The sequence below is a fragment of the Chaetodon auriga genome, chromosome 9 (genome assembly GCF_051107435.1).
Source record: "Chaetodon auriga isolate fChaAug3 chromosome 9, fChaAug3.hap1, whole genome shotgun sequence".
Classification (NCBI taxonomy): domain Eukaryota; kingdom Metazoa; phylum Chordata; class Actinopteri; order Chaetodontiformes; family Chaetodontidae; genus Chaetodon; species Chaetodon auriga.
Window position 1 is genome coordinate 7855632 of NC_135082.1, and position 126498 is coordinate 7982129.

The 126498-nt window shown below is 41.8% G+C and overlaps 11 protein-coding genes across 18 annotated transcripts; 4 read left to right on the forward strand and 7 right to left on the reverse strand.

The window, feature by feature from the left end:
- Positions 1 to 9881: 9881 nt before the first annotated feature.
- On the reverse strand, positions 9882 to 18141 carry LOC143325631 (LON peptidase N-terminal domain and RING finger protein 3-like). Its single transcript, XM_076738845.1, has 12 exons — positions 17329 to 18141; positions 14153 to 14271; positions 13903 to 14025; positions 13594 to 13710; positions 13300 to 13510; positions 13123 to 13207; positions 12653 to 12767; positions 12042 to 12163; positions 11461 to 11619; positions 11200 to 11362; positions 10895 to 11044; positions 9882 to 10703 (listed from the first exon to the last, which is right to left on the reverse strand). The coding sequence occupies exons 1-12, from the start codon at positions 17996 to 17998 to the stop codon at positions 10545 to 10547; spliced, it is 2193 nt and encodes a 730-aa protein (XP_076594960.1). The 5' UTR covers positions 17999 to 18141; the 3' UTR covers positions 9882 to 10544.
- Positions 18142 to 22115: 3974 nt separating this feature from the next.
- commd5 (COMM domain containing 5) lies at positions 22116 to 26871 on the reverse strand. The gene is made up of 7 exons (XM_076738402.1): positions 26618 to 26871; positions 26206 to 26366; positions 25263 to 25291; positions 25091 to 25141; positions 24791 to 24886; positions 24432 to 24507; positions 22116 to 22964 (listed from the first exon to the last, which is right to left on the reverse strand). Exons 1-7 carry the CDS (start codon positions 26736 to 26738, stop codon positions 22863 to 22865), a joined length of 636 nt encoding a protein of 211 aa, XP_076594517.1. The 5' UTR covers positions 26739 to 26871; the 3' UTR covers positions 22116 to 22862.
- Positions 26872 to 26897: 26 nt separating this feature from the next.
- Positions 26898 to 33826, forward strand: fam199x (family with sequence similarity 199, X-linked). Its single transcript, XM_076739266.1, has 8 exons — positions 26898 to 26976; positions 28305 to 28483; positions 29294 to 29513; positions 29708 to 29866; positions 30528 to 30689; positions 30934 to 31117; positions 31274 to 31377; positions 31491 to 33826. Exons 2-8 carry the CDS (start codon positions 28317 to 28319, stop codon positions 31662 to 31664), a joined length of 1170 nt encoding a protein of 389 aa, XP_076595381.1. The 5' UTR covers positions 26898 to 26976; positions 28305 to 28316; the 3' UTR covers positions 31665 to 33826.
- Positions 33827 to 35447: 1621 nt separating this feature from the next.
- LOC143325916 (uncharacterized) lies at positions 35448 to 43319 on the forward strand. Its single transcript, XM_076739294.1, has 10 exons — positions 35448 to 35477; positions 38018 to 38146; positions 38395 to 38485; positions 38755 to 38849; positions 39669 to 39752; positions 40762 to 40823; positions 40940 to 41002; positions 41331 to 41385; positions 41816 to 42004; positions 42137 to 43319. Exons 2-10 carry the CDS (start codon positions 38033 to 38035, stop codon positions 42938 to 42940), a joined length of 1557 nt encoding a protein of 518 aa, XP_076595409.1. The 5' UTR covers positions 35448 to 35477; positions 38018 to 38032; the 3' UTR covers positions 42941 to 43319.
- A 10658-nt stretch (positions 43320 to 53977) lies between these two features.
- smim19 (small integral membrane protein 19) lies at positions 53978 to 56329 on the forward strand. The gene is made up of 3 exons (XM_076738988.1): positions 53978 to 54252; positions 54652 to 54776; positions 55159 to 56329. Exons 1-3 carry the CDS (start codon positions 54119 to 54121, stop codon positions 55215 to 55217), a joined length of 318 nt encoding a protein of 105 aa, XP_076595103.1. The 5' UTR covers positions 53978 to 54118; the 3' UTR covers positions 55218 to 56329.
- A 65-nt stretch (positions 56330 to 56394) lies between these two features.
- On the reverse strand, positions 56395 to 64232 carry pld7 (phospholipase D family, member 7). 2 transcript variants are annotated; one of them, XM_076738983.1, is made up of 12 exons: positions 63923 to 64232; positions 63262 to 63369; positions 61165 to 62124; positions 60756 to 60943; positions 60391 to 60571; positions 60169 to 60283; positions 59907 to 60034; positions 59620 to 59823; positions 59322 to 59461; positions 58784 to 58949; positions 58583 to 58682; positions 56395 to 58065 (listed from the first exon to the last, which is right to left on the reverse strand). In XM_076738983.1, exons 1-12 carry the CDS (start codon positions 64046 to 64048, stop codon positions 57863 to 57865), a joined length of 2619 nt encoding a protein of 872 aa, XP_076595098.1. In that variant the 5' UTR covers positions 64049 to 64232; the 3' UTR covers positions 56395 to 57862. The 2 variants fall into 2 exon arrangements, with proteins under 2 accessions (XP_076595098.1, XP_076595100.1); XM_076738985.1 differs by lacking the exon at positions 63923 to 64232 and adding an exon at positions 63600 to 63853.
- A 164-nt stretch (positions 64233 to 64396) lies between these two features.
- Positions 64397 to 68753, forward strand: gpr137 (G protein-coupled receptor 137). Of its 2 annotated transcripts, none has more exons than XM_076738987.1 (8): positions 64397 to 64659; positions 65198 to 65640; positions 65859 to 65908; positions 66040 to 66280; positions 66809 to 66958; positions 67127 to 67252; positions 67373 to 67491; positions 67634 to 68753. In XM_076738987.1, exons 2-8 carry the CDS (start codon positions 65260 to 65262, stop codon positions 67728 to 67730), a joined length of 1164 nt encoding a protein of 387 aa, XP_076595102.1. In that variant the 5' UTR covers positions 64397 to 64659; positions 65198 to 65259; the 3' UTR covers positions 67731 to 68753. The 2 variants fall into 2 exon arrangements, with proteins under 2 accessions (XP_076595102.1, XP_076595101.1); XM_076738986.1 differs by having other exon boundaries at positions 64399 to 64460.
- Positions 68754 to 69408: 655 nt separating this feature from the next.
- On the reverse strand, positions 69409 to 79668 carry syvn1 (synovial apoptosis inhibitor 1, synoviolin). The gene is made up of 16 exons (XM_076739690.1): positions 79481 to 79668; positions 77767 to 77918; positions 77533 to 77625; positions 77255 to 77407; positions 76715 to 76763; positions 76070 to 76173; positions 75651 to 75777; positions 75460 to 75559; positions 73693 to 73758; positions 73085 to 73201; positions 72732 to 72889; positions 72382 to 72537; positions 72141 to 72287; positions 70940 to 71123; positions 70579 to 70694; positions 69409 to 70485 (listed from the first exon to the last, which is right to left on the reverse strand). Exons 2-16 carry the CDS (start codon positions 77896 to 77898, stop codon positions 70259 to 70261), a joined length of 1929 nt encoding a protein of 642 aa, XP_076595805.1. The 5' UTR covers positions 77899 to 77918; positions 79481 to 79668; the 3' UTR covers positions 69409 to 70258.
- A 1646-nt stretch (positions 79669 to 81314) lies between these two features.
- Positions 81315 to 92823, reverse strand: smad5 (SMAD family member 5). 3 transcript variants are annotated; one of them, XM_076739639.1, is made up of 7 exons: positions 92115 to 92262; positions 87996 to 88936; positions 86175 to 86477; positions 84720 to 84827; positions 82909 to 83130; positions 82554 to 82810; positions 81315 to 82451 (listed from the first exon to the last, which is right to left on the reverse strand). In XM_076739639.1, exons 2-7 carry the CDS (start codon positions 88396 to 88398, stop codon positions 82308 to 82310), a joined length of 1437 nt encoding a protein of 478 aa, XP_076595754.1. In that variant the 5' UTR covers positions 88399 to 88936; positions 92115 to 92262; the 3' UTR covers positions 81315 to 82307. The 3 variants fall into 3 exon arrangements, with proteins under 3 accessions (XP_076595754.1, XP_076595756.1, XP_076595755.1); XM_076739641.1 differs by lacking the exon at positions 92115 to 92262 and adding an exon at positions 92644 to 92823 and having other exon boundaries at positions 81321 to 82451; XM_076739640.1 differs by lacking the exon at positions 92115 to 92262 and adding an exon at positions 91895 to 91965 and having other exon boundaries at positions 81321 to 82451.
- A 3453-nt stretch (positions 92824 to 96276) lies between these two features.
- On the reverse strand, positions 96277 to 104435 carry ap1ar (adaptor related protein complex 1 associated regulatory protein). 4 transcript variants are annotated; one of them, XM_076739275.1, is made up of 10 exons: positions 104215 to 104422; positions 102952 to 103000; positions 102826 to 102852; positions 102400 to 102425; positions 102222 to 102318; positions 101950 to 102048; positions 101030 to 101091; positions 100493 to 100566; positions 99932 to 100054; positions 96277 to 98893 (listed from the first exon to the last, which is right to left on the reverse strand). In XM_076739275.1, the coding sequence occupies exons 1-10, from the start codon at positions 104283 to 104285 to the stop codon at positions 98622 to 98624; spliced, it is 900 nt and encodes a 299-aa protein (XP_076595390.1). In that variant the 5' UTR covers positions 104286 to 104422; the 3' UTR covers positions 96277 to 98621. The 4 variants fall into 4 exon arrangements, with proteins under 4 accessions (XP_076595390.1, XP_076595389.1, XP_076595392.1 ...); XM_076739274.1 differs by having other exon boundaries at positions 96283 to 98893; positions 101030 to 101094; positions 104215 to 104435; XM_076739277.1 differs by lacking the exon at positions 101950 to 102048 and having other exon boundaries at positions 96283 to 98893.
- A 235-nt stretch (positions 104436 to 104670) lies between these two features.
- On the reverse strand, positions 104671 to 109521 carry cfap100 (cilia and flagella associated protein 100). Its single transcript, XM_076739456.1, has 14 exons — positions 109433 to 109521; positions 108385 to 108482; positions 108025 to 108241; positions 107858 to 107922; positions 107521 to 107684; positions 107262 to 107342; positions 106959 to 107131; positions 106739 to 106826; positions 106553 to 106589; positions 106289 to 106443; positions 105749 to 105878; positions 105406 to 105608; positions 105220 to 105313; positions 104671 to 105007 (listed from the first exon to the last, which is right to left on the reverse strand). Exons 2-14 carry the CDS (start codon positions 108478 to 108480, stop codon positions 104882 to 104884), a joined length of 1629 nt encoding a protein of 542 aa, XP_076595571.1. The 5' UTR covers positions 108481 to 108482; positions 109433 to 109521; the 3' UTR covers positions 104671 to 104881.
- Between the last annotated feature and the right edge of the window lie 16977 nt (positions 109522 to 126498).

The window sequence follows — 126498 nt, forward strand, 5'->3', positions numbered from 1 at the left end:
CAAATTAATAAAAATTTAAGCCACAGAGCAACTAATTAAAATTAATTTTGTCATACAATAAATAATTCTGACATGTTAAAAACATGATGCAGTACTGGAGGGTCTTGAACTGTAAGTCTTTGCATGTACCCACATGTGCACATCTGTGTTGTGTGTATGTGACGTTGTCTCGCGTGTCAGAATTTGATCCAGATGTGGGTGTGTGTGCTTGCACACGTCAGTGTGTGTGCAACAGGAGCAATGTTTGCATGTGTGTGATTGACAGTCTGTGCGAGCTGTGGCCTCAACTCCCCGCATGGCTTTTCTGGGTGAGTTAGGTAACGCCGACAATGCCCTACTTCTGATTCACACACACACACACACACACACACACACACACACACACACACACACACACTTTGCTCCGAACTGGACCAGGCAAGATGTACGATGTGTGTGTGTCCGTGCCAAGTATCCATAGCGATGACTGCTGGGTGCTGACCTTCTCATTTACAGGTTATATAACCAACAAATTTGGCAGGAATAAGAAGCAGAGAGGTGAGGAGACAAGGAGGAGAGGTGAGAGTATTAATGTCCCCTCAGATCTGGAAGAGCAACTGTTGAAGGCAGACTTTACATGACACTAGGAGGAAGCCCCCAAATAGGCGTAGTTCCCCCACACAGTCAAACCTCTGTGAGACACTTTGGTGAAGCTCATTTATTAGTTTTTCTATCATTGAGAAACAACAGCAGAACAGTTTCAGTGCAAGCTGCTCAGTTTATGTGGTATGAAAACTCCACAGAACTTGTAAATTCTGTGGTAAAATGTGACAAAATATGTAAGCCTGCATTCTGGCCACTTGGGGCATTGGAATCCCGCTGAGGCCTGAGCACAACACTGGCATCACCATGTAAGGCTGACTAACATTATTACACATTCAGCAGATACAGGCCGGCATTGACGCACATGTGGAGTCATGTTGGCGGCCTCCTCTGCTCGCCTGGCTCTGCTTTGGCTCTACAGCCATTTGTCCCTATTGCTAGCATTGTCTACCTGCTGTTTGGTGCTGACAGTGGGATTTTCAGACCGCTTTCGCTTAAAGATGCAGATGACAACAGCAAGACTGAACCAAAACAATGAGCTGAAAGATGTTAAAATGCTCAGCAGCTCAATGTAAAGCTTCGGGCTGATACAGAGTCAGGTAATTATTCTGTGTGGAGTCATTACTACAAGCTCTTGTCATGTGATCCATTGTTCAAAAATATTGATTCATGCAGCTTTAAGAACCTGATACAAACAGCACTAGTATAACAAGTATAACTACTGTCTATTTGCAGTTTGAAGTGGACATTTAAAGCTACGAGGCAGCTTCATCTGCTGTCAGATGGGCTGTTAAAGAGTGCTGGTTGTTGTTTTTTTTTTCTTTTGGAAATGAGACAACACAACATCTCTCTGGCAGCAGAGGACGAGCTGGGATTCCACAGGAAGCACGGCGGCAGACTAGGCACACAATCTGCATGCTTGGGGTTTTGGTCAGAATGGCCCAAACTCAATGACCTCTGTGAACGAACTGGACTGACCCTGGACTGGGTGAGGTCGGATTCTCAAACTGTCATTGTTTCCAGTGACACTACAGCTGACCATTTGATCACCACTGTGACAATGAACTTCAATTAACACAATGACGACAACCCTGGCTGGTTTAAACTCGCAGGCCTGTGCAGTCGATGAGGGCATTATCTTATTTACAGATGGAGGGATTACATGTCCTCCTCACCAGATTCAATCTTCCTCTTTCCTGTTGCCTTTCCTTCTCAGTTCATCACAAAACTACAAAACTGTAGCGCTGTTTCCCCCTCACGAATGACTGCTGTTTGTATGTTTGTATGAAATTCACCCCTGTGCAGTTGTCATGAACAGGGGAATTAGCTAGAGCAACCAAAAAAAAAAAAAAAAAACATTTCTACCAAGCTGTAAACATGTTTATTTCTGCTGTAAAGTGAGCCATTTTAATATGGGGGTCTATGGGAATTGACTCACTTTTGGGGCCAGCCTTAAGTAGCCAGTTGAGGAACTGCAGATTTTGGCACTCCAGCATTGGCTTCATGTTTCAGCTGCAGAGGTCGGCGCTTGGCTAGAGGAAACCAATAGTTCCAAACAATTTCAGCACTGAACCCCATTCATCTGTCATTGTATTCACTCTCCTCTGCACTGAAAACAGTGTCTTAGGCCAAATGCTTGTGCATGACCACACAAGTGAAGTCATATTACCTTTTTTAATAACTTTTTTAATAACTTCGTCTCCTCTGGGGTCTGTGACATGGTCTATGTCTGGCAGTGGAATACCCTCACCAAAAATTCAAGTAACTGTAGTCGTGGCGTGGAGTGTTTTTACTCTCATTGTATGGGTAAGCTGCTGACTCTGATGTTTGTGTGTGTGTGTGTATGTGGAGATGTTTTGAGCAGTGATCATCCGGTCAAGTTTACTGAGCGCTTAAGGTCAGATGTCAAGATCATCTTTACTTGATACTGTCATGGTGGGAGAATGTAACAGCTAGTTTGAACACTTGTGTTTGTATTGCCTTTGCTGGCCTGCTTTCTTTCCCTGTTTGAGGTCAAATGAGATTCTTTGAAGACTGTCCATTCAAGGAAAGAATCATGCACCCTGGATATATTTTATAATAAAATATTTTGTTGAATGCAATCGTTGCCTTTATTTTTATTTTTGCACTATTGCTAACGTTTAGCGTTAAGACTGCCTTAACGCTAGAATGTGAGTAATTGTGACCACAGGAGCACGAGAAAAGTATTGATGCACAGGCATAAATCAGTGGTGGAAGAAGTGCTGGGAGCATTTCCTTCAATAAAAGTAACATCACTGTGTAGAAATACTCCATAACAAATAAAAGTTCCATAATCAAGATTTTTCTTAAAAGTACAGAAGATTAGCATTAGTAAAAGCACCCATTATGTAGAATGGCCCATTTAAGAATAATGTATATTATGATTATATTGATGTATTGATTCATGAATTAATTACTGCTGCTGCTGTCTGTCCCAATTGAAACCCTTCACACAGGTTGACAGTGTTTGAACTATTGAGAGCTACATGAACCCATGTGGTGGAGAGATCAACGAGTGACACAACTCTCTAATTCAACAGCTCTGGCTTGGTCAACGCTTTCTTTTTCAAAAAGGAATAAATTTGACTGCATGGCATGAAAACTAATGACTCGTGTCTGTTTCTTGGTCTATGCTGTCCTCTGCTGACACCTCTTCACTTTGATGTGTTGAGATTTTAATGCCATTGGAAATTCAGTTTAATCATTTCATCATGACACAGTAAATGCATACAAAAAAGAGAAAGGAATATGTATTACAGTTGATGTATTACACTTATTTCCATAGAAATTAACCTTAAGCACAGCTGAGGCTCATATGTTTTGCAGCTACTTTTTTATAAACCAAAGCATTGGATACATTGAAAATTTGAGCTGACGGTGGTAGAATTTAGAGTCAGTATGTGCAATCCTGGGGAGCTGGGCCGAGCTGGCAGAGCAGCAGGGCAGATGATGACAGACGAGGCAGAGAGCGTTGGCTGAGTTACAGCAGGTAATCCAGGTGGTGAGAGGCTCAGTGTTTCCTATGACAGACATAAAACACAGGTTCAAGTTCAGGTGAGCTCAACATGGAGTAAAACTTGAGCAAAAAGAACAAAAAAAGGAGCTGAGACAAAGCACCATAAAGGACAATCTGGTGAAAACTGGAGTGAAGAACCAGGGTTTATATGCTGTGTGGGTTGATAAGTGATGAGCCTCAGGTGTGCAGGTGGGCCACAGCCAGCTCAGCTCAGACACAAAGACACAGAGAGAGAGAGAGAGAGAGAGAGAGAGAGAGAGAGAGAGAGAGAGAGAGAGAGAGAGAAAGAACACAATGAAACACAAGGGAGGGGACAAAAGGAGACACAGGGAGCTGGCAGGAGGAGACTGCCAATCCTGACAGCTAAAAAGATAAGGATCACCAAAGTCGTTACCGCTCACTGTCAGGGGAACATGAATGCTCATAACTTCATTTCATGGCAATCCACCAAATAATTGTCAAATCACTTCACTCTAAACCACAAATCTAATCTGGCTGGTCATGCTGGATTAAGTGAGGGGAGCATTGAAGTCAGTGGGATTCATCCTCTGGGGACTAGGAATGGCTCTACCAAATTTCATGGCCATCCATGCAGAGGGTGTTCAGATATTTCAGTGTGGGCCCTCAAATCGGCCTCCCCTCGAGCCACGCTGCCAGTGAGGTTAATATGAATGTTCTTGTTGAATGTTATTAAGAGGTCACATTTTAAGTCACATTTTCAGTATTAAAAGAACGACCTGCTCTTCACTGTGATGCTGAACACTTCATGGACATTTAACTAAAAGTCTCAGTTTATATTGGTTTGTCATCGAGTGATTATTCAGCAAACTGTCAGTCCATGAAGTCCAGGATGCTTGAATGTCTCTAGTCCATGTTGAGTGCTGATTTGCATAAACAGGATAGATCCTAGACACCGAGCAGAGGTTTCTGTGACGGGTGTTTACAGAATTCAACATGTTGGTCTCATTAAAGCTTTTATAGCTCTATATTTAGAGGCACTGGGATTGGCATAAGTAGGCCTTCAAACCTCTAAGAGTCCTTATACAACGGCAGTGAGCTAGACTTGTTAATCTGCAGCATTGTCATAATGAGAGCAACAAACACAGAGTGAGGCAGGAAGGGAAGGAGACCCTGCGCTTTCCAAGACATATCATTACATCTGCCCTCCATCGCTCTTCCTCTCATACTTTCGGTCTCCTTTTCTGTGTCTTTGTAAGTTTCGCGCTCTGCCTGTGTGACCTACATTTGCATTGCTTGCATAAACTGTCTTCCTGCCTGTCCAGCTTCCCCTCTGTCTCTGTATATGTCGGTCATTCAGCTGCACATTAAAGGTCTGTGCATTTTTTTCAGTGAGAGTGCAGCTGAGACATATTGGAGACATATGTGCTGTGTGTGTAAAGACATGCTGTCACTGTGCCTGGTGTTGGTCCCAAAATTCAAAAGCTTTAACAGTCATCTCCACCGCCTCTTATCACCACACACACACACACACACACACACACACACACACACACACACACACACACACACACACGTAAGATTTCTTTCACACATTCTCTGGCTTGCTTGTTGTCCCTCTGTGTCAGTTTTATTCTCTTCAACAGTCTCTTCTTGGCTTCTCACACTTGTTTATTCTGCCTTGCTTATCCCACATGCACACACACACACACACACACACACACACACACACACTAACACGCACACACATACAGGAAGAGAGAGGTTCAATGAGAGCACTCAGTTAAAGCGGAATGAAATGAAGTTTCCAACCTTAAAGCTCCTTCAGAGGAAATTACAGTAAAGAATATTGAATGTTAACAAGATTAAAGTCATTAGCTGAGAAGATCTTTTGGCAGTAGCTCAAATATTCATTGTTCAAGGTTTTTTGAGACAAAACCTTGCTGAAAATGCTGCCTATACCTCCCACACCTGTCACTTAGACAGTTGTGCTTTGAAAGGATTGAGATTACATTGGAGGGTTTGATTCATCTTATGAATTATTGAACACAAACCCAGTGATGTAATCTGACCCCTTGCTTTTTAAGAAACCCAGTCAGCCCTGAAGAACACAAACAAAGGAGACGTCAGACTCTCGTCCAGTCCGGTGTGCTCAGAATCCCACGCAGGATTGAGAACACTAACCTTTTGGTTTATTCACAAGTTGCAGCTTCAGACTGTACTTTTGCAAACTAAATGCATACTAAAGTTTTACTATCAAAAACAGAAACATGTACAGAAAATATCAGAGATGTCGAGACAGACATACATTCATCTTGTGCGAATTCACCCAGACACATTTAGAGGCCATGGGGTTCTCCAGGAGAAAAACAACCTTTGACAGAAGCAGGCAATGTAGTCACTGAAGTCAGTGCAAATATTTGAAAATATGAGGAGCAAAGATTTCATAGTTAGCAAAGCAAGAGGTGGTGTTTCATGGTATTCTGTCAGCTGCAGTGACTCCAGACCAGTGCTGTATATCGTTTGTGTTTTAGTCACTGAAACACATAAGAGATCAGATGCTAAGTTTCCAAGAAGCTGTTCAATTTGCCAGATAAGATAAATCAAGTGCTCCTTCAGATAGTTCAAATATTTGATATCAGCATCAAATACATCACACAGAAACTTTGAATTGACACCTTGTGACATAGTGACATAATCTCTTTTAAGTGTGAGGATGGTGCGTTTTAACACGGGCACAAACTTAGAAAAAAAAAAAAATACATTTTGGACCACGGATGATACACACGATTTGTTTAGACTCTCAAATGACACTTTCAACACAGATTCAACGACGACAGGAAAACTACACAGTTAGGAAGCATATGTTTCCCTCTCTTTTTGTGGAAGTGCTCCAGGAGGATGGCAGAGGTAGTTACACTTCTTCAAAAGGTCAATGATTGAAAGGTCAAGATATCAATGGGCAGTAAGCCACCATCCTAGTGATTTTGCATAGCTTGATAACAACAGATCAAAAAGACCCAACTCCTCCCAACTGGAGGCGTTGAAATCACAAGCCATTTGAGGGCAACTCTGTTAACCCGATGCTAAAGAGCAGAGAGGAGAGTCGGTGCCAGTTTGTGACATGATCAAAGTTATCATGAGTTTGGAGTGCTACAAAATGTCAAAATGATACCATCCGGCTGCAGCTGCAGCTCAAACCCATCCTGAACTTTAACAGCTCATTGCTTGACAAATGCCACTCTGTTCATGTCCCAGCCGGGTCATAGCTTATAACCTGTGCTGATTCCTAATCAACACCTTATCTTCTGATAAAGTCCTCTCGAGTATACGGAATCTCATCAGTGACAAACATATCCATATATTTAAAATGATGGATAGTGGAGTTGCTGTTATTAATGGAAGTCAAGCAGCATTGCAGGGGATACGGCTCAGTCTGCTAGTGTGGGGAAAAGTCCATTCAATCCAATAATGTCTTTAAGAACCTGGGCTAAGGTGGAGGTGTTGGTGCAGATAAACCATTAGCAAATGAACTCTCCAAATTGTAATCTGGTTCCAAGAGATCCAACACATCCTGTGAGTCTAATTAAAGCATCGTTTGACATTATGGGAAACTGGCTGATTGGACAGCAGAGTGTTAATCTTCTCTTCTAACGCTCAGCAAGAAAACAAACAATTTCCCAGAATGTCAAACTATCCCTTTAAAACAAAACAGTCCCTAGCAGGAGGGAGTATTGATATTTTAGAACGGTTAGTCTAATTGTTGCATTGGAAGAACATCACATGCTGTCAGTTTGAATGGATGAGGTCAATTCAAACTGATGAGTATTTGTTCAGTGGTCTGGGTGGGATCTGGTTCGAAGAAATGGGATTCTCTTTCGATGTTACATCAGGACCCCCAGGTTGTCACACGAATCACTGCCATGTTTACCACTGCAGTTCATGCATCAAAGTGAAAATGGAAGAAGTCCAACTTAAGGCACTAGAGCTGCTGTCACAGTTGAACAATAATTCACAGGGGTCCGTTTTAAGCCAAAATCCATTTTGCTGTCACTCTGCTGTCAACGCTCACAAATGAGAAACGAAAAAATTCTGGCTCCTCATGTGACATCTACACACAAAACATCACGAGGCTTCATCGGGGGACTTTCTGGTTTGTTTGGAGCTCTTGATCATGTTCACTTGTAAGAAATAAAAGGAAAAGCATACAGTTTATCTTAGGTGGATTTTCCCTTTATGCCTCTGAATCTGAACTATCTATGTGATATGCTTTTACACTGGAGCTGTGACTGTATTTGACTGATGGCTTTTCCTTTTCCTGTCCAGTTTGAGCTGACTCATCATAGTTTCTGAGTGGTGCGATATCACCAAAGCAGTTATTTTAGTTTTGTCAGGACCTGTTCATTAGTCCAAATGCCTCTTTAGACAAACATCTTGCAATAGAACCTAACAATTGTGGTGAAAAACTCCAATAATTCATCAATAGAAAATTATTCTGGGGAATTCAAAGACTGTGGTATTAGGCTTCATCAGTTTCTTCATTATAAAGCATCACATGGCTTTGGCCCTTTCAATACAAAATACATGTGGATGATTTGAAATGACACTCCCTGTACTATTACACATGAAATAAGGAGAGACAAACACACCAGTAAGTGAAGAAAATTATAAAATACAAAGAACCCAATTGACATAGAAACATGTAAAATCAAACACATGTATATAAAATAAAAGATTTTGAAGGCAAAGCTCAACAATCTCTTGTATTTTCCAGAGGTGAGCTTTTGCCGTGTAAAAACAGTCATGTCTCAGACATCAGCAAGGCCTCTAGAGTTTTCAAGCGACATATTTTTCTCAAAAATACGCTTGTGGGTCTTCTCGGGAAGCATTTCTCTTGTTTTTCTCTCATTTATACTTGTTTCCTTTGACTGAAAATCGTGTTTGATGAATGGACATATGTCCATAAATGGGGGAAAATGAACCTGGTATGTACCATGTATGTAAAATGATTCCACACCATGTTATTCTGTGGATAGAAGGCACTGGCCTTTACTCATAGCACACATCAATCTAACTCATATGAATGGAGATCTTTTGCAGTGGTGTTGGCCTGCTAGGAGATGCACATAGGCTTACACTTACACAAGAGACTGTTTACCAATAAATCCACCAGAATATTTCACTTTATTCTGCGGTAATTCAAATACTTCAGTATCCTGACTGTAGCAACAGTGTACGTGCAAATCCAGAGGCCTGTTTCTTTCCCTTAATTAAAGTGGAAGTGCAAAGTAAGTCAGAATAAATACTGAATAAATACACAGAGGACCTAATGGTATCAGAAATCCAGATGTTGCTTTCCGAATCTCTTTATGACTGATGGAGTTACAAGCAGCTCAGCTATAGAGAGGCTGCTGACAGGGAGGAAATCCAAATATGCTACGTCAACATACCATAGCTTGGATTGTGACAGGCCAATAAAAATACTACGTGGATTTGGGTCACCGGTGATCTAAAAATAGGTGGTCTGGGGGAGATTTTCCAGAGTTCAGTGGCAGCCATGTTGGCTCCAAGTCCATTACCCCCCTCTTGATTGTGTAAAGGGTGTTTTTGTGTGTGTTACACTTTCGGCCTTTTTTCGACAATTAACAGAATAATACTGTCAATGTTTGGGGTCAAATGCTAAGTTATGAAACAGCCTTTGGAAAGTGAGCAGCTCTGCATCTCTTTCTGTGAAATGTAAACAACGTCACTGCATGCATAAATAAGGACAAAATAAATAATGGAAAAAAAAATTACAAAATGGATGAATAAAACCCAAGAACAAGAGCCTTAAAGCACGCCAATGTAAAGGTTCAGTCCATAGTTATTCAGCTGCAGGGTGGAGGGTCAGACGGGTACAGAAATGAAAGGAAGGACGACAGAACAGCTGTCCAAAATGATTACTGTTGAACTTACAGTGGTGCTGGCAAACTAGTAAACACATAGGCTTCTCTGTAAATGTCTAATTTAGTGATGAGTGATGAGTAAATTTCCAGATGAAAGTTTCAATCACTATGATTAACCATGTCTTATCAGTAGTGAGACTGTGAGCACATTTACACAAAAGGGCAACTTCATTATTTGGTCTCTTGCATAATTTATGAGCACACTTAAAGACATACAGTTTAGAGACATCGACTGGTTGAATTTATGGCCGTTGCCACTTGCAGTAGATGGATTTGTAGGATTCTGAACTGAGGGCTTTGCTTTGTCTTTGCTTTAAAGTTATGTTCAGACAGGCAGCTCAGTTCAATCACTTATATCAGACTGCAATGTTTGTTTCTCTTTTTTTTTTTTCTTTTTTTTTTGGTGTGTCCACGTGCAACATTTATGCTAGAGGAAGAAGAAAGAACTACAAAAATGGAGGAGAGCCAGAAAGGCAACAGTGCAGCCTGGATAAATGAAGACATGTCAGCGCAATGGCTTGTTGCTGACTGTACACATGGGAGATGTTAGATGAAAACATATACTTAGCATGTGCACACTAACATTTACACAGCGACATCCAACGTTAAACAGAAGGTGACGATTTGTTTAAACCCACTTGAATCAGCTGTGAATTGTAACATCGGTCATCTCAAGAGATGAAGAGTTCGCTCCTGTCTGAACGTAGCTTAAGTCTGCAGGTCTGCATCATTGGTTTTCTGTGTGGTCTGAAGAGAATATTATGCATGGAAGATATTTAGATCATCCCTGTTGTTGCTTGGATTTTTGAAGTTTAAGGTCACTGCTGATGTGTAGATGGGAGTCCACCGCTGCTCTCTGAATGGGAAATTGCTACAACAGGGAAGGCGCAACAACATCGACATCAGTTCTTTGTGCATCAAAAGGAAGAACAACAGGTCAACTGCTGCTTTGGAGGAGCGTGTGTGCACGGAAGGTGGTTTACTGCATTTTCCAGGTGTGTGCGACGCTTGTTGAGAGCATGTCACCGGTGCCTGCTGTGGGCCATGAAGAGCAGCACCTTGCGGATGCCGCTTAGACGATCTTTCAGAGAAGTGAGGGCCAGGAATGGCAGCTGGGCTCGGCCTTCTAACGGGAGAACGGCTAGCAACCACCAACACCAGGAGGGACCATTAGGACTGGTCTGAAGGGAGGAAGAGACAGGAGGAGACACAGCGAGAGGGTTTTAGAGAAAAATACAACAGACATAATTTTAAAGGAAAATGCCAAATCATCTATGAAAAAGCTATTTTAAAGAAGAAAACAGCATATTTGAAAGAAATATAAATAAAGTCGAAAGTGTGACTTAAATTATGTGTGTGCGTGTGTGTGTACCTGAAGTACAGGGTCTTTCCCAGGCATCGGTCCGAAGTGTCCTTCAATGCGTTCTTTCTGCTCGGCCTTCAGGGAGTTGACCCACACCAGGGCCTGGTCGTACACCATGTCATGCAGAGACTGCAGCTCCCGCTCTGCCACGCCCTCCACCTGCACACACACATACATACACACACACCTTTGAGCTCTGGTAATTCTCCATCAAGCCAACATCAACCACGGGTGTGTGGTTAACTCTCCTCATCTGTCCTGTCCTCCTCCTTTCTTATCCTCTCCCTCCACCCACACTGTCCACTCTCTCATACCGTAACATCCTCCAGGTACTCTATATCAGCCGTGTTGTATCCATCCCTCTCGCTGTGCTGAATGACTTTGAACCTCCGTCTGCCGATGGTGTCCACAACTGAACGGCCGTCGGAGAAGAACTTCACATCACGGATCTCCAACAGGCACCCGTAGTCTGCAAACCTAGAGACAGGAGGAGGAAGAGGGCGCAGTGTTACACTTCCTGGATACATACACTTATGTATTAAACAAGCACACACAGGTACTATCCCAGCACTGACCCTTTGAGGTCGTCTCCCAGACACATGCCAAAGCAGTTGGTTCCCGTCTCCATGCATCGGCGGATCATCAGTCTGTAGCAGGGCTCGAAGATGTGGAGAGGGCACGGCACAGTGGGGAAGGCCATGGTGCACACGAATATAGGCACATTCTTGTTAAGACTGAAGGGAGACAAAAATAGAGGAGATGTTTGATGCGATGAACAGTTATGGTATGGGAAATAAAACATTTCTGTTTTCAAGGTCAAGAACAACATGAAGTCCTTAAAATGATTAAAAAAGAAATAATTATTCCATCTGCATCATTAATCACATCTGACCTACAAAAAGCCACACGGATCAGTTTTGCTCCAGTTTAAGAGAGGGTATTTATTGGAAACACAAGTTTGTTGCAGCCTCCGGGAAGTGATACTTGATGCCTGACATGACGTACGCTAAGAGGTCAGTGTGTCAGATGTGTGTAATCTACAGTAGGCCACTAGGTCAAACAGGAGAGGAGGATGTGCACACATTGAGTGTTATGTCAGTATGTCACACCCTGATAAAGACAGAGGAGAGCAGAGAACACACACACACACACTTACTTGGAGAGCTCAGCCATCTCTTCCTGATGGATTTTCTGTCTTTCCATGAGCTCAGAGGGAAGATACTTAGATATCAGGTTCTCCATTAATACTGTCTTACAGTACTGCCTCTTTACCAGGTACTAGAGAGAAATTCAGACAGATACTATGTAAGAAACATGTTTGCAGTGGCAGAAAAACAGAGAGAGATTCAGTCGGGCTTAACATCATCTTATCTTCCCCACTGTAGGAATGCACCAATCGTATACCCCAATCCCTGTTGGCCCTGATAGTGGCCTTATTGAGGGATTGGGTATCAGCCATGATGTAACTGATCTAAATTAAACTCAATACCATTATAAAATGCGGCATTTCCACTATCAGTTACATTCATCACAGTCGTGGCAGGTCACCAACTCTGTTCTTAGTTCCTTTGCAATGCCTGGCATCATGTTACCTTACATAAAGATGACCCAAAGGAATTCCATAAAGACGCTAACATTTTAAATTTGGGAAAAAGCCAAACACTGAAAAGTGGAACTGGAAAAGAAAAAGTTGGCTCAATGCTTCACTGCCAGATTCAGTTGAGATGACACTGAACGGTGCCTGAAGGAGAGTGTGGGACCACGTACCTCAGACAGCTCCTCTTTACAGAGTGGACACTTTGGGTTGTGGTCCAGACATCTCTCCAGACACTGAAGACAGAACGTGTGACCGCAGGGCGTCGTCACCGGCTCATAGAAAAGTCTGGGAGGGAAAGGAAAGCAGAGAATGTTGAGCGTTTGTTTTCACTATTACTCCCTGATAAATGACTAAAATGATTCACTGATGGTCAAAATTGTTGGGCTGCAGACATAATTGCAAATATAAAGCTCAGGTGTGAATGCCTGGTCCCACACAGGCTACCAGCCAAACAAAGACTCTTTTTATATTCCCTGCTCGCTGTCAAGTCACTGTACGTCACATCATTTTATTATAAGCCATATAACTGTTAGTAGCAATCTAACACATGTTACTAACCCACTATCTGATTTACTGCACGGTGTATGATAATAAAGTAGTAAAGTTTCAGGTCTGAATCAAGCGGTGAAGCTGATCTCACCTCATACAAAGAGAACACTCCAGATCTGTCGGGTCCAAGATGTCACTGAGCCCATACCTCAACGAATGAGCCACCTCTGCTGGCTCTGAATGGAGAGATTGTCAAAAGAAAAATGAGACCCAGATGCTGCTAACAGAGAGAGTGCGCGTGTTTTTCTGAGCTACTCCTAAAGCTCACCAGACTTGGATCTCTTGTGATTGTCGCTCCTCTCCTGCCCTCCCTTCTCCTCCTCTGTGCTCCTCCACTTCCGTTTTAGGATGATACATTTCTCCAGCCTCCCAACCTCAGGCTCTCCCTTACCTTTGACCTCACCTCCCCCTGATCTCTCAGGCGCAGGAGGAGTGAAGGCAAGGCTGAACTCTGACGACAACAAGCTGGGACGTAAGGTCTGAGGGAGGGAAAAGAAAAGAAGGACAATGAAGCCATGCTTTTTTTAAAACTTCACACCAAGAGAGGTGGAGCAGCACTCACCTGGGAGGGAGTACTAATGATGTTTTTGATGTGTGCTCTGAAAGACAGTATGTTGGAGTAGTCTGAGATGTGTTCAGGGACCTGATCTGTAACTGGAGCCAGGAGATCACTGAGAAGCTGAGAGGAGACAACAGACAATGATGTGATTATTCTGTATTCATACAATTCTGCATGCATTTATGACAATAAATTAAACATGATCAACACAGCTGGACAAAACAAAGACATGACAAATTGCTTAACACAGTGATAGTGCTTCAGTCTCACAGTCTAAGTGGAATAAATATATAATATTGGAGTTGGATTTACCTTGTAAACCTCAGTCTTTGCTAGTCTACAGTCAGGCTCTATGGACAGACAGACCAGGTACTGTCTCAGAGCTTCCTCCGTCCTGCCTAGTGACACCAGGGCCTGGGCCTTACGAACATGACCCTGCAGGCAGCAGGAAGATATATCACTTATCTAACATCCACATGGGAGCTTTTTACATCTTACTAACATAAACTGATGATCACATATATGTTTTACAATGCTGATAAAGCCAGTTTGTCTGCCAAACCTTGGACCAGTGAGGCATGAGTCTGCAGGCCATCTCAGCATCTCGAAGAGCCTTTTCATAGTGTTTCAGACTGGAGTTGATCTGGGAGCGATTACTGAACAGTATGTGGTCCATGGGTGCTGAGGAAGAAGGAGTCAGTCAGTAAGTTTTTTAGCTGTTACTAAGAACATTGTTAGATTATTAGTGTTACAATAGAAAAGGGCTGCCAACAAAAAAATGTTCATTATTGATAATTCATCATGTTTCATAGACTGAACAATCAATTAATTGAAAAAATAAACAATAGACTAATCAATACGGAGAGTTCCCAGTTGCAGGCCTAAATAGAATAAGATAGAAAATGATAATGACTGATCTTTTAATATCTTTGATTAGTCAGCAGTCTTTTACATATCAGAACAAAGAGAAAGAAGTGAATCAGAATTTCCCAAAAGGCCAAAGAGACATCTTCAAATTGCTTGTTTTGTCAAACTGAGAGTCTAAAACCCAAAGATTAAATATGTTGGAATGTAAAACAGAGGCTCTCACATCTGAGCAGCTGGAATCAGCTCCTTTTTTTTGCCATTTCTGCTAAATCAGTGACTTTAAAATTTGATCTGTTGTCAAAATAGTTATAAACAAGTAGTCTGTCAATCAACTAATCAATTATTTGACTGATTAGAATTATTGACTAGTTTCAGTCCTCTTGGCTTCACCTTAAAACTTTTACATACTCAATAACAGTCATGACCTCTATATGGAGGCAACTGTTTCACAACATACTGCAGAATGAAGAAAACGCAGAGCCATTATCTTACATCTTAAAAAGCTCAGTTTACTGGAAATGTAAGGTTTCTAGTTATGTGAAAGGGGGGACATTTAAAATGGATCAGTTTCCACATTGCAAAACATGTTATGAAAAAACGTGCAGCCTTACAAAACCATGCAGCACTATCAAGGTCACCCACATTCCAGGTTTCATAACTACAAAAACTTATGCAAATGTCGCAGTTGGCCCTATGGGAATCAGAGAGGAGCCTCTCCCTGGCTCTGCGACAGGATCAGGCAGTAAATCAATAAAAACACAAATTAAGGCAGAGGAGACAACCCGAGCAACTGTTCACATTGTTTGGCACAGTATTTACTGCATAGCGCTTAATTACATATACAACTCTATATACATAGCTGCTTTGTTGCAAATGTATATGCACACACACACACACACAAACACACACACACACACACACACACACACACACACACCTGAGCTAATTATAACCCAGAGGACATTGTACTGACTTGCATGAATTCCCTGGAGGCTTACCCTTACCTTACGAATAACTGCTGCAAGCCTAAACACAGTCCTGAGCCTAATCTTAACCTAGATCTAACTCTAAATTTAACTCTAAAACTATTTCTTAATCCCACAATAGGCAGATAACCCTTGTTGAAGAGCATTAAATACATCTGCGTTCGATACACTAATGAACAGGGTAATGCACACAGCAGATTCTGTAAGCACAACATGCACGACCCCGTTCTTCTGCTTTGCTGAGATTCAGCTCACAAACTCATTTGCACAAATTCTTTAGCTAGTTTGTTCCATTAGGAACGATGCGTTCTTTACTTAACAACCAAAAGTGAGTCAGAATGGTACAGTTCATGAGGCAGCCTCTCACTCCTCCACAGGGATCAGAGATCAACATCCACCACAGGCCATTTCTGCAAGTCACTGCAGTTTGAAACCGGTCCATCAAAAGTAAGACACTTATGTCATTCTTTGTTAATCATCAGTTATTGATACATCTTTGCTGACCACGCAGACTCACTTTGAATGACATATTGGAGCACAGCCCACGACAGCCCCATCCTATTAGTGTGGGAGATGCCCAGCTCAACAGCAGTCATTTGTTGGAGTCTGAGCAGCTCCACTGCAGCAGCTGGCAGATAAGCGCTCTGCTGGTGGGTACCAAGTGTACAGAGACATCAGTGCGGCTGAAAATTCCTTGCACAACACAAACTGGTGCCTCTATCAGCTGTCACCTGATCAGCCAGGGAAACTGTGGCATACTTCTCACAGGATTCAACTGTCAGTGAAAGAAGTAACTCTAAACTTACACAAAGAGCCTGTAAAGTGACCGTGCTGAGAGCAGGTCAGGTATCCCAGTCATAAAAGGCGTCTACCTGCGCCACAGGAGACTCTCCATTTCAGTCGTCCATCGTACCGACTTCATTCTGTTTTCATTTCAATTGCCACAGCAATCATGGAAAACAGTAGGGCTGCATCTAAGGGTTATTTTCATTTTAGTTGTTTGGTCTATTAGATGCCAGAAAAAAAGACACTGATCTGTGATTACCATCCTACAATGTCTTGTTTGCCAAAGTATTCAGTTTACCATCACAGAGAAGTGAATAATCCAGAAAGCATTCACATTTAAGGAGCTGGAATCAGATAATTTTGCTTTTTATACCCTAAAAAATACTCTAATTCAATAGTTGACAACTACTCACTTCAGCTCTAGAAAACACTACGCAATGTATGCATATGTGGGACACATCGCTCTAGAAGTAAACTTCCAGACTGCTCCTACAACAGATTATTGGCCTTCTGATAATCTGTGTCTGCAGGTTACAGTTCACCTGCTCCATCACACACTACCTCTGCCTGTATAAAAAAAAAAAACGCAGTCGTGTCCCTAGCGGTGACCTGCAATAATACCCTTGACCCACATTTGCCTGAATGATTGGTTGACGTTACACAATGAGGGAGCTGAGGGAGGCGGGTTACGTGCTTACGCAATGTTCGGTCCACTGGCCCAGCCTACATAACGCTGTTATCCAACACGCGCTGCTGATGTGACCCGCGGATGCCAGCAGATGCGGCTAGCTGCTGCTGCTAAGTGTGCCGCTGTCCGGCAGAGTGTACGGCACAATTATGAAACTGTGTCATACGAGATAACAGACTTATTATCTCTTTACGGCTTCGTGACAAGCCAGCTGGCAAACTACTGTGTAGAAAAAAAAAACTGTTATGCCGAGGAGCAATGACAGAAAACACGAAGTTCAAGCAGCCAAATGTAGCTCAGTCACACACGTTTGTGTTGAATGTTTCCCAGCAGCTACATGCTGTATAAAGATGTAAAGCCGCTATAAATGAAGCTTCCCGTAAAATTTCAGAAAGTCGCTCAGGGTCCTACCTATCAATATGGCTTGGTTGTATTTCTCCAGCGCTGCTTCCATCTTCTTCTCAGCGTACAGTCCGTTGCCCTCACGCCTCAGCTGGCCGGCCTGGTGCTGGGTCGGGAACCACTTGGCCAGCAGGTTGCTGAGGACCACGTTGACCCTGTAGCTCTGGACGTCGGCGACCCTGGAGCTGTCCCTGCACTGCTTACACATCACTGGCTGCTCCTTCTCCTTCCTCTCCCTCTCCAAACACTTTTTACAAAAGCAGTGTCCGCACGGCAGAGTCACAGGCTCGAACAGAAAGCTCAGACATATCCGGCAGGAGATGTCTTCGTACCCGCATCCAGCCGCCGCCGCAGCCTCCTCTCCTCTCCTCGGGCTCCTGTTTTCACTGTCACCCCCGTCCTGCCTCTTGATACTAGCAGACAGGTACTCTACGAGGTTGACCAGGTGAACTGGCTTCAGTCTCTCTATCTCCGAGGCTTGTCGGTACACATCGAAAGCTTCGGTGAATTTGCCTCCGAAGGCGAGCGCGTCAGCCCGCCTCACCATCAGCTCCTGCCTGCTCCCTGCATCTTCGAGCCCCGCTAGCTGGCACTCGTATATGTCCGCAGCCAGGTCGAAGTTCCTAGACTGGAAAGCCTCCGCTGCAAGCTGCAGCATACTCTCACTCTCTGTCCCCATGTGTGAAGTCTGTCCCCTCACCTATGAGGTGCATATCTGGTCAACACCTCCGCTGCCATTCACGTTTGCGTCCGCTGCCGGGAAGCTCTGACCACACTGCACGTTCATGCTCCAGTTCAGGAAGCACCGATATTATTCTCAATGGACCAGCGGAGAAAAAAAAAACTGTTATGTAAAAAGTTGTGTCACGTGACGCCGGCCAGCTGTTCTCATTGGACGAGTGTAGGAAAAACTGTTACAAAACAATGTGCCATGTAACAGTTTCAGTGTCAGGGCAGGGGTCAGGAGCCTGGAGACTGTCTGAGCCTGGACTCCAGTAAGCAGTGACGGGTCAGTGTGGGAGTCCAGGTGAGGGCACCATCAGGGGTCACTGCTGGTAGAGCTGGAGGTGCCCTCCACAAAATAGTCAATTTTATTGGAGTCACACTTTATTCCAAGCAGTAAATTACATTTAATTATGTTTTTCCACGAGTTTTCAGTGTCTTTACAGTGTTCTGACAAGACAAGACCTGTACAGTCTGAACCAAATCGTTCCAAAAAATCTGACATTGATCAGTAAACTGATAACAACTCTGTACCATGGATACAGAACCCATGACACAATCAACATCAGTGAGATTAAAACTGCACACTGTTTTCAGGCAGTATGAAGGTATCCAACTCCAAAAGAAAAATATATGTTGTCCAAATAATGAAATCAGCAAGTTCCCTAAAATGATTTGAAGCAATGTTTTGACCCTATAAGGTTTTCATCAGGCACAATATTTTAAGGCAGGATCAGACTATATTCATTATATTAATTTTCTATCATCTTCTTTGAGAAATGAGGCAGCTGCAGAGCCAGCGTTCAGGAGTTATGTTTTCAGTGCCATGTCTTGTCAGTCAGAATTTAGGTGGTTGGTTCAGATGTAAAACTAATCTGGGGCAGCTGTTCAGAAATTTTATGGCACAATAATTAACCGATGGGTGCGTCCCCTCTGTTTCTGTTCAAATAGCCATTCAAGAATAATAGCAAGTATGTGACATGCCATGAAGTGCTGGAGTTACCTGTTCTGTGACAACTGAAACACTCATGTGATAGTCGCAAAACTCCTTTACATAAGGTTTGTTTGTTTGTTTGTTTGTTTTTGCATCAGGATGAAGTCATTACTTCATGTATGGATGAACCTTGCAGGGAACTAAAGCAATATCTCATCACTCACTCACTCACTCACTCACTCACTCAATCCACCGTGTTACCTGAGGCAGGTGCAGCACAGGCAAACTCCCATGTACGAACAGTGGGGAACATACCAAACTGTGACACTGACACAGAACACAATGTGTGTGATAACTGTGACAGACAACAGTCACTCATCAGAACTTTGAAGTTTAGCCAGTCATTGTGTCATAAAGACAGCAAACAGCGTGATGTAACATCTTACAAAACACAGTGAAAATTTGACCTACAATGTTAGTACTACTACTTATAATAACACAAAATTCCCAGTTATGATTTTTTTTAAGTAATTATTGCTAGTTTTAATGCTGTATATAGTTTATGAGGTGACTGCAGAGATACAGTATGTTCATGGTGCCTGTGGTATTATTTAAGCAGACCGTGCAACTATTAAAGGATGAATAATACATTCTCTGTCTTACAAATGAAAGTTAAATAAATATGCATTAAAATTCACCCTTTTTCAATAACATACACTCAGGTGTTTCGCTGCTATAGTCTTGCTTGGTCCGGTTTGACAAGTTGTTTATGGTAGCTAATGTTAGCAAACTTTAAACGGATATTGCTAAGTACCTGGGATTGCTGATTCATCTTTTAGGTGTCATATTTCTTCTCTACTTGTAGTCCTGTTATGCTGCATTTTAGCATTTGCCATTTTCCTGTAAATGTGGCTTTTAGGCACAGTAGCTGGTGTTCAGCAGAAGTTATATTGACTGGCTGTAAGGCTAGATGTAGAAGTAGGTTAAGGTCAGAGTTTAATGACTCTAGGTAAGGGATTGGATAACATAGTTCTGATACCAGACTACATGGTATTATTAGCATTACCTGAAGTAGTATATCCTGCAGCTTCAAAATAAAACCTGTTTGCTAAAGGGGTTTGCTGTGTGAGTGAGTGCGGATTATAGGCTAGTCACTTGATTAGTGTCCATATCAGTAGTAGTGGTGCCGGTGCTAATATAGGTCGGCTGGTCTAGCCTGTGAACTCAATCCCACAAACAGACACACTCTGAATGTCATATACACTGCAGACAGAGACAGACTGACACACATGTAGAAACAGACAGACTGACATATATGCAAATGAGGACACTCGCAGAGTATTATGAAAGCATGCACACACTGACCACAAACATGCCCAGTTGCGCACACACACACACACACACACACACACACACACACACACACACACACAATAATCAGAGATCCTTGTGTCCCTTTACACCTTGAAATTTTGTTATGCATGTTTCTAAATAGGCCACCAATGTAGTCTAGCCAGATCTCCTAGCACAGATTGTCAGGACATTGTATACTAGGTTGGAACTAGCAACTAACCTCAAAGTCATCTCTCAGACTATTATACAAGATCTTATTTGGCTGGAAAGAAAGATGGATATTCATGTAATGGATAACAAGCCTGTGCTTGTGCTTGTGTAACATGCCAGAGGTATTTAATTTCACAGTGAAGACCTCATATTTCGTTCCTTTAGGAAATAACGCATAAACAGACAAGACCAAAAGATGTGAAGGAGTCATGGTTACATGTGATAAAGGTCTTCAATCAGATTTGAACTTGTGGAAGTCTCAGGTTGAGTTACTGTGTGTGCCCAAGTCTTTTATGACCATGAAAATTACTGTACATTCGGACCCTTCATGGAACAGATGAGGGGGGGTTTTTTTTGTTTTCTTTTACGGCTGTCAAAATCAGATTTATGTTGGTCTCTATTTGGTCGAGCGAGACAGGATTAGGTCTGTTACTTATTAAAATAAAGAACAGATGTTTTGCGTAAAATACAGCCTATTATTTGTACTGGAATCCCATCAGATGGTAATCATGCAGGGATGGAGGTAGAGAGTTACTGCCTTATTACAGTGATGGATGATGCTATCTTTTAAGAGTTTGCAGCTTTCACATCAAAATTCTTTGCGGAGACAATGCTTTTGTGTTCCCTTACATTTTTAACAGTGCTAATAAAATAGCTGCTGAGCCTTCCTTTTTTTGTGGTTGCATCCTGCTTTTTCATCCTTAATGTTTTGCACACCCTCACAAAATAATGCATTGTTCAGGTATTTCACAGATTTTAAATGCTACAGCAAAGGAAAAAAAAAAAAAATCAAATATCATTGTTCTTTTTATTAACTCAGTACATTTTTAGTACTTTTTTTTTCAGAGAGTTTTCTCCATGAGTTGAGTCTCTAACAAAGTATCCAAACTCTGCATCCTTTGGTACAATTGGTAGAACTACTGGAGAGAACCACAACTTGAACCATTTAACCTAAAGTTTACTGGAGTGATCACCAAAGTTATTCTAAATCACCCTGAAAAAATTATGGATGCATGTACCAACATGGCATTTCACCCAAAACCACAAATGTCAAACTCATGCTGGAGCTTGTCAGGGGATCGGCAAAATCATTAGCGGTCATGTCAATGTCAATCCATCCAAAAGTTGTTGAGTCTGCACCTAAGTGGTGGATCGACCGACAGACTGAGACTACCGTCCCTGCAGCGGCTGCAATGTCAATGCTGTTCAGACTGTTTGAGGAAAGAATCAAAGATCTGTTGGTTCAATCATAAAACTGATCAAGGGCAGCTGCTCAGAAATTATGTCAGCGCTAAAGAAACCCTTTTAGCAGTACAGTACTTCCACAATAAATTGTATTTGTTGATTAAGAGCTTTTGAAACAACTTCATAATGTCTTTTTTTTGTCTGCTATTTCTCACTTCTGTTGAGGCTGCTTTTGTGATTGTTTATGTTTTGACTCAATTCCATGTGTTTGTGGTGGTGTTGAAGAGGCGGAAAGTGTCTTATGGCATTAAAAAAAAAAAAGCCATATGATTGAAAAAATGCCATATGACAAAGTGTTAAAATCTGAACAAATCATCTACTCTACACAAATAAAAGAATCAACAGATTTTATTAGAGAAATGTGATTCAAGAGGTAAAAATTCATGATGTTATTATGGAAAAAACATACAAAACAACAGAAAAATCATCACTTGCTTGTTATATATCAGTGCTACAACCCAAAGTAAATCTTCTGAGCTGTCAATGGTTTGCATCACACGTATAAAAATATGAGTAGACCTTGTTCATTCTTTGACTTGCACATCCTCATGTTTCAGAAGCATTTTAGCAATGTGAGGCTCAAACTCACCAAATCACATGACAACAGTTAAAGTGGCCACTTAGTAAGAGACTGTCTGAGTGCTGCATTTGTATCTTGGCACAATGGAGGCTTTGCAGCAGGCTCAGCAATTGAATAAGCTAATATGTACAGTTTACAACACAGAGAGAAAGATGGCGTTACAGTCTGACTTTAGAGATTTGTATTTCATATAGGCTGTGACGTAGGAGACCGTTGTGTCTTTCTGTCGTCAGTGTGGTCTGTAGGTACAGTTCCCCCGTGGTGCAGCCAGCTGGCTAACTATTGTCCTCATTTTGCACTCTGTCAGCAGTCAGGTATGTTGGATGCCAACACCATCAAATCACAACACCATGACAGGAAGGTCATCAGCACCTTTCGTAATATCATATTTGAAATTATTTAAATGAGCGGCATCTGGGGCAATTTACAAAATTCCACTAAATCTTGAAACCTAAGAACAGAGGACAGTTTAATTAGGTAACAGCCCAGCGTGATAAATCAATCTTGGATTTGAAGAATGCTCCTCTTCTCCAGATCGTTCATCTCTTTGAGGATCAGAGCCACATTGTACCGGAGCTCCTGGAATTTAGACACAGGCACCTGAAGAAGAACACAACAATTCACTGACCATGTAACACAGACAACATGTCAGCCAACAGCCACGGTGAAGCTAAAATGCTGATATGGCACAATATTCCAATGATGAAATAAAAAACACAATACGATTGTGGCCGTCATCCTCTGACAGTGGGCTACTCCCAGAACAATGTTTCCTGAAGTAAAACTCGTGTATGGGCCTTTCTTTATCAGTGCTGAAGGCTCCAGCTGTGAGACCTCACCTGTTTGTAACTGCACTCGAAAAGATTAATCTGCTAATCAAAGAGAGAGGTGAAAAGGAGTGCAGCCATCTCTTGTGGCTGTTTTTTATATATTTTTTTGTGAGCACAGCAGCAGATACTCTTCAGTCATAATCCAGAAGAGATCCCAAGAAGACCATATCAGGTGGAGATAAGATACGTCCATCAATAGAATTGGCACATTGGATGTTGTCGCTACTAATCCTCTAATTCTGCTGTAATCTGATTGCGTAACTGCTGCACTAGGTACACGACAGCCATAGTGGAAGTCCTCCCTCCAGCTTCTCGCCACATTAGCCACATACTTTAAAAACAGCATCTATCCTGCAGTTACACAGCAGGTGTGGAGTATGGCGCCCTCTGTTGAGCGAAGCCACTTACTAACTTGTTGAAGATTTGATGCATATTGCTGTTTCTCACTTTGTTTGCTCACTCTTTGCATTATGGGCTTTCTAAATCATTCAACACTAAATGCATTTCCTATGAGCACATCTGTACGCTCATCAAAGAAGCAGAGCGGCTGTTGTTGGCAGAATAATGACAATCCTTTGTTTAATTTAAAGCCACATTCGTATCTCTTCTGCTTAGTTGTGAACTGAGGATTGGCTCTTTTCTCCTGTAATCTGAACTAATAGGTTTACATGAAAAGGCAGAGGACACATGCTCACAGTTCTGAGTATCTATTCTATTCTGCTTGCCATTATTTTTGGCTTTGTCATAAATGTTTTGTTGCACAGTATGTCTAACAAGTAGAACCACAACAATGAATCACAAACACATGGTTCAGGTTCTGCTTAGGCCTGCACTTAATAAGCATTGCTTCAATTATTCCACTGCAATCATATTATGTAACAAATGAAACAGACCTACATTAACCTAAGAGCTAACAACTTTAAAGTTTTGCCCATGGAGGGGCAAGTAGAGGGCAAGAAACCACCCTCTACCCCTTCAATGTTCCTGTCAACAAGACACGTTACTTCAAGACGGTAACTCCCAAAGCTGCTGCTGTGAACCGTGATGCCCGCCACTGTCCTTTCTCTGATTTTTAAATAAACTATTGAGACACATGGCTCAATCTACATGCCTTCAGCACCGATGTCAGAACAGAAAGGACTTGATTTGAGCACATATATTCAGAATGAAAACAAGATATTTCGAGGGGACTATAACACTGACTGCACAATGAGGAACAAGTCAATTGTTTGAGTACCTCAAAGCGGTGAAAGCTCCCGTCTGACAGTTTCATCTGCATCAGAACAGAAGGCTGCAAGGCCCGCGCTAAAGAGCTGTGGAGACAACATTGGAGTCACACAACAACACGGATCTCCTTCCACTACAAGCTGGAAATTAGATTTCATTAAATTTCATTGCAAGAGGAAATGAAATAGATACGCACACATGCAACTTAAGACAGAGGACTGAGAGATTAACTAGAGAAAAAGATCAAAGGAAATACAAGTGAAATAAGAGTCCATTTCAAATGTTACAATTCTATCCAGTCCAAAAGGAGAAGGATACCCGTTCATGTGTCTGAAACCAAAACACGTCTTCTCACCCTCAGTACATTACCTTGTAGAAATGGCAACATCCACTCTCCATTTAAAGTCTTCTAGTGTGGGGAGCTGAGGATCATTCTGGGAGGCTGCTGCCTCAAGAGCTGCACGCCTGCAAATACACAGCAGTAATAATGTCTTCATGAACAGCATCTGAATGCAATCCACAGCAGCAGCACTGATCTGATGAAAACCAACCACAACACGGACCAAACAGGAAGAAGTCATGTTTTCTTCACTGGTTATTCATGGTGATCTGTGCCTTTGTGAGTAAATGTGTGAAGTTCTAAATGTGGAGGATCAAAATTCAACATACCGACTGCCAAAAACCACACTGGAGAAATCTGTGATGAAGTCTTCAGGTATCCTAATTGACAAAACGTAACAGAAGCAACTCAATGAAAGCATTTGAGGTTGAAATTCTGTTCTGTATAAAGAGTGACAATCAACACACGGAGGATGTGACATAATGATATAATGACTCTCACCTCAGTTCTCTCAGATCTTCTTTGAAGGCCTACGCAGGGACACAAATAAAGAAAGTATTTTTCTACAGGAGACTGACAATAGTTATATCTTGCAAAGAGGAAGCAATTAGCATTTGTTGTCCTCATTACACACATAGGTGCGAGTATCTGAGAGGAATCTAGTTAGGCAAATTACATGTAAACACCAGTGGGGGCAGACAATGACCATGTGAGGACTTCAATAAACCTTAAATACAGCAGAAACTTCATCAGTGTCCTTACTGCATACTAATAGTACATATTATGTACTATATACTTTGCAGTTAGCATAGATATTACATCATATGTGCACAAACAGACATCAAACTTTGAAACATCACAAAGAGTAAACAAAATGGTTTTTTTTAATCAACTTTTGTTTGTTTTCTGAGATCTTCAAGTAGCTGTTCTACCACCACCTGCTATTTATTTATTTACACTTTTTCAACAGTGTTGAGCTGATTCATTCATTTCCTCCATGCAACACATTGTGGCACAATAGGTCTTTTTCACAGCACGCAGAGTGAGCTATCATAGTAGGCGTTGAGCCTCACAACAATACATTTTACATCTAGAAAAAGCAGATCACTGCATTGTAGTGTACATGCCATGGACGCGACAGGCCCTGCTTAGAATTAGTATGGAATTAACACACATCTCATGGATTGTAAAAGCAAGAAAAGGACATGTGAAACCACTAATATGAATGACTGCTTTGCTCTGTTTAGGCGCATTGGTGGTAAAATTGAAACACCTGCATTGAACGATTAATGTTACTTTTCCTGCTATGACATTTCAAGATGTGTTCAGTGGAAAAGGCCCACCCGTAGGCTGTAGCAGGGCTAGCTGCCAAGTCACAGGCTGATTTTGTGTTTTGTACCAGTGTGTTCCAACATAGAGTTTCCCATGTTAAACACCAGCTTACCTCTTGTTTAAGTGAGGATGCGGGGATGCGGATGGCTTCAGACAGAACTCTGTACATCCCAGCCACAATGTAACTGAGCCTCTCCTGGGGGATGGCACTGCTCTCTGCTATCGACTTCATCACTTCTCTGCAGTCCTTCCCCTCCAGGGCACTGACCACAGCTGGACACAAAAGAATTCAGAGTCACACTTCAATCACTTGTCCAGAGTATGCATAGGTCACAGTCAAGGATGTTGGTGCACCAATATTGAGCAACTAATAGATTCAATTTTTAATGCTTTTTAATACCATACATCTAGACAGACAGACATGTTACCAAGGCAGCTAAACAAGTCTGTAATGGGTGAAATTACAAACATTTAAATCACGATTGCTGTTTCAGAGAGACAGTTTAAGATTAACTCGTATTTACCTTTCAGTATTTTTCTGAACATCTCTTGGTCCACATCCTTCAGGTTTTTTGACATTGACTCGATTTCAGGTGGTATCCTGCCCCCCAAAAAGCTGGCGTCCTTTGCATGGGTTGACGTCATGGCTCAACATGCACTAATATGTTGTATGTACAGATTACAGATGGCAATCTTATAAATTTAAGTACAGACGTCTGTGCTATGTTTTAACTCTCTGTTTGTGCGGCAGCTTCCGCCTTCATGTCACATGACGCACGCCTCGTTCCCGGTAAATCTCGCGGTGACAACTTAGATTATCGGTAGAGAAGAAAGGATTTGCAAATGGAGGTGGCAGAAAGGATCATTCTTTGAACGACAAAAGGTTGGTGTTTTAGAATAGATAGCTTCTTAATTACAACTTTATCGTGCTTATAAACAGTTGAGAATTGTTCCTGTAGGGAAAAGAATAGTTAGGTGTCGTTTTACGGCTTCGTAAACGCTTTGTGGACATTTGGAACATTCGCAACCAGCTAACGTTAACGAGGTTAGCTCGTGCTGTGTTCTAGTCAGAGGCTGTTTTTAAGAAAATAACATTAAAAGTAAAGTGTAGCCAATCTCATATAACTACCTTCTTTGATGCTGGTTTCTCATTTTGCCCTGTCCTCTTGCGTATTACGGCGTGTTTACAATAAACATTTCAGTCTGTTGACAAGAAAACAACAATTACCGTAGTGGGATGCTTACGTGGATGACATCCAGTGTCAACAGTTACCACCAGCAGTCTCACGTTAGTCGGTAACGTCAAAACAAACACGATGAGTAGCTAGCTTAAATATCGTTAGCATTGCCCACCACCGTCGCTAATGTTTCCAGCAAAGGCCCCAAAACGACACCAGCCGAATGAAAATCAGCTCGAGTAATGCTCCTGCTTGCATGTATTTGGATTCAAGAAAGTTTTGATGTGGTGTGCGACATTTTTGTATATCTCCCCCCCCCCAACTGTCTTAATTTACAGCAAAAAGCTACAAACTAGCATGATGTGTCCACTGAAGGCCAGTCGTACAAGTTGTAATTAACCTTAATGACTTAAATATTGAACGTCACCGCCGACTTTCGTTCACTGTATCTGTCGATTCAGGTACAATAACAAAACATTAAAGCCACACATTAAAACAGTGGACTTCGATTTCTTAATGCCTGTTGTGTCCAGTTGACCAGCAGCTGAGTTAAGTTAGGCAGTATTTACTTCCACACCACAGAACCCAAGCCACTATATCACATCACACCCATTAATCCTCACTGACACATGTCTGCATATACATCCTGTCAATCATAAGTAGGTGTAAGAAGAGTAAAAACAAATAAATTTGTTTATATTTGGCTGAAGCTTTCCAGGATTTCTTTTGCAGGAAGTATTCGATATAGGATAGGATGTAATATAGTATATAGTAATATTCCTTGACATGGGTGCAATGGCTGTGCAAAACATCTGACATTTGACTGTGGACACAGTCATGTACACCTGTACCTGTACCTGTACATTACAGTCTAATACAAAACAACCTGCAACGATACACAACACCTTTGTAAAGCTTTTATTAGAGTGTAGCAGCTGTGTTCATTCCATTTGGGGGTTATTAGTGAGACTATGGCTGTTTTGAGAGGTGCCCTGTGATGGTTGTCATATCTCTGCCTCTGTTTCTGTGTCAGGTACATTTAGCCATGTCTGAATCTCTGTATGAGAAGTTTTTGGCCCCGGAGGAGCCTTTCCCTCTCCTTTCCCAAAGAGCCAACCTCAGTGATGTGGGAACCCTGGACGTCAGTGAGTTCGGCTGTCAACTCTCATCTTGTCACAGAACAGATCCTCTTCACCGCTTCCACAGTAACAGGCAAGTAGAGAGAGAGAGAGACATAATGTATGTGTGTGTGTGTGTGTGTGTGTGTTCACACAATTATGTCACCTGTCTATGAGTCAAACTGACTTTCAGAATGTATGTTCAAATGTTATAAAGGTATTTTTAAACATAAACCACCTTTTATGGAGTATCCTAAGGCACAGAGGCTGGACCTACCACCAACTGTTGGAGGATATGTCATTGCAGCATTCACCACACTGCTACTGCCAAATGTTAATGTGCTTGTCAAGTTGTTCACGTGCTGGTTTTCAGCGCCAGCAAAGTCTGTTTATAAGTGTTGAACTAATATTGGTTGACCGTGTTGGCCATATTTGCATGGTCTCACATCCGTGCCTACACACAAAGCCTGTAGTAACACAGGTTTTGCAGATCAAATCAAATAAAAAAAACCCCACAGGCTTCCAAATGAACCAAAAACTACATTATGCCTGTTTTTACAAGAAAAAATGGTAATGGTGTGTGGAAAGTTACAGATTATAGCCTGAAAATGTGCATGGTAATTATATTGTCATGTGGCACTCGCACTGAAAATTGCAAATTTGCCAATCTGCCTTTACAAAATGCGAAAGAGCAGCTGTTTATCCTCTGAAGTTGAAGGCTTAGGAAAAACCTAGGTCTGAGTGTTGTCCTCAGTGACTCCTGCATCTGCTTTTTTGTAGGCATTTACATAGTTGAAATATACATCCATATCTTGTCTGTACACCACCTGGTGTCAGGGAAATGAGCAATTTGTAGAAATGACTCACAGAATGTACTTTGACGTTCACTCATTCTTCTCCTCAGGTGGAACCTCACTTCCTGTGGGACCAGTGTTGCCAGCTCGGAGTGCAGCGAGGAACTTTTCTCCTCTGTGTCTGTGGGGGATCAGGATGACTGTTACTCCCTTCTCGATGACCAAGAACTAACATCTCTGGACCTGTTTCCAGAGGGCAGTGTTTGCAGTGATGTCTCCTCCTCCATCAGCACCTATTGGGACTGGTCCGACAGCGAGTTTGAGTGGCAGGTAGGCTGTTGGCTGGCTGGTTGCCTAGCTTTAGGTGCTTTAGGATGGAAGGCTTGAGAGCCTAGATGCATTAATTGCTCACATCAAACAGAGAGGATGTGGATGTCACAGTAATAAGAAAACTGGTTTGTTCAATCCAAATAATTTGTCCTCCTTCTTGTCATTGTTTGTGTGTCTGACTGCTGTCCTCCCAGTTGCCAGGAAGTGACATTGCCAGTGGCAGTGATGTTCTGTCTGACATCATCCCGAGCGTGCCAAGTTCACCCTGTCTGTTTTCCAAGAGGAAGCCGAAGCCCCACCCTCACCGCAACTTGGATGAGTTACCATGGAGTGCCATGACCAATGATGAACAAGTAAGCAAAGCCAGCCCTTTCTGCTTTGCAGTCTTTTCAGAATCAGCAGGAGTGAAACTGACAAGCTCGCTGACTCAGCTACCAGTTTGTGGCATGGCTTGGATTCCAAATACATAAGTTGTTCCGTATACTTCATTTTGTTTGAGCTGAGCTGTCAAAACCAAGTTTGGGTTTCAGAATTTCCCGTCAGAATTACAGTGCTGCTGTGGTAATGTCTGTTGTCCATTGAAAAAAAAGGCGAAAGAATACATTACTGTATTTCTAGTAGGTTATTTTAAGTTCACCATTTTAATTCTACTTAAGTCTCCACGGTGTTTACTCACAAACTGATTGATTGAACTGAAATTGATTTTATTGCGAATCTGCACCATAAAATGTTTATTTAAAGTCTTTTCTCCCGATAGTGTTTGGCTGTATTGTAAGTAGGGATGTCCTGAGCAAACCTACAGGATCTGAGATGACCCAAGCAATATTTTGGTCGATTTGTATCCGCAATATAAATAAGCAACAATTTCCAATCCCTGGCTTGTTTGCTTCAATTTCCACAGCAGTTAAAAACATTACACTGCTTCAAACATCACCTTTAGATTTCAGTGTAGGCAGAGATGCCAGGACAAAAGGAACAAAACTCAAAAGTATATGTCTTTGTATCCACTTCCAGGTGGAGTACATAGAGTACCTGAGTCGGAAGGTCAGCACAGAGATGGGCCTGAGGGAACAGCTGGACATCATCAAGATCATCGATCCCTGTGCTCAAATCTCTCCCACCGACAGCGAGTTCATCATAGAGCTCAACTGCCTGACCGACGAGAAGCTCAAACAGGTGGGTGGTGTCTCTGAAACACAACACTTAAACAATCCGCTAAACCAGTTAACAAGGTTGGTTGAATTGACATTGGGTCCTGTGGCAGCGCAGGGTTTGAATGATATATTTAGCTGCCTGTTTGATTGCACTGTTGGTCATTGTTGTGTATTGAAGAGAAGCAGTCCTTGCTCATACGTCAGTAAACCAGGGTTAGAAAGATAATAACTCAAAGTACATTTGTTGACCTGTGTGATGTCATCAGGTGCGTAACTACATCAGAGAGCACAGCCCCAGACAGCGTGCCAGCAGCACCAGAGACAGCTGGAAGAGGAGCAGCCACAGCAGTGCCAGCACCGGTGGAGTCAGTGGAGCCAGCAGCAGCAATGCCAGCATGGTCAGCTCCGCCAGCTCCTCCACTGGCTCTACAGCCTCCAACTCTGTAGCAGGTAAGATGCCACCTGGTTGGTTAACAGTTCAGTAGCGGTAATAATGCTGCTACCAGAGGAGCCTGTAGCAGGGGGATAGTCTGCTTAGTTGTCTCGATTAGACTTGTTTTTAGGTTGTCCCTGTTGTAAAACTGTTAATATTTCATTGCGTTCCAGGTGGTACAGCATCAGCCTGTAGTGGAAGCAGTGTCGCTAACATCAGCAGAGCTCACAGTGATGGTAATCTTTCCAGTGCTGCAGAACGTATCCGAGACTCTAAAGTAAGAAAAAATCTCTATTTTTGCTTTGTAAATCCCAGCGCAAACGTATGTGTTACACACCGCAAACTTTCTGTACTCATCTCTAACCTCTCTCTCACCACGCTCTCTTCCAGAAACGTTCAAAGCAGCGTAAGCTTCAGCAGAAAGCCCTCCGGAAACGGCAGCTCAAAGAGCAGCGACAGGCTCGCAAGGAGCGTCTGAGTGGACTGTTTCTGAATGAGGAGGTGCTGTCGCTGCGTGTGACGGAGGAGGACGACCACGGTGACGACCTGGACATACTGATGTGACACCAGTGAATCAATCAGTGCTCCCTCTATGCCTGCTCTTTCACCACTCAGCCACTACCATAAAGTTTGTAGACCATGCTAATCCACATCACTGCATGCGTTAGCTTTGAGTAGGCTAATATGCTCATAATGCATTTTTTTAAGAGTACTGTCTGATAGGCAGTAATGTTGCTTGCTTGTAGTAGCCTCAAACATAACTTGTCATATTGCGTGCTAATGCTGAAAACAGATAACCGCTGCAGTCACTACTAAGCTAGCTACAGCAATAATACTGCTAATGCTAATTAGATGCAGACCTAAGTCTAGCTTGCTTATAGCCAGTGTTAATGAAACTAGAGGCTCGCAGAGACACACAATGATACACTATTAATCAGTTATTTCAGCTCAATACAGTTAACAAGAGGTTTGCTTATAGATGCTGTAACAGCGTATAGCCACTGCTACTAATACAACCACCGCCAGCAGAAGGACAGATCAGGCAAGAGAAGCTGAGTTTGGCCACATTAAGCAGACGCTGCACTGTAGAAAAAATGAAACAGGTGATGGAAGGAAGTATTTCTTCATAACATACAGGAGGAATTATATGCAAGTCGACAGTATTCAGTTAATTTGATAGTAGCTTTCACCCATGTGCCTAGACATACATCCATACTCTGCAGGGCTGAATCTGCACTGGCCAAACTCTGTTCATGCATCTCTAGTTTAAACTGCTGCAGGTAATGTTACAGCAGGAGTGTATATCTAAAGGTTGGCAGTCAGAGTGGGTTGAGTGCAGGGGGGTCGCATTGATTGAAGCCAAATTGATAGATGAAGATTAAGTACAGGGGAAAATAATTGATACCCACAACAAGTCATCCTCCAAAATTCACAAACCCACCTGAGATTCAAAGGGTCCTGAAGTGCAAGGAAGCGAGCTGGTCTGTCTTTCTATCTGCTGAGTGCTGTGGTCCCATTTCACACTTAAGGCTTAGAGGGAGCACTGAAACGGTGCATGTTTAAATCGTCACCCACACCGAGTCCCCGTGCGGTTCAATAACTAACAACTTGCATCATTATTTGCATACACTTGTTTAAAAATAGCTTATGTGTTGTAAATAAATGATAAATAACAGCATATTCACTGCTTGCTTTAAGGTTTTCCTTGGTGAAATAGGTTTGATATAAAGTTTTTTTTCCTCATATATATATATATATATATATATATATATATATATATATATATATATATATATAATGACAAGGTAGTGAACTAATTGGTTATCAGAGCTGAAAAACGCTGTGAGTTACTACTGGTTTTTCCTCTATTTTGAGTCTTATTTTGAAGCATTTAGATGTTTTGTCACAAGTACTTGAGTTTGTTCATCGTCTCAGACATCTTTTGAACTCTGACTTCATCAAGTCCTCTTTGTTTCTCTGCCAGCACTCCTACTCTATATTTTGACGAAGTAATCACAGATCCTCCATCTTTTCCTTCTGTGGACATTTTTTGACCAATTTGACCACCATGATAAGTAGAATCAAGTTTTTCCGGCTCACATTGTGTCTGTCCACAAACTGTACGGCTGGTTTGGCTTTGCCGCTAAACTTGACCTGGTTTCTTAAGAATGTGCAACTAGCGTGGAGCCATTAACTCTGCTTTCAGAACTGTTCATTTTGCTCTGTTAAAAGATGTGTGATCCACAACAAGTGTTGTCAAAGCACTAGAACCTCAATGAGACCTTCTGTGGAGTTGTAGCTGCCCTGCCGGGTTCATATTTGCTCGGAGCAGCAACCTGAGATATGATTTGTCTTTCCTCTACCTTGTGTAAGAAACACTTTCCCTCAGCTTGTCATCTGTAATATGAGTCACTGCAGGTCATTGGCTGAAGGGCCTGCTGTCATTTCTGATCTTTTCTGTGTACTGTGCTTTGCCACTTGTCTCTGTCTCATGTGTAAAGTTATTAATTACAGCAATTATGTTTAATGCAGCTTTATGTATTCTGTAGCTGTGAATGAGTAAAACTCTATTTTGGAAAATAAGATAATTTTGAAAAAAAAGAAATAATAAAATAAAAATAGGCCAGTGAGATGCAACAAAGTTGTTTGTGTATATACCATGTAACTGCAGAAAATGAATGATATTGAACTGATTAAATAAGGTTGTGTAAACCTTTTGTAAACTCCCTCAGTGTCTTTGTTAGAATTATTTAACATCAAACTCCTCTTGAGGTACAGTGACACAGTAGCAAGTGTTTTTACATGTATTAGCTCCTAAAGGACTGCGTGCAGTCCGCTCATTGGACCTGATGCTCTATAAACTTGACAAACTGTTGCATCCTGTATGTTTCAATGAGGCTCTGATCCACTTCTTAGTATTTTCTAATACTAGAGGTGGGTCTGTGTGCACATACACATTATATGCCATGTGTTATATACATATTCATGTGATATATATGATCTACATGTACAGTAAGGTGATTTAGTGCAGCTATTTCAAATGAATTTTGTTGAGCTTAGTAAAAACTAGAATACTGAGACTCTACTGTATCCACCATTACTATCTAAAAAACTAAATACACCAACAGGAATAGTGAGTACAAAGAGCACTAAAATAAGCAGTCACAAATGAGGGGAGGAGATAAGTAATATATTAATAATTACATACAAAAACTGCATGTGATAGACTGGAATCAGGAGGTGGGGACAGTGTCTTGATCAGCATTTCTACACTTGTTGCAAAGATAGCAGCGCAGTGAGATGGCCCTCTGGACAGTATCTCCCTGCAGGGATCCTGGTGGCTGGAGTTCATTCAGGAGATTCGGTTCACCTGCACACATCAAATGTTTAAGAGTTCTGCCTTTAAGAGCTAAAAAGTCTGGTGGAAGTTAAGACAGGTCTGAAAGAGCAGAGGAGGAGATGCAGTGCCAGCCTGCAGAGTGGAGACCTTCCTCACCTGCTGCTTCTTCTGGTGCCATCCTCAGGCTCAAAGTGTCATTGAAGAAAAGCAAAGTTTTTCATTCATCATATGTTTTGTTCTGATGTGAACTGACCATTGCAACCACACATTATATGCCGGATCATACTTTTAGTCCCCTCTGAAGGGTTCTCCACCTGCAGGATATAACTCAATAATCTTTGCTGGTTCATCAGATCGGCTGGGTGAGTTATCCAGATATCTCTGTACGCCTGGTTGTTGCACCCCTGCAACTACTGCAAATTCTATGACACCTGCAACTGTCGAAAAATCTTCACATAGACCATCAATGTGTGGTGTCATGGAGAAGTTATTTGAAACGAGGACACCTGATAGATATAGTACAACAGAGGTAGTACAAGAAATATTCTTATATTGTTATATATATACTCATGTTGTGGATATAAATTAGACAAAGCCTTCACTGTCTTCTTCAACAGTAAAAAAAACTAGTGACACCACTGTCACCTGTTTATCATCAAAACTATACACTCTAAAATATAAAATAGGAAAAGCGAATAGAATTGAATGTCAGCAAGTACAAGGGCTTTGTCTTTTGGTGTCAAGGCTCCGTCTCACTCTCAAACCCACCCTGGATGCAACATCTTCAGAGGGAAGGATCAATAGTTAGATCAGTCCTTCAGGATTATTACTACAAACCACAATGTAATCTGTAATCTGTTGACGCAGGTACATTTAGTTTACCTGACACCTGACACAGCAGTGCAAAGAAAATAGATAAAATCAATAATGCAACACCCAAGAAGGGAGGAGAGAAAGACTGAACTGAGCAACATTCTGTGGGTAGAAAACTTAACATTTGGTTTCAGTTTTAATTTTAGTCAGAGCGGACATTAGCGGTGAGTGACACGGGTTTTTACATTTTAGTGCACTAGAAAAGATATGCATTATATTATATTATATTATATTATATTATATTATATTATATTATATTATATTAGATTAGATTAGATTAGATTAGATTAGATTAGATTAGATCGAATACATCAAAGCTGTTGGGTTGTGTAACCCTTGGTCTGGGTGAGGTTAACCATGAACAGTTAAGCTGTTTTTACATTGAGCTTTGCTTTAATGTGACTTTCGTAGTGTACGTATTTGTATTAAACCCGAAATAAAGTGGTGTGTTGTTTTCATACGAATTCGCCAACACCGCTCAAATTCCAGTGGAGAAAAATCAGGGAAAAAATGTTTACTTCCTGTTAGTGCCAGAGAACTAAACTGACTGAGGTGCAGATGATTGAGTTGGACTCGACATTCGCGGGATGGACACACAATCATTATTTTCAGTTCGTCAGAGAACATTATAGTTAAGTGCGCTTTGTGTGCAAAACCAAAAGATCTTTGTACCTCGCGAAATAACACAAGTAATTTAACGAAACATCAAGCTAGTAACCAAAAAAAAAAAGCAAACTGAGGATGAGAGCGGAGAAAAAAACTAACATTCTCCCGTTCTGCGATGCTTGAACCTCGAGAAGTGAGGAGACTCGTGGCAGAATATGTTGTCGAAGATGTGCTGCAGTGGCTTCCGTGTCACTGCCCAAATTTAACATGCGCTGGGTAAAAGAGGAAACCAGAAGAGCACAACACTTTCCTCATTATAAGGGAGTGCCGCTCCCTTCCAATGGAGGAGCCTGCAGCCCCGATTCCTCCAAGTGAGGAGAACTTTTTCTCTTTTGATGAACAGGTCAGTGGAAACAGAGGTAACATCTTCCTTGAATTCTGCCCCTGTGATGGAAAGACTCCATCTGTTTCCAAGAATTCAAAAAATCGCACTCCGTTACAATGCACCTACACCATCGAGCCACCAGTCGACAGACTTTTCAGTCTTGGGAGTCTTGTGCTCACTCAAAAACGAATGCGTCTTGGTGATGGACGCTTTCAGCGCCTACTTCTGTTGCGCTTCAACAGGACAGGCATTTTAGTGAAGTAGGTGGTGAATAGAATCGCTCCCCACCATAGAACATTAAGCAGGGTATACAAGTTAATTTTACCAGCCTTGTTTGGCTGCGTGCTACCTCTGTTTATATATTCTTCTGTTTAGACTTCATTTTTTATTTCCATTTTTTCATTAGTAGCTGAGCTTACTTTTTTGTCTGAAGTCTGACTGAATTTATTGAGCTGTGTTTCCTATGAGGGCCAGTAGGCCAAAGTACTTTAATTTAATTTGAAGCACTTCAGTTCCATTTTTTTTTTTTTGTCACCTTGACATGTGGCTGGGTAACCCCATAGAGCTACTAGTCTAGCTGTAAGTGCCCGAAAGGACTACTTTTTTCTTTTCTTTTTTTTTTTTTTTTTCCTCAGGCCGGTTTTATTTTATCCCTTGAGGCCAAGAACTTGTCACAGTTCAGCACAACACTTACCTGTGCTGAAGCTCTTCAGCCACGCCCCATACCTGCCTATCTGCACACCTAGCCAATGAGAGTCATGGGAGGGTATTTAAGCCGCGCTGTCATTCTTCCCAGATTATCCATGCGCCATGCCAGACCCTTCAGCGTCCTTGACCAGACTGATCTCCGGTGTCCGACCTCGCCTGTTCCCGACTACCCCTTCTGTCCTCGCCCTGTGTCTGCGGGTGTGCAGATCTTACCGCCTCGGTGGTTTCAAAGAGCATTTTCCTCCTCCGAGAGTGGTTTCAACCACGCCGAAATCTGTCCGTGATTTCCGCGTTCGATCCGCTCTCTTCACTAACTCCCTCTGAGCTGGCTCTCTGCTCAGTACAGCACATTGTTGCTCCGGTTGTCCGCTTCCCCGTATTCCCTGTAAATCGGCCGGTACTGCAATTGGGTCCTCCACTTGCCCGTTACAGAACTAATCTTTTTCTTACTTTTGATGAAGCATAAACTATGTGTCATTATGCTGTGAATTATCTGTGAATAAAAGAGAATAAAGAGATAGAAATGTAAAATGAGTTGTGTATCTTGTCATGCCTTTTCTTAGGTTACAGCAGTAGGCTCTAGCTCTATTGATTTCAATATGAATACGCCTAAAGTTACAGTATTTCTATTATAAAATGTATTGCGCAATGAGACATAACTGCGGCCATTATATTGTACTGTTGTTAGCCTTAAGCCTAGCTCGGTCATTATGTGATACCACATCACCTCCTGCTGGCTGTGTAATGAGCTGCATTGAACGCAAGAAGACCTATTGAGTACGCCAAATCCATATTCCCAGTTATTTTGGTGAAAGTAATGCAAAAGTAGTGTAATGCCTTACAATTCAAAGACAGTAATATTATAATGTAACTAATTACTTTGAAATGACATTAACAAGCGATAAATAATGCATTATGTTTTTGAAGTAACCTGCCCAACACTGGTAATAAATGTAATTTATGTATGTATATTTGTGTGTCTTTGTTTTTTTTATGTGTCAGCAGGTGATTGCAGCAAAAATGGGACAAGGAAAAAGCATCGTTCAGGAGAAAGGCTACACAATTGAAACGGAAACAGAAAGTTGTGTTATAGCCACAAAGGACAGAGACAAGTTTTTTATAAAGAAGTTGGAAGTAAGTAGAGAGCTCATTTTTCTTACTTTGCAAACAGAATGCTGAAATGGAAAATGACTACAAAGAAAAAAATTTACTGATGAAAGAAATCCTGCGAGAGTAGAAACCCATGAAATTCATTCCAAATGCACAGATTTCTCGTTATTTGTGCACATATCTGTTAATTTATGCCTTGTTTATTACTTAATGTCTTGTTCAGATTGAAAAAGCTATCGTGATCCTCAAATAAACACCTGTTTTTTAAACAGATTTCCACAAATGCAGAATTAATCTCAAAGATGGAAACCCTCGAGACATCAAGCCATCCTCATGTTGTGAGCATCAATAATTCTTTCAAACGTAAGTCTCCAGAAACCCGCTTCAAATCTAACAGTCTTCTGGAATTAATGCAAAATAAATGAAATTATAAAAGTATCATAACTAAAGTATTAACCTGATGATTGTTTGGAAAGTAATTGTTTTAAATCATGTTTGCAGCTGCCCTGGATTTAGACTGTTTCATTAAACTTGTGTTTTGTATTTGATCTGGGAGAATTATTTCATATATCTTAAAGATGACTCTATGAAATTCTGATGGATTGTCTTTTCCTTTTGTTCTAAAAATGAAGATCAGAACACTTACTATGCAGTGATGGAGTACTGTCAGGGAGGGAGCCTCGCAGAACACATCAAAGCGAGGAGTGACTCTCTGGAGGAGTTTGAGGTACCTGGGGAATATCTGCTTCACATTTTCATGTGTGTGATACAAATTTACATGCATGACTTTTTTTTTTTACACCTTTGTTTTTAGCAACTCAAAATAAGAGCATCTCTCTTAAAGCTGCAGTAGGTAAGATCAAGAAGAGAGCAGACTCGGCCTGTAAATTCGAACCTGCGAGGCTGCTGTGACAACCCGTAACGTTAGCCTTAGCATTGGAAACAAGCTAACTCTGCCCAGCCGCTACATCACAGTGGCTAACATACCGTATGCGCTGCGGAGTGATACTGTAACAATCACCACATTGGCTTTATGGTTATTTGTTGTCTTAGCCATATATGCTGTTGTTGGCAGCGGCGGTATGGGCAGTTTCTCCTTTGCAGGTGGCTGTTGCTCCGCCATCGCTTTCACTAGCCTCCTGACGCGCTCACAGAGCTGTTTGACTGAGCGGCAGCCAGGAGCATGAGCGGAGGGAGGGGGTGTTAACAGTGTGTTTGAGTAGTGATTGACAGATGTCAGACACTCCCTCAGATGCTCCTCTGGCTCTGATTGGTTGTTTTGTGTCGGGCGCGGTGGATTCTTGCAAATCGCAGTAGGAGCAGTAGGTGGGACCAATGGAGCTGTTTTTTGTTTTTGTTTTTTTTTCACAAATGACGTGTTTCATGTACTGATGTCTGGGCATAGGGGCAGTTTTAGCAAATATTACCTACTGCAGCTTTAAACAAACAACTAAAACACACACACACACACACACACACACACACACACACACAGATATGATCTGAATCAAGCTGAGATATCTGCTCTTCATGATTTCTCTTCTAGGTACTGAGCTGGATTGTTGAAATCTGTATGGCACTGAAAGCCATCCATGAAAAAGGTTTGCTTCACAGAGCTGTGACACCACAGGTACAGCACACACTCATCCTGCTAAAAAGATCAGTGTGTTTTCACAGAATTTACACATTAACTCTTTCACATCACATCAAGGTGATTTAGACATTGAAAGTATTAAACAGTCATTTCCATTTCTGTCTTCACACACATCCAACTCACACTGAGCTCATTTCTTCCTGTGCCTGAGAATGTTTCTAAATAGAAACAGGAACTTCAAATCATCACTATAGCTATGGCTGAAAAACCAGCCCATAGAAGATGTGTGTGGTGACATCCGGGCTGACAGAAAACAAAGGGTGCAGGTGTTCATAGAGTCTCAAGAGTCTGGTTCTTTGAGCTAAATGCCTTAAACGACAGTGTCTGTCAAACAGTTTAATGAAAGTGACCATGGTTAGTTCAGCAGGTGGGACTGAGGGGAAAGCCATTCATTTTAAAATCTATTGAGTAATAAAGAGCTGAACTGATGAAGACTTTGACCTGGTGATAGCTCTGCATGAAGATTCAGGGAATGCTAAAGTGACTTCAATTCACGCTGCAGAGGAAGTGAATGTGTTTCTCAAATGTCATCACGGTCTGTTCAGAATGTCGTTGAGATGTTTCAAAAATGCAAATGTCAACCTGATGGAAGACAAGTTGGTGAATCTTTAAATTCATTAGGATACACAGTCTGGGAACCATCAATGTCTGTACCAGTACTTCATGGCAATAAGTAAAGTAACTGCTTCACTGCCCTCTTCTGGCTCAAAGCTTCAGGTGTATTTCAAATGTTACTTGGATGTGATCAAAGGTGCAGTCTGTTAAACTATACATAGTCAAAGGTGCTATCTGGAACAATTGGTTGCTGCCACCTCCTCTATCCTTTCCAGAGTAAACAGAACAGCTCCTAGGTAGCAGGGCTGCAGTTATGACTAGGAACTGTGAACCCCTGAACTGTAATACAACCACCATATTCTCAATGTACGCTCAAGTCAATGAATACTGTGTTTGCAAAGTCACAGTTTTACCTTTTCCTCTTTTTCAGAACATATTCCTAACCGAATTTGGAACATTGTGCTTGGGTGGATTATGGAAAATGGACAAGAAGTACTGAATACTCCTGCTTTAATTTCAAATATAAACATATAAGGTGTTTATAGGTTTGCAATATATGCATAAATACATGTTGTTGTTGTTTATGTTTTTTTTCACGGTTCAAACAGCAATGAAATGATTCATTATGTGGCACCAGAGGTCTTCAAAGAGAGAACATATGACTTGAAAAGGTACAGATCTTCATACCAGAACAGAAAATGTTCATATTCTGTCAAGCCAGTATTTGTTAAGTCTGGTAACATTGTCCATTGTCTTCACCGATCATATATATATATTCCTTCCTTTGACATTATTCTGATTATTCTGTCCCTCAGTGGCTAAAAATCAATTTATGCAGCTTTAAGTATTTCACAAGGTTATTGTTTAAGATATTCTTTGTGACTGTTCATTCAAAGCATCATCTGTCGCTCCATTATAGACACCTCAGTAGTCATTTTCTTATTGTTTCTGTAATAATAATAATAATAATAATAATAATGATACTTTCTTCATTTGTAGTGAAACTTGGTCAGTGGGATGCATATTCTATGAGCTCTGTACTCAGACATTAGCGGTAAGTTACCCAGAATGCATGTCATCAAAAATGAGAGGAATCTGAAGAAAAAAGAAATCTGCATGCTAACATGACAATGCTAAAAGCCAAAGTTTAGCAGGTATAATGTTTATCATGATGAGTATCTTAGCTCAGCATGTTAGCATCCTCACATCTGCCACTTAGCACTAAACAGAAGCTACAGCTCAGCCTGACAAACTGAAGTTTTGATCAGGTGTAAAGTCAGCGGATCAACAGTTATTACACTTCATCCTGAGGACATGAATGTGAACTGAAATATTATTTGTATTATTGTTTATCATGATTAACATAGCTCAGGAGATCAAATTTGATCTCATGCAACTTTGACAAAAAACAGCATTTTACCAACATTTTGATTCTGACCAGTTCAACCCAATACCATGACGTTTTAACAATACTTCTTCTCCAGTTCTCTGCAGGAACCACAATCGATCTCATCCCCAAGATTATATCTGGTCCTAACCCACGTCTCCAAGGCCAGTGGTCACCAGAGTTTCGTGAACTCTTCAGTGACATATTGAATAGAAACCCTGACTCAAGACCTACAGCCTGTGAAATTTTGGCACGTCCAATTACTTTAAGATGTCTCATAAAAAAGGTTTGACACTTTATAAAAATAGTGCATTTAGAGCCTCACTATCGCAGATCTAATCTTCCTGAAATATGACTAAAATCCTTGTCATCTGGAACCTCTGTGTCCATCTCTGACTTTATTTTTTTTTTGGGGTAGAGCAAAGCAACCATAGACCACCTTCAGACTCAGCTGGACAAGCTTAGAGCCGTGGCAGATCATTTGGAACATGTGCACAAGAACGCCACCATCGGCAGTCTGACGGGAGGCGTGATCGGAGCCGTGGGAGGGATCACATCCATAGTGGGCATTGCTCTGGCCCCCTTCACTTTTGGAGCCTCGCTTATTGTCACTGCCGTTGGAGCTGGAGTGGGTGTGACTGGTGGGGTCGCTGCAGGTGTCTCAAACATGACAAACATGGTCAACCAGTCCTCTGATCGCAAAACTGTTCACAGCATCATTAAAGGGTTTGATGAGAAATTTAAAGCTGTAGCCCTCTGGCTCCAGGAGATTAGCAGCACTTTAGAGGCAATCAGCAAATGTCAGTCAGCTGATCAACTTGACGAGGGCAGCAATTTCAATATAGGAAACAGAGCAAGGTTTGGCACAAAGGCAGGAAAGAGCATCAGTGAACTGTTTCATCTGCTCCGAGTGGTATGCATTAGCAGAGTAGTAGCACAGACATCCAAGGCAGTACGTGTGGTGGCAGCAGCAAGCAGCGTGCTTTCTGCTTTATTTGTGGCAGCAGACGTCTTCTTTGTTGCGATGGATGCTAAAGAGCTACACCACATGAGACAGACAGGGCCACAGGCTGAAGCACATTCTGACATCATGAAATTTGTCAAATCTGTCAGGCAGGCTGGAGACGAGCTGCAGGAAGTTTTGGATGAGCTCAAACATGTAATGTCTGGCATCCCTTCACTTGAGGATGAGAAAGAGTTAGAATGGCAAGACATGGAATGAAGGCAGACCAGAGGTTAGATTAAGCATCTTGTTTGTGTGCCTGATGCTGCTGTTTGAGGTTTTGTCCTTAACATGAGTTCCTAGATCCTAGATAAATGAAAGTCAGATGTTATCACGACTCACTATTTTGACATAGAAAAATCATCAAAAAAAATGATCCGGTGGAGGTACCTGCTGTATAATGATGAACTATATCACAAAACTTTTTAACTTTTATTGGACTGTTTGTCAGTAATAATTGTTTTCATTACAGTACTCATTGAAGAAATGTTGAAGGTTAAAAACTGTATCGATGTTTCATGAGGTTTCACACAGCTAGATGCCTGAAAAACTGCACATTTATTGTTAAAACTATTATTATTCTGCACAACAAATGAGACACAGCAACACTTTGCTGCCACTTCATTTATTGTAAATCAACTGCCAGTTGCTCACCATGTACAGGACAATCTGACAGATCTCAGGTTCAATGATTTTAAATTTAACAGTCACAAATAATGACCTTGTTCTAATCTGGTAGTCATACGTCATAAATAGTCATACATCATATGTACATTGCTTTGGATAAAAGCATCTGCCAAATGACAAATTGTAATTGTAATCTGGTCGTAGCTTCATGGTTGCTGGCAATGTGAATATTAAGTTTCTTCTTTGGTGTTTTCTTTTCATTATTTGGTACATTAAAGCCCCTTTGTGTAGAATTTGAAAAAATCTTACTTTGACAATTTGCACTTGGATTAAAAAAGACACTGTGGCAGACCACAAAACACAGCAACTCACAGATCTGACCCAGGGACAGTGAAATACACCAGTTTTCCACAGGATTGTCTCATCTGTTAAACAGTAACTTACGCCATCAGAATAACTTCAAAGATGATTTTCATCAAATATACAGTCTACTCTGAGGGGCTTTAACTGCATTTAAACATTCATGCTTATGAGTTATTTGCCAAGCTTAATGTCATCTTGATACTTGTGGATAATGTTGTATAGACATGAGGAAATGCTGCTGTCTCTGTGAACTGTAAGCTTGTAAATACAATATCCTCCTGAGACCCAGCCTATTCATTTGTGTCCTCTGTAGTGGACATTTGGTTTGGTCTATATCTTTTGACTCATTCAAGCTACCCAACTCCTGTCCTGGTGTGCTCAGTAGAGGACATCCTGGCCTTTCCAATAATATCATGTGTTTGGGTGGAATGAGGGGAACTTTGTCTTGATGCTGAGACAAAATGGAGACTGCAGCAAAATGCAAATGCCAGGAAAAGAGAAAAGATAAGTCAAATATTGATAAAATATTGTTTTGTTTTGTTTTGTTTTTTTAACTATGGTAATCATATATTCTTGTTTATGAACATGTCAGGAATCATAAAATTGGAGTCAGAGTTCAGTTAAACTTTTTGTTCGGAAAAACAATAGCAATGTTATAAATGTTTAATAATGTCAGGCCAAATGTTCAGTTTCATTTAAAAAATGGATCGACATTCTTGTTTTCTTGTCAGCCTATTATGATTTCGTTGTGTTATGGTAAAATCGTTCTGTTAGTCCACTACAGTGGACATGCTGTAAAATCTAAAATAAAAATATTTTTACAAAATTCTAAATTGTGAGTTGTTGTTTTAGTGCCAAAGAGGCAGGAAATCATACACAAAAAAAATAATTTGAAAGATACTTTTTTCCTTGGTTCTCAGGAGGATATGAATACATTTATAACACTTGTTAACATTGTCTAAATCTATACTGATGAAAAATAAATTTGTTGTAGTAAGGATTTGGTGTCCAGGTGACTGAGTGGTTAAAACAGTCACCTCATGGCAGGGAGGGCTTAGATATAAGTCTGTCCGCCTGGAGCCCCTCTCAGTCTAATTTGCATGTTTCCTCTGTGTGTAGGTTTTCTCTGGTATGTCACACCAGCTAAAGACATGCAGGTTAAGTGAAATAGAAACGCTAAATTGTCTGTAGCTGTAGGTATGACTGACATTTTCTATCTATATGTCTTAATCCAGTGATGGAGTCACACTGAGTTTAAAAAAGCCCTTCGCAGCTGTTCTGGCAACACTCTCTGTCATCCTGTCTCTGTCCGTAGTCCATAAGATAGTTAGCAAGCTATATATAGTTGTGTGCTGTGTTTCATTCATGACATGTTTTTAATTTGTATTGTGTTTGTTTGTGGATGTGATTGTGCATTATGCAGCTTTTACCAAAGTATCATGAAACACACATTTGTCACTGGTTTCAAGACTCAGCACACCAGACTGAATGAGCCAGACTCGGCTGATATTCAGGTCATTGTGCTTTAACTTTAAATACAGAATTAAAACTGAAACCGTGATGGTTTGTCTGATGTGCAAAAAAATAACTGCATTTTCAAAAATATGTCTGACAACACATATTTTCATCTTTTTCTTAAAAATGTTTGAGTTTAGTTTTAGGACCTTGGGAGGTGGTAACACGCGCCGGAGCATGTGGTCTGTGTACCGTGCTTTGCCACTTGTCTCTGTCTCATGTGTAAAGTTATTAATTACAGCAATTATGTTTAATGCAGCTTTATGTATTCTGTAGCTGTGAATGAGTAAAACTCTATTTTGGAAAATAAGATAATTTTGAAAAAAAAGAAATAATAAAATAAAAATAGGCCAGTGAGATGCAACAAAGTTGTTTGTGTATATACCATGTAACTGCAGAAAATGAATGATATTCATTGGACCTGATGCTCTGTAAACTTGACAAACTGTTACATCCTGTATGTTTCAATGAGGCTCTGATCCCCTTCTTAGTATTTTCTAATACTAGAGGTGGGTCTGTGTGCACATACACATTATATGCCATGTGCTATATACATATTCATGTGATATATATGATCTACATGTACAGTAAGGTGATTTAGTGCAGCTATTTCAAATGAATTTTGTTGAGCTTAGTAAAAAACTAGAATACTGAGACTTTAGTAAATACTGAGTATTTAGTAAAAAACTAAATACACCAACAGGAATAGTGAGTACAAAGAGCAATAAGACAAACAGTCACAAATGTGGGGGGGGGATAAGTAATATATTAATAATTAAATACAAAAACTGCATATGATAGACTGGAATCAGGTGGAGGGGTGAGGAAAGTGTCTCCCTGCAGGGATCCTGGTGGCTGGAGTTCATTCAGGAGATTCGGTTCACCTGCACACATCAAATGTTTAAGAGTTCTGCCTGTAAGAGCTAAAAAGTCTGGTGGAAGTTAAGACAGGTCTGAAAGAGCAGAGGAGGAGATGCAGTGCCAGCCTGCAGAGTGGAGACCTTCCTCACCTGCTGCTTCTTCTTCTGGTGCCACCCTCAGGCTCAAAGTGTCATTGAAGAAAAGCAAAGTTTTTCCTTCGTCAAACATTTTGTTCTGATGTGAACTGACCATTCCTACCACACATTATATGCCAGAATATACTTTTAGTCCAATCTTTGCTGGTTCATCAGATCTGCTGGGTGAGTTATAACTCTGTTGCACCCCTGCTGGTTGTGTCGTAGGTACTGCAAATGCTATGACACCTGCAACTGACTCACTGTTGAAAAATCTTCACATAGACCACTGAAACTCGTGACACTACTGGCACCTGTTTGTCATCAAAACAATATACTCTAAAATATAAGATAAGAAAAGCAAATAGACATGAATGTCAGCAAGTACAAGGGCTTTGTCTTTTGGTGTCAAGGCTCCGTCTCACTGTCGAACTCATCCTGGATGCAACATCTTCAGAGGGAAGGATCAATAATTAACCCAGGTATATTTAGTCTGTCTGACACCTGACACAGTAGTGCACAAACCCGCCCCCCCCCCCCCCAAAAAAAATAGTGCAACACCCAAGAAGGGAGGAGAGAATGACTGAACTGAGCAAAGTCCTGTAGGTAGAAACCTTAACATTCGGTTTCGGTTCAAATTTTTGTCAGAGTGGTTTGGATATTGGCGGTGAGTGACACATGAGCTTTTCCATTTTGGTGCATTAGAAAAATTTTTATACATATATATGTGTGTGTGTGTGTGTGTGTGTGTGTGTATGTATAGAGGTGAAGTGAAAACGACAACCTGGCAAGTGTACGTGTGTGTGATTGTCAGTGTTTGTGAGTGCAGTTGAGCTGTTGTGTTGTGTAGCCCTTGGCCTGGGTGAGGTTAATCATGAACAACAGTTAAGTTGTTTTTACATTGAGCTTTGCTTTAATGTAACTCTCATAGTGTACCTATTTGTATTAGGAGATACTTTGTATTCTACAGTAATGGTATCATTTTTTTAACCACAGAAATCTATTGTTGAAGTTACTGCTTGTTTTTCCAAAGTTTTGAAAAAATAAGTGTTCTTTTTTCTAAAATAATAATTCAGAAATGTAATAAATGATTATTTATGTATGTATATTCGTGTGTCTTTGTTTTTTTATGTGTCAGCAGGTGATTACAGTAAAAATGGCACAAGGAAAAAGCATCGTTCAGGAGAAAGGCTACACAATTGAAACGGAAACAGAAAGTTGTGTTATAGCCACAAAGGACAATGACAAGTTTTTTATAAAGAAGCTGGAAGTAAGTAGAGAGCTCATTTTTCTTACTTTACAAACAGAATGCTGAAATGGAAAATGACTACAAAGAAAAAAAGTTTACTGATGAAAGAAATCCTGTGAGAGTAGAAACCCATGAAATTCATTCCAAACGCACAGATTTCTCGTTATTTGTGCACATATCTGTTAATTTATGCCTTGTTTATTACTTAATGTCTTGTTCAGATTGAAAAAGCTATCGTGATCCTCAAATAAACACCTGTTTTTAAACAGATTTCCACGAATGCAGAATTAATCTCAAAGATGGAAACCCTCGAGACAACAAGCCATCCTCATGTTGTGAGCATCAATAATTCTTTCAAACGTAAGTCTCCAGAAACCCGCTTCAAATCTAACAGTCTTCTGGAATTAATGCAAAATAAATGAAATTATGAAATTATAAAAGTATCATAACTAAAGTATTAACCTGATGATCGTTTGGAAAGTAATTGTTTTAAATCATGTTTGCAGCTGCCCTGGATTTAGACTGTTTCATGAAACTTGTGTTTTGTATTTGATCTGGGAGAATTATTTCATATATCTTAAAGATGACTCTATGAAATTCTGATGGATTGTCTTTTCCTTTCGTTCTAAAAATGAAGATCAGAACACTTACTATGCAGTGATGGAGTACTGTCAGGGAGGGAGTCTCGCAGAAAACATCAGAGCGAGGAGGGACTCTCTGCAGGAGTTTGAGGTACCTGTGCAATATCTGCTTCACATTTTCATGTGTGTGATACAAATTTACATGCATGACTTTTTTTTAAACTTTTGTCCTTAGCAACTCAAAATAAGAGCATCCCTCTCTTAAACAAACAACTAAAACCATGTGTGACAGCACAAATAGCATAACAATAGCATGAAAAGTGATTTCTGCTACTAGATTTCACCACAGTTGACTCCCAAAGAAGCTCTTTCACAGAGCAAAGGTTCGCATGTGTTCAGGGATGTTTTCCGACTGAAAGCACTGCATACAAGCTGTGACACTTTGGTTTTCTCAATGGCAAAAACAGCAAGGGAACAAAAAAAAAACAAAAAAAACCCCAGAAAAGATTAGTTTTTAAAGAAATTAGATGTTAGTAACTGCATGCGCACACACACACACACACACACACACACACACACACAAACATATGATCTGAATCAAGCTGAGATATCTGCTCTATTTCTCTTCTAGGTACTGAGCTGGATTGTTGAAATCTGTATGGCACTGAAAGCCATCCATGAAAAAGGTTTGCTTCACAGAGCTGTGACACCACAGGTACAGCACACACTCATCCTGCTAAAAAGATCAGTGTGTTTTCACAGAATTTACACATTAACTCTTTCACATCACATCAAGGTGATTTAGACATTAAAAGTATTAAACAGTCATTTCCATTTCTGTCTTCACACACATCCAACTCACACTGAGCTCATTTCTTCCTGTGCCTGAGAATGTTTCTAAATAGAAACAGGAACTTCAAATCATCACTATAGCTATGGCTGAAAAACCAGCCCATAGAAGATGTGTGTGGTGGCGTCCGGCTGACAGAAAACAAAGGGTGCAGGTGTTCATAGAGTCTCAAGAGTCTGGTTCTTTGAGCTAAATGGTAGCTTCAGCCTGCTAACAAGCTTAATGACAGTGACCATGGTTAATTCAGCATGTTCACATGCTAACACTCAGTAATTCAGCCTAAACAGAGTACAGCTGGGGCTGAGGGGAAAGCCATTCATTTTACAATCTAATGAGTAACAAAATACTGAACTGATGAAGATTTTGGCCTGGTGATGGCTCTGCATGACGATAGTCTGTACAAATGTACATATACAAGGATGTTTTTCTATTCTGTATCCTGTATACTTTTATCTCTTTATGCCAGTGTGCTTGCTCTTGTCATATTTGCTATCTATAACCACCAAATTGTCCTGGTGTGGGATCAATAAAGTCTTATCTTATCTTGTCTGTGCCAGTATTTCATGGCAATAAGTAAAGTAACTGCTTCACTGTTTCAAATGTTACTTGGGTGTGATCGAAGGTGCAGTCTGTTAAACTATACATAGTCAAAGGTGCTATCTGGAACAATCGGTTGCTGCCACCTCCTCTATCCTTTCCAGAGTAAACAGAACAGCTGCTAGGTAGCAGGGCTGCAGTTATGTATCGAAAACCGTGAACCCCTGAACTGTAATACAACCACCATATTCTCAATGTACGCTCCTGTCAATGAATATTGTCTTTGCAAAGTCACAGTTTTACCTTTCCCTCTTTTTCAGAACATATTCCTAACCGAATTTGGAACATTGTGCTTGGGTGGATTATGGAAAATGGACAAGAAGTACTGAATACTCCTGCTTTAATTTCAAATATAAACATATAAGGTGTTTATAGGTCTGCAAGATATGCATGAATACATGTTGTTGTTCTTGTTGTTTTTTACACAGCTCAAACAGCAATGAAGTGATTAATTATGTGGCACCAGAGGTCTTCAAAGAGACAACATATGACTTGAAAAGGTACAGATCTTCATAAGTCTGGTAACATTGTCCATTGTCTTCACTTCTTCATCCCTTCAACTTTACATTTAGGTGCCAAAATATTTCTAAATTATTTTTTCAGTGTGTTCAATATGTTGTCCAGCATAGCAGAAGGACGTCCATCCCCTCTCAACAGTGTTTTGTTCTGCTGGCCACAGACACATTTTCACATGAACGCTAATGCTGCTCTGTGTCTGCTGGATGACTGATTACTAAATACAGCCCATAATAAGTCTGTAATACAGAGTTGCTCTGTCACTATTCACTTCTTTTGACACTTTTCTGTCCCTCAGTGGCTAAAAATCAATTTATGCAGCTTTAAGTATTTCACAAGGTTGTTTATGATATTTTTTGTGACTGTTCATTCAAAGCCAGCAACATCTGTCGCTCCATTATAGACACCTCAGTAGTCATTTTCTTATTGTTTCTGTAATAATAATAATAATAATAATAATAATAATAATAATAATAATAATAATAATAATGATACTTTCTTCATTTGTAGTGAAACTTGGTCAGTGGGATGCATACTCTATGAGCTCTGTACTCAGACATTAGCGGTAAGTTACCCAGAATGCATGTCATCAAAAATGAGGGGAATCCAAAAAAAATCTGCATGCTAAGATGCTATCATGACAATGCTAAAAGCCAAAGTTTAGCAGGTATAATGTTTATCATGATGAGTATCTTAGTTCAGCATGTTAGCAACCTCACATCTGCCACTTAGCACTAAACAGAAGCTACAGCTCAGCCTGACAAACTGAAGTTTTGATCAGATGAAAAGTCAGCGGATCAACAGTTATTACACTTCATCCTGAGGACATGAATGTGAACTGAAATATTATTTGTATTATTGTTTATCATGATTAACATAGCTCAGGAGATCAAATTTGATCTCATGCAACTTTGACAAAAAACAGCATTTTACCAACATTTTGATTCTGACCAGTTCAACCCAGTACTATGACGTTTTAACAATACTTCTTCTCCAGTTCTCTGCAGAGAACACAGTCGATCTCATCCCCAAGATTATATCTGGTCCTAACCCATGTCTCAAAGGCCAGTGGTCACCAGAGTTTCATGAACTCTTTGATGACATATTGAATAGAAACCCTGACTCAAGACCTACAGCCTGTGAGATTTTGGAACGTCCAATTACTTTAAGATGTCTCATAAAAAAGGTTTGACACTTTATAAAATTAGTGCATTTAGAGCCTCACTATCGCAGATCTAATCTTCCTGAAATATGACTAAAATCCTTGTCATCTGGAACCTCTGTGTCCATCTCTGATGATGACCTTTTTTTTTTTTTTTTTTGTTAGAGCAAAACAACCATAGACCACCTTCAGACTCAGCTGAACAAGCTTAGAGCCGTGGCAGATAATTTGGAACGTGTGCACCAGAACGCCACCATCGGCAGTCTGACGGGAGGCGTGATCGGAGCCGTGGGAGGGATCACATCCATAGTGGGCATTGCTCTGGCCCCCTTCACTTTGGGAACCTCGCTTGTTGTCACTGCCATTGGAGCTGGAGTGGGTGTGACTGGTGGGGTCACTGCAGGTGTCTCAAACATGGCAAACATGGTCAACCAGTCCTCTGATCGCAAAACTGTTCACAGCATCATTAAAGGGTTTGATGAGAAATTTAAAGCTGTAGCCCTCTGGCACCAGGAGATTAGCAGCACTTTAGAGGCAATCAGCAAATGTCAGTCAGCTGATCAACTTGACGAGGGCAGCAATTTCAATGCAGGAAACAAAGCAAGGTTTGGCGCAAGGGCAGGAAAGAGCATCGCTGAACTGTGTCAGCTGCTTCGAGTGGTAAGCATTGGCAGAGTAGTAGCACAGGCATCCAAGGCAGTACGTGTGGCAGCAGCAGCAACCGGTGTGCTTTCTGCTTTATTTATGGCAGCAGACGTCTTCTTTGTTGCGATGGACGCTAAAGAGCTACACCGCATGAGGCAGACAGGGCCACAGGCTGAAGCACATTCTGACATCATGAAATTTGTCAAATCTGTCAGGCAGGCTGGAAACGAGCTGCAGGAAGTTTTGGATGAGTTCAAACATGTAATGTCTGTCATCCCTTCACTTGAGGATGAGAAAGAGTTAGAATGGCAAGACATGGAATGAAGGCAGACCAGAGGTTAGATTAAGCATCCTGTTTGTGTGCCTGATGCTGCTGTTTGAGGTTTTGTCCTTAACATGAGTTCCTAGATCCTAGATAAATGAAAGTCAGATGTTATCACAACTCACTATTTTGACATAGAAAAATCATCAAAAAAATGATCCGGTGGAGGTACCTGCTGTATAATGATGAACTATATCACAAAACTTTTGAACTTTTATTGGACTGTTTGTCAGTAATAATTGTTTTCATTACAGTACTCATTGAAGAAATGTTGAAGGTTAAAAACTGTATCGATGATTCATGAGGTTTCACACAGCTAGATGCCTGAAAAACTGCACATTTATTGTTAAAATTATTATTCTTCTGCACCACAAATGAGACACAGCAACACTTTGCTGCCACTTCATTTATTGTAAATCAACTGCCAGTTGCTCACCATGTACAGGACAATCTGACAGATCTCAGGTTCAATGATTTTAAATTTAACAGTCACAAATAATGACCTTGTTCTAATCTGGTAGTCATATGTCATAAATAGTCATACATCATATGTACATTGCTTTGGATAAAAGCATCTGCCAAATGACAAATTGTAATTGTAATCTGGTGGTAGCTTCATGGTTGCTGGCAATGTGAATATTAAGTTTCTTCTTTGGTGTTTTCTTTTCATTATTTGGTACATTAAAGCCCCTTTGTGTAGAATTTGAAAAAATCTTACTTTGACAACTTGCACTTGGATTAAAAAAGACACTGTGGCAGACCACAATACACACAGCAACTCACAGATCTGTCCCAGGGACAGTGAAATGCACCAGTTTTCCACAGGATTGTCTCATCTGTTAAACAGTAACTTATGCCATCATAATAACTTCAAAGATGATTTTCATCAAATATACAGTCTACTCTGAGGGGCTTCATCTACATTTAAACATTCATGCTTATGAGCTTAAGCCAAGCTTAATGTCATCTTGATACTTCTAGATAATGTTATATAGACATGAGGAAATGCTGCTGTCTCCCTTGTAAGCTTGTAAGTACAATATGATTACATTTATAACACTTGTTAACATTGTCTAAATCTATACTGATGAAAAATAAATGCAAGTTGTAATAAGGATTTGGTGTCCAGGTGACTGAGTGGTTAAAACGGTCACCTCATGGCAGGGAGGGCTTCAGTATAAGTCTGTCCGCCTGGAGCCCCTCTCAGTCTAATTTGCATGTTTCCTCTGTGTGTAGGTTTTCTCTGGTATGTCACACCAGCTAAAGACATGCAGGTTAAGTGAAATGGAAAAGCTAAACTGTCTGTAACTGTAGGTATGACTGTCATTTTCTATCTATATGTCTTAATCCTGTGATGGAGTCACACTGAGTTTAATAAAGCCCTTCGCACCTGTTCTGGCAACACTCTCTGTCACTCCTGTCTCTGTCCGTAGTCCATAAGATAGTTAGCAAGCTATACATATTTGTGTGCTGTGTTTCATTCATGACATGTTTTTAATTTGTATTGTGTTTGTTTGTGGATATGATTGTGCATTATGCAGCTTTTACCAAAGTATCATGAAACACACATATGTCACTGGTTTCAAGACTCAGCGCACCAGACTGAATGAGCCAGACTCGGCTGATATTCAGGTCATTGTGTTTTAACTTTAAATATAGAATTAAAACTGAAACCGTGATGGTTTGTCTGACGTGCAAAAAGATAACTGCATTTTCAAAAATATGTGACAACACATATTTTCATCTTTTTCTTAAAAATGTTTGAGTTTAGTTTTAGGACCTTGGGAGGCGGTAACACGCGCCGGAGCGTGTGGTCTCCCTAGAAACAGGAAAGGAGAAGAAGAAGAGGGCGGATGTGACGTCATTGTGTTTACATGGCTCCGTTGATTCGCAAATTAACGGGAGCTTAGAAAGTGGATTTAATAGAATTGCTCTTTGAATTCACACATTTACCAGCAGATTTTGGGCTATTTCGATGGGTGCTCACGGGGTTTTGGGGAATGAGCCCGAGTCTATTGACTACTCTGTGCACGAAGCCTGGAATGAGGCCACCAATGTCTACCTGCTGGTTATCCTGGTCAGCTTCGGCCTGCTGATGTACGCCAGAAAGTAAGGACAGTTTGAGTCAACCCTTCTCTCTACCACTTACAATAGGCTTACAATAGGTAGGCGTGCAACACAGGCGTGTGATTCAGTCAGAGCTCGCCCTCTCTCAAAGCATTAAACAATCCGCCATACTCCATTGAAAAATGACGCATTTTAATATTGTCTTGGTTAGATGGTAATGGGCATATCTCATGTGGCATTAATTTATTAATAAAACGATTTTGAGGGATATTGTGGCTAAATCGGTTCACATTATAGTCCATTATGTGTTTTGCATTTGTGCCAATTTTTGCAATTATTTCTGTCCTTTACTGTCAGAAATAAATAATGATATTCTATAAAATCAATATGGCTCAAACGCATTGCTGCCATTCTCATTGTCTCTGTCCACTTCTAATTTAGAAACAAGAGGAAGATCATGCGTATCTTCACTCTGCCTCCTACCGTCGGCAGCAGTCCGGAGCCCAACTTCTACGACAGCCTGCAGAAGGTCCGCCTGCGACAGCAGCTGGAGATGTACTCTCTGGGTGAGCATTAGTGGAGCTCTGCATGGTACAAAAACAAACACAGCTTGGACCGTGCACTGACACTTTTGCCCACTGAACTGTTGACAGTAGGATCTTGGCATAGTTTTGGATATTTGAAGCTTTTTTATTTTAATTACCACTACATAAAGTCTAACTTCATGCATGCATATTGAGTCTTAAAATCTGAAGTGTACCTTTCATCCTTTCCTACTCTAGACAGCAGAGAAGGAACTGGTTCTGCGAAATGTTTTCAACACGTTGTGTTTTGGTTATGCTTCAGGCAGTGCACTCATGTGAACACTTCAAGACTGACAAATGCTTCTGATGGCCTAGATTGTGAGCAGTCTAATTAGGCACCTGTGTCTTCTGTCCTGTCTTTCAGCCAGGAAGTTTGAGCAACAGCAGGGCCAGACAGACAGTGTGCAGCTCTCCATGGAATGAGAGCAGGAGGGAGCTCATCCCTCTCTGTCAGCAAACACTCTTGCATCTTCAGGCCCTCTGCACATGGATAGGAAAGGACTCGGATGGCTGTCATGATCAGCCAGCTTTAAAAGCAGCTACTCCTATCCTGGTTCAATTCACCCTCTGTTGTCTCTTCTTCGTCTGCAACACATGGAGTGGGTACAGCTGGATGGACGGAGAAGCCAAGAGCGAAGGGGAGTGTTGCATCTCGCAGGTCTCCTATATGGCATTCAGCAGTGACTCTTAAGTTGAGCAGTGATAAATATTTAGCTGCAGTAGTTGTCACTGAGACATCGTCAGTATGGTGTGAGATTTTTGAAAAAGACAAGTCGACCATGAAGAATTTCTTGCACATAGAACAGAATATTGTCCTTTTACATTTAACATAGTTTGTAGTTGGTTTCCATTTGTTTTTTTTGCTTGTTTTTTAAAATGTTTTTTTTGTCAGCTAGGTACTAAAATTGAAAGTCTAAAATGTGAAAATAAAGGCACATAAACCTAAAACAGCACATAAACACACACATAAACAAGTCAGCACGTCTTGATGATCACAACTGGGCTAACTTGAGCCTCATCTGAGTTTTTTTGTGGCTAATAAAAAAAATCACGTTTTCATCCAACTAGCTTTTACCTTAAGAAAGTTTCTCTGCTCACTTCAAGTCAGTTTGCAAATAATTTAATTTTTATTTGTGTTTTACAGTGACCAAACTTGATTGGAATCAGATATGTATTAACTTTATGGGGGAAAAAAACAAACATTTGAGGCACGTTATTATGCCAAGCAGAGCATTTTTATTTGCTTTAAAACATTTCTGGGGGAGGTCTTTGATGTATCCAGTACTCTGGTTCATACTTGCAACACTACTAACATTATCTTCGGCCTGAGCTGTACCTTTTGTTAAGTACTAATTACAAATGTTGCATGCTAACATGCTGAGCTAGGATGGTGAACATTATGCCTGTTTAATACTAGCATTTAATTTTTTATTGTGATCATGTTAGCATGTAGCTCAAAGCACCGCTATGTCCAAATACATTCTTACAGGGCTGCTAGCATGGCTACCATAAATAAAATCCCTTTCACCACTGGACCTCTGTGGTGTCAGAGACAGATGTCTTAAAACCAGCACTACTACACCAAAACTAACCATGTGGCCGGACAACAGGAGGGCTAAAAGTTTGGATGCTTAAAACCATCACGAGTCCTTCACTAAGGGGTGTCCAACTCATTTTGTAGTATGTAAGAACCTGTCAAAGATCATCAACCATGGAGCAGTAACCTGCTCTGTTGGCCAGGGACCAACCAAAATGATCCCGGTTTCATCCTGAATAATGAAGTTGAAGAATTTTAACTGATGCAACATGTCCACAGATAACAGAAACAAGACATGGAACAGACAAGCATACAATAGATGACCCTAGTCATAAAGTAATGGAGACAATACAGACATTTCATTCATTATCAATACAGTAAAACAGATGCCAGAGAAGAAAAATACATAAAGATGAATCAAGTAGAATTATCACCTTACATCCAAGTCTCTTTACTCATGTAATAAATGTTGTGAAGACTTTGAAGGAATTTAATAAAAGAACTGGCTGAAAAAGGACTGATAGAGAGCTTCATCACAGGGAGCAACAACAATCACCTGAAGCTCAATATCAGCAGAACCAATGAGCGTCTGGTGACTACAATACCTTAAATATGGATGTTGCTAATAAGAAGCTACAAAGTGTAAAGCATGGATGCTTCACACACGTTCAACCAGCAGCACAGAAAATCTGTACAATCAGCAGAGTTTGAAGGTGGACACCCAAGATTAGAGTCAGCAATTCAGCATCTGACCAAATGTGAAATATGGTCACCATTTCTCCTCCTTTGCACAACATCATGATGTCACAGTGAAGTCTGGGACTTCCTGTCATAATTAGTGCATGAGTTCTTGAGTTATGCTGTTTCTGTGTGGTCACGGTGACCTTTGACCACCAAATTCTCATCAGTTCATCTTTGAACATTTGTGCCAAATTTGAAGAAATTCCCTCAAGTTCCTGAGATGATGTGGTCACAAGAATTGGACGGATAAAAACAAAGCGTGCTCTCTTTGATTTAAGAGTTGTTTTCTGACTGTTGTGCTACACATTCAAATCAGTTAGGAATGGAAAACTTACTTTATTTACAGTGATCTTATGTGTTGGACTGATCATTACACACAAACATGAGCAGCTGATAGTGTCAGCAGTGTAAACATGGCCATGGTGTTTGCACCTCTTTGGAAATGTTTTACTTCCTGCATGACTTTATTAAAGCTCGGCACCAGGAAAATATACAAAATGCTCCAGGCATAAAATAAATTGTACAATGCAAATTCCCTCACGTCTTAATTCATGTAAGACCTTTGTCTGAACAATACAGAGTATAAAAATAAGACGTTTTGAAACTAAATATAAAAATGCAATTATGTACAAATAAAGAGGCAGCCAATCAGGAAACAGCAATGAAACATACAATATTCATTCACACATTACAGCAAGCGGATTCTGCAGAAGTAAAATAGAATTCAAGTGGCGGGAGCAAGGCAAGATGCTCATCTACAATGCAAAGTTCTTTATTGGGCAACAAACCCTCAGTGTGGGCCACGAGGACAGACCTCCACATCGTCAACAGGGAGCGTGCTGGCATACTGGGATGTCCAGTCTCTGAGGAAAAGCTCCTTTGCTTGGCTCTGCAGTGTCTCTTGGCCTTTTGTAACCTCAGAGCCAGTCTGGTTCACCACCAAGCCCACACCAGCTGTCTGGGTGAAGTAGTTCTCCGACCAGTTGGACGTCCCTGTGAACACCGAAACAGTCGAACGTGTAAGACATCTGACATTTTGGAGAGATTTCTACTCTCACCACCACATAAGGACATATCTATTAACGCTAAAAAGCTAGAAGGCAGTCATGTTAGCTGCATGTAACAGTGGATATGATGGTCTTCCCACATTGTGCAGAGAAGGATTAGTTACTTCCTCACATTTGGAATTGTTTTATGGCTCTATAAAATGACAGGGTTATAATTCAATAACACCAACCTTTGCAGACCTGCAGCTAAAACCCTGAGCTGCCAAAAGCAGATGAAAGCAAAATGTTGTCACAGACTTGGGAGACTGTTTCCCTCTCTGAACAAAGCACTGTATTTGAAGCTAATTATATGTTGTGTGCGAAATAATCCACAAAATATGCAAAACTAAAACTATACTAAGTACAGTGTTCGAGTAAATGAAGTTTTTCCACCTCTGAACCTGTCACAGTGGATTTGAAGTGTCAGAGCAGTTCTGAAAATGCAGTAAGCAGTAACAGCATACCTATATAGACCACTCTGTCTGTCACCATGTACTTGGCATGATTGACTCGAGCAAAGGGAATCTTCATCTGCTCTGCTGTTGAAGGCACTGTGAAGATTTTCTGCACAGAAACAAAAGACATTAATTTAGGATGCATCTACCTTCTTCTAAGGCTGCTGTATCTGAGTCATTGTTGTCAGGGAATAAAATCTCCCAACATACCACATCAATGTCACATTTCAGTGGATGTCTGTTGAGCACCAGCAGGGACTGCAGGAAGGTGAACATGGAGGCAGGTGAGTGCTTCCAGCAGCTCATCAGGAGACGAACCTGTACATCTCTGGTGCAGGCAGCAGCACGCAGGGCCGAGTCAATGGCAGGCCAGAACCTGAGAGAGAGACCGACACGTAGGTTGAACTCTTCGGCAGGGAACGCTGAGGACTGATCAGCATTCATTCATTCATTCAGCAGAGCATTTTAACGAGAAAACCTCCAGTCAGCAGGTGAATCTTACAGAAGCTTTGTCGGTCAATCAAGGTCCTGTGTGACTGTTGATTCAATAAATATCCTAACTAGTCTGTATCTATTTGAAAGACATCATGAAGGGCATTATTTGATACTGTAAACGCTGTATCTGATCAAGAAATTTAAATAATATAAGATACAGCGATTTAACACATTATTTTGGGGGAATTTGTGCTTGACATGTGCCATGTGACTAAACATTGGTGGGTCTCTGCGAGTTGAACTGGCTCGTCACCTGAGTGGCTCTGTGAACTCAGACAGAGGAAGATAGTCCATGACAGAGATGGAAATGAATTTCTGGGCATCGCTGATGACAGATAAGATGGTGGAGAGATCGTCTGAGCGGCCGCGGGCTGAGATCTGCGGAGGGGCGCTCTGCAGGAAAACAGATGTCACACAGGAGCAAAGAATCATGGGAGAAACCAGAGAGGTTTACATAATATAAACACGTCTGTATCAGCCTTTAGAGATGCACAGTAATCAAAACTAAAAAACACACTCTTCCTCTGCTTACAGAATAGATCTGAACTTACAGACAGGTAGACCTGAGCAGGCACCCCATTGAACTTCAGGCGCAGGGGATTCTGGGAGCTGGACAGGGCAGAGAGACGAGCAGGCCAGTACAGTGGCAGGGAGGCGTTGTTCGCACCACCAAGGCTCCAGTACACCCCGAAGATGCGAAAGGCGTCCTGAGCCAGGCAGCTGCAGTCCTCCACCAACAGGCCGACCTCTTTCACCTTGGTTCAACAGAGCACACGGGACGCGTTAAACCTGTCACAGCCACAACTACATCTGGAAATGCCCATTTTTCTCTCCGTACCTGACTTAGAGAGCGCCAGTCCATGTTAGCACTGCCCAAGTAGAAGTGCTTTTGATCCACCACCCACAGCTTGGTGTGGACAATGCCTCCAGTTACAGCGTTGAGGTCTACCTCTCTTACTTCTGCACCTGGGGGGGGGGGGGAGCACACACAAACAATGACAATACAGCGAGATAATGAAAATCTGGTCAGGGAAATGGCAAGAAAAAAACACAACAGAGAAGAAACACAATGTGCTCGACGCTGTCAGGCCATGATGTACCTGCTGCTGCCAATTCTGCCGTATCTTGGGTTGAGGTCTGAGGGCTGTTGACGGCAATCTGGAGTTTCACACCTTTGGATTCAAGCTGATTAAGTTTCTCAAAGACCATTCTTCCCTACAAAATATATGGAAATAATATCATAGACTTCAGAAGCTCAAAAGATTCGCATGTAATCACTTGATATGCTGCATCACGAGACCAAGGCATGATGCTGAACTAACCTGAGAATCGGTGGAGTCAGTGAGCTCCAAATCGCTGCCTCGCAGTGTGAAGTAGAAAGCAGCGATATGGACCGAGCTGTTGGCCTTGTCGAGCAGATGCAGCCAGCTGTCTGCGATGCTCTGCCTGGACGAGGGAGAAGACTCGTAGAGACCCACAGGGATGCTCTCCACCAGATGCACTCTGACAAAGGAAGAGGGAAACTACAGCTACAACCACTGACACACCAAACAGAATCCAGTCAGAGCTGTTCAAGTTCTGAGTTCTGATAAGGTAGATTTTACAAAGTCTTATTTTGTAAGAGTAAACTACTCAAAAGAACAAAAGTGATCAGAATCAGATAAATCAACACTGATCATCTTCTTACCGACAATCAGTGCTGCAAGGCTCTGGCACAAAGCCAAAGCCCTCGAGCATGTGCAGTTCCAGCTGAGCCGTGAGCTGAACTACAGACATGGGAAGCCCGTAGTGCCAAACATGCTGCCCAAACCCCCCGAGAAGCAGCAAGACGGTGGGCAGGAAGCAGAAGAGGCCAAAACTGGAGCATCCAGAGCTCTGCAAAATGAGACGAGTGCAATTTGAACTTGTAAACAAATCGATAAATGTTTTGATCATTGCTTTGACAAGAGTCTGAGTCAGTTCAGGATTGTGCTGCATGCCTAAGCTGTTACAGGGCCACAGGGTGTGGTGAATTCCTTGTTCTATGACTGACTCTGTTGAAGCCACCAAGGAAACAGTACGACTGAGATCAGTGCATGCAGAACGACATGACCCACCTTAGTTGACTTGGCTGAGCTGGCTTTAGCAGGCTTCTGTGGTGCTACAGGAGACACTGACTCATCAACACGAGCTCTTTTCTTTGCAAGGTTCGAAGACTCCGACTGGCTTCTAAGTGGTTCGTGATGCTCCTTCACCTCTGTTGAATCGTAGTCTTCAGACTTTTCATCTGCCAGGTCATCCTCACATTCAGCATCTGACGAAGATCTGCTGTCCTTTAATTCAAGTATGTTCATTGGCTCCGTCTCCCACGGTGGCTCTTCGTCCATAATGGCCTCCTCTTGGCTAGCTTCTGCTCTATGAGGGATCTCTGCTGACTTTTCAGCATCTCCAGAGGCAGTGACGCTAAGCCTGCTTTTAACTGCAACATCAGACTTCTCTTCTGTGTCTTCTGGTGGCTTATGGCTGATGGAGCCTTCATGTGGAAGGTGCGATATGGGGGCCGGTATGGCCTCAGCTTCCATTTCAAATGGTTTTCTATCGTCTCGCTCTGACCCCTGCTCTGGTCTGAGGGCAGGCCTGGGGCTTACAGTCATAGGAGGGCAGTACACAGACTCAGACAAACTCCAGCTCTTGGGTGTAGTAATTAGGGAACTATGGGCTGCCGCAGAGACTTGTTCTGTACTGGCAAACGGAGAAGGGGCATCAAAACCGATTTTGGGGGTGCGGACTGTTGGCAGGGGGAGGGCTCTGACATCGGGTGTCTTGGATTTCGAAGCCTCCACACTTCCACTTGCAGGTTTCTCGAGAGGCTGAGCTAAGTGGACAGTGGCGTCTTTTTTGGGATGAGGCAGCTCCGTGTTCTGGCTCACACCGGTGGGTCGTTTATGGAAAGTAGGGATTCGGGAGACGGGTTTCCCACCTTTGCGGTTCATGTCTTCTTTCTCCTCGAGCTCTCTTTTTGCAATCTTGTTGTCGTCCCAGAGACGATCCAGCACAACACTACAATGCTTCAGTTCCTGAGGAAGACAGAACTTCATCAATCATTCATCTATAGCGCCTCTCTCACCATATGCACATGAGTTTTAATCCAGTGACTCTGAATAGCCTCATGACAACACCCTGTGTTGCATGTAACACCAAAAACACCAATAAACAATATCAACAATACTTTAACACTGTACATTACCTTGAGAGGCGTCTGTAGCACTGCAATAGCTAGAACAGCCACACCCATTCAAATGAGCTACCTCACCTGTCTGATCCTCCCCAGCGTGGCCACCGCAGACTATTTAACATGTCATGGATGCCAATATTTGTTTATGAACATGACACGAGTGTTATAAAAGATTCCAGATCACAATGACACTTTTTGTGAATATGGTGACCATGGCAACCATCTGTCAATGTTCAACTAGATAGTACAATTAGAGCAGATAGTAGTTAATAGAATAGAGGGTGGTTCATCAGGGCATGGCCGGTCATATTTCGGCATCAATTCTACAGGATGTATTGTAGTCCTCCCTTGAACAATGAATACTGATATGTCACGCAAATTGCCAGCAGTGTATAATTTACTTCATATCACATGCAAATGCAAATGAACGTCTCCATCCTGTTTTAATGTTTTAATTCTCCACCAAACCACCAATTGATATCAACAATGGTTAAAAATCAAATCATTGTATATTAGCCACATTTTTGACATGAAGCGGGACATTTCATAGTTGAAAAATAAACTGTGTAATGTAACAAAGGATGGAACTTTGGCATTTATGTACAGCAATATCTTCCTTCCCTAATAAAGCCACAAACATTGATTTTGACATTGTCTCAAAACTCAGGTGTTGGTTGAGCTCTCCTGTTTGCATGTAAGTAAATAAATAATTCACACGCTTAATACAGAAATCGGCTTTACTTCTCTACACGCAGGCTAAAGGAGATTAAAACACAGCCTGACAGTATTTCCTGGTGATGATCACACGCTGCACAGTCACAAAGCTGGTTTCTCTCACCACATGGCTGTTTAAATAAGAGTTGCGCCACGCCCAGGCACCCTTCTGTGGACAGCTAGCTGTGCTTTTCCGGCCTAAACAAAACATCTAACAGCGAGAGGTGTGTGCTGTTTGGGTTTCTGTGGGTCAATTATAGCCTACCGCCGCATCTGTCTCCTCAGCAGTTTCCTCCTCCAGCTCAGCCGGGGGACTTTGATCGGTCTCCATCACTTGGCTCTGCACAGACTCAGAATCTGACTCATCTGACTCCTGACAGGACAAAATCGGTTAACAGTCAACAAGAAGGAAACAACACAGTATTAAAGCATCATTTAGAAATTCCACAATAAAAGACTTAAGGACATGTGCATAGGCTGTTCTCTTCCTCTGCGCCGTGCAAATGTCAAAAGTCAATAAAAATATATAAAGAGCAAACGTTTTATCACCCGAACACCGTCTGTGAGACAAAGAAATAACTATATAACTAAACAATAACTTACCATGGAGGTGCAGTAACTTGGTAACGTTAGGTGTTAAGTTTCAGCCGAGCACAGCGGTTCACGCTCGCGGTGCAGTAATTAGCTCCAACAGTTATGCTAACAAGCTAAGTCAGTATTACAAACGTTCACGCGCTAATAGCAGTAACTAAGCGACAGTTCATGGCGGGCTGCTTCCTATTAAACCCTTCCTCGAGTATTTTTTCTCGGGTTAGCCAGCTAACGTCGCTGGCCTAGACGATGGCGAGCAAGCTACGTGGCCGACAGCGAAGTTTTCAGCAGTGGAGGAAGAGGAGGCGGAAAAGCTGAGTAATAAAAATACCCACCACGTACGTAGTCCTCCCGTGCGGGCGGGTCGACCTTCTCCGTGGAGCCGGTGTTGGGTCCTGTAACTCTGCCTCACTTTCCTGAATGGGGTGGATACTTTTTCTGGATCGCAGTACCATCGGCATCTTGTACCACTTTAATAATGCAGCAGGCTTCGTCACACGAGATTAACGGACGGACCAGGACGTGAGGAGCAGGCACGTTTACTTGCTATTCTGGTGTGAGCCCCCTCTGACACACGGCTATTGCCGAGCTACGGTAGACGAAACGTGCATTGAACAGCTGCTAGTGTTATCAAAATGCGTTTCCCCGTGACCCAAGAACGACCAGGACGTTTACGCTGGTTTGAACACGCCGTCAGTCTCAAGATAAGTAAACAGCAAATTGAAGAAACCGCGATTTCCTATCATCGCTGATTGGCCGTTGGAATCGAAACAGCGGCTCCGCCTATCAGACGTTACGCAGATGACAATGCGGAAACGAGGGATTACCGTTGTCTGATGCGTACCTTCGAGCTCGATGTGGACTTGTTATAAGGTCTGTTATCATTGTTATTATCGTTAAAAAATAACTGACAGCTTAAACATTTGATGATACTGTGGACAAATAAAGCACAACGGAGCGACAGCACGAATTAGGGGACGTCCACATCAGTTAATTTTAAGTTATTTTAGCCGCTGAAGAGAAGCATTGAACGGAAGGCGACCGGTTGTTTATGTCTGAAGCAAAAATGAAGGTAAAGACACTTCGAGTTAGTTAGCTGAGTTTATGACTTTCAAAGGTTGCGAAGAATACACAGGGAGCAGGGAAACCTGTGTAGTATGTGGTCTGCTGTTGTATTGCTGTATGATAAGTTATGGCGGTAAAGTTTGACGTAGTATGGAAATCATAAGTCATTGTAATCATGTCGTGCGATTGTTGTTACATTGTCATTAAAGATGACTGACGGATCTGATGTGAAAGTGAAAGTTACTGTCTGACTTCTCTTCACCGTCCAGTCCAGAGTGAAGATTAACGACTAGATAGCTTCATATGGAGTTTACCAGATCTGATTCTCTGAGGTTTATAATTTATATACAAACATACAGTATCATGTCAGCATAAATATCAGATGAAAACTTAAACATTGCCCACAAATGTGTATGGTTTCACATCATATATTGTCCAGCCACATCAGTGTTAACATGTTCTACATTTGTCTGAGAGAGTTCTTTTCTTGACCGACCTGTTGTGACTTTGGTTCTGCCTCCATGTCTCCCATGTAACCCCCTCAGGCTGAGAGGAGAAGCAGTTTCTCTGTGATGATGGACTGTTAGTTCGACCTGTCAGTTCTCTGATGGAAGCTCCAGTCAGAGCTGCACCTCCTCCCAACTCCTCCACCCCATCTCCCCCGATCCCCCTGCGCCCGGCCGTCGCCCCCTCAGTCCAGCTTGGCTTCACAATCCTCTACACCACGCTGTACGCCGGACTGTTCCTGGTGGTGTATGTCCAGCTCTGGCTTCTCTACCTCTACAGACACAAAAGATGGAGCTACCAGAGTGTCTTTCTGTTCCTCTGCCTGCTCTGGGCTGCCCTTCGCACCACCCTGTTCTCCTTTTACTTCTGTAATGCTCTGGAGGCCAACCACCTACCCGTGGCAGTGTACTGGCTGCTCTACTGCTTCCCTGTCTGTCTGCAGTTCTTCACTCTCAGCCTTATTAACCTGTATTTCACCCAGGTAAGACTAATGAGAAGGGCTTATTCACTTGATGCTAGGATACAGCTGTAAGGATATAGCTATAGGATATAGCTGTAAGGTGCAGTAGCTGTTAAATGAAGCCATAGGTCACTCTATAGAAACCGAAAACAAGATCCTTCTTAAATGCTTCTTTTGTGTCATTCTTAATGTCTGATTTTTCTGCTGACTCTGCTTCTTTTGTCTCTCTTGAACCACAGGTGGTGCTCAAAGTGAGAGAGATTTATAGCTCAGAAGTGGACAGAGGACTGTAAGTTTCCATCTACAGTAAAGAAAAAAGCCCTTTTAGCATTTAGCATGATACTGTTTCAAGCTTTGAGCCTCAGATACACAGTATGACTTCAAATCCATTCATCGTCCTGGCTTCCATGTCCTCCTCAGGTGGCTGGCACGGTGCATGTACGGCACACTGAGCGCCTTGTTCCTCTCTGCCAATGTGGTCTGTGCGGCTCTCGGGGACAGAGGTGCTAATGTTGGGTCAGGGGAGCTGACCTGGAATCTGGTCCTGGTTCGAGTTCTTGTCAATGACTTGCTCTTCATCCTGGATGCGGTGTTGCTGGCCGCCTTGCTTTTGCTTCTGACCAGACACTCACGCTCCACCAGCCCCTACCTGATCAGCAAGGTGTGCTTAGCATCAGTCTGGGAAATGACCCGATGTAAAATATCAAAATACATACAAGTTAAAGGGTCTCTGTGTCGATTTTACACATCCAGATTAGTTTACTTCTTGTGATAAGTCCTTCTCAGCCTGTGGAAACAGTTGTATAATGCCTTCTGTGGCTCTGCAGAAGCTTTGTGGAGTCTGACAAAATTAACATGATGACATCACTATGACAGCATCGGGGTTATCTCAGCTCAGCTCACATTAATACAGAACTTACAGAGTGGACGTGTGCAGTTTAAAAGACTTGTGTCTAACGGGCCTTAGGGAGGGTCCAGTGAAAGGTCATATTGAGTTGCATTATGGGAATCATAGGATCCAGCATTTTTGACCAATACAAGAGACTGAAAGTCAGGATATCTGTGTCTGCTGCATCTGTTGTGAGCATTCAGTACACATCACTGCAGCACCTCTTTAAACATAAGCTACTTCTTACCCTCCTCTGTACTTTTGAGGCTAATAGTGCCTTTTGCTTTTTTACCTGGCCAGGGGACCACAGTGTGCCGCACAGCTGCACTGGGAGCAGCAGTGATCTTGTTGTTTGCCAGTCGAGCCTGCTACAACCTGACGGTCCTTGTTCTGTCTCAGAGCCACCGCGTGGAGTCATTCAACTTTGACTGGTACAACGTCTCTGACCAGGTAATCATCAATTGCTAAAGTTGAAGCACTCTGAGCCAGTGTAACACACTGCTTGGTTCAAGCTGACAGTAATGGTTGTCAGTATTTTCATATCTCAAACATTGATAATCGTGGCCAGTAACACTGCTGCTACAGTACATGATAACCCTCTTGTGTGTTTCTTTGTAGGCTGACTTGCGTAGCGAGCTGGGCGACAGGGGCTACCTAGCCTTCGGCGCCATCCTCCTCATATGGGAGCTGCTCCCGACCAGCTTACTCATCCTCATTTTCAGAGTGCGAAGGCCTACTCAAGAGGTACTTAGCACATCTGACACAAAGTAGACCAAGAGTCAACTTAATAAAGAAATGTAGAAATGAAACACAGGGTCTGTATTGCTGAAGCAGTGGAACCTGTGTTTTTTCTGGTTTTCACAGACCAGCAGCATGGCCGTCAACAACCGGGCCCTACCTCGTCCATATTTCTTTGATGACCCCCAAGGCAGCGATGAGGATGCGCCTGTCCCATGGGCACGCGGTTCACATCCACACACCAGGTACTGTCATTAAAATCGTGTTAGACTCACACATTCCAACATTTCACAGACCAAACCAGTACTCGATCCTACCATAGCAGATTCCTCAAATGCTGCACAGCAGGCACAGCTCCCATCTGTTGCTCTTCTCACGCTGTTTCAGCTGGTACGGGTCAGAGACCGCTCCTCTGCTGTTCACCACCAATCCTCCAGACCAGAGCCACCAGCACCATTCATTCTACTCCACCCCCCAGAACTGACAGACTCCTCATTGCTATCAAGGCTGTCGTGTCCTCCACCACGTTCATCTCAAAGGACAAACCACACACAGCTAGCTACCAGCCAGTAGCAAACCCCTCTGCCAGCAGTTTTTGCACTGAAAATCTCAGGAAGTCATCACCAAATAGTGGATATGCACCTTCTAGTTTTTGAACAGAGACTATATTTAGCTCTTTCTTAGCTCAAAGGGAACAAAGTTGGTGGGAAAAGCCCAGCAGACATGACATTATGCTCAGTGATCTCCTTATAAAGGTTAAGCTGAGATTTAGTCACAATTGGTTAGCTTGTTGTTGCTTTCTGTAGATATGTCCATTTGTCCCATTGTTGATACCAGCTAAACTGACTCATTCTTAAAAATGGCACATTTTGCTTCATTAGCATTCCTCATTAAATGAATTCTTTATACAGTGTAGCTCGGCAACCGCTGGTAACAACTATTGATGATACTAATTTGCAGTTTCGTGAAGACAGTACCTTTTCTCTTATATGTCAAGTGTATAGGAAATTGACTAAAACACAAATGATCAGTCTCTTTTCGTTTCTTTGAGACCAGTATTTTCTTGTGATAAATTTAATAAATAATTCCACACCAGCAGTTTGTCTTTTCTGTTGTCAGACTGAATAACCAATGCAGGTATTCACATGCTCAGTTGTTCTTTTCGCTTTTGTTTGTTACCTTTTGGGCCACCATCTGCTGTTCTTTTGGTGTCCGTGTCACATTTGCAAAGACTTTCCACAGTTTGAATTCAAATCACAAGCTGAATTTTAAGTTGATTTCGATTTTTATTTTCTTGCTGTGTAATTGTATTTTGATGCAAGTTTAACTTATTTTATGACTGTGGTTCTACCTTTAATTGTATGTAAGAAAAATCAAGTGTTACTGGTCTGTATGTCGTCACTGGGATGAGTCTTCCTCATAGTGAGTCACTGGCCTGTGACTTTGGCTTAACCACATGACTGACATGTTCTGTGTGATGAACAAACCAATAAAAACATCAAAATGAGCTTGTCCAGTCTGTTGCTAAGCAGAAAATGTACGCAGGAAAGAAGTGGGTCACACTGTTTTACTTGTTTTACCCCATCATATCTATGAATATATATCTATACACACACACACACACGCGCATTGGTGAACATCAGATTTACTTATATTTTTGTCTTTTATGTTTCTTGCTTATGTTATTTTTTTTTAGGAAATTCCTCTCCTATAATTACTACCACAACACAGACTCCTATCCAGGAAACTTCCTGGGAAACCACTCGAAAATTACAAATGTGTAAGATAAAGCATTTCTGCATTACTTAGCTGTAATAATATGACTTTTACAACAATTAAAGCACACGATTACTACTGAGTTCAATAATCTGTCCTGTTTCATACTCATATTCGTCATCTTTTGGGTTGTGGGGGCAGCAGCTTCAGCTCAGCAGACAGCCTGGGTAGAGACCCAGCCACTTCCACCAGCTCCTGCAGAGGGATCCCGAGACGTTCCCAGGCCAGCTGAGAGACATAATCCCTCCAGATGCCCAAACAAACCTCAACTGGTTCCTCTCGACGCAGAGGAGCAGCAGCTCCACTCCAAACGCCTCCGATTTAATAAACAGGTGAAATCTTCAGTATTGCACAAGGAATTAATAGGGAAAAGTACAAAAAAAGCATTTCTAACATGTAAATTTTTCCTTTAATCATCTTGTGACCACTCATTCACAATGGGACGCTTTGGAGGATCTCGTCCCCGAGGCCCACCTCTACAGCATCAGCTGGTGAAGACACAAACCAACGTACATGTTGTGCCGCTGCATTCCAGTCGGACATTTATTCTGCATTATGTACAGATCATCCTATTAAAACTCTTTATACAGTATGTACACATTCAAATAAATCAGTATGTTACAACGTCTACAGTGGCAACAGAAGAGTGATGAACGGAAAAGAACAACAAAGCCAAAGCCAGAGGAATTAATCGACTTCCATTCACTTGAATTCACTGAATCTGTCACTAATCCAGCTGCTGTGTGCTGATGTGATGTGGCGAATGGGACCACCTTTATACTGAAGAAAGCTGAATGAAACAAAAATTGAAGTGCAGGCAAAGACCTCACCGACAGTAAAGCTACCAAACACAAATCTAAGTGCCGTCTCTTGCACGCTGATCAAATAAGTGGGTCTGAAATGAAAACCTGATTAAACTTACAAACACCTGCAGTACTCTTATTGCAGTAGTCATTCTGGGAGCGGGCGAGAGTCAGGGGTGGGGGGTGGGGGGCAAAAAAAGACAGAAAAAAAAGTAAGTCGCGCTATTGCTTTCTGACACAGAAACAGTCCAGATAAGCGGTAAAGATCACTGCACCCCCTGGTAGCCTGAGTCCAACTCGACACAGTTAGGAACCTGAGCCTGTGGAAGGCGATAGCCACGAGGAAGAGAGGCAATGAGGGACCGAAGCAACGACCAATCAGCTCACAGTTCCTGTTGGTCCAGAGCAATATGTCTAAATGAGAACGCGTGCATCAGTTGTCTGGCGGGGGGGAAGATGATGATGATGACGATGCTGCTGCTGCTGCTGCCGTCTCTAGCTTACGAAGGCGGCGGCGCCTCAGCTCAGCAGCGTTGGGCTCGCCGTCCTCCCCCAATACCACCACTCCTTCGTCCATTGATTCGTGTCTTTCTGTGTCCGAGGCAGCAGAAGTAGAGTCAGCTGGCTGAGAGGAGACTGTAGCTCCGTCCACCTGCTCAGCTGGAAACGGAAGAAATTAAATAAAATAGTGAATCAGGGTCCAAAGTTTTCGTTTTAATCGTCTTGTTTGTCTTTGTGGCTCAGTTTACTTACAGGTGGTGGAGTCCTTCTCCTGGCTGGGACTGCCTGAGCTGCTGCCGGCTGCAGATGATGAAGCAGCGTGATTTGTCCCACTGGCTTCTACAGAGCTGCCCTCAGCCCGAGGAGGACTGTGGAGAACACAGGGTCAATGAACTTCAAACATTTTGGCTCAACTCCAAGCTTTCCTGTTTCAGTTTTTTTTTTTTTTTTTAATTGGGTATTACTCACTTTAGTTTCAACTTAATTAAATTGTTTTGTCAAGCTAAATGATTAGGAAATGCTGCTAAAGCATAAGCAGCCTGGCTGCACTTAATGCCCAGTTCCAAACAAACGACAGAGAATATGCAACTTCAGCTAGAGAGGGCTCATTTACGTGAGTGTGGCGACGGTGCTGAGGTAATGGTGGATGTTGAGCATGGCGGCATCCAGCAGGGTGTGGATGTTCTGGAGACACTGGAGCCTGGCCTCGAGGCCCCGTCGGCCTTCTGCCTCCAGCTCCCTCAGCTCCTCCTCTGACAACCGTGACAGAGACGGAGGAGGAGGAGGCATCGACGACACTGGAGGAGAGAGGAGGCGTTAATACAAATTAACTTCAACTTCACTGCACGACTAACATGGGCTCAACAAACAGCTCGCCATGCCATCTGACTTGTGCTGGGTGCTGGGTAAGTTAGCAATGACTTGGCAGTATACATGCTGTATGAGGAACAGCCTCGTCTGAATCATGTAGTGACTGGATTTGGTTGAGTGCTCTACAGATGATGTTCATCTCTACCATCATCGATCTGAGTGCAAGCTTCTGCAGCTGAGTGTGTCCACTGTATCTATTTACTACAGGATACAGTGATGTGACAGAATAAAGCCACGCTGAGGCTCAGCATCAGAGCATCTAACCTCAACGGCTGAGGTGGATTCATGATCGTCCTTCATTATCTTAATGAGTATTATAATTTGTTGCTGAGGTTTTATTACTGGTTCTGAGTAGCTTAATGTTTGAAACTAGGATTTCCAGAATTAGAAAGCTGTTTGATGATAAATACAAAACTGCTTTGCAGAAGTCAGAATTTCTTTGTATGTAGACAAATGTACTTGTTTTCAGTCTGGCTGCACTACTTAGTAAGATACCTGTGGATTCTTTAAGACTAGATATTTCACTTGGTTTAACAATCTTGGTCAGTCAATTTTTTCTCTCCAGCTGGCAGATAACCAGTTTCCCTGGTCCTTGATTTTGAGGGCTACGTTTTTGCAGCGAGGGACTTTCACAGTGTGACCTGATAGTTTGTTGCTATGGCAATCATGAGCACTTCCTCAAACAAAGGCTGACAGAGTAAGTAAGACAATATTATCTCCCACATGACTCCTCCACATACATCTAAAACTGATACGTCTAAAACTCATCATCTCTATCCTTACAGAGGAGCGACAGGACAACCGTCCTGTCAGAGCCAGCTGGGTGGAGGAGGTTAACCATGTGCTCACTCACTGTCATACTTAGACAACAGAGTGACAACTCACCAAGGACACATTCAGTCTTACTGTGGTCTGCAAGACAGTACAGAGACATTTGTGCTTACTGAAGGGAGGAGGTGGTGGCATGGGCAGCCATGGTGCAGTGGGGAAGGGAGGAGGGGGGAAAGAGAAGGGGAAGCCTGGCATTGCTGATCCTGGAGCATCAGCAGCTGCCGCTGTGTCTGCAGTGGACGAGGTGGGCTGGCTGGTACCTGATGAACCAATCACACAACATTTTGGGTCAATGTCAAGCTACACCAGAGCAGAAAATAAAACATTTCAGAGGAGAGCATGAGGCGTCCTCACCAGCTGCCTGTGTAGCCTCTGTGCTGTTTTGTGGTGCGTCGGTGGCACCAGGAGCTGCAGCTGCTGCAGCAGGAGGAGGAGGAGGAGGCACTGCCGGGAAGGGACCCCAGAAGGGGAAGATGCCAGGAGGAAAGCCAGGTAACATGGCGGGGGCCACTGGTGAGGAAACAAAACAAAAGAGATCCTTACCAACCGTGAAAAACGGGTCCAAGTATGTATTTTATAGCTGAGGGTGTCCACATGACATGCATTCTGCACTGTGTGTGTGTGCGTGTGTGTGGGTAGGCTTTGTGTAGCACTGATTGAAGCAGGAAGACAGGGGTTGTGTGTGCGCCGGTTTTGACTCTCACCGTTGCCAGGTGGGGCTGCGGGAGCATTGGCGGGGGCTGCAGGGGCAGGGGGCGGGGCCTGGGCCGGCGCTGGAGTCTGATTGTTATTAGATGCGCGGAGGACGTCCATGCGACAGGTAGGACAGGTCTGCTGCCTCTGGAACCAGGAGCGTAAGCAGCTGTCGGGAGGAGACGAAGGCAACACAACATCATTTTAGATTTATTTTCTGTTTTACTTGCTACAGCGACCTGTTCACTGTTAATACATGAAGTGTGTGTAACTTCAGTGACTGCGGATGCTGACCACATCTGACATCTACGTTGTTTTCTTTGTTTGCAGTCTAGAATCTTTCCTGCTGTGTCAGAGTCTTTACCTGGAGTGGAAAATGTGATTACAAGGCAGTTTCTTGGCTCCAGTGACCATTTCCTCTCGACAGATAATACAGACGTTGTCGGAGGCTTGCAGATCTTCAGGGGTAGCATCAGGGTATCTGAGCACACACAGAAATGAGAAGAAATGAAAAGCTATTCTGGCCAGAGAACTTACTAGCTGAGGTTTTATTCAGGGTTGTACTGCATGTGTACATATATTGTCTGCTTGCAAATATCTCTGGCTACAGATCACAAGCATCACTGAATATACAGACAAGAAGCATGAACTAACCAAACTAAATGTACATATGGCTGGCTCAACATTTAAAACACACTGTGTCTGTACATGAGACAAATTATACGGGTTTGCTACAACTCATGTAAGAGCTTGCTCCAAAGTTACTGTGTAACAGTGTGTATGCTTTCCTCTAAAAAAAACATTAACACTGAAGAGAGAATGGACATTATTTTGCATATGGGCTTTTGTCCATACAACTCAACTTGACTATGTTTTGTCTAGTCAAATCACATAAAAATGAACAAGAAAGATGCACTGTGAAATAATGATTTTTAAAAATACAACACGGTACAATGAGGAAATATTACTCACAGTGTATTCATGTTGCGGATGGCTCTCCGAGACATTATAGCGTCTGTTACAGCTTTCTTGAACTGCCTGACAGGAAAAGGAGAACAATGGCAAACAAAACATGCCTTAGACATGAATTCAAAATATCTAGTGACCAAACTCCCATTCCATAAAATGTAAAAATTCAGACCTATGTGAGAACTTTTTTTTTTTTGATCAAGGTCTTTTTATTTAGGTCTTACAATTTGCAGTTAACAGTGCAACAAAACAGAAACAGAACAGCAAAACCCAGCTTCCCTACATGACTTCCCTAATCCAGTGACTGTATGTTGGCGGTGTTAGGTCTTTCCATTTCAGTAAAATCAGTCTCCCAGCTAGCAGAGAACAGAAAGCCAACACAGTTCTTTCCCACACCTCAAGATAGGAACCCATTTAGGCTACACCAAAAAGCGCAATGAATGGAGACGGCATAAGCCCTTTCCCAAAAATCCTAGATAAGGTCTCAAAGATGGACTGCCAGAAAGTGCAAAGCTTTGGACACGTCCAGAACATGTGTAGGACAGTATTTCGTATCTTGTACTAATAGTCTGTTTTCTAACTAGTTTGCAATCAAAAATTGAGTCTAACAGACAAGTTGGAGGATATAAGGGAAAACATTTAGGGGAACAACAGACAGCAACAAACAGGGGACCCCATTGTTCGACATCTTGATTTAAATTTGATAACAGAGGCTGATAGTTTGCAGCATAAAGATCTTTTTATGTTTATCTGTGACCCATATGCCGAGGTATTTGAATTTTTTATGGCTAATTTTAAAGGGAAGGGAAAGGGAAATTCAAGGATGTCGCACCATTACTAGTGCCAACAGGCATCAACTCGCTTTTCTGAATATTGCCTTTGTAGCCAGATAATTTACCAAATTCTGTTAGCAAGATCAATAGCTTAGGAAGACTCAAAAGGGGTTGTGATGTATTTAGTAGCATGTCATCCGTGTAAAGCGAGACCTTATGCTCCTCACCTGCTCGTTGAATTCCTTTGATTTCAATATTTTGTCTCAAAGCTAGAGCTAGTGGTTCCATTGCAACCGCAAGAAGAAGCGGTGACATGGGACATCCCTGCCTTGTGCCACATTTAAGCTCCAAAAAAGGGGACAGATTATTATTAGTACGAACAGCGGCCATTGGAGACGTATATAAAAGTTTGATCCACGATATGAACTTATGGCCAAATCCAAACCTCTCCAGTGTGTTGAAAGATAGCTCCATTCCACCCTATCGAACACCTTTTCAGCATCAAGTGAGAGGGCTGCCTCTGGCACGCCTGGTGGAGAGGGGCTATAAAGGATGTTAAAAAGGCGCCTTATATTGAAAAAAGAGTAACGATTCTTAATAAAACCTGTTTGATCAGGTGATATAATGGAAGGAAGAACACCCTCCAGTCGGCGCGTCAGAACCTTGGCAAAGATTTTTGCATCAGTGTTAAGAAGAGAAATTGGGCGAAATGAGTTGCATTCCAGAGGGTTTTTTCGTTTTTTGAGAATAACAGAGATAACTGATTGGCGCATGGTCAGAGGTAAGGTCTTAAGTGAAAGTGATTCTTCAAAAACTGACAATAGTAAAGGGGCAAGTTGGTCTGAGAATTTCTTGAAAAAATTTGTCGGATAGCCATCCGGCCCTGGGGACTTGCCACTTTACATAGATCTAATTGCAGATATTATCTCCAGGGCTACGTGAGAACTTTAACCACACAGACAGATGCACAGAAGTGCACACACAGACAGCTGCTCACCTCATAGCCAGATACATGGGCCGAATGGCAAACAGGGGGAAGGTGTGGACTTTAATCATGATGGTCATGAAGGCAATGTACAGGAGCACTTTGATGAAACCTGGAATGAATGAAGTCATTTTGAGTATGGCTGCCATTTCTTCTTGAACTACACACAGCATCACAATTAGATCTCCAGCTGAATACAGCACCTGTGAAGAGCTCGGTGTAGAGCATATAGACTGCCTTGTTGTCCCAGGGATTCTCACTCTGCAGGTCAATAGTGTGCAGAAGGTATTTAATGAAGGTCGTCAGCACCATGGTCAGCAGGATGGCATACTGGGGGGCGCAGAGAGAGGAGATACAGACATTTAGAAGTTTTCCTATGTATGAGTTCAGTAAGTTCAAGTTGCAAAGTGACGCTGCACTGGGGATTAATGCCTTTTTAAACTGAGCGTTTGGGAAATAACGACACCATCATCTCAAGTCGTTCATGTCCGGCGTTGCTTTGTGTAATGAAGCATGTGTCCAAAACGAGGGCAGACTACGGGTTAGTTTACGTTTGGTTGGGTCTTTTTTCACAGCTAAAAACACAGAGCTCAAATTCAGATTGGACCGAAGTATAACAAACCTCAAATCCAAAAACTAGCTGCACTGAGGCTCCTCGGGTAATGATGCTGTGACAGGCATGGTTGACAAACAGGAAGTCCAGGACACCCAGTAGTCCCATGAGAGCTGTGGGAAATAAAGAAAAACACTGAATAACACTTCTGTAAGGGGGCTGCAGTAGCTACATGTAGATGCTACACAGAAACACAGAATACCTTTGTTTTTGCTCAAAATAAACAGTACATTCAGTATTTAAAGTGGATTTTTTAAGTATCTGATGGACAGTTGTTTTAATAGCTACCGGGCCTGATTCTGGAAATCCAACTAGAAATGTCCATGGCTCCCTGATAGTTACCAGCTATCCTGATTCAAACAGAGTGGGCTTTATGTAATCTGACTAATTAAGTCCGTCGAGATGACTGAAGGAGTGGACTTTCTATTTGTGTTTAGACAAGCTTGTCATAGTCTGTTAATGTCAATCATTCTGGCCTGGTGCACCTGGCCTGGTGCAAACGAGGGGCAATGATTTGCATGGAGTTTCAGTTAGACTCGTTTCATAAATAGAAGCAATGGAACAAAGATAGAGAGCTAAGTGGAAGATTTGAAAAAAGCCAACACCGAAAGGAGGGACGAATGAATTCTGATGTGGCTGATAATGTGTACTTACATAACACCCTCAGGTGAAAAAGCCAAGATATGTTTGGACTCCGTTCCATCTGACAGAAAAAGGATTAAAAAAACAGACATGAACATTATTTACATGTTAGTTAAAGCATGCACAGTCACGTCTATGAACTCAATCAATCATCGATTGTGACTGTGAATGATCATTGTATATACGATTGCCAACACCAAAACAGAAACCTGCCACATGTTTCAGGTTGTCAGCTAATGACTGCAGTTGTAAACTTCCTACTCTTACAACAGCCTCCCCATCCAAGCAGTGCTTTTCACTTGAAACAGTTTTAGTTGGAACTCTCATGGAGGGCCCGTCACACTATATTTGTAACCAAATTATCAGTTGCACAATGTCAAATAACAATGTTTGTCCAACTCTGGTAGGCAACGTTAGTCACGCACCATCTGTCCCATCCTTTGTCCCACGTTTCCTCTCTATCGTTAAACAATGACCTGTGTATGGATACACTGGATTAAGCACACTCTGTACTATGTAAGACGAGGAAGTGGTTTGTCCCTCATCACTCACAAAGTCCACCCGGTCCTCAGCCAGCCAGTGGAAGCACTTAAGGAAGAGCAGGAGGGTAAAGAGGGCAACAAAGCGGGGGGAGAAGTCATCCCTGAACACAGTGAAAGCCAGGCACGTCTCGGTCACTGCGTACCAGGAGCGCTCAATGAGATGCTGATGGCGGAACATGAACAAAGAGGCTGATTAGATGCATCGCTGTCATTTAGTACTAACACAGTGTATTAAACATTAAACTGAATGTGTGTCACTATCAGTTATAAATATAAACAGAATCTTACCTCCATTTCTGCAGCCCTTAGCTGTCCAAAAAAGACCTTCCTCATGAACTTTCCCAGCAGAAACACCAACACAAAGGCCTGAATGTACAACACCTGATACCAGAAAAAAAACAGAGACCAAAAGCTGATTTGTCACAATGTTACTTTTCAGGAAATACTGTTAAATTTAAAGACATTATTCAAACTTTTTAACCCAAACTGAAGATTTTCCTTCACTTTAATCACTGCTCTTACCGCCATGCTGGGGCTGCTCTTGGTGAGGTAGACCACAGTTGGGTAGAACTGGTGTTTGAGGAGGTAAGCATGTGCCACCACAGCCCCAGTCAGTGCCAGACTGGTGGCAGTCACCAAGGCTGCTCGTACCATTTTTGACTCAGCTACAGATACTGTGGAGGAGGAAGCAGATGAAGGGACAAAAGAAGAAGAAGGCTGACACATGTGAAACCTGACTGATGCAGCAGAGCGACATGCAAATAACGGGCAGCACTTTGCTGGAAAGGGACCATTTTTTGTGAGTCACCTCTCCTCTATTTTAAATTTACTCTGTCAGATATGTGCAGCAAAAAATCTACAAACATACATTTAAAGCATGTGGTTGCAAGTCCTCTTAATGACATGTTCACTCTGCAAACTAATTAAAGAACATTTTTGAAAAATAGTCCCACCCCATCTGCACACCATCTCTGTTTAGTAACGGTGCCTCTTACCCCAGCGAGCCTCACCTTTTTGGAGGTTAAAACATAATAATCAAAAAGATATAATTACGATAGTCTGAGGATGCACAAGGCACAAGGATGCAGCCGCACTGATCCTTTGTGTCTACATTTTTGTCTGTTTGCTGTTGTGGGCTGACACTATCACTGAAGAAATACATTTCAGGGTGATCGGTTCAGAGTCCAAACGCAGCATAATGGATAAAGTTATGAATCATGTTATTGTGTTCTGTGGGAATCTCACTCATGCAAAGGAGTCTTTTGAAAACTTGAATGATTCACTCCAGTGGAAGCAATACAGCTGGAAACAAGAAGGTATGTTTATCACTGATTAGGTAGCATACGTGTGGGGGTCAGCATGTTTGCTGGCGCCCTGTGTTTCAACCTGACAGTGTAAGGATTTCCTCCAGGACACTCCATTACCCACATTTACTCCAGGGTTAATTCAACACAGTTAACTATCAGAATTCCTTTGCAGGTATTTAAGCTTAGGTAATGGTGAGAAAACACAGAGCTGCTTAAACCTCAGTCTCAATCCTTAAGTTACTACAAATAAATCCTTTAAAATGAGCAGTTTTAATGAGCATTCAAAAACAGGACTTCATAGGAAAATATAACTTTGTACGATATTCCGTTACCACTTTTTAAACAACTAATGTACAAAGGCCACAGCTGATGAAGCATTAAATAACAATACCTCACAGCAGGAGTGTTTGGTGAATACAGTCAGTGGTTCTGTTTTTGGCCAGTGTGTCAGTGATCAGTGCAGGTAAAACGCTCAAACTGAAACTATTGCTTGATTTTACTGTCGTCTGCGTAGACGCTCGGCAGTGAAGTGATCCTGGTTAGCATTGTGTGCACCGCATCACTCTTTCTTATTCTACATTTCACACATTATATTAAACACCAACATTTAACGTTGCCTCCCTGCAGAGTAGGAAGCTCTTTCAGCTAATTTAGCTGGCTAAAGCTAATATGGTAGAATTATGTCTCAGAAATCCGGCTAACCTTGTCAGAGCTTTCCAAGACACAGAGAAACTTAAGCTAGTAAGCTAGTTATATACTTTCCAAAAGCTGAATTTATATTTTTTGGTATTATTGACGTTACTTTTGTCCAGAGGCTACCTAACTGTCAAGCAGGTAGCGTTATGTTGATTTGGTTAGTCAGCTTGTGTTAGCTAATGTTAGCTAGCTAGCTGGTAACGTTACAGCTGTTAGTTCTCTGCGGGACTCACCGACTCGATGCCTGCGGAAGACTTGGTCCTTGGTTGACTTGATGGATGTCTCCTTGCCTGCTTAACTCACTATATTCTTGACGCCTACTCCATTTCGATCGTTTCAGCGTAGCCTCTCCTTAATATTTGTTATACTCTCCCCTGTCTGTCTGGCTACGTGTTTATCTTTGGCTTGCTCTTTGGGAGCCACCTCACATCCGGCTGCTATGGTAATTTGACGCAAAAGCAATTTCAGGCATCACTGACATGTTACCTATTTTCTATCAGTTACTGGGTCTAAAAGCAGTTAGAAATGCACTTTAACTTTTTTGTATTATTTAAGAGACTTATCATTTGCGTTTAATCGCCAATTTAGCAGTTGTATTTGTCAATATAACTTGTTGTAATGTATTTGTCATAATAGGTAGTTCACCTTTTCGGAGTTTTACGGTAAATACCAACGTGGACCAATAGGAAGTTGTCAATGATAATCCTGATACTGCCTCCGATGCTGCTACACTATACTGTTGGACAGATTTTAAAATGTACTTTCTGATGGGTTACTGTCTGATCTTTCTTTTAAATTAAATATTACGTTAAATATAATAAAAAGTGCAGCTATTGAGGCACAGTAGATTTAATGACACCCTGAAAGCTTTACAGCAAACACAAATAAACTGTGGGCTTCATGTACTCAACAATCCAGCCATGAACGTGCAGGTGTCTCAGGAATATGTACTCTCACCTTTCCTGGTTACACTCTACACCTCAGACTTATGGCACAACTCACAGCTCTGTCATCTGCAAATTCTCTGACGACTCTGCAGTTGTGGGGTGTGTCAATAGTGGAGAGAGGACTGAGGGAACTGGTGGGCCACTTTGTGGCATGGTATGGGAATAACCAGCTCCTCCTGAATGTAACTGAAACAAAGGAGATGGTTGTGGTCTTTAGGGGACCAGGGGTGATTTCAGACGTGGAGGTCGTGGAAAGCTACAAATACCTGGGAGTACTTGACAGCAGACTGGAATGGAAGTGTAACACTGAGGCTGTTTACAGGAAGAGACAGAGTAGGCTCCATTTCTTAGGGCATAAGTCCTCTAATGTGTGCAGCAAGATGTTACAGATCTTTTACCAGTCTGTTGTTTCAAATGCTATTTCCATCTGTTGGGGCCGCAGCACCAGAGCTGAAGAAGCTGATTGAGAAGGCTGTCTTTGTGTTGGGGACTGCTCTGGAGCCCCTAGAGTTGGTTGTTGTGAGACGGTCGTTGCACAAACTGCTCAACATAATGGACAACACTTCATATCCCCTGCATGACCTTCTAATCAGACAGCAACATTTTCAGTTGGAGGCTTCTTCAACTCAGCTGTAGTACAGAGGAAAGCAGGGGGGAAAAAAAACAAAAAAAAACAATCCTACACACTGCAAAAATGCTGTACAATGACTCCCCTCTGTGCACGGAGAGGAGACTTACTTTCTGAGGGACTTTACACATTGAACTTAAATTTGCACTGAGAGCTATCTTAATTCTTAATGTATTTTTATTCTATTTTAGTTTTTTCTTCCCCATCTCATATCAAATTAGTGTATGCCATGTATATCTAATAACAGCCATTCAAAGTATCATCAATAGTAAACCAATATTCACTGGACAGATTTGGATGGTGATATGTTGGAAAACCATCACCAGCCTCTCTTCACCAGAATTAATCTATGTTTCCATCTATATGCATGCCTAGTATTATTGTTCTTACTGTTGATCCATCCTCATTCAACTCAGTTATGCACTGTTCTTGTATATCAAGATGCATCTTGCCAAGTATTACTAAACCCTAAAAGACCAGACAGACAAAATTATCATTGTTACCAAATAACCTGTTTATTTCATTGAGCTAATGAAGTCAATTATCTATCAACATAATGCCTCGGTACCCACGCCAAAATTTAATATGCCTCCACAAAATCCATGAGTGCACAATATTGTTAATATGGTGAGTATGGAGAATACAGTCACTCTTACTTGAACTCAAGAGTACAACAAGAATCAATAATGATGATGTCCATTGTCTGATTATATCATAAATCACTACTTCTATTGCAATAGATGTAACATTCACAATGTTGTTAGCTTATGGCATGTTAAAACATGTTCAGTGATTGATCTCCCATATCAAAAACTATCAGGTTGGCATACATACCCTTCTCTTAAAGGCAGTAGCTCAGTGTTCATTTCTAGCAGTAGAGACTATAAAAAGAAAGCATTTGTTATATCTGAGCCTAATGGTAAACATAATTGTGTCTATATTTTATTGTAAATATCTGACATTGAGACAACAATGTAAGAAAAGTGTTCAGTAAAATTCCAATTTGTCTGTTGGACATAAGGCAGAGTAGTGACACGGCTTCATTAAAAACTACACATACTGAGAAATAAAAACATTTGCGAAAACATAAAACTTGATGCAAAAATTAACATTTGACAGATTCAAACTTGACAATGGAGCTCTCAATTCATCCAAGTGTTGTAGCATTGTCAAGCAGTAGTGTGTCCATGTTGTTACTGCTATTTGGGAATTCCTCATCACTCGCTTTCTCCAGGTATTTGCTTGTAACGTTACTCTGTTTCACTAATTCCAGCTGCTGCTGCTGCTGCTGCTGTTCAATTTCCAGCCAGAGTTCAATGTCCCTTCCCAAAGTTACGTGTAAACAGTTCAGCCATTAAGACCACCTTAAATTATAAATCACTGAGGGGGAGAAACGTTAAAAAAAAACAAAAAAAAAAACAGAGAAAGAAATAAAGAAAGATAAAAAGACGAAAGGATCTCCCCAAAGCTCCGGCAAGTCCATCATTAGGACACAGAGGAGATTGGGTTGAGAGGTGAACCCATTTGTGTTAGCACCTTGTCCAGCCACTGGAGGGGCCCGTGCAGGTGCACCTCGATCCAGCAGGGGGTGCTGGTGACATCCTGTCGGTGATACTCAGCTCCCCAGCCCTGAAAGTGAAACAATAATGGTAATAATGTTAAAAGAGAGATGTATAACTGTGCCTGCTTTGTGTCCTCCCCTGTCTTCTGTTTAGTCCATGAAGGTCTTACCTTGACAAAGCTCATCCTAATGGTACACATCTTTGTAAGCTCATAGACGGCCTCAAAGCCGTGGTTGACTGACTGGGCCAGAAGCTGAGCAAACTCCTGGTTGTTGAAAATCTTGAGGCTACATCCACTGGGGATCTTGCAGACAGTAGTTGGGTGGAAGCCGTGGTGGTAATTACAGTTACGGCTCTGGACAAAGATGCTGGTGTCGCTGAGGCACTCTGCGTACACCTCCCCTCCGACATAGTACAGGTGCACTCCTGGTGAGCAGAGACAGGCAACTGATGATCAGGACACCCGAGCAAAATGCACACCTCACCAAACTGCCTCTTGTGCTGTGTGTGACTGTCAGTTGTACCTTTGCCGATGTGTCTGCGGGTGTTCTCGATTGTTGAGTTGCGGTTGACATTGGAAAGCAGTCCGAGGCAGAAGCGGTTCTTGTTGTTTGACGGGTCAGTGAAGCCATCCACCAGCACGCTGGTCGATGAGGCATGGTAAGCCTCACCTACACGATTGTTGAGTTCATAGTAGACAATGGAGCACCAGTGGCTCGGCTCCTCGTACTCGACTGGTTGCACATCTGGGAAAATGCAACAACAGGATAAAACAGGTGAGTCATGAACTTAGCTGATGACATCTTCTTCCAGAAGGCATAAGACATTGATTAAGATGCATCTACCAAAGCCATATGTTTTCAGTTCTACAGAATGTATTTAGGCAGCGTGCGATTGTTTGCAGTCCCATTGCTGTATGTTAGTCCACCACTATGTGGCCATTACTAGTGCAGAACAATTCAAATTCTCAACAGTTTAAACAAAACTAAACATAAAATCATACAGGTTACCAATATATGAACAGTTCTAAAACCTTGTTAGACCACTGCGACTGGATTAATTAACTGAGGTTAAACTGTATGAGTGTAGTTCACAAGAGTAGGTAAGCAAGTAGTAGTACTGTACTCTTGCATATGATGCAAAAGATGAATTAATTAATGATAAATAAATCTCTAAAATACACTGTCCAAGATTTGTAATTGCAAGCTGCTGACCTAAAACATTTCTGAAACAGTGTCTTAGCTTAGGAGTGATTCAGGAAAATTCTCATGGTAGTTCTGAACAAGGAAGGGACAAAAAACTTTTATCTGAGTGAGGAGGTGCGGTTGACCCTGTTGCCAGGTATGATGCATACTTTTAAAAGGTGTGATCGGTTGATACAAAGCCATGACATTCTTTGTGATAATGGCCAGTGAAATCAATAGGCCCAATCATAGAAATTAGTCTATTACGACATGGTGTAATTATTAATACTATCATACTGCCATAAACATAACTCTCCCATCAATTACACCTACAAAAGTGGGGAAGTCTGATATGTCCATGAATGCCCTTTTGTGAGCCTGCAAGGTGCAGACATCCAGTGGAAATGAGGCTGTGAAAGTGCTGTAATTGTTTGTGTGATCACTCTGCTGATGGAAGGTCATGACAGAGCCAAGTCATCACTGCTGCATTTTTCCAGTTGCAAAATAAATTACTGTGATCACTTTCATTTCTGGCATTATAGCACTGGGTGGGGGGTGTGAGCGCATCTCGAATGAAATCGACCACAAACATTATCCCTGCACCATCTGTAGTGTTTCATTAACTCACTGCCATTCAGCATTTGGAGAATATTTCTCCTACCTCCTCCTCTTTCAGCCATTTTCTCCTCTGCTTAAGAAACTCTTACTCCTAACAGCTTTCCACCTTAGGAGCTCTCTTAAGGGCCAAGATGACTTGTGAAGAACTTTTATCTTTACCAGGATCTACCTTTGCTGCTGTGCATAAGGTTTGACAAGTCAGAACATTTCTATCATATCGAAACTCAATGAAATACAACTTCAATGAGACCATGGCTTGGTGCATCCTGGATGCTGCCGCAGGAGGACTGCAGCTCAAGAAAACCAAAATAGGGCAGTCAAATGGAAAAGCTGGTCCTTTTTAGTTTTGTCGCTCTGCATTCAAGTGCACAAACATTTTTACAGCATATTTTGTCTATGGTAAACTGCTCTGCAACATCTTTGATTTTCATAAACCTTCAAACTGGACTTCCTGATTGGTATTCCACCCTTTTGCTATTGGACATTCTTTTGGGAGCAGTTCGGTTGTCATCGTAATTGGGTACACTCCTCACCTCCTCTGGCCATGTTCGGCGGCACCAGGCTGTTGCTCGTTTCCATGGACTGGCTCTCCTGGCCCAGCTGCTCATCAGGAGGCATGTAGGCTGGGGGTGGGGTGTCAGCTGAGACATGAGAGAGCAGTTAGTGAGGATGAGACCAGTTGTTGCTGCCGGCAAATTGCCTTTTTTTTTTTTTTTTTTAAATAACACACACATACACAAACAGACACGTGCACTTAGGTCACTTTTGGGGGCATTACATAGACTTACACTCATTTCCTGGAGACTTACCCGCCCTAACCACTGCCCCAACAATAATTTTTCCCAATTGGGGACACAGCTATCATTCCTAATTGGACAAGCCATCCCCAATTAATCCCACCCACACCCAAGTCTCCCTATACTCCAACAATCACAGGATCCATACCCTGGAAATGGTGTCAGATTTCCCTCGTTCTTCACTTGCTAAGCAACATTCTAACCCATTCCCAACAGAGATGCAATATGAGCCTTGCAAACCCATACTGAGGCACACAGGAAAAACAAACGCATAAAAACCTCCACTTAGATTGCAGCGAGTACATTTCGACAATAATGATGCTTGTGAGTCCAAACAATGAAGACCGGGGCTTTTCAGCACAAATAAGCTCAAATCCTACAATCCTAAATTGCCATTAAAAACTTTTTCTGCCTGACTGCCTGCTGCCACCGCATGTGTCAGCAGATCTGGACTGGAGCAGAACAGAGCACGAGTCACCAGACACACACAGCAGCAGTAAAAACCACACCCCACCAAAATACAAATATAATCCAAATAGTCACAGCTACAATATACCAAGTCTACTGAACAGGACAGAAATGAAAGTCTCAGTTAAGTGATATGTCTTCCTGTTGGATGTATCTTTTCTGCCTCTAGTCAGTAACAATGAGACAGAAAGGCTGCCTGGTCCACTGAGTTGGTGCCTTGACAGCAGCCAGCAGCCCTGGCTCTGGTGGACACTGCTTAGCTGGCATTTCCTTTGTTCTCATTTAGGCGTGTAGCTTGATTTGGATCAATATAATAACTTGACCTGGTTGGAGCACTGTTAAGAAGAACATTTTTCATTGCATTGTCATGAAATGTATCATGCATGGCTTTAAACTATTAGTAGGTATTTAAAAGATGGAATTGTATGATTTTTTAATTAACTAACACCAAGTCAATGCAATGTGTTGCACCCAAAATGTCCCTAGACTTGGAGTATAAATGATATATTATGATGGATTTACCTGGATCTTTGGTAAATGATGTCACTTAGTAATAAACAATACTATGAATATTTTTTTCCTTCCATTACACAACTTAAAAATCACCAGAGACTGGTGTTTATTCACAGCTAGCCTGTTACTGGCTACATGACAGCAACAATCTACAAAAACAATAGTTTGGCATGTTGCCCAGGGTCAGGTACATGAGTATATTTGGCGTACCTGGGAGCTGGAATGGACTTGAAGGGCCCGAGCTGGCAGGAGAGTTTGGATAAGTACCACTGCTGGCTGGAGAGGGAGGATACGGAGAGTTGGGGGAGATGGGAAAAGAGCCGCCGCCGCCCCCGCCACCGCCTCCTCCGCTGCTGCTGCTGCCGCCCCCGCTGTGTGGCTGCTGGAAGGACTCTGGAAAGGTGGCATTCAGGGGCATGTGTGGCTCGTTGTGGGTGAGATTGCGGAACTGTACCAGCAAGCTGTGCTGTGGGTTGAACTCGCTGTGCCGCGGTACCAGGACAGGCGGGAGCACTGGGTGGTGGACCAAAGAAAACAGGGGAAGAAAATGAGTTGGGCATTAATGAAACGAACATGCAGGGGTAAAAAGTTGGTTTCTTAAACTTTAGAAAACTAACTGATCATTATACATTAAGAGCTTATAACTACCACAAATCTTTCACCAGAAAACCTGTTTGAAGTACAGCTCTCATTGTGCTGAAACACTTTTCCTTGTTAATAATGTATCCTTTCCATTATTAACAAGGAAATGCAGTCAGTAATGCAAAGAGAAGCCATTGATGGGCATGCTCTTGGAAAAGTAGCTGTGGTGCACACACACACACACACACCCAACATGTCTAACACTAGCTCTGCAACTACCAGTTATTTTCTTGGCAGCAATGTTTGATGTTTTTGCTTGATAAATGATTTAAATCATTAAACAAGTATCAAACAAGTTGTCAATTAATTTTCTGATCAGTTCACTGTTCAAGCTCTAAAATACACAAACAAAACATTGTAGTGCCAACATGAAGCACCTTTTCTTATAATTCTACTTTCATCTAATTTCGAAACAAGGTTTATATACAGCCAATATCGTATAAAGTAGCAGTTCCAGCTCATGTTTTTAAAAGGTTTAACATAAAACACTTCTCAACACCAACAATCTTGCATTCTTCAAAATGCACTTTAGACCTTGGTAAAGATATAACCACAGAGGTCATTCATATCTATTTTCATTTTCAACTTTGTCAATAGAATAGTGTGATAGTGTAATGGTCCCAGCCTTGATTTTTATTTCCTAACTGACTCTACGCATCATGGCTCCAAGGCTGTCACTTCAAACTACCCAGTAAGCTTTGCTTTAAATAATATGACGTAAAGTCTCTTTTGACAGACATGCAATCTGTATCCCTGCACTGGTCAATACAGAGCCTAATGTCAGAAAGGCTGTCCTGTCCCCTCAGGGTCATCTGTGAGTGTATGTGCTGTGGTGTGACAGACAGACAGACAGACAGACAGACAGACAGACAGAGAAAGAGAATGTGCTGGGAGTTTAGTCTGAGTGGTTTATGCATTTAGTAAGCCACTCTCTGATGCCACACCCCATCTGGAGTGCCTGAAGCATATAATCTAATAAGACTCCAAAAGAGCTAGTGATATTGATTTTCTGTGAAATGGAGGGGGTGGGTGGAACAGGCCCGTGTGATGACAGCCTCCTGACCTTTGTGGAATTGTTTACCAGCTCCATCTCTTACTCAGAGCTCTAGCTAAGGGATGTGCACAGCTCCACTCTGGTCTAATCTCATCTTTGCTGCTATCCAGTAGTTTAAAGAAAAAAAAGAAAGGCACAGATGCTGTTTTTCCAGTTGTGTGTGTGTTACAAATGAACAGATTTGGTACAATGGTGACTTACAGAACTCCTTTTTTAAACCGTTTTTTAAAGCTAATTTGGAAATGTAATTAAATATCTGGACATGTTAATTTGAGCAGAATTTGCTGAGACAGTTATACAAGAGTATGTGCCAAACCCTATTCATGAACACTTACCAGGACTCTCCACTCGCTTGTAGTGATATGGGTTGATGCAGACCTCCTTCTGTTTGGACCCAAACGGGTACTCGCATACCTCCAGGGGCTTGAGCTCATGGTGGGACTGGAGGTCTGGCCAGCGCCACACTCTGCAGTAGATTACATGAGGCAGACCTTTCCTGTGGGAAACTTGTAGCCGGCCGTCCAGTGATCTTGGAATGGTAACACACTTGCTGGGCTGCCCGGGGCAGCTCAGAGCTTTCTCTAGGTCCTCCATGGCACCCTTCTTCTTCTTCAGCTTTTTCACCAGTGCATCCACTGCCTTTTCTGCCCATTTCTCCTCCTCATCTCCCTGCTTCCAGCCGAGCAGGCGCTTGACTGCTGGGCTTGTGAAGGAGAAGAGACTGGACATGGAGGTCATGCTGGAGGCTGTAGTGCAGGTAAAAGGGAGGACTTGTGTGGCAGCGGCTGGTCACTCCAGGGGGACAAAGGATCTACAAGCCCCCTGCTGATGATCTCCAACCAGCGTTAGTAGCCTGAAACAGTGTGTGAGTGCGTGGTCAACAAGAGAAACCACTTGAGTGTGTGAATGTGAGTGTGTGAGTATGAGAGGCCAGCAGCGATGAGGGGTGGGGTAGGGGAGAGGAGGGTTTAGCCTTGTCTGACCAAGGACAGGAAGCAGGGGAGGGAGGGGAGTCAGCAAGCAGGACGCAGCTGCTGCTGCTCAGGAAGGGCCCTACAGCAAGCTGTCCGGACTTGGGTCACCACCACTGATGGAGGGGGGGGGGTGCAGGCTGCAGGAGATCAGGACCTCTGCCGAATTGACACACTGCAGCAGTTCTCACTGGTGCAAGCTGACAGGTTAAGAAATAAGGATGTGACTACTTCTCAACAACTCCCAGCTCCTCTCTGGATTGAGTTGTCCTACCAATGCACAGTCAGTGCTGAGCTCCAGCAGCCTTCAGAAAAACAGAAGAGAGCAGATACATGTAAAGATCTGCAACACAGTCATTTGTTTGGCATTACATATACAGATAAACCAGCAAGTGTTCTGAACATTTGTAAATACTATCAAAATGAAAATGTTTTAAATCTCAGCACAGCATGTGAAACACTATTCTTACTCAACGGGATGATCAAAAAGCCCTTTGTCCCCTTTTTGATCTGACACATCATTTCCATGAAGAGACTCGGTCTTGCTGAAATTTGGATGATGCAATTATCTGATGTGTGCTGTATTTAGAACTTGAAGAGAGTCATGCATATTAAAAGACACACACGAGGAGAGATACTTTTGGAGCCAAAAAAACAACATGTAGAGCTGGTAAGTTGGTCTACCAGACAGAAGTGGGTAAAATTATGCTTCGGGTGTGTGCTGAAGCAACATTATCACTTCCTTTGTTTGAGAATATGGCTGTCGCAAAAGAAGAAAGAAAGAAAGAAAAAAAAAAGAAAAGTGACGATGCCAGCAGAGATGCGAGCAGCAAATGTTTTATTTTAAATCAAAGTCTAGTTTGTCTGCCACCAGACAGAAAATGACTAATGTGAGCTTCAATAAAATTTAAAGTCAAATTAGTAAGAAAACATAAATACATTAAGAAAATTGTTTTAAGAAACTCTGCTTCTCTTATTTACTACATTGATACTACCACTGATAAAAATTCAGCCATTTCTGCATTGCACAACCATCAGTCTCAAAGGACATAACACTGAATCATCATCTTAAAAATGTATGTGGGATCAGGATGTCTCCAATGGTTGAACCCACAAACTACTGTCTCCATCTACTAACATAGAGAGACTGAGTGTTCAAACAGTCTTCCTGACATATACATACACTAATTAAACAAACCATGCTGTGATATGTAACACTTCTGTCCAAATCATGCAGCCCCAGCAAGCAGACAAACACATGGAGCCTGCAGCAGCTGTTTGGGGGCTTGTGAAACCGGCTTTAGTCAAAAAGGATGTGACCACAAAGAGCTGCTTCCTCCCTCATCCCATCTCTGCCCCGATCCCTCCCTTCCAGCACACAGCTGTCCAACAGCACTGCACCCACTTCCACTGCTCATTGTTCTACACGCACATGAAAGCGGAGGGAAACCTCCTAAAGTAGATCATGTACACATACACAAAAATCATTCAGCCTGTAAATACTCTGAGATTTTCTGACATTCACCAGACTATGTTCCAGGAGCTGTTTCCACATAATCTGATCAGAGATCTGATGCAGCTAGGCCTCTTTTAGACTGGATCAGGAGTAATTCATAGTTCACCGCAGAGGGTGAGCAATGACGAGTGACAAATTTCAACATAAGGACATGCCCAGTCTTCCTGAAACAGGCAGAAACTATTGTTTGATGAACACGTCCTTGATATAACTAACTTAAATAGACAACTGCAAAAGCTGATTTGAGTCTGAATGACTATCCCTCCAGATAAAGCTGATCATCTCCACAAACTGATAACAGTTCACATGAATAGCTCTTTGTATTTTCATCATCAAAGAATGAAAATCAAATCAGTCTTGAACAAACACACGTTTTTACAAAAATCACATTTTGAGAGGGGGTTGACAGGAGAACTTAAGTCCCTCAGTTACTGATCATTGCTTAAAGTAACTGTAAGTGTGATTTTAGAGTTGCATTTATTAATCATCAACCATTGCACTGATCAGCAACTATTTTGATAATTGATTAATCAGCTTAATATAGTAATTTTGTCAGAAAAAAAGGGTACAAATTATCTGATTCCAGCTTCTTGAAAGAGAATATTATCTCATCAATCATTCCTGTATTATAATAAACTGAATATCTTTGGGTTGTGGACAAAACAAAACATCTGAGGACATAATGTATTATTTTATATCAGTCTCTTTAGTCCAAATAACTACTCTATTAATTGGGAAAATAATCTTTAAATTTACTGGCAATGAAAAATAATCAGTAGTTGTATCCCTAAAGATGGGTTTGTGGTCAATGGTTCCTCATGATTCCTGATCATATGGAGAATCTAAATATATAACAAAGAGCACGACCTAGACATGTTGTATAGTGAAAATTGCAATTGTTATTCATATATGACTATTGTCCAAACGAGAGGCAATTAAAAAAAAATCTATTTACATTTCAAGGCACAGGGGACGGCCAACCGAGGACAACATGCCAGGAGACTGTTTGGAAACCACGGGATAAAACTCACACTGACAATCAATACTCCTCTGGAGCCCTTTCCAAAAGCCCAAACCACTCCGCACACATCTGAAAAGACGGGAACTGGAGGAGGCAAACAACAAAAATCAGCCGAAATCGCTCTTAAACTGTCCTGCAGTAGTAGCGGTTTATCACAGTTGGTCTCTTCCGAGTTCAATTAATGAATAAATGCCGTCATTCTCGCTTCAACGACGTTTACAAACCACGTACCATCGGAAAACATTAGAATTACCATGAGCTAGATAGTGTGACATATGTCTGAAATGCTTGACGAGTATGAAGTACAGGCAACAGACAATATGGAAGAACGACTGGGTGACTAAGTTAGTAACGTTAAGCACCCCCCACCAAGGGAAAGAGAGAAAAGGGATTCAGAAAGACGCATCTAACATCACATAAACACCCAAACAATAGTATAAATTGTTTTTTAACGCTGCTCTAATTTAACTGTACGACGAAAAGCCGCACAGTCATAGCAAACAATACATTACTACAGTAGCATTGGCTAACCCTGGTATGTAGCAAGCTAATGAAAGTAACCTCGAGAATTTGCTACCTAGCTTAGCCAACTTTAACACAACACTACTTCTTTAGCTGAAACCTGTAAAAGCCTCATAACAACTATCGCTACCTAGTTTGAGAGTCTAGCGCTTTAGACCTCTGTTTTCTCTTCAAAATTGAACTTCACATGCGATCGTTTTCTACCTCTTAACGGTTAGCCGAAGCTACTTCACCCTTCCTCCTCTTCCTCCATTCCAGAAACTTTTTGAACTTCTCACAACTGAGGCTAAGCTATGCTAGTGGTTAGCCCAGCCCTCCGAGGGAAAGTGGCGAGCCTCTGCCCGGAGTGCCCTGCTGATGTAGCTCACTGGAGTTCACTTCCACTCTTTAAATTAAACAACTAGATACTCGTCTGGCCACATACCTTCTAACAATGCACGCAATCCGAAGTCCTGAGTTTTCTTGCCACGTTTAAGAGGCAGTTCCTGCTTTGTTAAAGATTTTCTGTCGTTTTCCACCGCTTCTTCCCTCCGTCTCCCCGTGCCATGTCCTCCAGATCCTGGATACAAGTAGACTGGAGAGGCGGAGTGCAGATCACTCCGCTTGTCTGACAAACTAGTGCTCGCTTTGGCGTTATAGCAGAGGAGGATTTGGAGACTTACCGCCTAAAACATGCGACCATAACACAAGCTATAGCAACTGTTTTATATTCTGCTGTAAAGGCGGTGCGTTCAATGGCTGACTTTTCAAAAACATTTATTCGTGTTCCTTGCGCACATAAAAGAATGTTTCCAATGAATGAACTTTTTCCACCTTTGAAAGTTACAGCTAGATTATCAGGGTCATAAACGTCAAGTATAACATCAGCAGCTGAACCTGTAGCTCAATTAACATCATAACTGGTTCCCCCGACACGTTTTTGATGCCTCAGTGAGTGAAGTTGGAGTTCTTACGGTGGTCGCGCTGCGGCTTTGGATGGGACGTCTCTCAAGTCTCTGGCTCCACTGAGTCTGGAGCGCTGCGGTCTGTTGTGTATTGTTGTCTTTTGTAGTCACTTGTTCGAAGCTTCAGCAGTCCCCGCGTTGTTAATCCGTTTAACTTTAATTAAACAAGCGAATAATTACTGTTCCACACCCATTTCCGTACACGAGCCGCTACTCCTTGGTAGGATAATTCTGGGATTCTTCATTCAGCCTTCAGATACCAAATGTGATGCAGTGTCCGTGTTGAACCACTAGTGGGCAACCTACACCCAATTTTAAGTGTATTACAACATCCCAATTTACTGGCACAATTGATTCGACTTCATTCTCTTGATTCCTTGCTTGAAGTGTTTGCCTCTCCCATCCCATCATGCAGGCCGAGATGTAACCTGAGTGGTAAAGTGGCTGAACCAAACCTCCATTTACAGATTACAAAGTCATCATGAAAACATTTTAAGCAAGATAATGCATTTCCTGTCTCGAAAATGTGAACATTCTGGTTGATTTTCAGTTTAATCTGTTTTCATAAACCATCGCTTTATTTAAATACAGTTTGTGAGATGTGTGGTGCCCATTGAATCTTACTGTATGTATTTATGTGTACTACAACATGACTACATGACTGCTCATGCAATTTAGAAACTTTTGTAGGACTGGAATTCACAACTCTCCATGCTTTTCAAACCTGTGCTGGATTTTCTGTTTGCTGCACATCAGGCTGCGCTTTGATGGGAAAAAAAACAATGGTGTCTGTTAATGGAGTTGCTCATAACTGCAAAGACTGAGCATCCTTTACTGGGTGGATTACACTGACGTCATCAGACTAGGTGTCATATTTATATCAACGACTACACCATAAACTACACAACATAACTTAGGTTCCAGTTTATTTTGAAGCTGGATTCACTTGAGTAAAGTAAAGTAAAGTAAAAGCCACAGTTGAGTCAAGTAAAATGATCTGCAAAATACTGTCAATAAAAGAAATCCTCCATTGATGTATGTGCTGTATACATCAGCCCGTAGAAACAGATATGTACTAAACCTATAATCACACTCATACCAGGTCAATGTTTGATGGAGGCCTGAGGAGCAGGAGAAGTTTACATCTCTGCCTCAGCCTCTTTATCAACAAAGGTGTGCTCCATTTCCTTTTAAATCTCCACGATATCTCTCCATTACTTTCCCTGTTACACATTACAGTAGCCCCTGAACACAGGCAGAAATGTTGAGTTCAAATATAACCGGTCAAAGAATTGATTAGATGCTATTTTTATAACAAAAGCACAGAAGAGGCTGTGACAGCCCTGATGCTACATTGTTGCCGCAATGCAGCTCACAGTTTACACCGCTCTAATTAAATATTCACAGTAAACAGCGGTGTAGTGAAGGAGAGCCGATTCTGGAAATGATGCAAAGTCTGTGCTGCAAAAATCCAAACCCTGGTATCAAGAAATGAAATATTTTACTCATTTATGTAGGAAAATGACCATTTCCACTACCAGTTCTTGTGTAGTGGAAAAACATGCCACGACAATGCAAGTATGCAAAGACAGCTTTTATTTCCAGAGAAGTCTGAGCATCAAATGAAGCACAAATCATCTTGTGAAGCTATTCAGTCTTTGTAGGTGCAAACTTGAAAAGGAAAAAGTCAACGGTCCTAAATTTCACTCTTATAGAGTTTATGTTCATGTATACGTGTGAACAATTTAGTTCTTCCTCCCTTCCAGTGACCACCATCAAGGGACAGATTGGTGATGACAGGGGACAGTGTAAACTTCAAAAACAGCACATTTAAAAGCATCACACCGTTGCATTAACTGGTCATTATTATCTCATAAAGGGCATGATTCACCATGTCTTCAACCAATGTGTCAAACATGTAATCTAACAACTCGAGTTATTACATTAGCACAGTTGGCATTACTACACATTTTACAATCCCTATAGGGAGTCGTTAATGCTTACAATAAACAATAAGACGCAAGAGCATCATTCAACAAATTGGGTAGGTTTAACTATGTTCAACTTTAGAATTTTTATTGCTAAACCATCATCAGTGTGGTGTTTACTCACTGCACATCCCAGAGATCACCTGGTTTGATTGACCAGTGGTCAAACAGGTAAAGTATCATTTGGATTTGCACAGTCAGTGGGTGACACAAGAAGGTGCATTTTAAATAAAAAGCATTAAGTTTTATGTGACACACTTTTCTGACTCTTTAGCCATGGCGCACATCGTGGCTTATTCACTAAAAAAAAAAAAAAGTCTTCCTCTACTTACTTCAAAAACCAGAAATGTGGAATGCATCACTTCCTGTTCGCTGCACAGCTGCACCAGGCACACAGTGTTCAGAACAGCTAATGAGCAACACTTTCATGAACTGGCAGGAAGTTGAATCACTGTTGTATTTTAAACACAGAGCAGCAAAGGGGACTTTTTGTTTTGGAAAATTTATTAGATTATCAACAGCCCATTCCTACATCTCGAAGCAGTGACGCTTCCAAAGTCAGACAGAGGAGGATTGTGAGTGATCTGCAGAGTCCTCCACCAAGACTGAAGAAGAAAAGATCATTTTAATGCAGTCTGCTGCTGGTCGTGTGCTGCTGGTTCCAGCAAATAGCTTGAAAACGAGCCTGTACGACATGAACTGAGACCCGTGTGTTGTGAAAACCATGACGTTGGTGTCAGTTATTTTAAAATGAGCTCTTTATACAGTGTAAATGTATCCTATCTACTGAAAATGCTGGTTATTTTTCAGCAGCTCCCATTTATTCTTTGCTTCATTTAGTCCTGCTTTGATTTACCTGACAGCAGCAAAGAACACACCTTTTCCCAAACCCAAAGGTCAACTGTGCAGTATACCTTTAAGGAGCTAAATACATTCAACACAAAGTGAGGAGGTTTATTGGTTGTTTGTCTGCAACTAAGTCATAGGATTTTGGACGTCATATCAATGAGCTAACATCATCAACAAGACACAGACTTTTATCAAAAATGATTGGCTGTATAGTGTAAACTCGCTTTGGTGGATGAACTCGTATTATTAACTGTGTCAATATTAAGTATGGATTCCTAAAAAAGGACTAACTCCCTGAACCACAGTGGTGCCATGTTGAACCCACTGAGCTGTAAAATGAACACACGCATTACAGTGGAAAAATCAGAGCCTGCCCCAACTCTTGTCTTATAATACATCCATACACTTCCTCTTGTTAAAGAGACATTTCACCTTTGTAGAACATCCAAAGCTCAGATCTACTTTTGAATCTGGATTGTAGATTTATCGTTTGTGTCATGCTGTACACAGACTTTGACTTGGAGGCGGTGCTGCCTGCGGTCCTCTAAAGCCACTGCTTACTTTGGTTTGTCACCCTCAAGTCTCGTACTTCAGGTGTGTGCACGAGAAAATCTCAAACAGTCTGTCAGCAGGACATGTCGCCTTGAAAATGTCAACGCTTGCAGACACATTTCACTTCCAGCAACAGCTCACGAGAACTGATTGAGATGATATTTAAAACTCCCAGCCGTGCGTGGCATGTTCATTGGTCATTGCAGTGAGTGTATGTGATGTCCAATACATGTTTCTTCATTTTATTTTTTTCCTCTTAGGCTCAGTGTGACAAGGAATGTTAAGGTACAATTATTATTTTTTTTTTTTTTTACAGAAAGTTACAGTGATTGAATGAGAGATCGTGTAATCACAGCAAAACATTAACATTCAAATGTGCTCAAAACAATACTCCTTAAATTACACACTCGGCAAATCACCCCGTGCCTCGTCTACACACGTCTACAGTAGTGCACCGTTGTCAGATCAGTTTCCTCTCCACACAAGTCTACGAGCTGCTAACACCAAAGTAAAGACCCACACGCTGGAGTGCAAACAGTGAACTGCTTCTGATTCAAACAGATTAAATAATCAGTGTGACACACTATAGTCTTCCACTCGTGCTCAACCGTACCCGATGGATGTGAAAATGGAACCAGGATGATGTGTACAGCAGCACTGGATCAATCACAGGAGCATGACAAAGGTTGTACCGCAGAGTCATGTTTGCATTTTGTCTTTTTTTCATCCAGACGCCACAAGATATCAGCAGCGATCGGATTCTGATTTCTTAATTTTTTTTTGTTTCATATCAGACCAAATAAAAATGATATGCCCCCTGAAAACATGCCAGACACCACATACAAGCAACCAATCAGAAATCAGCCATGCCTTCTTTTTTTTGTTTTTGTTTTTAGTGATTGTCTCCCGTTAACCTCCACCTACTTCATATATTTCAGCTTTATCAATTATTCCAAAGTATTTCAGAACAATTATTCATTTCCACAGTTTAATCACCAGAATCAGTGGCACCAAATTATTGCAGCCTCTTAAATGTGAAGATTTTTCATTCATATAGTGGTTTCTTTACTTTCAGTCAATCAGAGAACCAGTTGAAGAAAACGATATGCAGGTTAGACACCAGCAGCTTGTTCAGATAATATCTTTGTTGGGGTATAGTCTGCTCTGCTCATCCTCGCTGCTTTAAATCTCATTTACCTTCTTTTTGTTGTATGCTTTGCCAATCAATGTGGATGTCATGGTGCCTGGCAATGATACTGCTGTTCTGTGCTATTGTTTTAGACCTAAAAAATATCTTCTAATAAATGCTAAGTGTCAGAAAAAGAAGAAAAAGGCCTGTTTCAAACCCAACTGTCCTACAGTCCACCAAGTAGGACTCATTGTATGTGCTTCATTATGATGTTATATAAGAGGTCTCATGTTCACTAATGGAAATGTGTATATTTAGAAACTAGAAAAGATTGAACATATTCCTGCAGAATGATAGCGAAAGCGTTTCCATGCTTAAGGCTTCGTCAAAGCTGTTAACCCTTCATCAGATACAAAGCTGTTTTAAGTTAAATGAATGTACCGGCAACATTACTCTGCATCATGTTAGGCCATTCAGTACAAAACACTCCACTTAGGACTGGAGCGGAACTGAGCTCAGCGTTCTCGTCAGAGGGCGCATGCAGCATATCACAAAACGAGCGCAGGCATACGCCATTACTGTCGAAGATGACTGTCAATCAAACAGTTTGTTGTGCAGTCAATTCAAGATTCAGAAGAAGTTTTGATGATAACACCCCATCGCCACCCCAGATCCTGAGCCCGGGCTCAAATGTGGAATGACTGCGGCTGTATTATTACAGACTCAGCAACTTTTATATGGAATTCAATTCCTTTTCTGCCATCATGCACTAACTTTATAAAACTGAAGCTGAGACAAAGTTGGCCTTTTTGTGTGTATCTGTGTGTTTGTGTGGGTTTTTTTCCACACAATAAAATCATGCAGGAACACTCTTGGTGTTGCCACTGACCAAGGCACTGGCCTCAGAGCTGCAGCTGGTCCCCAGGCATCGCACCGTGGCTGTCAAACTGCTGCTAAACAGCGAGGACGGGTCAAACGCAGAGGGCAAGTTTTCCCCACTGGGATTTAAAAAGTACAGCGTGACTTCATAAGTTACACTCCATCACCAGTTCTCCCCAAAGCTGTGAAATATGTACATTTCCATCAGTGAGTATGATACAGGGCTCCTAAAGCAGCCATCTGCTTTGATATTCAAGCTTCCGTTCAGAGCAGCTTCTGTTTGATCACCTGGGTGCTGAAAATAAGCAGTGACTGAATGACGCGTCAGCGGATGGGAACTGATCAACTTCAGTTACAATGCAGATAATGGTCGGCTAAGTTGGCAAATGAAGGCACTGAAAAAATGAGTATTTGATAAAACCGCCACTACACTGTAGTGTAGTGTAGAGACACACAACATATTCCCGCAGCATCAGTTTCAATTTGAAGAATATGAAGAGCAAGTGAGTACATTTCCATTTCATGAGGCAAAAAGCTGGTGAGCTTTGACATGAAGAGGACACAACAAACGTCTCCTTTGGTGCTGGACACTATCTGTCCTGGCCGTCCAACCTGAGGCCACAGTCCGAGGCATCCTCAGAAGGGGTGTCTAGGACAGGATTGACAAACCCTTCGAATTCAGTGTCTGCATTGTCCTCTGGATGGGTACTCACAAAATCATTCTCCCACTCCAGTGCATTGGAGTCCTCAGAGGCCGAGGGGGGGCCACTGTTCATCTGCTTGCTGCCGGGCCTCAGGGCTGCGCGCAGGATGTCCTCCTCCGTCCGAGACCTCTCCCAGGCTGGGAGGGCACGATTGATTCCTGTGACGCAAGGACATGAGCTTTCATTCTGACAGCAGAACTCAGTGAAGTCAAATACTGCTGCAGGCAGTCATCCAAGTAACCTGTCTCTACCCAAGACTCTCCAAACCAAGTTTAAAACACAGCATATTGCATTTACTTTACTTCAATGCTATATATGTTCAGAGTAGATTTGACTGTATATGTGCACACATTGGCCATTTTTTGAAATATATATCTGATCGTGCAGGAAACTTTTCTTCTATTCAGGGACAGTGGTCAGGCGAAGCCATCCATTATCACTCAATCGTGAGTTCCCTTTTTAAATCATAACGGCAACGACACTGATCAAAGCTCTACATCCCCTTGAATTCTTGGCCTGACAATATACACACAAGATGACAAACACAGGTTTAAATGGCTATCAGGGGTACGTTTCCACACCTGTGATGTGTCTCTTTGTAATTAGTGTCTGTGTATAAATAGTCATTGAATTTCTCAGCTCTTGAGAGACCTCTGCACACTTCATCCAGGGCTGCACTGACTTTGCTGGGTACTGAGCTCTGGGGAAAGTAAAAGAACTGCCAAAGGACCTGCAAAAAAAAAGCCACGCGGCTGTTTCAGGATGCACAACAAGGAGGCGCTTGAACAAAAATGGGCAACATGGTCAAGTTGGATCAAAGTCATTTGGAGTGATGAGACCAAAAATGTAACTTTATGGTAACAACCATAAATGTTGTGTTTGGAGAGGAGTCAACAAGGCCCAACAAGATATAGGTAGAGTCTATGAGGTTTTAGAGGAGGGTTGATACAAAGGAGACATCCTGCATCCCGCCTCGTCCTCCTCCTATTTGCTGCAGTGTCGCTGAAAAACAGAATCAATCTTGGCTGAGCAACAAGAGGTGCTCTGTAGAAAAAGGTCTGTGTGACAGATCGTCAATCAAACCTCAGTCAGGACGTTACAAGAACGTTTGGCGGATCAGTGATTTGCGACAACTTGTAAAATCAACTACTCGGCAATCGAAATTTTTCCAATTCGAGCAAAGTTTTAACTCTCACCCTCCTCGTCCTCCCACTCGAGATCCAGCGAGGTCCCGTCGTCGTTGGTGGAGCGGGTCTTGGTGGTGAAGTCCCAGCTGCACTCTGTGTTGGGAGTCACCACGTTTGTGTCAGAGGGCAGTCCTGGAAACAAAGAGGGAGATGCACCTGAATGCATACCTGCACTAGGGAAGTTCTATCATATTATTCCTGATAATGCCAGTCTAATTTTTAATATGATTCATATTGTGATAGTGAAAATATTCCAACTTGTTGATTTAATGACATCACAGAGTTAAGCAGAGCAACAACAAGCAAGGCTGACGCTACTTTTGTTTATTTTTTACTGAATATCTGGAACTGAACTGTCACACTTATGCTGACATATACAACTATGCCACTCATTTTCTTACAGTTGTATGTTCTTAAAATGAATAATAAAATATTTTTCTGTATTTCACCATATCATCAAGGATATCGTTATCGCAGAAATACCCAGAAATCTCCTGATATTATGTGAGGGCCACACCCCCCTCCCCTATCAGTAGAGCTCCTATAACTAAGCCGAGGCGGTTCACTTACTGTTGCTCCTGAAAGCCTCCGACTGGGCTTTTACATTCTGGAGGTAGATGTCAAAATCCTCCCCAGAGGTTTGTCTGGAACAAGCCACAACAAGAAGAGAACTGTAAGAGCAATCAGTCATAACTCAGGGAGCCTGAATCCTACGTCTGGCTATGGCTTTTAATGATATCTGTTCCCTACATTTGGATGAGACCAGTGCTGATACTGTGCTCAGCTTTGTGTGCTCGTAGCACAGTGAGACTTAGTAAAGCATTGACTTCTAAGACTGGATGTGTTGTAGTGTTATTATAGCTGTTCTGCAGCCTACACACTGCCTGGCTGCAGGGGAAAACTGTGTGCTCACCCATCATTAAATCAATGTTTCTGTTGAGAGCATAAGAAAAGAAATATGTAAAATCCCTTTAAACACAACCAGGATGACTGTCTGCAAAGTATGTCTGCTTTGAACGCCCACTGAAACCTGCGCCGAACCTCATGACTGCAGCTCGTCCTCAGCTTAACAACAGTGCTGTTGTCTCATGAACTGAAGTCACTCACTTTCTCTGCTGAGTTTCACCTCCAGAGCCATCTGCTTTGCCCCGTTTCCTCTGGACAGACAGCTGCTGACAATAACAACCACAGATCAAGTACAAAGGCCCATGATTAATATACAGAATGCATGAATTAAATGAACAGTTCGCAGTTGAAGTGTTATCAGACTAAGCAGCACCAGAGAAGCAGTGGGATGTTGAATGAAAAGCAAAGAAATATTAATCCCAGCAGAGCCATTATTAAAATGACATGAAGAGCCATTTTTCCTGCAGTGCGCCTTTCTCTGAAACAGTACAGGAAGTATAAAGCCATGATAAGGCAAAAAAAGCAATACTGTTATATTCCAACAGTCCATATCTCTTTATTCATGACGTGGGGATGCAATGAGTGTAAAAGCCAGGCAAAAGTAAAAGGATTATTTACAGCATGGGCCTCGTCTTTCCCCCATTTCACTGCTTGAACTTATGAATGAGGTTCATTACCAGTTTTATATCTACTTGCACTTTAGTATTTGCCATATATTATGCATCATCTACTGAATATTATTCCACCCTGAAGTGCCAAACTAAAATAAATGTGCCATCTTTTGTCTCTTTACTACAAAGTAACTGAAATAGTTCTAGTTAGCATGGTTCCATTGCAGCTATGATCTTGGTAAATGATGACTGAGGATGGTAACATGCTAACAGGTTGTTTATCAGGTCAATAAAGCACTGAAACAGACAACAATGTCACTGGCTGGATAACAACGACAGGTCAATGAAGACACAAAGGAGACAGGAAACAGAGGAAATGTCACTGTGGCCCTTAAAGACGCAGACGGCTGAGGACTTGAAATGCTGAGAAGCCTCTGCACAGGTCCAGCAGGTTAGAGGAGAAGCTGTTTTAGTCAAACTGGCAGAAGGGAGCGCTCAGTGCCGCCTCACCTCCTTCAATTTGCGTTCACGTGCCAACCTGGCGGCCTCACGCTGGGCGGCATTTCTAGCCTCCTCTTCTAGCCTTAACTTCTCCTCTTGTGCCTCTAACTGAAGCAGAAATAACAAAATGAAACAAACACAAAAGACACAAAACAGAAAATTACAGAACAGAAAAAACAATGCAGCAAATGAAAAATAAGCAAAACTAGGTCTCAAACATAAAATGAGAGAACAGAGGCTGCTGATCTAACAAACACAGATCCCTGTGAAGAGGCTCTCACCTCCACTTGGAGCTTCTGGTCGATCAGCAGCTGCTTGTCTGAGATGGCAGTGTAGCGGTGCTCTCTGAGGTGCTTCATCTCATCTTCACTGATGGGCCTAATTAAAAAACAAAATGTTACAAACAGGTTTTTTTGTAAAAGAACACTTGCGCTTCTAGATTCACAGCAGATCTCTTACCTCGGACAGGGCTGTGGACTCTCAGCCTGCAACGTAACAAACAACAGTTTACCGTAGGGCAATATGAGCACTGTTTGACTCAAGTGCTACCAGTCTGGGACACTGCAGACAGTAATCGAGTTACTTCCTGACTACTCAGTGAATCACAGTGACGGGTGCGCAGCGGTGCACCCATCATTTTCTATCCATCAGTGGAGGACGGCTATCAGTGGAAAGTCTGATGGGAGCCTGTCTGTAAAAAGTATCCTGGGAGAATGAGCATAATGCAGCTTTTAATTAGGCTATGTCTTATAAAAGGCTCACTCAGTCCATTACAGTGGAATCAGTTTGAAGCAGTAGAGGATTAATAAGAGCGGAGAGAAAACTCCCTCAAACTTATTTACTAAAAGCTCATAAACACAAGATCAGAAGGATGACCAGACTTACCTCATCGCTCTCTACCAGGTTTTCAAACTGCAAATTTAAAAGTCACAATTAGATATGTAACATTACACTGAATCGTCATAATTTAAAAAAAAAAGAAAACTATAAAGGCAAACGTAGGACTCTTACCTCTATTGTATAATGTTCCCCTGTGGTACTGCTTCTGAAGTATTTTGACCTGTGGGAACAATACAGAGAGCAAACCTGTTAAAGGCCGATCATGTTACATACACACACACACACACACACACACACACACACACAGTGTATAGGATTCACATCATATGTAGGCATTGTGGTCAAAATCTAGTGGCTGTGAGCACAGACATCAACTGCTATGTCCAGATTAAAATCACTGCACAGTGAATGAACACGCTGCTCACAACAGTCCCAAAAATCAACGGCAGCAAGTTTACACAGCATAACATGCTAAAACTTTAGCATGGAAGCTAAACGCCGCTCAACTACTCAGGCAAAATGATCAATGTGCTTCCCTGTCGATAACATGTTAAAGAACCTCATGTTTCTGATCATAGTAACTAATGGTTTGTAGCACCTGATGGTGAGGACTACATATTAGTCCAAAGCGTTAAATAACATAATTCAGAAGCAGAAGCAGAGTGTAGGCAGTCATGTTGCAATGAGCACAAAACTAACCACAAAACTACAGTAACAGTTTGTGTAACAGAGTACAGTGAGTACATAAACATGACATATAACAGCCTGCACACAGGCTGTCAGTATCCAATGTTAAAACCTGAGATAAAGGGAGCTGGGACAGTGGACTAAGACCTTCCAGCTGTGTCTCATGTGAGCAGATGGAAGTGATGGATGGGTGTGGGACAGCTTGCTGCTGGAGGACAGCGAGCACAAGGTACAGTCAGACTAAAAAACATCAATTATTCACCTTCAATTTGGTGACATAACGGCCTGCAAATAAAGCAAGAAACAGGCAGCTGAAACATTATGTATCGGGGGGGGGGGGGATACCGGACAGACTGAGCTGAAAGGTCCGAACATTATCCCACAGTCACAGTCAGACTGTGTTTAATGGAGTTCTCTCGTTCAATTAGACGGGCTCAACTCCATGTCCAGGCTGCTCACAATAGGGGTGGGGTCTGTTTGGCTACAGGTTAGACCCCACAATAGTGTAGTCAGAAGCTTACTGAATGACCTGTATCTCTCGACTACAACAGTAATACCAGACTAACACACAGAGCTGTCAAAAGTTCAGAATACATACACACACACACACACACACACACACACACACACACACACACACACACACACACCGTGCTATCATTTACTGGCTAACCTACTGTGAGCTAACGTTAGCATTAGCGCTGCTTCTAATGATGCTCGCATGCTAGTTAGCTTAGTTTTACTTACCCGCCTCCTCTCTGGATCCTGTTGGCTTCTCTCCTGAAGAGCCCAACACAGTATGCCCAGCAGTTACCCATCGCATTGTCAAATGCTCCTTTTATCTAGCTGCCTAGCTAGTAATCTGCTGACAGCTGCTGGTGCTCCAGTGTAGGTGACTACAAGCCCAAGAGCAGCCCTGCTCCAGCCACTTCCTCATCCTCCTTCCTGTCCGACTGATGACAGAGCTCGCGCAAATGTTCAACACCACCACCTACTGTCGTTTTCTTGTCATTTGGAATAAATGTGACCAGGTTTTTGTCAGTACATAAGGTAGGGACAGTATTAGGAAGACTGGATAATATGTATGCATGTATTAACTGTAATAAATTAGACCTGTAAACTATGCCGAGTCAGCAGTGTGTTTGATAAATTAATGCACATAATGCTAATGTTGAACAGCAACACTCCAGGGACTCAGCTCTTCACACAACCACAATTTATTGTGTTTGCACAGTTCGCTTACACACACACACATCTTTGGTACGGGCTTTTAACACACACCATAATGCTATGTTTGTGTTAACATTCAGCTGATATTCATTTATTGACAATTTTTTATTTTATGTCATGAATGTGGTGCAAAATATTTTCACTCTTCAGCTCTTGTACATTTAGTTTTTCTTCACTTTCTTTATTACTCTGTGCCCTCCTCTGAGAAGAGGTATGTATGGATCTCATCTTCATCAGGGCCGCTGTCCACTTTGCTGACTCTGACTTTCTGAGGAACAGGTATGCATCTCGGCATGAGCTTTCTTCCACTCTGAAAGAGAAAGAAGTTGAAGCATCATGCCTGGTTTGTTTCTCTCTCTCTCCCTCTCTCTCTCTCTCTTTAAATTACAATTCAGTTTCATTCTGCAAGACAGGTATTCATTTTCAAATGTGTGACTGAACCAGGTTACACTGTGAGCGTCTGTTGATGTTCCAATGCATTAAAAGAGAATGTAAAAAAATAATAATGAGCAAATGACTTACTGTTTTCTTGGAGTCCGCCAGGGATCTCTCCAAGTACCTCCTCATCCTTTCATTCTGTTTCTCTCTCTGCTCTCTCACTTTTTCCTCACGCTGTCTGTGACATGATGTAGGAAGAGAGGGAAAGATGAACTCCGTTTTTTCTTGCAGTCCAGAGAAAGTGAGCAAAGTACAGTCACTGAGACATACCTGCTTCTCCTCTCACTGTCCTTGATCTTCCTAATCATCTCTAAGCTTTCTTCAGGGATGCTCTCAAGGCCCTGCAGCAGCAAGGACATACGATTCTCAATATTGGTCAGCTTCTCCAAGGTGCTGAGGTTGGTCATCCTGTCATCCACGCAGCAGCGATGCACCTCTGCCACCTTCTCGCCTAGAGCGTCCAACATAGCATCCTGCCGGCAAAAGGACGAAGGTGTAGAGACAAGAATTCTACAGCTTAAAACTGAATGCTATCAGGCATGATTTCTGGGTGTTGTTACCACTCAGATCTTGGATGTAGTCAGATGTAGTCAGGCACATGCTGCTTCCTCACCTGGTCTTCTGTTTTCAATGAGACGTGGAGCTGAACCATCTGTTTGAGCTTGGTACCTCTTGCCTTCTCATTGTCGATTCTCTGGTTCAAGTCCTGTATCTGCAGTGTTAGCTGCTCTTCATCCTTTTCACTTTAGACAAAAATGATTCAGTATTCGATGGATGAGGAGAGGACAAGGGAGTAAATAGCATACAGGAAAAAACAAAGGTAAAAATAGGTCTGAACTTCCAAGTCAAAACATTTCAGTAAGCACCTAATGGACCTGCCTATCGAGCACAGGAAAGACGGCAGCTTTTAAATTTTAGTTTTCATTCTATGAATTGATTATTCAGCACAAGCAACCCAGAGCGACTGAGAATGAATGCAAAACACTTAAATAACCAATAGTTTGGTCTGTTTTTATCCCTGTGATCATAGAGCAGTTGTGTCAGATAACAGAGAGCAGATAGCAGGAAGATATTTTAAGTAAGGAACCTGCAGATTTCAGGAGAGTCTGCTCATTCCCTCACAGAGCGTTGACCCTTGACCCACGATGCTTACATTTTCTTTCTGGTTGTCTCCATGGACTGTCGGAGCTCTTCCAGTGTCTCCTCCACCCTTGTAGAGTTCTGAATCAGGGACAAGTTCTGCTCTGTCAGCTCTGTCACCAGATCCAGTAACTGCTGGGGATCAGTGAAGTACAGCTCCGGCTCGTCCTGCAGAAGTGACAAAGTTGGCAAGACAGGAGCACTGTAAGTACTGCACAAAAAAAAAAAAAAAAAAAAAAAAGTCAGAGAGCTACATTTTCAATTTGGGGATTCTGACCTCATATTCTGAGCTGTCACTGTCACTCTTTGCGGTCCTGACACGCCAAAGAAAGACAAAGTTTTTGGAGCAGCATGTTAACAGGATTTCAAACGAATTCACTGCATGATATTTTACAACTGCATCAGCGTGTATGAATGTGAGAGGTACATAGTGGATAGTGTGGGTGTCTTGGTGTTTCCTTACAGAGCACTGCTGTGGGCTGAGGATAGCCTGGTCTCTCTGATGGGAGGAAGCTCTCTACCTGGATTGTAAACCTTGCTCTCCAAACGTCCTTTGACCATGTTTCAGTTTGACGGAAAAACAACATCAGGACATTGACCAGTATCACCCCGGTCCACATAATCTATCTGATGTTGATTCACATGGTTTTAAATGACACCCAAGTACTTTTCTTTTATAATACCTGACTCCTCAAGCTCCTTCTTTTGCTTGTCCTGAGGTTCTTTGTCAGATGGGAATTTCGTTTTCAAAGCCTTGGTCTTCTGGGCCTCCTGCCACTCTGGAGGAGACAACTTGAACAGGAGCTCCTTGTATCTCTTGTAGTCAATCAGGATTTCTTCAAACTTTACAAGTTCACTATGAAAAAAACAGCCTAGATTGAAATTCACATGGCATGACAGATGTATTCACCATTATTTACAGCTACGAGACTTTAATGCACTAAAACATCGTTAACATGCACACTCAAACATGATCAGAGTGCTACCTCTTTATGGTTCCTACTTCAGCAGTCAGCTTCTTCACCTCAGCATTCTTCTCCTGTTTGAACTTCGCCTCACGTTCAAAACTGACAAGAGAGACAAGACAGCCATTCGCAGTGTAACTTTTTAAAGGTCACGTGTGTGTTAGGGCAAAAGCAAGTCTGTGTCTAGAAGTAATTTAAAAGTAAAACACAAATTCAAGAAACTCAATTTAATTTTAAGTCAGCATGAAAAGCAAGCAACATGTCACATCGTAACACTCACCATGATCTGGCCTCCACAGACTTCTTCTCGTTCTCCCTGAGGAACTCTTCAAAGTTGAGGTTGTCTCTCTCAATGACCTTTTCGAGTTGTTTCAGCTGTTCCTCCTCTTTTGCAATGGCCTCGTCCATCCTCAAAATCTCGGACCTCTTTGTCATCAGAGATAACTGAGGGAGGGAGAGTAAGAGCGAATGAAGCAAGAGGGCAAGGCCAGTGCAATCCCAAAACAGTGGAGTAATTCAGCTGATGTGACAAGGGACAGATCTGGTCCAATCTATCATGCTAGTCTAACAAACATTCAAAAAGCATCACAGTGGACTGAGAAACTCATTTACTTCACCTCCAACACTGCTTTCTGCCGCTCCATGGAGATTAAGTCATGTTTGCTGTCCTTTGTAATATTTTCTGGGGACAGAGAACAGACAATACTTAACATTGGAGTGCAAAAAAAAAAAAGTAACACCTTTACAAACTTTGACAGGCTTTGTCTCTACTCTCTCCACTCACCGCGTTTCATCATGGCAATCTTCAGCTCATGTCTGCCAGGGGTTTGACGAACTGTCCGACTCTTGATTTGTTTTACATTCTTCATCTTCTCCTTTTCTTCCTCCTCCTCGTCCTCCTCCTCTACTTGTTCTGCTAGCTCTTTCTTCAGCTTGGCCATCATTCTTGAAGTGTGGGATGTCTTCTTGACAATTGACAATGCCAAGAATTCACGCATCTCCTGTGCACGAAGAACAGCAGCCAAGACTTTAACATGGCAGTTGATTTTTTGGGTTTTTGACACTGTGCCATACAAGTATAATGCACTGTATGTAGACAAACTTATTTGTCCATACATGCCTGTACACAAACACACACACTAACCTCTTTTTGTTGCTCCTTTTCATTGATGCTCAGTTGAAAAATGCTGTTACCCTCTGGCACTTTGAACGGGCTCTGTCGAGTCTCCCTCCTCTTCATGTCTACACTCAATATAATGTAGTAAACAACTGTGCATACAGTTTTCTACAGTTTCATTGTTTGCACTTTCTATGCCACAGGTCTGTCTTTGCACACTGCACCTGGTTTGTGTGATTTAGCAGCAACATCCATCTCTGAAACAACAATGCTGTCTGAAGAAATCTCTGGTCCTCCTTTTGAAAACATTGTCAATAATGGAACAAACTCATCATCAATCACTGACTATTTGCCTCATGTCTTATGTGTGAAGCATGGCATTATAACAAATATTTACTGGGCTGTGGTGATGACATCTCTGAGGTTACTTCTGGCATGTGGCGCCACACTGGCTCAGTGATTAATTTAGCTGCAGCTTACAGGTTGTCAAGATTTTGACTTAGGCAATTATTTTAATTATTTTATTCTATATAATACTTGGACCCTCTAAGCTTTTTTTGTCACTCTGCTCTTTTATATCCCCAAAAGCCCTCGACAAATAATCCGTCCATTTTGAATCTCGCCATTTTAACGTCACTCTGTAAATTGGTTATCTGTCATTTTCAAGGTTCAGATTTATTTCTTCTTCTACTAACTAACTACTTTGCATGCCAGCTAATTCTGTTTTGAAAAGTAATTTCTAGTTTTTGACGAAAGATAGCTGGTTGACAAGATGCAGAAACAGTTTTTACTGAATATTTGTCTGTCCATCAAATGAGCTTCTGTGTAACGTTAGTTTAGCATCATATCACGCGTTGAATGAGCATAGATATGCTAACTAATATAGCTAACTAATTTACACTTTATTCTGACAGTAACGCTAAGCTAACTGTTAGCTTGTCAAAGTACATAACCTCATGGGATAGCCACAGTTTATGTCTCTCGTGATAAACAAACTGGGTCTAGCTCCTGTACAGGTTAGCATAAAATAAAGTACACGCTTGTTCAATTTTATGTAGTAATGAACTCAACATACCGTCAGATAGTGCTGCTCATGCATCCAACTACTATCGTTATTCTTCTTATTTTTTCGCTCTTTAACCTGGGCTGTTCCGTTTGCGTACTGTTGTCATGGTAACAGTTGCATTCACTGTCTCCTTGTTCATGTTCTATTTTGATTGTTAAAAACACGAACTAATAAAAACACACAATTTCAGACAGAAAACACAAAAAGAGACAAAGTACAATAAACAAGCACAGGAAACTCACGCAGATTTCAAATGGGCACAGGGCATATGGCCTGCAGGTACTTGAGAACACAAAGAGAAGGCTGCTGTCAGACACTTTTCTGTGTGATGAAAGCAGAGTTCAGTAGATTAGTAGAGAGTAGAAGAGATCTAGTCTTGACTAGAAACACTTAATGATTGACTTTGTTGCTCTGCTTTGGTTTGACATTACATTTGGCATTCACAGTGAGGCGTCTTTCAGTGGGCCAGTCGCAGTCATTCTCCACTAGATGGCACAGACAGATCACACACAATGTGTCTTAGGCAGAGCTCAGTGTCTCCTGACTGTGTTGGATTGTCAAGTAGAGAAACCCAGATTTCAGGAGTCTAAGAGATCTTGCTGAAAGATATATAGGTATATATGTATTTGTATTTATAGTGAATGGTGCATGTATACATCAGTGATAATTTCTTCCTGAGTTAAGTCGACTTGGCTGCCAGCACTTCTTTTAGTTCATTGTGTGTACCAGTGAATATACTTAGAACTCAATACTGTATATTTCCTCCCACGCATCCACACATGACCCTGCACATCTCAGCTCAACAAAGCAGCCCACACACTACACTTGCTTGTAGGAAATCCCAGTGTCAGATTGTCAGGTTAAAGCAATGCAAACACATGGGCGAGTGTTGGCTCTCCCAGCAGAAAAGGGCACTTTGTGTAGGGAAAGGGGAATGGTGTTTTATTCAGATTTGAAGGAACAGTATGATGCTTGTCAGGGGTGGAACAGTGAACCTAAAGCAAGTAGTAGCACAAAGATTTGTTGAACTTTTCCAGCTTTCTATAAATCCTAGTTATGTCTTCACAAAATTCATGGTGTGACTATTCTCAGGTTTCATTAAAGCAATGTTTCTGAAGCCAATCCTTTTGTGCAGTTGCACAGAAAGTTGATCTGCACACAGTATCAAGGTCTCACAATGCAGATAAGATTGGGTGCTGTATTATGAAGATGCTGTGCAGCTGGTTTCTTGCAGCGTTGCATGGGTTGTTTGAGCATTACAGATTGCCTCCGCCTCCTCCACTTTGTAGCCCAAAGACAGTGGATATTTGGTATTATATAAGAGGTGAACAGCCCTCTATGCATAATGATATCAGCAGCGTTTCTTTAAACATAATTAACCCTGCCACTTCAATGAACACAAACATCTGAAAAAAGATGCACACTCATAATTACCAGAGAAAAAGTCAGAAAAGAAAGCCTTCTTGAGCATATTAAGGTGGAGTCCCTTAATGATAAATGTGAGGTGGACAGGTTCTCAAAAGCTGATTCTTTCCCTCGTGTCTTGCAGTGAGTTTGGGTTGCTGAGTCCAAAAAGCAGCCCTGACCTGCTGTCATGAAACAAATATTCAAGCAAAGTTGGAGCTGCTACTCTGTCAGGCAGCCGTGAGATGCAGGCTGAGCTCAGGTCCATATGACTGTGCTGCTGAGCTGCAAACTGAGACAGCATTTTATAAAGTGAGTACTTGTTTGTGCAACCCTGCTCACTTAATTATATCTCTTTCTTCCCAGAATCAATAGACATAATTTCCCAATGATGTACTGAAGTTTATTAATACAGTAGATGCGCTGCACAGATAAAAAAAAAAAAAAAAGCATAAATAATATATCCTGATTAAATATTGATCATGTTTTTGGATTTCAAGTGATGTTGTTGGATACTTTGTTCATAACGTAATAAATTCAAGACAAGACAGTATTACACGGTAATACCTGTAAATGCAAATATGTTAATTGTGCATATATTGATTATTGACATTGCTAGTAAGTCACTGGAGTGCACACTGGTTGGAGTGCATTGATTAGTTAAAGGCTCAGTTGTATTCTTCAAGATCAAACTGCAGAGCTCTCAGTCTCAAGCTCAGAACCATGTCATTAAAATGTAAATCTGAACCACTGCCATGCTGTCACTGTCCTGCTGTGAATACCAACATGGCACCAAACCAGCAACATTTGATTTATGAAATATTATGGGAAGTGCATTATCCTGATGTGACTTGTGACAACCTGTCATGTGTCCACGGTAGAGGCACATCTCTTTAAGTGCTCTCATTTGATTTTATTAGCAATGCATCAACTCTAATAGCATACAACATCCTCTTACAGTACAGCTCCTCACCAGCGCTGCAGTGGGAATTGCGCTGTCACTAACTTTGGCCTCGTACCAAAGAACAGAAGCTCAGAAGTCCAAAGAAAAGTCTTTGTCTTAACTTTTGGACTCATACATATATTTTTGTCAAGCATTTCAAATAATAATCATGTCAATACTAAAAACTGAAAAATATTGCAGTGCTGTGATTGGCAAAGCCTCAAAATATAATGAATATGCTCAATTGATTATATTGGGTATTATGAAGATCCTTTCCTGTTCTGAAAGACAATCTATTTAATTGAATGAATTATTGCACTGCCAATTGGGAATTTGGAAAGACATTTTCTAAATATAGGACACTCAGAAGCATGTCTAATGTCAGTTTACACTGAATAATTATTTACTGGGAATGAGTGAATCTGCAGCTTGACATAAAGCACAGAAATTGAGACATTATTCAAATCCTCCAAATGTCTGTCTATCAGCAGAGCCAGCTCAGTTCATACTTGTTTTTCATGAAAAGACGGTCCTATGAAAGGTCTAATAGCATTAACATTTTCATTTTCCTCTGCTCATAAATATAGTCTTTAAAGAGGACATAGTCTGAACTTAGGTTTATATGAACAACATCTATTTTATAGACATGCTCAATGCAGTAAACCTGGATGGGAAAATTAAATTGACATCTTGCCAAGACAAGAGCTCCTCTCCAGGCAGGCCATTGGCAGCATTTGAAATTAAACCTCATTATTACTTATTGTGCTGGTGATTGGTGGAGATGAGACAGCTGAGGTAGAAATGAAGAGAGGGGAGAAGACTTAGTGGAGCAAAGAACAACAGTTAAAAATGAATCGAATGTTTTTAATGGCATGTAGAGCAAATGTGTGGTTTCACAAATGGCCTGAAAGCCTTGTGGTGACTGTCACTATTCAGACAGTAATGAAGTGAAATGGAAGATAATTTCCAGATGATTCTCATAGATTTGCTCTGAATTTATAGAGGAGGTGACACCACTGCCTAAAATGAACTGAAAGCTCAGTAATTAGAGCTGCTGGACCAGACAGTGAGAGTTTAATCATCTGGACGTTCAGATCTGGTCATCCTGATTTCAATGTTTAGAAAGAAAGCATCTGCCTACAGACAACTAAGACAACATGTTAAATTTCCAAAGGACATACAAAATGAACACGAAAGCATCCACACACACGATCCTGACCACCTATGACCTGTATGTTCATCAGCAGCGGTCACGTCAAAGAGGTGGATCACGGTGTCATTGAATTATCACCTAAATCTGCAGGTCTACGTAGCACTTAATCCTCTTTCAGCTCATTGCTTTGATTTTAAATTTGCATATCTACTCTCTGGTTTAGTCTCAGCCCTCTCATCAACCGTATTCCTAGTGCCAACAGCTGTTATCAGCAAAAAAAAAACCAAAACAACAAAACGTCATATACTGCACCAACTGTGCACTAACCTTCCTAACATCACATGACAAAGTTAGCGGTTATCTACTAATAAGATATAGAGCCAGATGCTTTTCTTAAGATTTGTTGAAGACAGAGCTAAAAGGAGAGTGAATATTGGCCTTAAATTTGGCAGGTGGTCACAAACTATTATTGCTTTATGTCTGCTGGGTATCCTAACTACATTAACAAAAAACAGTGTTTGGCTAACACATTACTTGGTAATGTGTCACAGTAAGGCGTTGAGTGGTGGAAGGGATTTCCACTGAAATTTAGTGGAAACTGATGGAGGGTTGATCACCTCCAGGAAGCATCAGCTTAGCAGAGGAGCTGGAGGTGTGGAGGAGGCCGGAAAGAGAAATGCTCTTCTTAGTAGCAGAACGTCGTCTTGTCTACATCATGTCTCCTTAGCTGGCATGCTAACATTATCTGTTAGTTATTAGCTCAGGAATCACGTGGGTTTTGCTCAGAGTTGTAGGGTTTGTGAACCTGTGGCTTCACACTGAGGACAGGACTTCTGGAGTACCGAGTGCACTCACCATGGCTAATGCTAAGCTGATAACATCAGGGCTGTGTGTGTGTGTGTGTGTGTGTGTGTGTGTGTGAGCTTGTTTTTGGAGTCTTCTGGCCCCTAGTGACTAAATAAATCAATGTCTGCAAATTTGAAAATCATTTTCTGTGTGCTTGGACATCTTTCCAGCTGTGTTTCAACTGGCTGTAAGTTGAATCAATATGGAGTCATATTACTCAGAGAAAAGTCACAGTTTATCTCTTTAACATGCTGCTGAAGAGACCTGGCATCCAAATATTCCACATTCAGCTTATTTCAATCTATCTATGAATATTGCATTTCTGTTCGTCCCATAAGCCCTAATGAATTAATACTGTCTTGTTTACATTTCCATTTGCAAATTTAGGTACTTGTAAACAATGTGTCTGTGGGAATGTACAACTGAATATTTGGGGGATAGGTCCGCGCCTGTCGGCTTTTATCCCAGCAGAATTAATCCTCATATAATTAAAAACTCGTTAGCAGACAGACGCCTGCTCTTGTCTGGAGAAAATGCTGTCCATATTTGGACACTCTGCTGACAGTTTGGCAGCAAAAGGACATCTTAAAGCTTTTACTGGTGAAATTAAACAGACATGAACCACTCTTCCTCAGGCACACGTGAAGATATTTCATTCTGTGACCTACAATATGCTGTGAGAATATACTGTTGGTTGTTGTCTCTGCCTGACAAACTGTTCCCTCCAATTAGCATCTTGACTTAGGAAAGTATTTCAACTCCAAATGTTTTACACAAGCACATGAATTATACCCCAGGAAAGTTAATTGCCATTGAGACTGCTGAGAATTATGGGATCCACCTCTTGGACTAAACCACTAATGACGAAGGATAATGAGCTCTTTCACCTTGGCCCACAAATTTACTTCATTTAAACCCAGTAATCGCCCCAAATCAGGAATCATTTACTCTGGGAGGATAATAATAGTCTTTAATGCTCTCATTGACACTTTGCTTTTTGTTTTTCTTCCAATGGGATGAAAGAGATAATGTGATTGACTTTGATAATGTGATGTTGCAATTAGCAGTCCTCTGGATATTTAGCTTAATTTAGCTCCATTGCTCATGTGTCCAGAGTTAAGTTCTGTCACTACAGCACAGTATATATATATATATATATATATATATATATATATAGTCCCATGATCCATCCCAAGAAGTAATTTGGGGTTCAGTGTCTTGCAGAGAGACAGTTTGACATGCAGAGCTGGATATCAAATCATCAAGCCTGCAAAGACTAACAGACCGCTCTATACACCCCCAGTTTCAGAGCGTATGCTTGGCCGAATGGTTCATGAGCATCTCTGGCTGTATCAGCTGGAGTGCTACTGGCTGTCATCCCTCGAATGTATGGACTGGTGCTGAAAGTCCTCAGGCTAAAAGAGGCCTTAAAACAAAAACTGTCTCATCACTGAGGTGTAAAATAGATTAGGTTTTAATCAGAAGACAATTGCATGCAAATCAGTTTCCCTTGAAGTGCTGTGCCACTCAAGGGACGGAAAATGAAGGAGATTTGGGTTAGATTCCTTTCGGCAGCCATTTTCCTCCTCTGAGACTTCCCTGTGTTTTTTTTTCTCTCTGTCTCTGTCTCTGTCTCTCTCTCTCTCTTTCTGCCAGCATGACACAATAGATCCACCATTCACTGCGAAACCTCATTCATTGTCAAATCAATTTTATTATTTGGCAGAGGCTGTGCATTTGCTTTGCCAGTATCACAATCAGAATCAGCACTTTGAAAGGTGCACCTTCAGTGTGTGCGTGTGTGTGTGTGTGTGTGTGTGTGTGTGTGTGTGTGTGTGTGTGTGTGTGTGTGTGTGTGTGTGTGTGTGTGTGCAGTGTTACTGGACCATTGTAAATGAATCTGACATGATGATCAGTCTACATGCCATGATCTAACAGTGGCAAAAATACAGGTGCAAATTTGACATAAGAACTCACAGCAGATGTGGTCACAGCCTGTCAGTGTCTCATCAAGTTTCTGAACTGTTGGACTCATCAGGTATTTGACATCCAGGGACATTTATTGTTAAATACTGGACATATGAGTGCATGTAGCTAATTCCAAGCCTATCTGCCAGTGCATTTTAGCAGTCAAAATATCCATACGCTCTGAGTGGACCATGATTAATCAAAACTGACACCTGGCACTGAATGAAATATCTTGCTGTGACTGTTGGGGATATAATTTAGGCCATCTTTTTTCTCCTTTATTGATAAAAAGTCTGATGCAGCTGATGTGCTTCAGTACACTAGATATCTTTCTTGAGTGGGTTGACCTTGCATTTTTTTTTTAAAGCACTCGTCAATATTTTTACTTTGACAATAGATCAGATGTCTAATAATGTGAAACCACAGAGAGTTTTCATCCCACTCTGCAGTCCCCTTCTGCTCTACAGAACGATTTAGCATCTCTCAGCTCATCGTTTTAGTGACATGACCCACAATTTTAATGTTTTGGTTGTCTCTCGTGGCTCTCATCAGCACTGTTTCCAGCAGCAACACTCAGTTACTTTCAAACTGTAGTAAACCCACTGCATGCTACCCCAGCTCCAATGATACACACAAAGTTAGCAACTAGTGAGCTGGTGAACAGTGTGGATGTTATGTTAGCTGGTGATAGCAAAATAGCTCCCTCAAGAGTTTGTGGAGACCAAAAGTAGAGCTACATGGAGAGAGAATATCGCACTGCCTGAGTCCAAATGAATGTTGCTCTGTCTGCTGAATCTGAAACTGTGGGCACGTTTGAGATTTGCCACTTTAAATAAATGATAATATGTTGACATTTACAGCTTGTTCTGCTCGACACAAGCAGCCCAGAAAATCACTCATTGCTGCTTTAATTATTTCAAACAAACAAGTATTGAACACTGTCTGGTCTGTTTTCCTAATATGGTTCAATTTTGAATTTCTATACTAAAAATGCCTCAACAAAAGTAAAATTCAGTAACATGATATACAAAATTTTGAGTAGTAAACAAGGAACAAGTCAGGAACTACTTGCTAATTCAGTATACATTCAATAATAACTCTGAAACAAAGATCATATTGTGGATAATAGATAAAGCAGATTAGATAGAAATAAAAAGTCAAATCAGATCAAAAATAAATGGCAAGCTTCCTTTTTCACAACTTATTCCCAGGAGCTGCACAGTCATCAGATATCAGACAGGAAAGACATGGTGAGATCATCTTCAATTAACATCTTGTGAGTAACAGGAAAGTCTTTGGGGAAAACATGTCCATTCATGTACAACATAATTGCGACAACATTATTGAGAGCAGGAGTTGAGAAGAACAAGTAAACAGACCAGCGCAAAGTGTTGACGATAGCTGCTACGGACGTCATGGCACACAGTAAATGAGGCATAGGAGAGTAAATGGATGGTAAATGAATAAATGTTTTAGCTGCAGGAGGAAACATTATTTTTGACATCCTTTCAGTTCATCAAACTTTAATGTGGCAGATATGCCAACTCAAAAGACTTACAACAACTGTTTACAACTACTTCCTCTCAAAATGTTAAAGGGATTCCACAGAACATTATTACAGTCCAGATGTCTGTAATGTTCTGGCCTATATCTCAGTGTTGGAAATCTGGCTATTGGTCCAGGCCCTCTCCTGAGAGGCTCCTCTGAGAGTGAAGGTCTATTTCCAGTGTGCCTATTTATACAGTGCCTGCCTCAATAGAGAGGTGAAATGAAGTAAGATCTTCCCAGCAATCAGGCCAGGAAACTGAGGGCTTCAATGGATCAAAATCCCATTTTCGCTATGAAACGTGAACATATTCCACCATTGCAACAATTCCCAAAATCAATAAAATCAATGCAACATTTCATGATTTGTGTGGAAGTAGGTGGTAGTTGGTGGGTTGTCACCACAAGTGACTCCTTTCATATCAGGAATAGTCATTTGATCCATTGTAAATATAAAAATATTGATTAGTGCAGCTTAAAAACACAAATATTAAATAAATACTGACTTCACATCTTTTTTTTTTTTAATGATGTGCTGTTTATACCCTGACTAAAAGCAAGGTGATGATATCAGACTGAATTTTTCCATATCTTGTGTGATTGTAAACATATCACATGTAATGTATAATTAGCTTTTTTCCTTTTGTAACAGAGTCAAAAGGGCATCCCTGTGCATGCAAATACACATGCATATTTATTCATGACTGTCTCCTTCAGAACCAGGTATGCAAGTGAATTTAAATTACTCAACAAGATATCAGCTGCCTTTAAAAACTCACATTCAGAGCAGTTTTTATTTCACGAAGACACTGTATCATGTTGCCGTCTGTCGTGCAAATCTGGTTTACAACAATAACAATGTCAAGTTGTTCTCCTCCCCTTAATGAGAAAAACATCATTGAAACAGGTGCTGGCTTAAAGTGGAAACTTTCTTTTACAGAAACTGCATTCATTAGCCTAATCTTCTGGGTTGGGAGCGCTCTTTTTCCCCCTGCTGAAGTCTCTAATGGCTGGATAATATGTCTGCTCCAGGCCACTGTTGCTGAAATGCCTGGAGGGCACTGGAACAGTCTGCTTTGTGTTTCTAATCACAAGATCTGCTAAGGTATAAGTGTCCTTTTATAAAGGGACGTTCTGCAAGGACATGGCAAATTATGTAGTGGTCTAGGAAGTTGTGTACGGTGTCACAGTGTTACTGATTCCTCTTGGTATCACTTGCTATATATGCTTGTGTTTCCTAACTTGTAGGTGTGCCCTTAATGTGACTAATGAAACACACAATAAAATTGGCATCCACACTCCACCCCAGGTATTCTTCTGCCTGAAGAGATTAAAATGATGGCACAGTTGTGACATGCCAAGTTTGTCCTTGTGTGGGTGCGTGTTGTGTGTCAAAGATACCAAGGTTATCTGGTGTCACCCTCTTTCTGTCGCATTTGCAATGGCTCAGCAAAATGGCTCAGTAAAGTGTTGTGGCTGCATCTGCTGCTGCTGGTGGGGGGCCCAGGCTGCTGTGAAGAAGACTGAGGAAGCGGAGCAGAAGCAAACTGGGGCCATGTTTTCAACATGTCTTCCACCAGGCAACGCTGTGAGCCTCAGCCCGAGGCCATTTCTGGCTGCACTGAGATTTAAATGTCATTAAAGGAATTCAAAACAACAATTAGCTGTTTAAGTTTCACATCAACAAAAAAGTAGAAGAACATTGACATTTAAGCTTGTTTTTGTTTCATTATCCTGTTCTGATTTGTATCTCTATAATCTTCATTGGTAAATAGCTAATTAATATCCATTTTAGGTGTTTTTCAAGTTTCGCAATTGTTGTTTCTTTACTTTTATAATTTTTAATGCAAAGACTATTTGCAGAGAGTAATTTATTCATGAAATCCACACTTGCATATGCACACGTGCACAAGACGTAACACAAGCACGTACACACCATTTGCTGCAGGGCAAATATTCTCCCACCAACATTTACGCCTCTTCTTGCAATTCCCACCGGCCACGTCCCCTACAGACGGATTCAAAATCATCACCAGAAATGATCTATAAATGTGTGAATGCCTCATTTCTGCCTGTGTAAAAAAAAAAAAAAGACAAAAAAAAAAAAAAAAAAGCCCACCGCCTACAACAGCTGTGCCCCTGCACACTCGATGCTGGATGTTCACATGTCTGTTTTGGTGCTAAGATTCAATATATCAATAACTTATTCAAAGTTATTTTCAGAAAAGTTAGTTTAAGCATGTTACACATTAAAAAACAGTTTTAACCATTTTTGGGGAGCAATTTTACTGCATGTCCATCTGAATGCATGAGGGTTAGAGAAGCTAGATTTCTTTAAGGTTTATATTCAGAGTCTCTCACATGGATCAATAACCTATGAGCAATAATCCAGTCATATCCATATTCAGTCATTTCTTACTGGGGTCCCTTGGTCAAAAACATAACTGGGCAAAAGATATTGAATGCTGCAGCTCAAAAGGAGAGATTCTTAAACGTGCTCAGATGAAGTGGTGAATGCAGCCTTATTCCTTTTTCAAGCTGACTGTTGCTGCTGTTGATGTTACTTTTGCCATATAAAATGTTCATTTTTGATTTTATCTTGCAGTTTGAATCATTGGATATTTGTCAGCTTCCCAAATGATTTATCAATTTAATCACAAGGAATAGTTCTGCATTGGCAAACATGCTTATTTGCTTTTTTCCAAGAGTGAGATGAGAAGATCAATACAGCTCTCATGTCTGTGTGTTCAGTAGAGAGCTACAGCCAGGTGGCAATTAGCCTGAAGACTGGAAGCAAGGGGACACAGTTAGCCTGGTTCCTGGTGAAAAAATACACCTACCAACACCTCTAAAGATCACTAATTAAGTAACAAGTTCTATCTTGTTCGTTTAATCCACACACAAACAGATAATCTTTGATTTAGGAAGGAGTCACATGCTGAACAGCAGCCAGGTGCTGTGACTTGCTTTCATAGTGACGTTGTGAGGTTTGTAACCTTGTAACTACACAAGGACCAAAAGCAAAACTTGTGTTCGAGGACCATATCTGGCAACACATACTGGCCAGAGATGCTGGTTAGAAGAATTGGGAAAATGGCTATACAGTTGTTGATATAACTCCCACTGAAACGTCAAACTACAGCATGTTAGTGAGTTTTGGGCTGTGTTCAGACAGCAGACCCCCCCCCCCCCACGTTCTGTCTCAACACACAGGTTGTGTTGTTGGTGGGCAGATGTTTGTACTTCAGAGAACGACAGGCCAGCTGTTTCGCCCTGCTTCCAGTCATTATGCTAAGCTAAGCTAGCCTCCGAGCTTTGTACTAAACTCACAGACATGATGTCATCAGTTTTCTCTCACTCTCAGAAACAAAGCCAATTAGTGTGTTTCCCAAAATGTTCCCAAGATGGGCTACACTCTAATTATTACTCAGTAAACACAAGACAGTGTCTCCTGTAGCATCAATAGCAGCTTCACTCATGAGAGCAGGCTTTTATTCTCCTCCAGAAAGGGATGGCAGGTTGAACTTATATGTGGTAAGTGAAAAGATACATTTATTCACCATGGTGTTTACATACTACAACCCTGCTGCCATAGCAGTAAATCTACATTATTAAGAGAAAAACATTAAACTCTATGCATTGGAGAGTATTTACACCGAGACAGGCTGATCTAACTGTTCAGCATACTGTACCTTCATGCAGAAACACAAAAGAGGCATGAGTTTCACTCCAGATGGAAAAATAGCACAATTCCCCCAAAACCAAACTATCCCTTTAAATTAGGGCAAGTGCCTATACTTAGAAGCCGGGACATCAGACAAAAGAGGGCTGTGGGACATTAAGGTAATCTAGTGGACGGCTCTTATTGTGGACACTTTATTGATTAGACTGAAGACAGAAGGGGAGAAAAATAAATTAAAGATACAATCCTGCCCTGCAGGAAGCAGTTTTGAGGTGCACTTCAAAATGAAGATGAGCTCAGCGCTCACCTCTTTGGTTCGTTTCCTGTGGCTCAATAGCTCAGACCTAAACTTGATGTAAGAGTGACAGAATTGTCTAGAAAGATGGAAATTTACCATCTGTACATTACAAGGCACTCAAGTGTTGTCAAGTACTTACATATAATGGGTGGGCAGGCTCACCAAAGTAGATGAGAGGCCACTAGGGCACTGCAGAGCATAAATGCCTCCAAATCAGATTCACAAGTGGATAATGGTTCATGATGATGCCTCCTTTGCCTTTGGATAGAACGGCTTCATTTTCCGTGGCTGTGGGCAGTAATAGCACTGAAGAAAAAGTGCTTCACAAAACTTAAGATATTAAGCCATTGTTTTCTGAACACTTCTCTAAAGATATCCTGTTCTTGAAGAACTCTTCAGCGCCTTAAAATAGCATTTCTAATCCTCTCGGCAATTGGAGCGCTTCAGAGGACAAATGTTCATACATCAGTCCGACTGCAGCGTCTATGTCAAGACTTTTCATCTGCTGTCGTGTCACACCTTCCCATTGTTTCCACTAAATCTTAACAGAGGTAGGAACTGGCCAACAGCGATGTGGACTATGAGGTGGTAACCAGAACCCTGAAGGAAAGAATACATGTCAATATTTTTTCTTCTGAATGTGGATGAGTGGAATTTGATGTTATTTTTATAGACTTGTATGTCAGTGAAGGTGTCTTTTTTTTTTTTTTTTTTTTTGAACCCTGAGGGGAGATTCTCTTTTTGGCTCCACCTACGCCTCTGCAGGCAGGTCAGAGGTCATGGTCAGTTACAAAACAACATCCTTGTCTTCCAGCTATTGGACAGTCTCATGTTTGCCTGAGCATGTATCCGGTTGAGCTGGGTTTTCCTGAGCGTTGAGCCTCGGCGGATAAATGCACCCTTGATGAATGTGAGTTTAACACGAGGGCAGTGGATTAACTAGCAGTCTGGAGGTTCATGGGCAGAGCTGCTCTGAAGGTGGAAATTACTTTATCAAAAGAGTGAAACTACAGTAGGCAGAGTAACATATTATTATTATTGTTGTTGTTGTTGTTGTTATTGTTCAAAAGCAGTCTCAATATGCACTGTAAGTTGTGACTAAGTGCAGAAAAATAGAAAACATGCCCCTGAAGAGAAGATCCTCATTTAATTTGCATATATAGTTGCTGCTCCATAAAGAGTTGAATGCATCATCAGCTCTTCGTCCACAAGAATAGGTGGAAATCTCAGTCTCGGTCAGAAATCGAAGTACTGGACAAACTGAATTTAAGACCTGGTGATGGTGCTAGATGTAAAGTCTGGGGATATTTGTGTTGAAGCTGGACCATACTTTCTAGTAGCAATGCATCTATTAGCGTGTAATGGGACAGGTGTCGCTCAAAGCTCATTGTTTTGGTTTTACAACCTGCAACTCTCACTGCTTTCATCAGCCTTGTTTCAAACCAGCTCCTGTTTTCGGTAAAGACGCTCTGATAAACCCACTGTAAGCTACCTGCTCAGCTGTAAACAGCAGGAAGACAAAGTTAGCAATTAGCTGGTGAACATATGGAGCATTTAGCTGTTAGAGAGCCACACACTGCCCTCAGGAGTTAATGGAGACTGTTAACGAACACGTTCTGCATGAATAATAAAACATGTCAATAGCGTGTTTACAGCTTGTTCTGCTGCACCCGGTGGCCAAAAAAAATCAATGAATGCTGCTTTAAACATGTGAGCATCTACCAATCAAGCAAGCTGCACAAAACACTGATGTCAGCATGAACAGCGGGATCCTACAGGTCTACCTTTCTGACCCAGAGCCATGTTTTGTAGTAGCTGTTGTCAGGATCAAGCGTGGTCTGGTGTGGTATTGACAAGGGTTCATTAGTTCATTAGTCTGGTCCCTGAAGTCGTAAGAACTGTTTGCCATTTAAGGGGGATTGAAGAGGAAGTGATTTCTTTCCAGCTTAAAATTATTCCTTGCAGGAACTGTCAGTAACTGTTTAGAAACAAACAGTTTTTAGTGCTGAGTCATTACCTTTTCACAAAGTCCCAACCTCACCTGTCCAGCTGTTATTAGCTGGGAGGGACACACCCACTGCCCAAAGGTTGCAGCCAAGAAACGTCCTGAACACAGCAAAATAAGAAGACGATAATAGAGGCAGAGGGCAGGGTCTCTGCAGACAGATATACCACCATTCACTTCCAGTATGCCAATGATGTTGTGGGGATTTCTTTTGTATGAGTCTATACATCCCGGCTTAGTATGCCTTTAATAGTATAGTGAGTAAGTAGTAGTATATCAGTGAAGGAAGGGAAACATTTTGCTCTTTGTGTGCTGTTGTCTGCATCTTTTGCCATCAGGCGTTCTTTCCTGGTGCCACGGTTCTGTTTTAAAAGCCACATATTCCTATTGTCTATGTGTATATGTGCTGTCATTCACTTTCAGTTTGTAATTTGTGCATGGTTACACTGAAACACGTTAAGGAAATAAACGAGTGACTGCTGAGGTAAAGCAGAGGCATAAGCTCTTCTCTCAGGTGTCTCATTTTCAGTCTGTGCGTCTCTTCCTCTGCATTTGTTTGGTGTTGAAGCTGTCGCGTTGGGCTTTTTTTGGGAAGTGTGATTTCCAGACAGCTTGACTCGTGGTTCTGACTCATTAGCTTCCTGCACTTCTACAATGAGCCTCATCAATCGTAACTCTCAGCGCAAAAGAGCTGCTTTCTCCGTACCTGGCCATTATGGCTCTATTTGCACAGTCGCACAGCCTGGAAACAGTGAGGCTGTGCTTGTTGCAGAGGAAATAAATAACACCAACATTTTTATAAATGCTGTCAAAAGTGAGAGTCTTTTGACAGTGATTCTCCTGTTAGTGCTATTCAGGAGATATCAGACAGGGAAACAATGGTTGGTGTCTCATGTTGCATTGTGCAGAGACAGTATGAGCTGCACATTTGAGCTGTGCGGTTTTATTTAAGCTTCTGAAAGCCCTCTGTCAGAACTGAAGCTAACTTATCTTAACGCAGTTTAGCTGAACTTTGCTTAACCGAATGCAACTTAAAACTGCACTACTCAATACATTTAGATTAACATACATCAACGAGCCCACAGAGAACTATCACCAAGTTCCCCTCGGCTCTTGTTGTGTTTTTATGGCTCACAACTTTCCCTTTGGTTGTCAACACTCTCATCATCTTTGTTTCCAGGAGCTACAGGCAGTTGTTTCAGCAAAAAAAAAGGTACACTACCTGTCCACCAAGAAACAGATAGTGGTGTTAGTGAGTAGCTTGCGAACACAGAGGAGCATCAAGCTGAAGTCCAGAGAAGTTCAGTTACGGCATGTCTCCACAGGAGGTTTTTCAGCTGTGTTTTTCAGTCATCCGGCCCGTGTGCATCTGATGGAACAGATATGCTCCTACAGATTGTGTGTTGGGCTGTGGGCACTGCCAAAACTGGGCTGACCTGCACAAAATGCTGTGCATGATCCTGCATCCAACAGACGGAGGACCGAACCTGCTGCTGCTGCTCTGCGAACATGCTGCTCAAGCCGCACAGGCTGTGTGAACCATGGAGGTATTAAAGAGGACTAGATAGCACTTTCAAAGATGGTGCCCCATTCTATGAAACTGGGCATATACACCATAAAACCCCTTTGGGCTTCCTTGTGCCTCCATGTTTTTGGGCATATAGAACATGCACACTGTGGTCCTTCTCTAGCAGAGCTGGTTGAAAGCACACCAACTGACAATAATGATAATATGATGATTTATAGTGCTAATAAAAAGAATAATTTCAGGAGGCTTGTGATGCTAATAAAAAATTATTCACCATTTTATAGCAACTCCTTTTCCAATTATTGGTGTGCAGGAAAAATGCTTTGGGGGTGTTAGGACTGGGTTATAATTGAAAAAAACTTTGCTGTGGTTAAGCACAGACCACATTGGAAAGCAGAAGTGTTTATAATGGTTTGAAATAGCAATATGAACATGTGTGGAGGGGTGGCTGTATGTGATTTAAACATGGGATAATAGTACCATTTCCAGACAGCCTCTCCTGGATGACATTCATAGTGTTGTACTTAGTGGCTTAGAGTTCAGATCAGATCAGAGAAATAGATCATATTTTATGTCATTACATGTCTTTATGCAAAAACTTAATGTAAATAGTAACACAGCTGTACACATGCTGTGAGGGAAACAGTGATACTTTTGAAGTAGCTATCTTATGGACATTAAATATTCAAACAAAGTAAGAGCACCTATTAAGTGTACTTGAGTAAATGTTGCTTCCCACTTTACTCATGAACAAAAGATTGATAACAAGGCTTATTTAACTGCTAGTCTAAAAATCACTGTGCAAAGTTAATGAGGTCTCGCTATAACTGCCACACAGTAACGGCAGTAGTCTTTCATGTGTGTTGAGCTCCAGCTAACAAGCTCTGCTGCAACAGCTGTAGGTGTGTGTGTGTATGTGTGAGTGTGTGTGTGTGTGTGTGTTGTCAGTTTGGGACTCTCTGAAGGCTGTCATCAGGCAGATCCTACAGGAGGTAATGTAATGGCCCTCGACTGCTATGCCCTTCAACCCCTTAACAACATGCACACACACACACACACACACACACACACACACCAGCCATCGCAGAGCAATGCCTCACCTCTTCTGCTTTCCTCCTTCACATGCACATGCACGCACAAACACACACAAACACAACACACACTCATGCGCTCACACTGATAAAAAACTAGGTTATCATAGCAGTTATTTCTACTGCAGGGCATCTAGCTTACAAAGCAGAAGAACCTGTTCAAGGCATCTCAGGACAAACTGTATCAGAGGCAAACACACACACACACACACACACACACACACACACACACACACACACACAAACTCATACTAAAGCCACAAAAGAATACCATAAGAGAAATTTAATTAGAAACCTTGATTATTCTTTAGTGCTCCATGCTCAGTGTGTCTTCAGGCCACAAATGTTAACACAATGATACATCATGTACTGTAATTTAAACACAGGACACACTTACAGGGAAAGGTCAATGTGGCATAATAAAGCAGACGTGACTTTTCCTAAAACTGTACTTCTGACATTTCCAGGCATTACACTGCCGTTGAATGAATATCATTACAACATTTTTCTACAGTATGCCGAAAGTGCTTCCATTGAAAGAGCAAATTGTGATCAAATGTCTAAAAAAGAAAAGACACAAGGAAAAAAAAATCACTTGGATACGAGCCTGCC

Excerpts from the sequence above, each read along its gene's own strand:
- LOC143325631 (XM_076738845.1), bottom strand. The coding sequence starts at position 17,998 with ATGGGGACAGAGAGTGAGAGTATGCTGCAGCTTGCAGCGGAGGCTTTC. Across the intron at positions 12,768-13,122 it reads GAGTGTTCTCTTTGTATGAG|ACTTTTCTATGAGCCGGTGA; the intron begins GTGAGATCAGCT and ends TTTCCCTCCCAG. Across the intron at positions 11,363-11,460 it reads CTGGGAGACGACCTCAAAGG|GTTTGCAGACTACGGGTGCC; the intron begins GTCAGTGCTGGG and ends TCCTGTCTCTAG.
- commd5 (XM_076738402.1), bottom strand. The coding sequence starts at position 26,738 with ATGACGTCAACCCATGCAAAGGACGCCAGCTTTTTGGGGGGCAGGATA. Across the intron at positions 25,292-26,205 it reads CATCCTCACTTAAACAAGAG|GCCTTCAAAGAAGATCTGAG; the intron begins GTAAGCTGGTGT and ends GTCCCTGCGTAG. Across the intron at positions 24,887-25,090 it reads AGTGTGGTTTTTGGCAGTCG|GCGTGCAGCTCTTGAGGCAG; the intron begins GTATGTTGAATT and ends GTGTATTTGCAG.
- fam199x (XM_076739266.1), top strand. The coding sequence starts at position 28,317 with ATGTCTGAATCTCTGTATGAGAAGTTTTTGGCCCCGGAGGAGCCTTTC. Across the intron at positions 28,484-29,293 it reads CACCGCTTCCACAGTAACAG|GTGGAACCTCACTTCCTGTG; the intron begins GCAAGTAGAGAG and ends TCTTCTCCTCAG. Across the intron at positions 31,378-31,490 it reads AACGTATCCGAGACTCTAAA|AAACGTTCAAAGCAGCGTAA; the intron begins GTAAGAAAAAAT and ends GCTCTCTTCCAG.
- LOC143325916 (XM_076739294.1), top strand. The coding sequence starts at position 38,033 with ATGGGACAAGGAAAAAGCATCGTTCAGGAGAAAGGCTACACAATTGAA. Across the intron at positions 38,486-38,754 it reads CATCAATAATTCTTTCAAAC|ATCAGAACACTTACTATGCA; the intron begins GTAAGTCTCCAG and ends CTAAAAATGAAG. Across the intron at positions 41,003-41,330 it reads AGAACATATGACTTGAAAAG|TGAAACTTGGTCAGTGGGAT; the intron begins GTACAGATCTTC and ends CTTCATTTGTAG.
- smim19 (XM_076738988.1), top strand. The coding sequence starts at position 54,119 with ATGGGTGCTCACGGGGTTTTGGGGAATGAGCCCGAGTCTATTGACTAC. Across the intron at positions 54,253-54,651 it reads CTGCTGATGTACGCCAGAAA|AAACAAGAGGAAGATCATGC; the intron begins GTAAGGACAGTT and ends CTTCTAATTTAG. Across the intron at positions 54,777-55,158 it reads GCTGGAGATGTACTCTCTGG|CCAGGAAGTTTGAGCAACAG; the intron begins GTGAGCATTAGT and ends CCTGTCTTTCAG.
- pld7 (XM_076738983.1), bottom strand. The coding sequence starts at position 64,048 with ATGCCGATGGTACTGCGATCCAGAAAAAGTATCCACCCCATTCAGGAA. Across the intron at positions 60,944-61,164 it reads GCTCAGCCAAGTCAACTAAG|AGCTCTGGATGCTCCAGTTT; the intron begins GTGGGTCATGTC and ends CTCATTTTGCAG. Across the intron at positions 58,950-59,321 it reads GAGTTCACAGAGCCACTCAG|GTTCTGGCCTGCCATTGACT; the intron begins GTGACGAGCCAG and ends TCTCTCTCTCAG.
- gpr137 (XM_076738987.1), top strand. The coding sequence starts at position 65,260 with ATGGAAGCTCCAGTCAGAGCTGCACCTCCTCCCAACTCCTCCACCCCA. Across the intron at positions 67,253-67,372 it reads TGCGAAGGCCTACTCAAGAG|ACCAGCAGCATGGCCGTCAA; the intron begins GTACTTAGCACA and ends TGGTTTTCACAG. Across the intron at positions 67,492-67,633 it reads GGTTCACATCCACACACCAG|CTGGTACGGGTCAGAGACCG; the intron begins GTACTGTCATTA and ends ACGCTGTTTCAG.
- syvn1 (XM_076739690.1), bottom strand. The coding sequence starts at position 77,898 with ATGGTACGAGCAGCCTTGGTGACTGCCACCAGTCTGGCACTGACTGGG. Across the intron at positions 77,626-77,766 it reads AGAGCAGCCCCAGCATGGCG|GTGTTGTACATTCAGGCCTT; the intron begins GTAAGAGCAGTG and ends TTCTGGTATCAG. Across the intron at positions 77,408-77,532 it reads TAAGGGCTGCAGAAATGGAG|CATCTCATTGAGCGCTCCTG; the intron begins GTAAGATTCTGT and ends TTCCGCCATCAG.
- smad5 (XM_076739639.1), bottom strand. The coding sequence starts at position 88,398 with ATGACCTCCATGTCCAGTCTCTTCTCCTTCACAAGCCCAGCAGTCAAG. Across the intron at positions 86,478-87,995 it reads CAAGCGAGTGGAGAGTCCTG|TGCTCCCGCCTGTCCTGGTA; the intron begins GTAAGTGTTCAT and ends TCCACCACCCAG. Across the intron at positions 82,452-82,553 it reads TTAGGATGAGCTTTGTCAAG|GGCTGGGGAGCTGAGTATCA; the intron begins GTAAGACCTTCA and ends TTTCACTTTCAG.
- ap1ar (XM_076739274.1), bottom strand. The coding sequence starts at position 104,285 with ATGGGTAACTGCTGGGCATACTGTGTTGGGCTCTTCAGGAGAGAAGCC. Across the intron at positions 102,853-102,951 it reads GGGAACATTATACAATAGAG|TTTGAAAACCTGGTAGAGAG; the intron begins GTAAGAGTCCTA and ends TTAAATTTGCAG. Across the intron at positions 102,319-102,399 it reads AGTCCACAGCCCTGTCCGAG|GCCCATCAGTGAAGATGAGA; the intron begins GTAAGAGATCTG and ends TTTTTTAATTAG.
- cfap100 (XM_076739456.1), bottom strand. The coding sequence starts at position 108,480 with ATGAAGAGGAGGGAGACTCGACAGAGCCCGTTCAAAGTGCCAGAGGGT. Across the intron at positions 107,923-108,024 it reads GATTGCCATGATGAAACGCG|AAAATATTACAAAGGACAGC; the intron begins GTGAGTGGAGAG and ends CTCTGTCCCCAG. Across the intron at positions 105,314-105,405 it reads GACAGTGAGAGGAGAAGCAG|ACAGCGTGAGGAAAAAGTGA; the intron begins GTATGTCTCAGT and ends ATCATGTCACAG.